This window comes from Cyprinus carpio, chromosome A14, assembly GCF_018340385.1.
Source record: "Cyprinus carpio isolate SPL01 chromosome A14, ASM1834038v1, whole genome shotgun sequence".
Lineage (NCBI taxonomy): Eukaryota > Metazoa > Chordata > Actinopteri > Cypriniformes > Cyprinidae > Cyprinus > Cyprinus carpio.
In genome coordinates this window covers 16,300,417-16,423,709 of record NC_056585.1, presented here as the reverse complement: position 1 = coordinate 16,423,709, position 123,293 = coordinate 16,300,417, and the positions used below count along the sequence as shown (strand labels likewise).

Below are 123,293 nucleotides of genomic sequence, written 5' to 3'. Positions count from 1 at the left end.
AAGATAGTAGTTTAGGAAAGGAGCTTTGAAACAATTTGATGCCATGGACACCCAAAATAGATGATTGTGAAGCATCCACTTTCTAAAACATATAGGCATATTTAGATTTTCATATACATGTAAAGACCCACTTGTGATGTGTGTTATAAATACAACTTTTAATTTGTAAAATTAAATCAACATTTTAAATATTAAAAATAGGTTTTATTATTTTATACAATATAAATCAAAGATTTTGCAGACTGACAGTACCTCCTAGTGGCCACTACTTTACTGTCCTGACATGTCTCTCTGTCACTACACACTCACTACACAAACACAGCTGGGACTCCAGTCCCACAATGCACTGCTGCTCATAGAGTGACCTCGTCTGATTTGATTCCTAATCTTTTTGTGTTGGCTTAAATTCCTCCTCATACACACCACACTTGTGTCCATGATGGTTATTATTATACACTATATTATACAATAAATAGTAGCATTCATCTATTTGTTGAACTTTTTTTTAAAACAACAAACCATATTGTTGGCACAGAAAAACATTTTAATACTTGAACATGTATTTGTGTGGATTAGAGTAGATTATGGTTCTGACAGGCTGGAAACACAGGGCAATGTCACTGGGTTTTACTAAAATATGAGTGCGGATTAAACAGCAAGTCTCTGTTTATCTGCTCAAAGGTGTGTTCTGATTAGTCCATGATTATCACACACACACATTTTAACCCTCGGTGTTGAAAAGACGTAATCAATTTCTTTTTTTAAACCTCCTGTATTCTTCATCTTCGTCATACTAATTTTACAAGCTAAGAACGATTTCTTAGTGGTCTACTTATAATGGCTGAAATATCTGAGACAACTAATAAAAATGATCGCAAATATATTCTGACTACAACAATTTGAGTAAATTGTTCAGCTGAAAAATTTACATGAATTTCAGAATGTCTTAGTATTTGCTTTGTCTTTGTTTTGCTTTAAAAATGGACTCCACAGGTTTGGCTAAAGCCTGATGATCATGTTCGCCAGCAATAATTTAATGATATTTTAATGTTGAGCAATACAGTGTGAATTAAATTTACAGTTATTTTGCACAATATGTACTTCAAACTCTCTGAAAAAGAAAAATATTATCAAAATGGATAAATATCGCAGATTGACGACCACTGCCGTATTATTTGTTTCTCCTCGAATCTCCTTGTTCTCTTTTTCTCCCTCTCTGTACATCATCCCATGGCTCTTCGACTTTAATCTGAAATAGAAAGGGGGATTAAAAAAGCTTCTCATTTTCTCGTCTAATTCTCACCCTCCCTTACCACCCCCTCCTACTCCGCATCCCTATCTTTCAGCTTGCAAATGAAATCCTTTGCATGGGACTGCAATCTGTGAGGAAAGTGAGTGGATAGGGAAGAGAGGGAGAGACTTGGAGATTGATTTAGCGAGATATGAAGATTACAAGAATAGGTAAAAGTATGCTTGGTTTATGAAACAGTATTATTTGTATTTTGCTTTTGCTTTGTCGGATAGTTATAAGAGAAAGGCTGAGATGAGAAAGAACGCAAAGGTTTATAGATACATTTGTTGTCCACTCGATAAATTAATTATATAAAAAAGGCAGAAGAGGAGAGGTGGGAATCTTCACTGAGGACTAAGGCATGGGAAACTGCACCAAACCATCAATGAAAAGCAAAATTAAGAAGGTAAGATAAACATATTTAAAGGTCAGGGCCTATATATCGGGGGTCTGTGTGTTTGTGTTATTATAATATTTTAATTAAGTGTGGGAGAGGAATCCATACTTCAAAACTTAGATCTAGTGTAAAGATAGTAATCAGTATTTCATTAAAATTATAATACTTCAGTATTTTAAGGACATGTCAAACAAATTTGACTAAAAGCGTGCTTAATTAGATTATTTCTCAAGTAAAATGTGGCCCCACCCTAAGGTGTGGCAGAGGGTAAAGGGGCCGGGGTCCGTAGTGCCAGGGCCCCGCCCACTTGGAGAAGCAGATGGAGAAAATGAAGTAACTTCTGAGTTTAAGGGGCCTCTGAAATGCACTAGTCCCAAAACTGCACCATGCTGCATAACATCGTGTGGACCAGCATGCATCTTCCTAAGACAGGGCTTCGCAAAGTCACAGCTTCGTATGTACTATGAAAACTGAAAACACAGTGTCTCAGCATCTACATTCTCCCCTTCATTCATCCAAAGAGATCATCAGAGCCTATGTTCAGCCGTGTTTCTCATCATCGTTGTGAATCAATCCACATTTTCAACTCCCTCCTCTAGTGTGTTGTAAAGATCATGCGGACAGTTGAAAAAAAGTAATTCTTTATACAACCTCAAAGTTGTTAAAAAAGCTGTTTTGCAGGTTTGTTAGGTTCAACGCATAGTTTTGCTGCCATAAAAAGTATGCTACCACTCAATAGTTTGGGGAACAGTATGATTTTATCTCATACCTCTTGGAACAGTTGCTTCTCTGGTCCTCAAACTGAGTGGCTTTTCTTCATTTTTTACATAAACATATCTGTTTAACGCTGAATGAATGACACTGGCATATTATTTGCACCCATATTTTGACATTTTATTCATCACAAAAACATCTATCTGAATTAAAAATTAAGCAGCAGCAACGCTTTTCAACTGATATTACTGTAATATTTATATATAAATTATAATTGTATTTATAAAAAATGTCTCTTGTTGAGATGAATGACACATCTTAACAATGCTTTGTATTAAAAAGACATGAGGATACTCAGTTAACTAAAGGATTTAGCACTGGATTTGTGGCATATCTGTTATCCACTACAGTTTATATGAATGCATGTGTGTGTGTGTGTGTGTGGTGTGTGTGTGGGTGTGTGTTTTGGTGTGTGTGTGTGTACTATATGGGTATTGGGTATTTATACATAAAGCTGTAAATGGAAAAGAGAATCATCTGTGAGATTTTCTCATATGGCACTCTCTGGACAATGAGATTTGCCGTCTTTCTCTTGCGTTCTCCTCTCAGTTAAACCCCAAATCCTCCTTATCTCCTATCAGGCAACTTCACTGTGTAATCTTAGTGACCTACCCATTTCACTTACCAGTCCTCAATACGCATTTTTGCCCACTTTCTCATTTCGCACATCCCCACCCATGTGTTTTGTTTGAGTCTATTTTGATGATTCAGAGAGAGATAATGTCAAACAGAGACATGTCTTCAAATGCAATCTGTGTTTACTAACATCTTTCTTTATGTTTCTTATTTACCAGGACAGGGAACTGCGGCCAGAAAGGAGATAGAAGGTATTCACAGTAAACCACACACCTCACATAAGAGTCAGATCGGTGTTATAAACACCTGTTTATGCATTTCATCACCTCTCTCCTTGTGTTCATGCAGAACTAAGAGAAGCCTTTAAAGAGTTTGATAGGAACAAAGGCTACATCAACTGCAGAGACCTGGGGAGAATGCATGCGGGACGATGGGTACCATCCAACAGAGATGGAACTCTTGAACTGAGTCCCCACAAATAAGTGAGTTAACATCATCCTTCAGAGAGCATTTATGATCTGTGTGCCTTCATCCAACCATTATTGTACTGTATTATAGTTTAAATGTCTGAGACCATGAAATTTGTTTTAATTTTGAAAACATATTTATAATAATAATTATAAGAAATATGTAATAAATTAACATTAAATTTAGAAAATATATAATAGTTTGAAGTAATATATTCCTGTATTTTATAGGTGGGGGTAAAATTGACTTTGAGGACTTTGTGGAACTCATGGGCCACAAAATGCTGGCAGAGACAGCAGACATGATTGGAGTCAAAGGAGGCTGAGAGATGCCCTTTAAAGAGGTAAACAACACTCACTTAACGTACTGTGCTAACAGCACCAGTCATGGCCTTAACTGACAAATTCCTGCTGCAGTTTGACTCCAATGGAGATGGGCAAATCAGCATCACAGAACTGAGAGAAGCCATGAAGAAGCTAATGGGTTGAGCAGCTAAATTCCAGGGATATTGACGATATACTTTTGTGATGCTGACCTCAACGGGGACGGACTTGTTGATTTTGAAGGTAAAGGAATGATGGACAAATAATGACATCTTTCTTAACATTTTCAGTTTACCTCACTGAATATTCTTTTCGGTTTACTTTTTTGTTTTGTTCTTCCTCACTCAATTTTCCAGAGTTTGTGAGGATGATGTCACGCTGACGAAAGCCACACAGAGAGACTTTATTTTCATCATGAGACTCTAAGAGGGACATATGGTGCAGCAATCTGAATGTTTTCGATAGCCTATGCCTCAAGAGATACAATTTGTAAAAAATGATTTTTTCATTTTATTTATTAAATAGCATTATTAAGCAAAAGAGCAGTGTCCTCATTTCAACAGAGTAATGTTGTAATGTTATTTCAAATATATATTTGTCTGATTACAAGTGTATTGAATTGTATAGTGTTAAATTTATATATATATATATATATATATATATATATATAATATATATATATATATATATAAACATTTGTGGGATTACAGTGGTTTGTAAATTACTTGTTTATGCCTCTTCTTCTTAAAATTACAATGTTTTATCTAATACTTTTTTTTTTTTTTTTTGGTCTGCAAAGGTCCAGAAATGGTAATGTGGCGTTCCAGTTTTACTTCATTGGTATCGTCTGACTGAGGGTTGTTGAGATCCACTGACAGACTTTAGCTTTTCTTTTGTTTGTTTGGGCACACCTTACCGGACCCTTGGGCGTTTTGACGTCTGACTTGTCTTTCTTTCTTGGTAGAAACGAGTGTTCCCTGCTTACGTTACTTGTATCATATGACTCTGAACTCGGACAGAACGGTAAGCTATATGACAGACAGAAGTGCACTTCTTTTCAGTGTATTTAAAAGAAATGTAATCAAACACGTCATTTTGCATCGTTTTTGGACCACGCTTCAGTTTTAGAAACACTTCAACGATTTATAAATAGAATTGGTGGAGTGCTTTATGTTTGATGGCTCATATTTTTTACGTAATTACAAGAATGCATGAGGTGGCCTACGTGGATGTAGGCTATGCTATGGCTTTTTTTAAGCTCACAACATGAGCGTCCTTGAACTTTGTTTTTTTATTACAGAAAACCCTATAGAAGGCGCTCTGTCTGTATAGGCTACTTTTCTCTCTCTTTACCATCACAACTTTGACTGGGCCATTCAAACCAGCGATGACAGGTTGGTGTACGTGTCTCTCCAGCAGCGGTCTGGAACATTTTTCAGAATAATACCAGACAGTCATAAACTGTATTATAGCGTAGGCTATTACAAACTTGAAAATGCCCATTGATGATTTAAAAATAGACTAGCAGAATTTTTTTTTTTTTTTTGACCATTCTACATTTAAAGGGTACTGCTGTTTTATTCGCCTGTATTAGTTAAACGAATGACTTTTATTTGATATACTTGAGCCCTATATAGATCAGTGATGTAAACTCATCACGCGCGTTCTAATTCAGTGCGCGTGGAAATACCGCGCCATCTTCTGGCTGGAGTCTTAAAAAAAAACAATGTTTTCGCTCACGTGCTGTTTCATGAAAAGACACAATTCAAAGTTTTATTTAACCTAAATCTAATCAGTATTCAGTCTATATTTATTCAGTTAGATGCCAGTAATTGAACGGGGGTCCACCGGCCGGCTCCAGAGATTTTTTTGTTAAGGAGCTACAAACACCAGTGCAACAGTTCAGACGGTGATGCTAAAAACGAATTAAATTGAAAGTAATGAACGCCTAAGCTTCAGCTATCTAAATAGCATGCCACTTTTTTATACACAGCAGCTTCGAAAAAGGCATAGTTCCTGCTTTTTTTTCTGTGGTATTAACTTCTCATGACCACTGTTAATAAGGTAATATAACTTCCTTATGCCAACTGCCAACTATAACACACACTATTAATACATTTATGAAATGCACGCATAAGCAGACAGAGAGAAAAGTAGGTTTTTTTTTCTTTTGAATGATGAAGTGAATGAATTTATGCATTTAAGTGCTTTGTTGTGTATTGCTGTAACAGTGCGCTTTACAATCCTTTGGGGGATCTCTCCTCTTTTTGTTATTATTTTATTATTATTATTATTATTGTAAGCCTACAGCAAGTAAACTGACATTATATTTCACAAATGCACCATTTTCCCCTTCCTATTACTGCAAGTTGCATTGCGAGTCTCCTGATTTTTATTGACAGCATGATTATATGACAGATTCACAAAGACAAAAGTTTGGTATCAAGCTTTTAGCATTTTATTCAAAAGATGACCAGGATTCTGTACAGCAGGCAAAGGGAGATGTCTAGGGCACAGGAGCTTTCCTCTCCTCATCCCTTTAATCTCTTCCCTCTCTCCTTTCCATCCTCCCTGGGGAAAGGGGGATTTGAGCCGCCGGGAAAAGACACGATGACAAAAAATTAAATTATGGAAGGAAAAAAAAGACGCCATGCAGGAGAGAAAAGAGAGGAGGAGGGGAACGGAGGAAGAGGGAAGTGTTTTTATTGGTGTCTCCGTCCCAAACAGAGACACTCAGAGGCCTGGGAGAATCACAGGCACCGCTGGGCTTTAACAGCTTGACAGACCCAGACTGCAATGTGAGTCCAGGGGAGTCTGAGGTCACCCCCGAAAACATCTGCCCCTTCATAACGTACAACACAGGTGAAGATGCAGCCTCTCAGACGTCTCTCCTCCTCTCCTTCCTCTTGTGCCCCTCTCCCTCTGCTGCTACAACTCTCTTCGCTCTTCCTCTCCTGGTCTGGCTCCTCACTTGCTGGCCATGGTGTAGCAGGACCGTGTGGGTGCCACTGCAATGTCACGGATACGCCTCACAGACTGAAACTGAGGGCAACGGGCACCATACTCGTTAAAGTGTCTGTATTCACCCTTCTCCTCCAGGTACTGGCCTGCCACTAGTATCCAGGTACTGATCCACCCGCCCAGCTGAAGGAAACAAGAGTTAGTTAGTGTTTGTTGTCACCCGTTGAACTGTACTATGCTTTACTTGCTCACTTATAAATTTAAACCAGGGTTATTAAATCTAAAAACATACAAATTTTTTGTAAATAAAGTAGTTTTTTCACGATATATTTTTTTCCATTTTTTATTATGTTTATTTCAAAGCTAGTTTCCAAGGCAACAACTTATCTTTTTCATTTAGATTGTACTGAAATAAATTAGATAAAACTATATAGACAGTGGTTAAAAACACACTAATAAAAATGACAAAACACAATAAAGTTAGAAAAACTTTGAACGAAACTTTTGAATCATCTCAGCAAATGAAAATGGCATACTATAAATATAATCTAAAACCATAAAAAACATTTTCGTAAAAATATTTTAAAATTAAAACTAAATAATAAAATAAAATACTTTTTTGTTGCTTTTTTTTAGTTTGGGCACACTCTTGACAAATAAACGGACGTAAACTAATTTATCTTATTTAAAACCAGGTTATTATAGTACACTAAATCATTAAAATAATATTTTCATAAATAAATTTTTTTTTGACAGTATAATTATAAGTATTTCAGCCCTAGTTGCCAAGGACAAATATTTTTTGTTTAGTAACTTGATTTTACTAAAATAACTAAAAATGAAATAAAAATGGTATAAGAAAACCATAGATATAAAAAACCTAATATAAATTGACAAAAAAGACTTTAAAACTTTCAAAACTTAAAAAAATATACAACAAATAAAATGGCAAAATATACTAAAAATATAAATAGAAAAAACAAAAATAGTAAGGCTCAATTATGCATCGTAAGCATCTTGTGCAAGATATGTTAATGTTATATCTATCTATACTATCTCTTTTACGTATTTCTTTCTAGTTTTACAGTTTTAATAAGTGACAGCCACGTTTGTCAGTACTGATAAGCTTTTGGGATCACCACAAGCACACAGAGGTTTCATCAAATGAAAACATCAGGGGCTAAAGGGGATACTGTGCACTTACGTTCCACAGCTGACCATGATGCTGCCAACTCTGTCGGTGAATCCGTAAGAGAACAGACTAGGAACGTCATCATCCATGATCTCCATCTTGCGGCCCTTGTACTCGCCCACCTCATACAGGCAGATCTTGTGCTTCTCAGGTCCTGCAGGAGAAAACGCAATGAATGCATTGCGAAAGCATTCAAGTAATGGGCCTAAAGTTGTGAGAGTCTTTACACACCATTCTGACGGGTCTGAAGGAAAGCAGGTAGTCGTTCTTCTGGCAGTTGCTCCAAGAATCCCAACGAGGATACTCACCCTTCTCCAGGATGTACATCTCACCACAGAAGTTCATCTGCTGCAAAGCCCACAAAACTGCAGAGAGCACATAAAGAGGTGAGTGAGAATATGTTATTCTTTTTAAATCAATGCATGTTTAATAGATGCAGAGATGCTTACGGCCACACTCCACACGTAAGGAGCGACTCTGTCCATGCCCATTTCACAAACATTCATGCACTCCGAGCGTTAATCTCAATCATGGCGTCCCTGGAAGTTCTCCTGGTCGAACACATACATCTAATGGAAAGATAGAAACCTATTATTAACATTTTAATTCGATGTTCAAGCAGACATTCACATGTGTATGCTTATCTGAAAGCTTTACCTTGTAGGACATCATGCCCATCTCAGACTTCTTGCTCTGGGCTGCCTTGCCGTCGGTCTGGGAGGCAGTCTTTTTTTCTCCACTGGAAGACATGGCACCCCTGGGAGAAATGAATAATAGAGAATTAAAAGAAGGAATATTCATATAAATGTTATATAGCTCAGAAGATAAAACTGAGATTGAGAGAAATGAATAAAGAAATGGCAGGGCTGACTGCTATAAAATATTTGATGGAAGAGAGGGATGAAGTGTTTTATGAAATGAAAAAGACAAAAAAAAACAACATAAAACATAGGGGTCTAGGGTCTTTGGGGGAAAACAAGTGTAGGGACAAAGGGAAGTGTGTTGGTGTTGATGCTGGTAATGCAAATCAAACTTCTTGCCTCTTATACTCTCCAAGCTGTTAGGTTAAAGTTGAATGTGTATGTGTGAGTGGATATTCTGCTTACCTGTGTTCAGTGAAGTGTGTGTGTCCGTACCCAGGTTCACTCTGAGAGTGTTTTTTGCATCTGACTGTGCTCTCAGCTCTTATACCCCTGGCGCTGAGTCTTATGAGGATTACACTGAAACAATGAACATGCCGTGTTCAGCATACTTCACAGAAAAGAAGCCCCTCATCATCATCAGCACAGAGTGAGAAAAAGAGTATATGTGAGAGCCAAAAAGGAAAATAATTCAGCAAACAAGTTCCAACTTCAAACATATCACCACACAAGCTTCAACATTTAAGCCTAATAAATAAACAATATGGGGGAAAACAATCTATTTTTAGAGAGAGTGAAATTGAACTAATAACTGAAGGTGACCCTTTTTTATGCCACTTTACCAATGATTTAACAGTGGTTTACACAGTTTTTATATTATCAGTACATTTTGGGCTTAGGATGTATCATATATGTAGCACTGGGGAGACAAAAAAAAAAAAAGGATTTAATTATTAAAATTAAAATATACTTTACACTTTATACATTTGTGTATTATCCTGTACACATACACAAATATGGTTGTTCTACAAATCATTATATAAATAAATAGAGTAAATAATAATTATTACAACAACATGCAAAAATCTAAATTAAATAAATACAATATAAATGTATAAAAACATCCCAGACAGCATGCAGTGTCGGCCCAGATCCGGCCCGCATTGATTTCACGCGGGCCAAATCTGGGCCAACACTATGTTGCTGTCTGGGATTGTGCAACAGAAAACATTAGTGAACAATCATCTGTTAATTTAAGATGAATATTGGGTGAACATGCTCTCCTTAAGGGTCAGTTATGGATTCGACCACGTTGATAAAGAAAAGTAAGACTTTCCTTCACATTACTGCACATTCAGTGCAAGAGGGGATGATTTTTTAAAGAACTGAAACTAATTGTAAAGTTGATTTGGGTTCAGCTGATATGTATTTATATATTTATATTTTGCTCCAACCATTAATGTCCCAGTGAAATTCAGTATGGGTTTATTTAATCACACGTTGTAGATACTTTTATATTTGGTCTCCCCAGTCTTGAATGTCCCACCCTTGCAGCAAAATTGTAACTTGAATGAAAATGTAACTTTTCTCCTGGAGCCACAGCAGGTCAGATACTTTATTTCAAACCCACACTCAGCTGGAGCAAGTTCATTCAGCTAATCCCAGTATTTTGCGCGCATTGTGAGCAGGAGTGCTGACCTGCGCGATCATACTGGGACCAAACCCTTTGTGTGCCCTGCTTTCACCCAAAACTCTGAACTGCACTAGCCAGTGAATGGGCTCACAACACCCATGTGGCACTTCTATAGTATGTGCTGAGCTGGCGACCCTGGGGTCTGTCCCGCGAGCCCATCAGAACGCGCTTCACGCGCACCGCGCGCACAATAGCGGGTGCGCGCACGCGACGGTCGGTATAAAACCGAAGCGCCAGGTTCTCCGAAAGCTCCACGCGAAACCGGCGTTAAGGCGTGTGCCACACTCGAACTCAGTGACTAAACGGTAAGATCCCAATGACAGCTCACGGAGCTCATGGCATAATTATATATTTATTATGGCCTACTTTACAAACATCATTTTATGGCCACATTATGCGAATGGTTTTGATTTACATAAATCTAACAACTACAACTACAATTTATTACTAAAATATCAATTTTATTAATAAAGTAACGAATTAATCTAATATATCAATTATTGTTTGTTTTAAGTATCTTTTTGAAATCTTTAATGATAAAGAACAGTTTACCTTTATTACCTTGTTTTGTTTTGTTTATTACTACATATAAGTGTTTATTTATTTGACTTCATTTCACAATTTGCAACTAATATCATTGATAATTATTATGGTCTGTGTTTTTTTTTTTTTTTTTTTTTAAGATATAAGATGTATAGGTTTACTCGATCCGCCATGATGCAGCCCATGATCAACTATGGCATGGGAATGGCCCCTTTTCTTCAAGGTAAATATGCCATTAACACAACACACACACCAACACACCACACACACACACACCCACACACACACACACACACACATGTATTATACTAATGCAATAGATCCATACAAATTCAATTTTCATTTGTTTGAGGAACTTTTGCGTGTATATTATAGAAAATAATAATAATAATTCACACAAGACACTACCTGTGAGCTTTTGCTCTGCTAGGTGACTGTATTTGAGCAGGAACACTTCCAGGGAAAATGTCAGGAATTCACCTCAGAATGCTGCAACATCCAGGAGTGTGGCTTCGACAACATCCGTTCTATTCGCGTTGAGAGTGGCGCGTGAGTGCTTCCATACAGTATACTCTAGGGAGATTTCAGCAATGTTTGCCCATGTTTGACTGGATGTTCTCTCTCTCAATAGCTGGGTGGGTTATGAGCACCACGACTTCCAGGGACAGCAGTTCATCCTGGAGAGAGGAGAGTATCCTCACTGGGATGCCTACAGTGGAAACCTGTCATACCACGTGGAGAGGCTCATGTCTTTTAGACCTGTCTACTGTGCTGTGAGTTATTCATTGCCTTTCATATACTAGAAATCATAAAGGTATACAGTATTTTGTGCTGGCTAATATGTAATATTTATTCAACAAGTGAAAGTCTCCATAACAAGATTTTAAGGAAAAAAGCAAGTTGCATTGGAGTGGTCATGTGATCTCAACATAGCAGCCCTAATAGGTCAACAGTTGAGATTGGCTATATAGTTTATATCATAGATATGTATAGGTAGATGCCACATTTGACATGTCGACCTGTCCACCATCTCACAATAAAAATCAAGTTTGTATAAGAGTTTTGTCAGTCAATGAGATACCACAACAGCAGCCTCTGGTTGTAAAAACTGCTGAAATTTAAATTCCTGAAGAAATTGCATAAACTTTCACAGGTAAGAATGTGGTGGTTTGTGTTTTTAATATGTATTAGCTCAGTATTACAGCTTATTAAACTATAGCTTTTATTTTTAATCTGTCTGTTAATATGTCTATTTAGCTTTATTTTTATTTCAGTAAAAAAAAAAAAAATTTTGGTAAAAAAAAAAAAAAAAAAAAAGTTGCATCTTATTAAACATATTTTATTTCAGTTAGTTGCAGAGGCAACGTTTCAAATTTTTTCATTAAGTTTTTTTATTCTTTTATTTCAGCATTATTAAATTAACAGAATTTTTTTTATAGTTTTAGTTAACAACAACAGCACTGATATAATCACTTGAATATGTGGATATTTAGGGTTAATCTCTCTCTCGCTCTCCTCTCAGTCTCACCAGAGCAGTCGCATGACCATCTTCGAAAAGGAGAACTTCCTGCGCAATGTGGAGCTGTGTGATGACTACCCTTCTCTGCAGGCCATGGGATGGTGTGGTCCTGAAGTGGGCTCCATGCATGTGCAGTGTGGCGCGTGAGTCTCTTCTCTGTATTTTAATTTTCTCTTTTTGGCACAGAATTACCTAACCCTCATTTCTCCATCTATGTGTGTAGTTTTGTGTGTTACGAGTTCCCAGGATACAGGGGAAGGCAGTACATCATGGAGTGTGAGAGGCACAGCGGAGACTTTCAGCACTGGAGAAACTGGGGTTCCCACAGCCAGACCCCTCAGATCCAGTCCATCCGCAGAATCCAGCACTAAGAGCTCAGGCTCACCGGGGGACACTTCACCGATCACCCTGCCGCCCGACAAACACACTTTACATATACACACACTCACACAGTTTTTCCTAATGAGTGTCTTTTTATTCCTAGGAACACACACATCTACACGGCACACATACCATCATATTTTACATGAGGGTGCCAATCACATTTCTGACTATGACTGATGTCAAGTGCTAAACAACACCCTACCGAGGTGCTCAACACAACCAATGCAAATCAAAGCTTAGTTAGGCCATATCCCCGGAGGGGGACTGGCTGAGAGCTCAGAACAAGAACATCACAGACAAATAAATACTTAATAAATAAATTTGTGTTCACTTCAGTGACTCAGTTCTGTGCAGTTATTGTGTGTCAGGATGTGGGATACACAGAGTACGTTCATTTCATTAGAACCAATTCATAATCCAGTTCCATTATAATAATGACATTTAATGACTAGCTTAAGAAATATACAGTATTACACATGAATTGTTTTTCCGTCAATTTATAATAATCACACTGCTGATACTTCAAATTAAAGCAAATCTGATGAGTTTCTTATATGTTCATATTGAAATCTTTGCACTTTTTGTGTGGTTATGTGTTTAAGACAGTCAGTAATAGAGAAGCTGTGAATCTTTGTTGATTAAAAGTCAGCTTTACAGAAAACCATTGTTAATATTTTTAATATCGTATTATCTTCATTCCTTATCTGCATTTAGAAGATTAGACCTGGGCGATAATAAAGTTTATATTTTCCATCAATACATCCAAGCAGTTCAGATTTGCTATGTAGTATGTACACCTTTATGTCAGTGTACAGGATGTACTTATACATCCAACATTTAATATATAACTGATAATATAGTTCACCAGTAACCAACCATTTTTAACCACCATTTTTATAAACTAACATTAACAAATATTAATAAATAGTGTAAAACACATTGCTCAATGTTATTGCATGATAGCTTATGCATGAACTCATTTTAGCAAATGATACCTTATTGTAAAATGTTACCCAATATTATTTTTTATTGAGTTTTGCCATTTCCCTTTGAAAATTCAGAGCCCCATATTTGAACACAAGAACAACCAAGGTTGGATCCATGTCTTTTAATTCTGAACATGGCTACAAAAGATGGCAAATGACAAGAAAACTGTGTGCATTAATAGCAGTCTCAATAATTACGATAAGGCACGATTGTGACACAAATAAACAACTTTAACATTCAGAACTCAAATCTATAAAAATTTCTGATGCCTGAAACTGAAGCCACCAAAGTCTAAAGAGCAAATACTGCCAACTGTCACACGTGTGACCTCAACGTGTGTTGAATTATACACAGGAAAATGATACCATGTTCTAAGTCTTTGATCATTTGAGAAACTATTTTCAAATATGCACCAACACACACTAGAACTCTCTGAAGCTAAACAGTAATAAACAGTAACAGAAATTACTACGTTTAATTAGATCCTAAACTTATAACATCAATCTCGTCGTCTTCATCACTGTCCTCCTCCTCCTCTGTGCTGAGAACAATATCAGCAGTGATTGGCAGCACAGGGAAGGACTCAGACAAAGAACTAGAGACCTCCACAACATCAACATCCTCATCCTCTTCTGAACTGGCTATTGACCCTTGTGTGTTTCCGAGTTTCTCTAGAGGTGTGGTGGGGACCAGTGCGTGTGAGACAAAAGGCATGTCTGTCGTGTTTTTAAGCTTGAGGCCTTCTGTGCTGCATCTTTGCAAAGGACAATCATTGAGAGAGTCAGCAGTCTCAAATCTTTCTTTGCTGTAGCTGTCTTCCATCAGTCTCTCTCCCTTTGACATGGTGCAACCTGTGAATAAATAATAGTTACAACAGAGAAGTATTAATTAAAGCTGATCGTTAATTTCATGTTTTTGCTAATAACAAATGAATGACCAATATCAAATTGTTAGTCTGTTAAATCTATACTTTCTTGTCTAAATAAAAAAATCAATCACTTAAATAGTCAGGGTTGTTACAGTTAACTAAAGCTGAAGAATTTTATTAATCAAAATCAAGCTGAAATCAAATATAAATATTAGATGAAAAACTTAAGCAACTACTTGAAATAAAATAAGCTTAAGTACTAAAATGAATAAAGGTAAAACTGAAATAAAGATACACAAATAAAGGTAAAAAGAAAAATAAACTACATTTTAATTAAAAAATTTAATTTATCGTAATTATAAATACTATAACTGTATATAAATATTAAAACAACACTGCTACAATGCATCAAAACATTATAATATTCAATAATAACTATATATTCATTTTGTGAGGATTACAAAAGTTATTTCTGTTTTTGAAAATGTGTTTTAAGTGAGCACTAGATGGCAGTAAAGGTAATCTATATGTAAAATACCATTAAATATCCAAATCTCTAATATTGGCAAAGAATTGAACCTTTTTGAGCTCTTACAATTAGCTGATGGCAGATTCTGCTGAAGAAGAATGTTCTTCTGATTGCCAGCCTCCTTCATTCCCCCACTTGTTTCCTCATCTTTTTGGTTTATTCCGCTATTATTGTGCCCTTCAACCCTGATTCTAGCATTCTTCTCTTTATTCTCAGTCATTTTCACCTCAGCTCCACATACATGTGCATTTGCCAACCTCTCCTTTACTTTCTGTTTTTTCACCGTCCACATTCTGTTCTCTTCTCCTTTTTGCTCTTCCTCTCTTTTCTGCTGATTTCCCAAGATCTTTTGCATTAACTCAAATGCAGAAAGAGCTGGACGGGACCCAGTGGATTTATTCTGTGTGGCTGATTGCTTGGGTCGTGAACTCCCTGTAATGCACTGCACCTTCTTTTTTACAAGACTGGACTCTTTGGGAGCATGAAACTCTACAGAAGACTTTGCATCGGTCAAAATCTTCAATGTCTTTGTTGATTGTGTGGCACACTTCATGTTGTGGCCACTAGCTGTGTTCATGACGTTCATTAATGAACTCGTAACACTGCAGCTCGAGTCAGCTGTGCTGCTGGTGCACTTTTCTTCACTATGCAGCCTGCTAGCTGTCTTTCTCTTTTTCTTCTTTGGTAGCGAAGCCTCTACCTTCATCTTCTCTAATTGTTCTTTTTTTCGTTTTTTCTTCCGTTTGGCTAGAAGCTCGTCTATCCTAGGCAGTTCTTCAATAACATCCAGCTTCCTCTTCCTACTCTGGCTTCTGGTCATCCTGCCAGATTTAGGCTTCTGTTCACTTTGCTGTCCTGTTGATTTCTCCATTTCCACACCTGACACCTGCCAAAAACATGATGGCTTCTGTGGTCTACGAGCAGATGATCCTTGTGGTCTGTTCTTGGATAATGAGGCTTTTGATCCCTTTGTTGTTGTGTTCATAGAAGTGGCATGTGCATTTGATGTGTGTGTGTGGACTGTGTAATTCTGTGAGGACTGTCCACAGGTCTGGGTTCCATCTATTATGTTGGGCACCATTCCATCTTGAACGTCTGAATCGCATACAGCAACGTGTTGCTCAAACGTTCTCAGAAAACTATCAAGTATGTCAGACAGCTCACCTTCAGACTGCGGTTGGGTTATACCCAGATCCGTGAGCTTAACTGAGGACTGTGTTCTTGGATGATCCATGTTGGAATCTACAGTTGCAGTATTCGTTATTCCAATTTGACTGTTGGGCATAAATGGGAGCTGCGCAATGACGTCATCTATAAGCCAGTCCATTGGCTGAGCGAGGCCGCTCTGATTGGCTGCTGGGAGAGCTGCGGTGTGCATCAGGGATGGAGCTGGAGGGTTCATGGTTTTCTGATCAGGTGGTGAAATTCCACTGAAATTTTGGGAAACATCTGGTTCGGGCAAAGGACGTTTGCGGGGGCGACCTCTTCGCCCTCTTCGAGGTGGAGCTATTTCCTACAGAAAAAGAGACAAGTGTCGTAATTCAGAGAACATTAGAGTAAATGCTTAGTTGCATTTATAATTTGAAGGGGTCATATCACTAGTTAATATTTTTATATTTAATATACTTTTAATTTAAAAGTTTGGGGGTCAGTAAGATTTAAAAAAAAAAAAAGTAAAGTTTTTAAAGAAGTTATTTTGAGCTCATTAAGGCTCCATTTGTTTAAAAAAAAACTACAGGAAAAAAATGTAAAATATTATTACAGTTTAAAATAACATTTTTCTGTTTTAATATATTATAAAATATTAATTTATTCCTGTGATGTCAAAGCTGAATTTCTAACAGCCTTTACGCCAGTCTTTAGCGTCACATGATCCTGAAAATCGAAAAATTAATTCTGAAAGTGAAAAGAATTCAGAAAATGAAAATCGTAAACATGGTTTTTACTGATTCTTTAAAAATAGAAAGTTCAAAAGTTCATCTTTTGTAACATTATAAATGTAATTTTTGTTCAATTTAAATCCATTCTTAGTGGTCTTTCTGACACCAAACTTATAAATGGTAGTGTATTTTTAATATTTTAAATATTTCTGACATATAGGGGTCATGCATCAGTGCATTCATTCTAGTCTAACTGAATGGTCTTTTCGGTTTTGAGAGGATGTATTCCAGGTTAAAGTATGTTTTGATGTTTTATCCAAAGCAACACTTCTTAAGCTTATTTTCCTCAAAAGATCAAGGAAAATTAGATCGCTCATGATATGACCCATTTATATCATTCATTCGAACAGAAGTAAAAATCACAAAAAAACTTAGATTTTTATGTAATGTCATACCTCCTCATCTGAAGATGTCGTGAGACACCTACCTGACACACTGGTTCTACCAATCTGCCTCTGCTCCCTGTCTGTCTCTGCCTGGGTCTCCCCCTTGATGAAGACCTGCCTCTCTCTCAAATATCCCACATCGCTCCTCTGCCTTGTCGTCTCCGTTTAAGCCTCTCGTGATTCTTGAACATTTGTCTGGTGTCTAGCATCCTGCCAATCCTACCTCCACCTTGCCCCATCCAGGCCGACCTCGCCACTCTTCCGCACCTATTCGTGTTTTGCTCTCTTTTACAAATACTCAACCCTTCTCCCTTCAGAGCAAATCCTCCGCGTGCCCCAGCCCTCCGCACCCTTGTCGCCCTTCCCTCAGTTTTGATGTCCCCTCTCATTCCTCTCTGACTCTGCTCCCTCTGCCCTGCAGCCTGCACAATGTTGGTGTCAAGAAAGTAATTGATAAAACCTGGGATATTGTTCTCAAACCGTGCAAATGGTTCTAAAACACACTCCTCACCCTCTGAAACGCGCCCCAATGCTGGCTGGCATTCATTGGCCAATGTCTCAACATTTGTACTATGAGAAGGGTAAGGGTGAGGTGGCAGTGGGGTTGGAGGCTGTTGGTATGAAGCTGAAGGGGGACATACGTAGACCTGGGGCATGCAGGCTGGTCCACTCGCTGTGGGATACATTGCGGTTTCAGGGACCACATCCATGACTTGAAAGGAAGGCATGTTCTCTGGATTAACCTGGACGTTCTGAAGTGTGGCCAGGGTGATATCAGAGCCATCCGTGTACGTGCAGATCCCCTGATCGGTCCTCCATGATGACGTGCCAATCAAATGAACACTTTCAATGGTCTCTTTGGGGTTTTGACATTCAGAAGGGACGGTCTCAGTTTGACACTCTCTCTCCGCCACCTCTTTCATGCACTCCGTCTGTGTGTTTTGCTCAGTTGACGGCCTCTTTGCTACTTGCTGAGGTATGTCGATGCCTAGTTTGCAAGCTGCCGATAGGACTTCCTCTTTGTCCTCGTTCAACTGACCTGAGTACAGCAGACTGACCAGACTGAGCAACGTACAGGCCTCCACAGCTTGGACTTCTATCAGTCTCCTCTGTCCGTTCCGGGGTGATGGCATGGCTGACAGAGCACCACAGAGCCAAGGACTGAAGGCAGACAACACACAGCTGTGCACAGGCACTGACACACCTGGATAGGGGTGGAGAAAGTACAGTAAACATAATGGAAGATGGAAAAAGACTGATTAATGAGCAGAGGATGGACTTTCTATGTCAGACCTCGGGTCTGCAGCACAGTGTCACAGAACTCTGCCCTGCTCTGCTGTTTTTGCAGCTCTTTCACCAGAAGCGTCTCGAACGTCAACATCTGTGACAAACGAAGACATGCTCAGACACAAATTCAAAGAATGGTAGAATATGCAAGCTCTAAAAATTTAACGCTGCCGTTTCTCCGTGCAGCTGTGCAGACTACAGACACCTGTTGAGAGTCGGGGCCGTGCACGCTGATCTCATGGGAGTCGCTAGATGTGCAAACAGTTGTTAACATGATTTACTTTTCATGCACTCGCATGAAAATTATAAACAGATAAATATCTAATTGTGGTTAAGCAACTTAAATCGTTCAATGCTTGATACTGAAACATGTCCAGTCAAAACAGTCTTAGCGAATAAAAACTAAATTCTGACCTTTTGTCGTTATGACATGAGGAAATTCAATAACGGCAGTCGTTTATCCAATTTTGTCTCTCCTGTTTGTGTCGAAATCACTGGATTGTAAGAATGGTCGCACGTGCATCGCTACAAACTCGTGGAGCTCCACAGGTTTACGCAGATTACCGCGCCGAACTGACTCAAGCATTTCCACAGTGGCTCTGTCTGTCCGAGTATGTGGGAAAGCCACACTCTTTTATTAATATCAGCACAAGTGATATTTTTTTTTTTTTTTTTTTTGCGTCCTTGTGAGAGAGGGAGAGTGGAAAAACATTTTTAAATGTGGCAAAGCATTTTTAAAATTTCCTAAAGAAAATGTTAGTGGCGCTTGAATGTGTTCTGAGTGGTTGCAGTGATGACAAAGAGAAGAGTTCTGGGCCCGTATTCACAAAACTTTTTATCTTACCACTAAGAGTTCTCCTAAATAGCAGTAAAAGTTTTTAGCAAAGAGTTTTCTCTTAAAACCTATTCACAAAGCTGCTGTGACAAACTTTTACTAAGTAAGGAATAGAGAGAAGTCTTAAAGGGATACTCCCTCCCAAAATTTTGTCATTAATCACTTACCCCCATGTCGTTCCAAAATCATAAAAGTTTCGTTCATCTTCGGAACACAATTTAAGATATTTTAGATGAAAACCGGGAGGCCTGTGACTGTCCCATATGCTAAGTAAATAACAGTGTCAAGGTCCATAAAAGTTATGAAAGTCAGAATACTCCATCTGCCATCAGACGTGCAACAGGAACACTTTTTGTAAGAGAAAATAAACATAAAAACATACACAACAACCAAATAACAAAAATAATGACTTTATTCAACAATTCCTTCGTCAACAGTCTCCTCTTTGTCTCTCATATGCTCTTCTGTATCATCCGCGCCACAAGGATGCACTGTTTCTACATGTATTTAGCTTTGATTTGAAAGCGCATCCTTGTGGCGTGGATGATACAGAAGAGCATACGCATATGGAGAGACACAGAGGAGACTGTTGACGAAGGAATTGTTGAATAAAGTCATTATTTTTGTTATTTGGTTGTTGTGTATGTTTGTTTTCTTCGCTTACAAAAAGTGTTCCTGTCGCGTCATATAACCCAGATTGCACGTCTGATGGCAGATGGAGTATTCTGACTACGACTCATACCTTTTATGGACCTTGACACTGTTATTTACTTGGGAGTCTATGGGACAGTCACAGGCCTCTTGGTTTTCATCCAAAATATCTTAAATTGTGTTCCGAAGATTAACGGAGCTTTTACGGGTTTGGAACGACATGGGGGTAAGTGATTAATGACAAAATTTTCATTTTGGGGTGGAGTATCCCTTTAAGCTAAGAGTAAGGGCGGGGCTGACCTCGTTGCTATGGATGATGTCAGCATGCTTCCTAACTATGCCCACAGTGATTGGCTGATAGTCTCAGTCAGAGATTTATTCATCGAAATATTTTAAAGTAAAGATAAGAGTTTAAAAATAAGAATTTTGCCACATTCAAATAAAGATTTTAAAATGCAGGCTGTAACTAATTAAACAAATATGTGTTCAGCTAATTGTCAGCCTCTTACACGTATGCTTCTCATAATCAGTGAATATGCATATAAGCAGCCTTTTAATTAACAGAGTAGAATAATCATGGCTGATAGTAAGGCATGCAAATGTAAAAGAAAACCAAACTGGACGCAAGAACAGCTGTTTCTTCTTGCCCAACTGGTTAATGAAAACAAGGACACAATCAAAGGAACATTTAAAGTTGGGATAACTTTCAAAACCGAAGGTGATACCTTTATAAAAGCTTATTATCTTCAAATATTTCTAAAATGTTTACGTTCTGAGGCAGATTGCCTGCAACAGCCATTTTAGGATAGTTAGTGGCTTGGACTTAGGAGTCCTCTTCACTACTCCTAACGTTTCACAGATTTAGGAGCTAGTTGTAGCGCTAAAATGCTTTGTGAAATACTTTTAGATTTCTAAATTTAGGACTGACACGCCCATTATTTTTAAGATTTTCTCCTAAATCGGTGAGTTATGCTACTTTTAGCCTTAAAATGTTTTTTGAATATGGGCCCTGGGCCCGTATTCATAAAACATTTATCTTACTACTAAGGGTTCTCCTAAATAGCAGTAAAGTTTTTAGCTAAGAGTTTTCTCTCAAAACCCATTAATAAAACTGCTGAGACAAACAGATTATTTGAAATAAGGAAACAGCTAAAAATAAAAAACACAACTGGCAGATGATTGAAAACCATAGCACGGCAATGAATTTGCTTTAGCAAATCATGTGGGCCGAAACGTCGCGAGATTTCAGAAATTCACACGAGGTCGCGAGGTCGACTCAGCTGACCAACCTCTCGTGCGTTATTGCCACAGTCTATGGTTATTACGGAGAGAAGCGCGTGCGCCCTAAGCTGTGAAAATAACGCCAATTTTTACCTTCTCACGAAACGTGATATTCAACAATATATCGCAGGTATTAACAAATTTCATATGACATCTATGGTAACGTAAATATGCGCAGAAGTTGCAGGTATTTCAGGGCTGTCAGTGGATGCAGTCAGTGGCTGTGTGAAGAGTTAGCTTGTCGGCTACATTGTTAGCTCCTCTGGGTAACGTACTGAAGAGTGTTCTAGATTTTTCCGACTTATTTCAACTAAAATTAATAGCGTACTTTATAACTACATGATGGACAATTCTTCTACTTTTATTTACGTATTATAAATAAAAAATCTGGCGACGCTTGACGGGTGTACAATATTTGCTAATCTGTAATTGTTGATGGTTGATATTCATGACTAGTTAGTCAGCATTTACGTTGACAAGTGTAGTTCTGCTTTGGGTGGACATTATGAATGTATTTCTACTGATTTGTAGTAGTGCCTTGGTGAAACAATATAATGTTTTTTTCAACAAATTGTTGTAAGAAAGCTTCATGTTTAAATAAGCAATAGAGCTAGTAAGAGCTAATGTGCTTGCTAATGTACCCCACACCTTTCAAACTAGACTCTAACTCATTAAGAACTGTTTCAGGGTTTAGAAAGACTAGCTCATGTCACTTTGTCCATTTCTTCGTTCCTAGAGTTAATAAGCAAGCCTGTGTGCATGAATATGTGATGTGTGTGTGTTCTGAAGTTCTGGGTGCAAGCTTATTTTTATTATTTCTCTCAGGAAATAGAGCCTTGCAATATTTGAAAGATGGCAGACACAGAGCAAAGGAGTCCACCTCCTCAGCCTCAGACTGGTCCTGTGGTAAGTGCTATGTCTTTTTAGGTTTGTTAAGCTTCTTTTAAGTACTAAACAATGACCCAATGATATGTTTCCTGAGAACTAAAAAAAACAATTTTGTTCTTTTAATGCCATTACATTGTTTGGAGCATAAGAAACAAATGGAGAAAAAAAAACTTTTTTTTTTTTTTAAATATTTTTTTTTTATTCTGTGTCCTTTGTAGAGGACACCAGGACTAAGGTATTCAAAATAAATAATAAATAAATAATATACATGAAAAGGCATGTATAGGCAAAACAATGTTTTATTTTTCCATTCACCAAATCAGTTTTTAGGTTTCAGGCTATTTTTAAACAAACTTTATACAAAGATGATTCTCAACTATGTTATGAAAGATATGTTAGGACAGAATGATTTGGTCTTAAGGATGTAACGATTCACTCAACTCACGATCCGGTACGATTCACGATACGATTTTCTCATGATTTTTTTTTTTTTCAACAAAATTAGATTTAAGAAATTATTAATGAAAAGGTGTCCTTTTATTATTGCTTGGACAAAGTTCTGCAATTTTCTTTGTGAAATTGAGATCTCAAAAAACCAAATTGTAATGAAATTGTCAAATAACAAAACTAAATTGAAATTTTAAAACGAACCCCAAATCTAATTAAATATTAAATCAAAAATCAAATAATAAATCAAAAATCTCTTCATATAAACAAAGGCTTTGCTTGTGGTCTTTCCATTCAAAATTAGAGGCAACCACTGCATTTTAATCACAATCCAAACGAAGATACTGTTTTAGGGTGTACCGGCGGGTTTATTTTTGGTGCAAAAATTGTGGTTCCCAAGCAAAATGCAAAAATATAAATGTAATGACAAAACTAGGATAAAGTAATAAAGTCCAAAATAGATACAAAAACTGTACAAAGAAAATACATTTTTAAGATGCTCAAGAGGGAATTATGGCTATGCCAATTTCCTGGCCCAAAAATACCTCAAGGTCCCCCACACACAACAAGCTCCAAACACTTTTAAAATGAGTACCTGGAGTCCTTTTATAGTATTAGGCTCCTCCCATTTCTGGAGCATAACAAGTGGAAGTCAATTATAATTTTAAAGCAAGTTAAAGCTACATAAATACACACACAAAAAGGCATTAACCTGCAACATATGCATCACACTACTGATCAAAAAGTAAATAAACAACACTGCAAACAAAAATGCATGAGAAATTCTTGTTTTCTTGATTTTCCGCCTGTGATGTCACTGTAAATAGAGATGCCCTTCCTACTGGCAAATGGATGCTTTAAAAATGGCAGCTTTCACTGCACATGGGTTTGCCAGTTGATAGTGGACTCACAATGTAAGCAAGACAATGTTTTAAATGTATATGTTAGTTTGTGGCATGGGAAATAAATTGTTACCATTTGTAAAAGTGTTTGGTGTGCGTTCTTTGAAATTTTAAATCATATAACAAGTCCAATTGAAGCTTTATTTAATGTGATGTTATAATGCAATCTGGACCTGATGTATGTGTAGGATATGTTTGTGTATATATGAACTTCAAGTTGATGATGTACCTATTGAGGGTTGTTATTAATTAATGGATCTTTACAGTGATTGGGCTTGAATCAGTTTTTAACTGGGGTGTACTTTGATGTCATGTTTGAAAAAAATTCCTTATGAAGGTAATGCGACCGAAACGTAGCCTTTAAATAAATAATTTGCATTTTTTGCATAGATAGTGTGCGGGATTTGTTTTTTGCTTTTAAATCATATAACAAAACATTAAAAATTGAGGCCAAAACAAACAAAAGACAAGAAAATTGTATAACCAACACAACGAAACTAAGCAAAGGGCCACAAAGGGCATATTTCACCACACATAAACAGTAAAATAACAACACAACTATTATATCTGATGTCATTTTGCCAGCATCTAGTTTGTTTGTGTGTATAATGGTGGAAACTGTTCATGTGTGTACATGCACTTTAGCAGTCCTTTCAAAATAAGTTATAGGTCACAGTACGTCGGTGACATACTGTATACATGTTTTTTAATCTAAATTAGATTGTGTAATTTGAAATTTTAAAACAAAAACAGAATGCTCAGACTTTAGTTTTGTGATACTATACTACATAAAACATCTGCATAAAACAGAAACAGCAGACAAACTAAATGAGAAGAATATACACACTCAAAAATAATGCAGAACTGCACTGTACATACTGCAGTAATATGGATTATATGGAGGTAAGATGCAAAAGCAGCAGTGCTTCTTAACGCTTCTTTAATATGCATTATACAGAGATGAGATGAAAAGAATATACCATCTAAACATTTCTAGAAACAGTCAGTTCCTCTCAGAGATACATTCATATAAACTCCCACCCCAACTGTATCGCGATTCGTTTGTATCTTTTTTTGAATCGTCACATATTTGTATCTTTTTTGATGGCTTGTGGTGAATTGTTACATCCCTATTTGATGTACTATTTTACTTTATGCAATATGTGCTTAAAATGTCTATAAGTTGGTATTCCCATTCTGTACAATATATTGGTCAGGCTCTAATATTTATATATATTGAGTAACAAATATGTAATACTTATGTTCGTTATAACCTTGACTCATGATCATATTAATGTATTGCAGCAATTCCTCTTGAGTAATAAGCTGGAAACGGCTATGTGGCTGTCACGGCTGTTCACAGTCTACTGCTCCATCATGTTCATTCTGCCACTACTTGGGTGAGTCATGTTCTTTTACAAGGCAGGTTCACAAGCTTTTTTACCATCCTGTTTTGTTCAAAAACTGGGTGCAACATATGTATTAAGGATCAGATTGACCCACATTGGTTTTCATTTGCCAAAAATTGGCACTATGAAAAACACCTTAAAGATTCATATAAAAACAGAAAACCTCCATTGTAGCTTGTCAGACAATGTGGAACTAGATCAAAAAAGTGAATGTTTAAAGTGGATTTTACCTGGCATGATTCAGAAGACAAGTCTCAATTTCAGGTAAACTTTGAGTCTCAAATTTTATAAGTTCTAATGAATTTCAAATTTGAACACAAAAGTTGTAACAATCTGCCTTTCCAAAACACATCTCTGTGTTGAAACTTTGCATGCACATTCATGACCCTAATTGAGAAAAAGTCACAACATTTCAAGAAGCAATAAAGTTTAACCAGCAATTTGAAAATTCAGTGTGGGTCAATTTGACGCCAGCACAATAGGAGTTAACGATATTGTAGTTTGTGGCATCACATTAGTATGATGAGGACTATTTAGGGTAGTAAGGAAGGACACAGACATACTCACAGATTTTTAATTTTATTTTTTAAGTGAATGATTGGAAGAAGAATCTTTATTTTGTTTTTCTGTCCAGGCCTCAAGCAGCTACTAACTTCTATCAGAGAGCATTACTGGCAAACGCCTTGACCAGCGCTCTGCGTTTGCACCAGAGACTTCCTCACTTTCAGCTGAGCAGAGCCTTCCTGGCCCAGGCCTTACAGGAGGACAGCTGCCACTATCTCCTCTACTCCCTCATACTAGTCAACTCCTACCCTATCACAAGTATCCTTTCTCAAAGACCCCTTCCTTTGGAAGAATCTTGGAGGGGAAATATCTCTTTTGTGTGTGTGTGAGTGTTATGGCATCATATTGTCTTTATGCAGCCTTGACTTTTGTTCTCAGTGAGCATTTTTCCAGTGTTCCTCTTTTCACTTCTCCACGCCACCACCTACACTAAAAAAGTCCTTGATGTAAGTCTCTGCCTTTACTTATATTGCTCAGATGTGTATTTGTCATAATTCCATCCTGAATTTTGTCTCTGTTTCATCTGTTCTCAGACCATGGGTCCAAACAGCCTTATGTTTGTGAGGAACTTTTTGAACAAGCTCACAGCCAATCAGCAGAACATCCTAAAGTTTATTGCTTGCAATGAGATCTTCTTGATGCCAGCTACAGTCTTCATGCTCTTCAGGTCAGTGCTGACATTCAGCTGTTTGGTCCAGTGTTAGAAAAACATTTAAAACCCTGTAAATTCTGAAATATGAAATAATAGTAGGGATGTAACGATGCACCCTGAGGTGGTTGAACATCGATACAAATATGTGATGAATCAAGTCAGCTGAGATGTTAAACGAGTCACAATACAATTGTGGGTGGGAGTTTATGTGAATGTATCTCTGAGGGGAACTGCTGACTGTCTTTAAAAAAGATGGTATTTTCTTTTCATCTTGCCTCTGTATAATGCATATTAAAGTAGTGTTTAAAGGTCCACTGAAGTGGCTTGAAAGACGCAGCATTATTCTATGTGATGACGTAATTTCAACTGAAACAAGAAGGTAGAGCAGGACTCTTCTACTCGTCAGTGTTGTTTCTGATACAGAGTCTTAACAGTTTTTCCTCCTAATCTCATCCATATTGTTATAAAATATAGCATTCTGTGTAGAATTCAAATGGATTCGATACCACTGCACCATCTTGTGCATATGACCCGCTCCATGCTATTGTGTCTCTGGACCGGAGCAGAGTGTGTGTACACTGTGGCAATCGCCTCACACAATGCAAAACCAGACTTCATTTGGCCCAATGGAAAGCATATTTACACTGTCTAATCGTTTCCTATCCCCTATATAGTTTACTACGTGCCATTCAGCATACCGAAAATACTACTACTGTGAACAAGTGACCGATTTCAGCCGCTGCTTCAGTGTATATTTATAGTGTGGGGGGTGGGACGCTTCAGACTCTAGAGAGCATTTGATTGGACAGAAAATCTGATGAGAAGCTGAAGTGCAGGGTGATGTCATCAAAATCATTGATCTATATTGCCGTAAGTGAGAGACTGTAAGTTTTGAATGATTATATCTTCTAAATGCAAATTTTGTCATTGTTAGAAAATCATATCATGAAATCAGTTTTGTGAATCATATTGCATCATGAGCTGAGTGATTTGTTACATCCTTAAATAATAGCAAAGACAATAGAATACCCAAGACGTGTCACTCAGTTTTGAATGGGGAAAAATGCAACACTCAATTTGTCCACTCTATTGAACGAAGCCCCGCCTTTTGAGTAAAAGAGCCAATTGCTAATCAGTAAAGTCAGCTGCAGTGGCCGTTAGAAGTCCTGGTTGCTATAGAAACAGTCAGCGTTTTGAGATGTGCGCTCAGGATTGTGCATGTGCACTGGCTGGTCGAGCCTGAAAAATAAGCTTTAACGCTGTTTGTGCAAAAGAAACCACATTTGAGACAGTTGTTGTCAGATTTAATTGGTGATTTCAAATATGAAAGTTAATCTTGGTGAACAGTTTTAGAGAATTTGATGTTTACCCATTCAAAGAGATAGGAGCTGCACTTGCATGCCCGAGAGGCGTTTCAAAGATGGCCACCGAGTGACATGACTTGCCTCAAAAGGACTTTGTGTTCATCTTGAAATAATACTAACAATATAAAAGTTGCTCTTACATTAACTTTATAAAAATCATTAAAGATTTCAAAGCAAAAAGACGTGTACCACAACCTGACATTTTTAGACAGTTTGATTGTTGCTAAAAAGTATAATCAAATGACAGAATTCGTAGTAGTTTGTGCAGGGATTTTCAGCAAAATTTTTATAATTTAGCCTTAGAAATGTATGTATCGAATATGATACAGTAGGCTTTATAGATTTAAAAAAGTAGTAGTTTGTTGCTGGTATAAAACATGATTAAAGCCATGCCATGTTTCTTGTAATAAGGTGTTTGATTTTGTGATTCACAGTGGTCAGGGCAGCTTGCTTCAGCCATTCATCTACTACAGGTTTCTCACTCTGCGCTATACCTCAAGACGCAACCCATACTGTCGGTAAGAATCTTGTCTTATGAACACAGTGAGCAGTGTTAGATGAACACATGCATACTTTACCCAAAATATGGGGTTCTGCATGTTGTTTTCATTTCCATGACAAATGAATAATTAGAGCCAGTTAGACGCTCAGCAGTTTGTTAATGTATACTACAATTATTCATATGTGTTGTGTGTGTGTGTGTGTGTGTGACAGACCAGAATCAGTGTTCAGTCTTACTGTGATTTTTGTGTTTTTGTCCTGTCAGGACTCTGTTCACGGAGCTGAGGATTTTACTGGAGCATTTTGTGATGAAGCCTAGCTGTCCGGCCTTCTTCAGGAGGATGTGCCTCAACAGCATTGCCTTTATTAGCCGCCTTGCTCCCACCGGCGTCTAACTAACATACACAAACTACTACACACAGTTCACAGAATGGGACAGTTTCAAGATTGACTTACAAACAGGATGGCCAGGTCTGATCACTCAGAGATGGATGTCCTCTTCTGCACTGAGGACTGCGCTGCGTATGTTTGGAGAGACTATCAATCTGACAGACTACATCCAAAAACAAAACAGCAAGAAGATGCATCTCTGTGGACAGTTGTCTGTTAAGGGGGTACAACCATTTTTAGTTCATTAGAGCTTTTATATTCATATTGATTTTCAGGGGGTAGAGAGGAGCCCTTGAGATGTTTAATCTTAACTGCTATGGTAAATAGATATAGCTCTTACTAGCTTGTCTTTCTAATGAAATCATACCACTCTGAGAAATCAAATTTCAGCTGTCATTAGGCTTGTCTGTTCTTTTGTTTGATTCCATTTTTTTATGTTCTTGCTAAAACTTTTTTTTATTGTTGTACTGGATTACCTTGAAAATCTACCTTTCCCAATAGTTGACAATGATCTGAATGAGTTCAGGAAGTTTCATATATAACTTATATAACATGCCTTTTTCATGTGAACTGATGATTGTGTTGTCAAATATTCTGTGATTCTCGTCTATTACATAGAGCCCTATACTCAGCTGTTCTTTGCATTCTATGTGATTTATGTTCAGGGCAAGTTGTAACTGCATTTGAGAATGTCAATTATTTGCTTGTTTAAGGCATGTTGATACTATTATATTTATTGCCTCTGTTTAGAACTATAGTCTATTTAGATGAATCAAATAAAATGTGTTAGATTGTAACTACCACTTATGGTTTAATTTTAGATTTTAAAGCTCTAAACAGTTTTACTGAACAATTTAGAACCGATATGTTGCACTAATAATTTAATACACCAAGACTACTATAAATGATTGTACATGGATTTTTTTTTCTACCATACCAAATCTTAATTTTATGGCAATATAGTTGATGTTACTGTGCCACTATAATTATTTTGCTTAATTTCAACATTAAGATATAGTTAATTAGCAGGGATATACAAACGCATGAAATGTTTATAGAGCGAGAGCATTTCCTCTGGGATAAATGATCCAGTGCCCATTGAACAGGTCCACAGAATTTATAGAACCTCTTGAAATGCCTCATGAAATTTGACTATTTGAGGACAGTTGTGGTTTGGGTTGCGGATACATTTTTTGTGTCCCATGATATAGTAACAGTTTTGACCTGTTCATAGTGCATAAACATGCTATAACGGACTAGTGGAGGATTGCCACTTAATTTGCTTAAGTTTTAATTTAATGTAGTACCTGAAATCAATACTTAAGTCATGCTGTATTGAGATCATAACTTACATTTGCATTGCCATTTGTGGCAACACAATTCTTTTTAGCAATACTATGATTTTACAAGAGAAAAAGGTGGAAAGAGAACAATAAGACTTCAGATGTCGTTATCCCCTCAGCAGTACTTACATCAGTAAACAATTGCCAGGATAAAAGAAACCATTTTTTAATGCACCATTTACGCTAACATTGTAAAGCCATGTTTAATTTGACCATGACAACAAAATTACCCATTTAGTACCTAATTCAACAGCTAGTTCAAATCCAGCTAGCATTTAAGTGACTGCATGGAGGACCATTTTTACACTGAACAAAGTAGACCAAAGAAGCAATGATCAAGCGCCTCATTTCCATAAATGAAGCATGAGCAATTCAATTTAAATGTCCATCTTAGGACATTATGCAGACCATCAGACACCAGTTTATCTCCTCCCACCTCAACCAAACAATAGAAATATGACATGAACAAAGTACATTAAAGGCCAGCAGCACTTTTATTAAGATGTAAAAGGGAGGGTCACTTAACAGTGTAAAAAAAGGATAAAGTGCATTGCTGGAGTCTTTCATAAAAATAGAATACAGACACTGAAATATTAAAACAATGCTTGATTACCTAATGTACAAATATCTGGATGCATCAAGCATAAAAATAAAATCTCAATCCTTAAGGACTGAAAAAAAAAAAAAAATCACTAAGATCTCACCATTTCCCCAAAATTGAGGCTATGGCTTCAGTTATTGGAGTAATGGAAATAAAGCATCAGAAAGAGTGTGCACAATTCCCATGGAGGTATGGAACCACTGAACACAATGTTGATGGGCTGGTTAGTTCAGCACCAGCTTCTCTGGAGGCTCAATGAGAGAGACTTCATGGTACCTGGAGTGAAGGGGGGAAAAAAGTTAGCCATTGCTAACACAGCTATTTAGCATGTAGAGCAAGTGAACTTACTTTGAGCCCTTGTACTTCTCCCTAACTGCCTGCTGTGTGTGCTGAGCAGCACCGAGGTAGGTCTGATGTAGATCCTGAATGCACGGCATAAGATCCTCCAGAGTGTAGCCAGTCATCTCAACAAATTCCTTTGACTGCAAGAGACAGAGTTATGAGGAAAAAGCGAAATATCCAAGTGAACCCTATAAAACACCAATTTGATGCTGAAAACACTGATCATCCCTTGGCCATTCTAATTAAGACAGCATAATGTACACATAACGGCAGGTATCCTAGTTTTTGCACAAGCTGATCGTGCAAACTTACCCATGATCCACCTGCAATTGTATGGTTGGCCAGAATGAAAGCTGCAGCAGCAGTTTGAGATGGGAGGTATTTCAGGAAGGGGTCACAATCTATCAGGCTCAGCTCACCAAGAAGTGTTACAACAGTTTAAAATATATATATATAAATATTGTTACAACAGTTTAATGTGATAAGGTAACACCACACAATGCAACTGAACTGCAGGAAACATTCTCACCATTGATAAGCTCTCTACTTTGCTGCTCACAGGCTGGTGCAAGAAATACTGGGTGAGGAACTGATTGATTGTTGGAGCAGCAAGATCAAACGAGAGAACCGTCAGCACCAGATGCTCCATTCTCAACACTTGTTTTTTTGTGTAGGTGTCGTCATTGATGTAAACAAATTCTGCTACCTCCGGGGGGTAGATCTCCTCAAACTTCCTACAGTCAAGCAGAGAAGTGTGAGCATGGAGAACAAGTGCAGCCTGAGGCTCTAATGCAAAGATACTTACGAAGCCAGAAGCATAGCAGCTGTGCCCACCAGCTGTAGTTTTCCTCTCAGGACAGACATGGAAGACAAAAAGCGATCGATGTAGTTCACAGCCAGGTACAGGGTCTCATTCTGGAGCTTGTACTCCTCTCCCACCTCCACCAACCAGTCCACCAGAATGGCTCGCATGCTGTTTGTGATGTCGGGCTGTTTCTTCATGTAACCAGCTTTTGGTTTTGACTTGACCTACATGATTAAATAAGTAGTCATGAAGTAGAGAACACGCATCATTAAAAGAGGAGTTTAAAATGGAGAACTTAACACGTTTAACATCCTCACCTCCATTTCCCGCAAGTGTGCGTGTATTTCTGCTGCATAATCTGAGACTTCATTGACATTTGTGGGCCTCTCCTCACTATCAATTATTGACATATCCATAGGAGAATCTATATATTAAAAAAAGTTGTACAAGTTGTATTTCAGGTTTTCTATAAAGTGCAACAGAAGACAGTATGGGCATTGCATTTAACTTAAGTCGTTTTTCTTACCAAAACTGGCCTCCACTGGAAGATCGATAGTGGCGAGGGGCTGCCTTAGGCGGGTCACGGTGGGATTTAGTGTGAGAGGGGAGCAATCCATGGTTGCTCTTTGGGTACACTGTTTCTTAGAGCATGCACCGTCAGGCTCATCCACATGGATCTGAAAAGCAGGTGGCCTGGTGGAGGGCTTCTCTCCAAAACTGCCATGTTCTTCAGACTTGCATGCGATTATTTGGGGCCCAGAGACCTGAAAAAAAAAAAAAAAAAAAAAAAAAAAAAAAAAACTGGATTAGAGTGCTGGGGGAAAACAATCCTATACAGTACATAGGTAATTACAAGCCCTTCGCAGTAGCTTCATTATGTAGCAGGTCAATTAGACCCATTTCAACTGAGTGGTTGGAAATACTGGTTGTGTGTGTATTTTTTTATTGAAATGGACTAATTTAAGGTCACAAAAACATGTCAAAGTATCTCTCTAACACTCTTTGATGTGGAATATGCATACAAATTTATAATACAATTCTGATGTCAGAGTCAGTTCGACACTTATTAAAGGCAGCAGCACAGACCTGAAATAAATTTTTAGTTTCTCAACTATACTCAGAGTAATCACATTTATGCTTTCATCACATGCGTTGTCTGAAGAAACTTCACTGAAAGAGCAAGTTCAGTCCATACATGTTTATTTCACTGGGAATTTAACCCACAGTCTTGCTGTGTCATGAGAACTGTTTGAGCTTTAGGAAAGCACACAAGTGCTTTTTAAACATGTTTGCTTAGAGGGATACTCCACCCCAAAATGATAATGGTCTCATCACTTACCCCCCTGTCATTCCAAACCTGTAAAAGCTTAATTTGTCTTCATAAAACAAATTAAGAAATAAAACATGAAAACCCGTAACCTTCCCACAGACTGCCAAGTAAATAACCAAGTCAGGGTCCATAAAAGTATGAAAGACATAAACACAACACCACAATACTCCATCAGCCAACAACTGATCAATCTGAATTTTACAAAGCGATGAGAACACTTTTTGTAAGTGAAGAAAACAAAAATAACTTTATTCAACAATTAGTCTCCTCTGTCTCTCTCCACATCACCACTTTGGAGAATATCCACTTAACCCAATCAGCTTATGCTCGTGTCTTGTTGCACTGATGTGCTGTTATGGATATTCTCCAAAATGGCACTACGGTGAAGCGGAGACAAACTGTTGAATAAAGTTGTTATTTTTGTTTCTTCGCATACAGAAAGTATTCTCATCCATCATAAAATTCAGATTGAATCACTGATGGCAGGTGGACTATTCTGACGACGTCTTTCATACTTTCCTGGACCTTGACAGTGTTATTTACTTGGCAGTCTATGGGACAGCCACAAGCCTCCCAGTTTTCATCCAAAATATCTTAAATTGTGTTCGGAAGATTACTGAAGCTTTTATGGGTTTGGAACGACATGGGGGTAAGTAATTAATGACAATTTTTCATTTTGGGGTGGAGTAATGTTAAAAAAAAAAAAAAAAAAAAAAAAAAAAAAAGTTGAAATATAGGTTAACATTCTATATTTAAAAAACAAACTCACTTTTGGTGTGAGCAGCATGTTAAAAACTAGCCGTTTTTAATCCAAATCTTCATGGTGTGGTGAATCTTGCTGAATTAAAATTGGTGTAAATTCAACCCCACTCCATAAAAACTGTACCCAGATTTTGAACAAAAAGGTTAAGCTTTAATTACACTTTGCACAAAAAAACAAAACAAAAAAAACAAAAAAAAAAACCAAACAGTAGATATGCACCTGTTGCAGTAATAAAAGGACAGCTGGCCAGAAATGGAAGTGTACCAAAACTTCATGAATTCTCATATGGAAACATATGAATGGCAGCCTCAGGTCACAGATCTTTCGTGGTCCTCAGATCATCAACTTGTTTTTGGTGAACTACCCTTTTAACCAACCCACCCGGTTTACCATGGTAGCAGTGAATGGTTTGTAAAATGGCGGTCTCCGCATTGCGAGGGAATGAGTGCGGGCATTTAACACTGCATTTCATTTGAACCTGTGGCGCCATAACGTTAAATGCAGTTTGACCCAAAAGGGAACGAGATTTAGATTTATATTATTCATGATTCAAAGGGACAACGGGCCTGCGAGCACTTTGACCAGTTCAACTACAGCAACGTTCAGTTCATCTAAATCAACATTATTAAGTTAGCAATTGTTAAAAGCAAAACACACCGATTATTAAACTAAATACTCGTACGTGCTACAATGAAATCATTCAGTAATAGAAGCATATTTGATATCCGTGTGGCATGCGTGCTCTGACCTGTTTAGCGCCGCGCAGGACGGGCTGTCTGCGCTGATTGTTCTCCAGGGCGCCCAGCACAGTCCTGGAGCCTGGTTTAGGGTTGACATTTTCCCGATTTTCACTTCTGTTCTTTGCTGCACCGCGTAGTCGTGAAAGCATGTTTTCTTGATTGTGGATATCTGCTCCCGTATCTTGAAGCGCGCTTCTTTGTGTTTGACCGACAGACGACATCCTCACAGCAGCAGATCAACTCAAGTCGCCCTGCAAGACGGATCGATCAAAGCACTTAAACACCAGGGTTTGAGGTTTTAACACGTGAATAACGAATAAAGCATGGATAAGCACACTAACCAGGGAAACTGGTGGAAAGGAGCTGTTGAAATCCGGACAAAAACACAAAATAAACAGTCGCTAGCTGCGTGTTACAAAACCGAGATTCAAAAATAAATCATGCAGCACTATACTACAGAAATCGCGCCATGGCGGTGTGCAAAACCCCTCAACGCGGCACAAGAGCTCACAAAAGATGCTTCTATGAAGTAGAACTGCGCCTTGTTGGTGTTTTCTTTTTTTTAATGCTGCTGCCTGATTTGATATTGTGGTGGGTGGCCGTCTCAGTTCAAGTAGCCCGCGACTATTGAAACGGGCCAATCAGAATGCAGCAAACCCGAACGTCATTGATTCTACGGAAGCTTGGAAAGTACAAACTGCGATTCTGCTTTTATGAACCGAGCCGTTGAGAGTTACTTTCATTGGTTCAAAGGAATTTTGAAACTGTTTGAGCACAATGTTAAATTTAAGCTCATGATGTCAAGTTTATACATAATATACAAACTCAAGAATTACAAGTATATAAATGTACAGGGGTAAGTCTTACATTTAGTGAAATGTTCTGCCCAAGCAGTACTTAAAACAAAAAATACTGAAAATAAACAACATAAATAACAACAACAATAATTTTGAATATAAATAATAATTTTAATGTTTTTGGTACTTATGTGCACATTTTCTAATTTGTATAGCAAATAATCACTGTCTCTGATACTGAACTTTTGGAGTTTTTTTCCCCCCAAATAAAGTTACATATTAAAATATTATTAACTGAAAGTTTGTATCCTGACTGAAAGACAAACAAAACTGAAATTTTTCATGATTTTCTTTTTATTTCTGTAGAAATGGAACTAGACAATGGATGAGTTTTACAACAACTGCAGTCGCAGATAATTTTTGTGTTTATTGCACTGAACATGTTAATTTGAATCTATAATGGTACAATCAGCTTGATCCCTATAGAACACCAAATGTTTAATGCAAAAACAAAATTCACAAAACACAGTCCCAAAAAGTGCTTTAATTTTACATTCCATCAAGCTTCACTGAAAAATTCCATCAATGAATCAAGTTCATAGTTGTTCAAAATTGCAAGCAGCTGTGAAACTTTTGTTTTGACATTTTGTCCTTTAAATTTGAACTTGTCGATGAACAGATCAGTGATCATACCTGTAAGAAAACACAAAATGGTTTGTTTACCCATAGATATGTCATTATTTCTTCTCCAAAGACATCATCTGAATATGCAGGGGTTGTGAGAAAAAACATTAATCTTATAGAAATCTACAGTACATGTGAATAACTTAACATCTAAAATTTCAAATAATGTATTGTAAAATACCATCTCCCTCGCTCATCTGAATTCACTCACCATACAATCTTTCTAAGTGAGCTGGTTGTTTCTTATATTCTTCTAAGAGCTGGGCAGATTCATCCAATATACTACGATACTCTGGAATCAGAAAATCTGCATTCCCCTCATGCACCTGCAGCTCCTGCATAAAATACACAAACACAGACACACACACACACACAGACACACACACACACACAGACACACACACACACACTCAATAGGCTTGTTTTTTAGCAGTTTTTTTGTAGTCTTTATTTTTTACCTTTAAAGCATCAATAAGCTGAACTTTTTTGGCCAAAATCAGCTGATACTCTAGCTTGGGATGAATCATTCGAAGAGTATGGCTCACAGAGTCCTCATTCACCTCTAAAACCAACATAACAGCCAACACAACAAACAAATATTAATTATATGTGATGCATGAAGAATTAAGATCAGTTTTATCTGGTATCAACATCGTCTCAGTTGAACCAGTCACAAGTGGTCAGCCAAGACAGATCACCATTTACACCATGTCTACACTGGATGTGAACGACTCGACACGGCGCAACAAAAGACAACAGAACCCATTATAATCAGTGATGCTGCCTACACTGTATGCGGTGTGGTGCGACACATCATGTCAAATCCCCGACAGTAAACTGATGCCTCGTTCTATTTTTGACATACTGACACAAAGTGCAAATGATTTGCAATGGTCGATTTGTCAAGTCCAGTACAGACATGGTGTTAGACAACTAGTATCATTACGCAACCCAAATGCATCTACACTGATCACTTGTGATTGGATTTAGTCAAGAGGAAGACCACATATATCAATTAACAGATCAGCTTGTGAACTCACCGTAGGATATATTCAGATTGATTTTTCGCTTAGTGGCATCTTTGGACTAAACCTCCTTCAGTATGGATATGGTAGAAATGTTGTCTGATTTGAAGTTTGCCTCACCTTTACTGGAACCCATTACAAAAATGTATAAAGATTGATTACAATACATCTAGTAGGATCTTTGTCCAACTTTAATATATATATTTTAAATCATAATCAGCTTTTTTCAAAAACAATCATATGCATATGAAGAAAAATAGTACTTATTCATGGATACATTTCATAAATAAACATATCTGGATATTGAAAAGGCAGGCCTCACCAATATGTGGCTTCTAGCTGTGTGCCTAAGAAAGTGTTCTGAAAGTGGAATGTGATGCTGTCTCCTGCCGGGGTTTTCTCTGGGACCTCAGGAATACAGAACACAATCCAGGAATGGATCTCTGCAAAACTGAACTGTCCTGTCAGTCTCAAGGTGTTCATGGGGCTAGTCATGAAGAGAGAATAACAGTAACATTTAGCTGGCAGAATAACTGCATGATAAGAATTTATAACTGCTGCTTTTCTCTAAGCTCACCGCTCCTGATCAATTACATGTGTCCTTTGGGTGGAGGGAAAGGGGTTTGATCTGGTATTGTCGAACCTGGCAGGTTTTGGGCTGTAGCCTTGGCGTCACGTAAGCCTGAAGGGTGCCATACTGACCCTCTATAGATCTCACTTAGAGAAAAACCAGGACAAATGCTCAGATATTGCCTACCTTGCAATTTAAGAAAAAATAAAACATACATTATTATATTGAAAACTATCCAAACACATCAGACACCTTCAGTTCCAGCCTAGTGGTATTTGCTTGGCACCTGTAGGTGGCGAGGAGGAAGTTCCCGTTTGACTGTGGGGTTAGATGAACAAACAAGGACAGTTTTGCAAAACGCATGTGATGTGGTCATTAAGTAAGCTTAATGATGCTTTACCTCTGAATCACATTCGCTGAAGCTGACCACTGCTGAATTCTTATCAACATCCAACAGGTCAATGGGAACATCACTCTATCAGAAACAAAAAAACACATGCAAGTGAATGTAAGGAAACTCATAATGCCGAAATTACAATACATCTAAAAATAATGTAGAATTAGCGAAGATCTAAAATACAACTTTAATTAAAATGCATAGTTCCAGTTCTGACTTCCAGTTCAATGCTGACTGATTTATTGAGTACAAAATCAGCATAATAGACTGATTTCTGAAGGATCGTGTGACACTGAAAACCGGAGTAATGGCTGCTGAAAAATCAGCTTTGCCGTCACAGGAATAAATGTATAAATTATAAAATAAATGTTTTAATTATACTCAAACAGAAAAGTTATTTTCACATTGTAATAATATTTCACATTCTTTACTATATTTTTGATCAAAGAAATACAGGCTTTATTAGCATAAGAGACTTCTTTGAAAAACACTAAAACAATCTTACCAACCCCAAACTTTTGAACAGTAGTTTATATAAATAAAAGCAAGATAAATGAGTGTATTGCTCTCACCTGTAGCAGCAAGTTGTCAATGGCGGTCTGCACCTCTAGTGTGAGGCTGTAGCTGGCATCATCCTGGGACAATGTGAATTTGTCATTGATGCTAAAGACTGGCACAGCGGACACTGCCGTGCTGGATTGAGAGCTCTGCTGGTATTTTTCTCTGCCCTGCAACACTTTCACCTGCAACTGCTCTAACTCTGCCCTGTACAAACACATGCATTACCAAACAAAGCATGGCAGAAGGTATTTCAAAATCTATGTCAGTTTGGTAAACAGATGTTCTGCAGGCTGTTTCAGACTCCTCATCATGGCAGGAAACAGCCGGATGTGTAGTACCTGAGTGCAGCCACCTTCCCCTGGGTCTCCCGGCTCATCTTGATTTCATCCCCCGGGCCTTCAACCATCTGCTGAGGCTCTGTGGTGAGGCCTGACACCCATCCTGAAAACCAGTCACATGACCTCTCTCAGTCAACACAGGTGAATGATAAACTGTATACTTACATCACCCATACAGTATTGTTCTTAGAAATACGTAGTAAAATGCCCCAGCTAACCTGTGTAAGTTGTTGTAAGAACTTCATCATACATTTCCTTTCCGACGCAGCCACCCTGGATTGATGTGACACTCTCAGACAAAACCTTGTAAACAGAGAAAGACAATTACCACAACTATAGCGCAGCAGAATTGAATCTGAGACAAAATGAGGCTGTTCCATGTATCGCTTATCATTCAAATGTGACACTCACATTCTCAAAGCGCAGCGTTGGCTCATTTGAACTGTCCAACCCGTAGACCTCCACAGTCCCATCATCCCTTCCCACCAGAATATCCTTCACACCATCACCAACAATGTCAAAAGTATCAATACAAAGCACACCTGAAAACACCAAAAGACCAATACAAATTAGCATGGCTTCAATTTTTAATTTCTAATAGCCCCTCACTATCTAATTCCTACCTCCTTTTTTCTTCTCATTATCCAATTCCCAACTAGTAATGGGCCCAGATTTGGTAATCTGCACAATACCTAGTTTCCCATCAGCTGTTCCATAAAGAACTTCCTCACCCACCCTTTCCTGAAGATCAAGATATTATGCATCAAATACTCAGACTCAAACAATACATTCTTTCACATTAAAACGAGTGAGCAGATTTTTAGCACATACCTCCATCTCTGTTGAGAAGTTCCAGAACAGTTGGAGGTCCGGGAACTTCTACGTGGTACTGAAGGTCGGAGCCCTGATGGAGCACAAAGTGTAGGATGACTGTGGACTTGAGCATCAAGAATTGGATATGGCCACCCCAGTAAAGGATATCACGGCTACCAGTGATAGCTAAAGTATAATTGGGTAACAAAGTAGAGACAAAAGGTGGCCAACATGACTAGAGGTTGTGTCGGACTACCTGCAATACTCTAAGTACTCTGTCCTGGCAGGCCAGGATGGGCACAATGTGGCCCACAGTCTCCACAGGTAAACACAGGACGTCGTTGATCTTGTCTCCTGACAGGTAGTAGTCCTGATCCTTGCAGTCACAGTAATGGTTATAAATGTAACTGGCACACACAAACAGATCTGCCCCTGAAACATGCCTGTGGGAAAGTAAGGCACAACAAAAAGTGAAGCACAAAATACCCAAAGTTGAGAGAGTCTGAAAAACAAGAAGCAGATCTCACATGGCATTTATACTCTCTGTTAGGTTTGCTTCAAATGTAAGAAACTGTTTGCCCTTTTTCGTATATCCTCTCACTTCAGAGCCAGAGCTGACAAAGATCTTTTCCTCTGGGGTTCCCAAAGCCCCTCCAAGCTCAAGTCTGGAGATCTTCTGTCCTGGGAGTGATTTGAACACAGGCTGACAAAAAAGGCAGACATTTATTCTCCCATTGAGTAAAAATAACTTTGTTTGTTTACATTAATATACACACTACCATTCAAAAGTTTGGGGTCAATAAGATTTTTGTATGTTTCTGAAATAAGTATCTTATATTTACCTAGGATGCATTTATGTGATCAAAAATACAGTAAAAATAGTATGATAAAATATTTTTTACATTTAAAATAACTGTCTCTAATTTAAAATATTTTTAAATGCAATTTATACCTGTGATGGCAATCACAGTGATTGGAGCTTGAGAAATATTAATTTATTATTATTAATGTTGCAAACAGTTGTGCTGTTTAATATTTTTGTGAAGACCATGATTTTTCTCAGGATTCGTTGATTAATATAAAGTTCAAAATAAATGTATTTTATCATTTAAAACAAAACATTTAATAATATCATAAATGTCTTTACTGTCACCGTTCATCAATTTGATGCATCCTTGTTGATTTTACAGTATTATTTCCTTCCAACATCTGACTGAACCCAAACTTTTGAATGTTTGTGTACACTAAAACAGGAAACGCTTCTGATAAATACCACAGCCTCCCCTTTTTTCATTCCAAAACAGGTCACAACACCATCATGATCTGCAACAACCACCTGAAATGAGAAACCGACACACTAGCATCACCAGATACACCAACAGGGTGCTTATAGACAAATGCTTGTTCCTTGTTTAATTGAGCGGGGGAGAAATGTCAAGCACATGCTCAAATAAACAAAACATGTTGCATGCTCGTTCACAAGTAAGATCTAATCTCCAGTGCCCTCGTTTTACAAAGTAACCCATGAAATAGTCTAAAGAAGAAATGTCATTAAGTCCTTGAAACTATGGAAAGTTTATAAGACTGTACATTTTAGTTATGGATATTAATACCTGATTTCATACACTTGCAGCAAGTTTTAAGACTGAACTTTCTGTTAAAAGAATATTCCTCGCAATTCCTGATTACGGAGAATGTAATGTAGTTTTTTTTTTTTTTTTTTTTGCATAAATGTCCGCACTGTGAGGAATGAGTAATATTATTTGTGTTATAAGATGTATGGTAATAATAATTTTCTGTGAACAGATGATTTTCACAAGCTTGACTTAATATCTTGACCTAAACCTGGGATATTCTTTTAAAAGGGATGCAGATATACCTTTTGAGTTGCTTTTCGCCCCACAGTTGGGAGAAGTTTCATGGTTTTTTGAGAAGTCACTCCAACCTGAGAAAACAAAGATGACATGGCCATTAGTAAATTATCTTTCTAATGATCAATAATATTTAAAATGCCTAATGACTCAGCCACAGGCCTTACAAGTGTGCATTTTAAACGACCAAGTGCACATTCGCCATCACTGTAAATCACAGCAGATATGCAAATACATAGAGAAGTTGAGACCTTACCTGGAGATAATCAACGTGGTTTAAGTTCAGCTCCATTTCGTCTGTCAGAATAATCACTCCACAGATCCTTCTGAACTGTGACAGCTTAACCGTTTTCTGTTAGCGTTGATATTGAAGATGCCCCAGAGTAGTCCTGTGTAATTAATTCCCCAATTAACGTTAGGTACTTTGAAATAGAAGTCTGTATTTCGAGTTTTTCCGATGGACACAGTGGTCCTGACTATTCTGGATTATCCTGCGGATTAGTTCGTTAGTGGCTGATTCTGCTGCAGATGAAGAGGCTAACATTAGCTGTGTCAGTTGGTCCGCTTTACAAGAAAATTCAAGTCGCATTAATACGTAAAAAATAAAAACATATTCCCCCTTTTCATACACATTTATCCAAACGATATGGTTCGCTTCGCGGAAAAAAGTAAATAAAAATCCGTCTAAGTACAGCAGCAGCAAAAGTGTTTTTGTTTACAGCTAACACGTTTCCTCAGCAGCGCCATGTTTGTCAGCCACCCAAACCGTCTCTGGTTACCATGGTAATAGCACGCGTAATAAGATTCGTTCAAAACACTGGAAAATATTTTATATTTTAATCAAGTCAAAAAGCAAACAGTTTTCCCCCTCGATGCCCCAAAACCCTGATAAAAACTCTGATAAAAACAATAAACAATTTCCCCAGTTTCCTGTTTCCAAACATGAAAACGGATAACGTTAGCCTGTATCCAGCCGTTTCTATTTTTGTCCTTAGTGCCCTAATAATTTAAACAAGGAATTAAATAATTGTAAATATTTAAAATAAATAAAACATGTGTTCGAATAATTATTTATTTAATTATTCCAACTCAGGTTTTTAGTTCTAATTTTTATTTTTTCTGAACATATACGAAGCACACGCATTGATTTTAATTGTTTTTAATATGTCTTCAGCGTAATAATAACACTACCATGGAGGAAGAGCCCTGCTGAAAAAAACATATTAATTTCTTTATGATAGATCTGTTTTCTGGTTTTAGGAGTAGCTGGTATCCCAGACTGGTCAAGCTGGGTTGGTGGTCAGCTGAAAGTGTACAAAAACCATTTAAAAAATGCAAACAGACCAGCCAAACCATCTAAGGCTGCTTTTAAGAAACCAAGGCTCCATCATATTGATCTTTGATGATGCTTTTTCAAAACATACACACATTGATTTCTACTGTACACTAAGCTATGACTTAAACCTTTCTACATTTAGAGATTTTCATTATTACATTATTAAGCATGTTTAATAGCGATTTTATTTATTATTTATTTTGTGGGGACATTTTGGTCACACACACAGGAGTGGATGAATGGGCGTGAATGTGACTCTACAGTAGGAGGGGCGCAGCTGCAGAGAGGGGCTTCAAGCATTATTCTCTTTTTGCACAACACCACAGAGACAGCACGCTTCCTTCTGGATTATAAAGATTTAATGACAGAGGGACATCAAGGACACTTGTCATGGATAAATCTTACACACCAAAGTGAACTATGAACTATCACACTGCTTGATCTGAGGATTCACTAAAGGGCTGCAGTAGTTTTTATGCAATTTTATTGCAACCGATGCCCTCCCCGAGGAGGTTCCTGGTGGCGTCCACCTCTTTGCCTCTTACAGCGGGATGGGGCTGGAACTTAAGTGTGTATGTGGGGCTCTTCACAGTATTGCTGCTTCTGATGGGACTTCTTCTGTGGATGCTGTTTAAACAGCTCAGGAACTCTGTGGGCAATAGCACCCTTCAGCCACATCTGGGATCCTGCAGACATCATTGTGCTCTGAGAGAGAAACATCATGGATAAAGATGAAAATAAAAAAAAGAGACTTTGGAGGATTTGCATACAGCTATGATTTCTGAAACTGCTGGACAATGAAAGATGTGACAGCAAACACCGTGCCATTGGAGGGATGAAAAAATGAAAAACTGTATTGAGGACTTTCAAAGCTTTTGCAATGGAAATGTAAGATGTATTTACTGACTATTTATTCATCTATAGCATGGCAAATCTTTAAAGATAAAAATGTTGCTCTGACGTCAATTCTTTGTAAAAATAGATACATGCAAAGTTAATTGATTTACTAGACAGAGTTTTAATTACATTAATTCAACCCAACCTATATTAGTTTGTAGAAAGCCAATACTATTCACTCACACAAAATTACACATGCACATTTTATAAAAGATAAATTAAAGAATCAGTCAATATCTCTGCTAACTAGTTTCAGGGCAAGAATAGATTTTTTTTTTTTCTTACTGTTTGTCATTGGCATGAAGAGGGTTATTTATGAATAAAAAGAGTGGAATCAATTCTGTTGCATATTGAGGAAATGTCTTGAATGAAAGATGATTTTCCATAATGCAACCCTGAATTCCTTTTGGAATCGATAACTAACAATGGAGACCTGTCACACTAAATACTGTTTAATGTTCAAATATTTTTTTGTGTTGCTGATAACACTGTAAAAGAAGGGTGCCTTTTATATATTTTTTTTTCCCTGCGTTCTTGCATTTCTTTCAGCAGTACTTTATTGATCTTTCTTTGATACACTGAATGAAGTTAAATAAACCTAAATGATGGAGATGGAGAAAATAATATTTCTCTAAAAATGTTAAAGGTTACATAAAGGTAAAAACAAAATGAAAACCATAAAAACACTAATGTCAAAACCAAAAGGTTAATAGCACTATCACACCTTAATTTGCACATGGAAGAAAGATCCATTTATTAAGAAGTGTTTCTAAACATGCATTTGCATATATGTGTACACATGGATCAATCAGAATCAGTGGGCTAGTAAAACATCTTCATCCATGAATCCCAATGAAGTCAACTCTGTTGCTTTATTAAACCATTCGCAGGGTGTGTGTTTATGTGCATGAGGCAAGTGAGAAAATGAAATTCACACCACACTGCATACTTGAGCAGTTTTAGCCAAACAAACAGCAGATTTCTTCTATTTGATGAGGGATACTTATGGTATGAGTGAACTTAGGAGATGCACTTCAGGCACTGATGCATTAGTAATTTATTAATCATTATTATTATTCCTGTCTTTCTCTGGCAGGAAATAAGTATGTTTTATTTACATAACACAGAAAAAATAGTTTTATTTTGCTGTGTTGAAGTAGTTTATAAATCATGAAATAAGCATATCATTAAAAGGCACTAACAAAAACATAGTTATTTTAGGAAGGCCCAAGCAATATATCTACTATATTGCCCATCGATCAGTTTTCGGAGAGGGCTTCTCAGTGTTCTGGTTATTACTTCTGTCACAGCTTGATGTTGATATAATAAATCATTTTCAAACTATTGATTATGTTCAAAGCTGAGCAAACATTATCTTAACTTCATCTAAAGATCACATTTATAATACCTTTAGTTTTCATGCAAACAAGAAAATTCTCTTGCACCAAACTAGCTAGAATTTTATCAAAGTATGCAAAAAGCTAAAAATAATATTTATATTATTACATATATATTGTTGTATAAAACTATTTTATTACATAACTACAAATATTTTATTACATAAACTATTTTGATAGCTAAGAAATTATCACAAAGACAAATGAGACATTTTATTTATTTAAAAAAAAAAAAAAATTCTTCTTCAGATTGTTATCAATTGTAAAACAATTTAAGATGTGACGGAAATTACATTGTTGTAATATATATGTAAAGAAAAGAACAAAAAAAAAGCAAGGATAAAAGGTGCCCGAATTTGGCCCTATACTGTCCACTTGTGGACGTTTGGAGTTTTGCTGTAAAAGAGTTTCAAACGGATCCTGGTCATTTCTATAACAATTTACTTATTTTGAATAACAATAATTAAAATCCTTTTGTTTACAAACAATGAGAAATATACATTTCATTTAGACACGAACATCGAATATAAAGCCTACAGCTTCTTACAACTATCGTCTTACTTTGTTCTCCACGTCAGTCAAGATGATTGACAACTGGTTTTGAGGGCGTGTCCCTACATCCATCTACAACAACCTACAACAACTTCGCTGACTGTCGACACGCGCCAGACCTCTGAGCTCTCGCGCGCAGGTGGACTGAATACTTCGACAGGTAGGTATATTCGCGGTCCTGAACAGATAACGCATTGTAACAGCGGGGCTTGAATGAGTAGCCTGAATGACAGGAATTAATTATGGAAACAGACTTAAAGTCGTTTAGCTACACACAATTGTCGATTCTAGGACCTGTAATTTAACATCACAACGTAACGAATTTTAATTGAATTGGTCTGATAATGGTCTGATAATGATAACTTTATGAACTTTTCCCCCCAGCACTTCACAGGCTGTACCTGTACAAATGGTAAGAGTTGAGCTGCATTTGTAGCATTTTGCATTTGTTACATGAAATTTGTAAGCACACCACAAGCAGTTGATTAAAAGGTGATCAAATAGTGATTATGCTTTAAATAGAATTTCACAATTAATCTTTAAAAATGTATATCACCATTTGTATCAATATTAACATTTTAATTTATGTTGAGTTTTATTAATTTGGGACTTTGTCTTGTGTCATGTTTTGCTGGCTTAACTCTAAGCTTATAACATTAATGTTGGTTGAAGTTTTTTTTTTTTTTAATCATTTTAACTAATAGTTTAACCAGAAGTATACAAATACAAGTGTTAACCCTATTAAACTGTAATAATCATAAATAAATAAAGGGGCCAGTTTTCCACATACATGAATTCCCATAAACAAGAATAAGTTATCAGATCTGTGTTGGCATGGCGACCGTTGTCATGGAGGTTAAGGTGATGGATGATTGGATTACAGCAGATGAGACCTGTGTCACATCAGACTGAGGAAACCCACCGAATAGGTCACTGTAGCTTTATCATCCCACACCTGCCAGAACCAAGCAAACACCCATATACTGTAGTACATCCACAAGGATCAGCCATGCTTGGGCTGGCATATTGTGTGTTGTTTCTTTAATGTTTAATGCTACAACACGGGCAGTTTTACAAGGTGATGTGATTCTAAGACATAATCCTTACATATGTATGTTGTTGTAGCACTTTATTATAGACAGCACAAGAGCAAAGAAAGATTAAAGCTACTGCTTTTGGTATTAAATCGGACCGAAGGTCCTGGGTTAACTGATCCCTAACTTTCAACCTGAACTTTGAACCCTAAACCCGAACCGTATACCTTATCTCAATCCTTCACCGCGGCACTATCAATAACCTGAGCTGCAATCTTGGTCTATCTTTAATCAGTAGTGTATGGATTACAGATACTCTGTCTGTATATAGTGTTTACAGAGGTTTTAAAAGGTTACCAGAAAGATACAATCACAATGTAAACAAGAATAGTGGATATGGTTGCTTCTGAGAGCACATTTATTGCAAACTGTTTCCACTATTATTGGTTCATATCTGTCTGCTAAACTATATATTCCATATTTCCACATGATAATGATAAAAGACACAAGCCACTGCAAGCATGAGGTTTAATAAATGAGGCTGATGTTTCTCATATTGTAAAACACCTGCGCTGGCTAATCCATTCAGAATTCACCACTGCTCCACACGTCTTCATGTTTTTTAGTGCCTTGAATTATGTATCTCAATTATTTCTGTTTGGCATTTTCCTATTTAGCCTGCATTTTCCTAATTAAACCTGATCTTCTGCTTTTGGTTCAATATCATAAATATTTCGCCCTGCAAACTTCATAAAGTCTATCTGTTGTGAGAATATATATATTATATAGAATATATATATGTGACATAATGTCATATATGTCTCCATTATATTATATTATGATTCTGATTTTGGTTTTGTATTTTCTGCAGGCAACCCGAGGAAGTGTGAAACCCTTTGTGAACTTCAATGCAAAGCATGATGCAGAAGGTTTTACGCAAGGCCATGAAAGGGATCGGTAAGTTTAACAAATCAGACCTTTAAGAGAGTTCACCCATTTTTGTTAAGATCTAGGTGGGTTTTCCTGTTGATTTTGAATGGCCAGTTAGGAGTGTCTTTCTAAAAAAACATGTTCAGCTCATTCTTATACTATATCTTACTTTCGGCCTCTCTTATAAGCTGGTGTGGATGCTTTATTTTCAGGCACTGATGAAGATGCCATCCTCATGTTATTGGCAGCTCGCAGTACTGCGCAGAGACAGGAAATAAAACCAGCCTATAAAAAGGCTTTTGGCAAGGTGAGCAAATTATATTATTATCTAGTGTCAGACCAGAATAATCAGTTTGTTGAATCTAAATTATGTAAAAAATGTCTTTTCACTGTAAGTACATGTTCTTCTGAAAATGATAATACAATAAAAATGCTGTCCAAAATTTAGACAAAAGGTATTCAAACATGATTGTTGTTCAATTTAAATAATTGGAAGCACTGCTGTGCATCAATAGCAGTACATCAAGATTATTCATTTGGACTGTTGTTTTGCACACATCCTCTTATTGATGTTGATATAATTCAGTGCCGTCATGAATGTCTAAAACAATGTTAAAATGCTAATGAGTTTCACATCTCCAGTTTAGTGGGCAATATATTTTTCTTTCTGTTTCTTGGCTCATGTTTCTCTCTCTCTCTCTCTCTCTCTCTCAATTCTCTTATTTTGTCCCTTTCGACAGGATCTAGTGAAAGACTTAAGGTCAGAGCTTGGAGGGAAGTTAGAGGATCTAATTGTGGCCCTCATGTTTCCATCCACAATATATGATGCACATGAACTCCATAAGGCCATCAAAAGTAACGTCAAACATTTCCATCATCTATGGGCTATTTATTAAAAAACTAGAAAAAGAAAGAATAAAAAAACACATTGTTATGAAAATGCTTTTACATTATGATAAAACTTGAGCCTATCTCATCTCAGATTGGTTATTGTTTTAATTTTTAATTTTCTTACAGGGAGTGGGTACAGAGGACCAAGTTTTTAATTGAGATCCTGGCATCCAGGACATGTGATGAGATGAAAGATATTGCCAAAGCTTACAAGAAAGGTAATATTCATTGTTCAGGCACAGTGCATGGCTGAAATTAAAACCTCCCACTATTGTAAGGTTGATACATGACCATGTCCATTTATATTTACTTTGAACACTCCAAATAATTCATTTTAAATGGTAAGGTGACATTTTTTTTGTAAAACTATGGGTTTCTCTTCTCCAAAGATGCCTTATTGTCTGTATTGCAAAAAAACAGTCCAAAGTGAGCACAAGTCCTCTTTAAGGCAATACGGTTACAACTGATCCCTTCCCAATAGACTATTCCAATGGGACCAATAAGCAGCAATTGTCGAGATAAGTGTGAACTGTCAACAGATCCCGTCTCATGTGTCTTGACCTAGAATATGGAAGCAAGCTGGAAAAAGACATCATGGGTGATACGTCAGGACATTACCAGAGGTTGCTGTTGATCCTTGCACAGGTAAAAAAATAAATAAATCAATAACAAAAAAGGTTCTCAGTTTAAAGGGAAAACAAAAATAAGGAGAGCCAAAAAGAGTTTATAATCAGAAAAAAAATCATATATACAGATAGATAGTATATAAAAAAGTAGAATAAAGTGTAGAAAATTTATAATATATTAAAAAGTAGAATTTGTTAATAATAATAATAATAATAATAACAATCTTTGAGTTTTTGCAGTACATTTAAAATAAATAATCAAATGAAGTATTTAGTACTTTTAATTTGTAAAATATTTAATTCACTGGATTATCAAAAATGTACATGGATGAGACATTGACATATATAATTACCATTTCTAATATAATTTCCAGCAAAAATAAACTATTACTCATACTGTTGATATACGATTTCAGTTGTTGTGTTGATCATGGCCAGAGATGGGAGAGGATACTAAAAAAGGTTGAGAGATGAAACAGAGCAGCTTCCTCTTGGAATGATAACATGAGCAGCAGTGAAGTCATCCTTAAGTAATTAAAACAAGCTCTTGAGTTAATGTCGTTGAGAAGATTAAATGGTTCTCAGGGGTAAAGTGTGGGTAATTCTATATTGGAGTTAACCAGATTAGGGAAAATTCAACGCCCCATCTCAGCATATGCGGTGAATGAGGAGGGCTGATGTGTTGCAGGAAGGGCTCTCTGATCTTGGTTTATGTTCTATTCCTATACTCAGGGAAACAAGGAAGGAGGAGGGAGTGGATGAGAGCAGAGTGGAGAAAGATGCAAAGGTAAAGTTCATAGTCAGACTTTTGGGATGATTAAACACACACATAAAGTATTATAAATGTCTTAAAGACACAGTTTACCCTATAAAAAAAAATGTCATAATTTACTGCTCACGTCATTCCAAAATTATATGACTTTCTTTATTCTGTTGAACAAAGAAAAATGTCTATGAACAGTTAAAACATTATAGTTTTAAAGTTAAGTTAAAACTAAATATGTAAAGAAACAATGTAATTTTTATTTTGTGTGATTTTTGTAATTTACTCACCCTCCTTTTGTTTCAACCTTGCAATATCTTCTTTTTTCCTGTGAAATACAAAAGATGTTAGGCAGAATATCAAAGCATCTTTTTTTCATGCAAAGGGGATGGAGTAAGATATACTGTGAAGCTCCAGAAAAGACAAAAAAAGCCCATAAAAGTAGTCTATGACTGATTCACGTTATTACAAGTCTTCTGATACAATATGATTCATTTGAGCTTTTATGGTGCTTTCTTGTCCTTCTGGGAGCTTGGTATTGTAAATCACATTCCACTTTTATTACTCAACACAGAGATGCTTGTGCATTGTGCTTAATATCTCCTTTTGTGCTTCACAACTTAAACTGTAAGAGTTTTGAATCCATTGTTAGAAACTGCACCCAGTTGGTTTTTGATTAATCAATAGAGTTGCGTATAATTGTTGATGTAAACATGGAAAAGACGTAACTGGATCCTCAGGTTTTTTTTGTTGCGAACCTTAGAAGTGTTTGTTCATTGATCGTGTTTCAGGAGCTGTTTGCTGCTGGAGAGGAGAAATTCGGCACGGACGAAGACAAGTTCATCAACATACTCGGCAACAGGAGCGCTGAACACCTGAGAAGAGGTGCATGTTTGTGTGTTCAAAGCTTTGATTTTGATGCATTCAGAACTCCCTTGAAGAGCCATCCTAATGGCTTTGGTGTTCCAATTTCAGTGTTTGATGCCTACAAAAAGATTGCCGGCTGTGACATTGAAGAGAGCATAAAAGATGAGTGCACTGGGAACCTGGAAGCACTGCTGCTGGCTGTGGGTACGAAAATCCTTGCTGTGTGGCTAAAACATACAAGTTCATTTGCTATTTGGTCAGACTGAACCATTACTCTGTGATGAAACGCAAAACAATAGTTCACCCAAAGTTCTGTGAATACTCACCATGTCATTCTAGAACTGTATGCTGTTATTTTTTTCAGTGGAAGACTGAATTTCAGTCTGTCTCTCACATAAAGGTTTGTTAAGCTCACTGTTGAGCTGTATAACTTTAGTAACAGCATACAGGTTAAGAACAACATGAGGGTGAGTAAATAATGACACTGGTGGGTGAACTATCCCTTTAACTGAAATTTAAACCAAAATTTTTCTCTCTCTCCCCCTTTTAGTTAAATGTGCAAAAAGTGTGTCTGGGTTATTTTGCTGAATCCGTTCGAGCGTCTATGCGGGTATGAAGGCTTATTTCCATGAGATTCTCATCAGTTTTTCGCCCCCTCTGACAATCATGAATTGGACCATTTGCTGCTCATGTTGTATTATCAAACAATGACACTTCAAGTGGAAAAATAAAAACAATTTGTGGCCCGTTTATTAAATGAATGTGTTGGTCTGAATGATAATGAAACAACTGATTTCACACATTATTGGTTTGTTTATTGACAGCGTGCCGGCACTGATGATGAGACTCTCATAAGGATCATGGTGTCCAGGAGTGAACGGGATATGCTGGACGTCAGAGCAATGTACAAGAAGAAGTATGGAGAATCACTTTATAGCACCATACAGGCAAGTTATGCAAACACACACACATACACGCACACGCACACACACACACAGACACACACACACAGAGATAAATCTTAGCATTGTTTTTGCAACTATTTTAGGAAGACACTGAAGGAGATTACCAGAAGGCCCTGCTCTACCTGTGTGTGGTGGTAATGATTAGAAAGAGTATTTTGTGCTACTATTATTTACATCAGTTTATGTCCATATTTTGATCTTCTTGGGCATATTTTTGTTCTTTCAGTTGTGTTTTTATTTCTACATCTTTAATGTTTTATGGTTTGAGAATAAGTAGTTTCAGTGTTGGAGAATAGGAGGGTATTCTGTGATTTTTGTGTATTGATTCCTTACAGAATTTGGTGGTTTTAGAATTGAATTGTTTTGCTTGATGTATTTTTCAAAACTGTGTGATGATGACTTTGAAAATAAAAATTGTTATGGATAGGTGGGGTGCACAGGGGTCGGGGGGCTTGAGCCAGTGGCCCTTTAATTGCCGCTTAAGTGCCCTTTTGGTCTGATCTAGATGCCCCCCCCCCCCCCCTGAACCCCTGCGCGATTAAGGGGGACCAGCGATTGTGCTCTCATAATGCCACTGTGCACGCCACTGTTATGAGCATATTAATTGTTTCATAACGTCTTTATGAAGTTCCTCGTTTTGTTTCTGTTGCTCAAATAATACATTTTCCACTAGATGGCAGTATTGCTCTAACAAATCTTCCCTATTCCCCCTCAGCCTATTTTGACCCATCAAAAGCAGTTTTTCTTGAGTCTATTTCCTCCCACATAAATATTAACATTCTAAAATATTTTCTTCTTAAATTAAACAAACTTACAACAGCCTGATTCACACAAATTAAAAACTTTTTGAAGAGATAGGCAAGGGAGTTAAAGGGATACTCCTTCCAAAATGAAAATTTTGTTATTAATCACTGACCCCATGTCGTTCCAAACCCGTAAAAGCTATATTCGTTTTTGGAACACAATTTAAGATATTTTGGATGAAAACCGGGAGGCTTGTGACTGTCCCATGGACTGCCAAGTAAATAACAGGGTCAAGGTCCATAAAAGGTATGAAAGGCGTCATCAGAATACTCAATGATCTGACATCAGATGTGCAATCTGGGTTATATGAAGCGACAGGAATACTTTTTGTAAGCGAAGAAAACAAAAATAATGACTTTATTCAACAATTACTTTGTCAACGGTTTCCCTCTGTTTCTCATTTTCACTTTATGCTGTGTATGCTCTTCTGTATCATCCGCGCCACAAGATGCGCTGTTTCTATGTATATTCAGCTTTGATTTGAAATAAAACAGTGCAATCCTTGTGGCATGGATGACACAGAGGGGCATACACAGCATTCGGTGATAATGAGAGACAGAGGAGACCGTAACAAAAGAATTTATTGAATAAAGTCATTATTTTGTTTCATATAACCCAGATTACACATTTGATGGGCAGATGGAGTATTATGACGATGACTTTCATACCTTTTATGGACCTTGAAACTGTTATTTTACTTGTCAGTGTATGGGGACAGTCTCAAGCCTCCAGGTTTTTCATCCAAAATATCTTAAATTATGTTCCGAGGACAAACAGAGCTTTTACAGGTTTGGAACGACATGGGGGTAAGTGATTAATGACAAAATTTTCATTTTGGGATGGAGTATCCTTTTACAAGATTAATGATCCTTCCATAAGAAAAAAAAAAAAAGGTAACTTTTATTTTATTTCATAATCTCAATGCAAAATATGACAGATTTTGTCACTGTGGTTTCACTGCTGAATATTAGATTTCTTAACTCAGTATGAGCTACAAAGATGTTGAGACTCTTATAAGATCGCATTCTTTTATTATGTGTGGATTCTGTGTGTGGATACAAGCTCTAAATCGCTTTACTAAATCCCCAACACTGGCACACTCAGCACACAAAGCCCTTAATTTCTACCGAGGTCTCCACTGTTTCCAGGATGGAATTTATTAAACTCATTATTTTAGCCAAATCAAGTGTTCAGAATGTCAGGGTGTGAGATCAGGCCACCCTTCATGAAACCCCACCCATAGGACCCACCAGGATCCCCTTGAGAGGTTACATGAGAACAGTGCTTGAATTAATCTCAGTGGGAGATGAAAGCGTGTGTGTGTGAGGGTTTCAGAATATTAAGTCACAATTTGGCATAATTCACTAAAGCAAGCACTATACCTTCATTAATAGACGAAAATCTGATTTTGATTCTGAAAGGAGCAAAGAACTGAAATCCAAGCAATTGTTATTCTTTAATTCTTAAATGTCACACAATTATTTATCTGGGAACCATATGAGCAAATTAATTCCTCATGTGAATAGCTGTTGCAAGCTTATCCCCAGGCAAATTTATGTGGTTTTTGGGCCCCATTCACACTCCATTAGATTTTCCTGCTGCTGTTCTGTTTAGTAATCACATTTCACTCAATGTCCAAAGGTGTGCATGCTCAAATCTAAGCTCATAAAACAAGATTTGACAATTTCGACCACTAACTGTGTGTAACTAACAGTTGTATTCCTTGTGTTACTTTTCATGTTAGAAGTCCAGATGTTTTCTTTAAATGATTGAATAAAAACAAACATAAGCAAACTGCAATAATGGAATCTGAACGTGTTCATAATTTTGGTGGGAATGTTGATTTTGGAAAGGAGAGGCCACAACATGTGTAAGTGTGTTTAATTTCATAATCACAGGCTGGTATGGTTACCATAAACCCACAAGATGCTAAAATCGGTTTTGTGCGCTTGAATGTTTTGGTTTAAGACTAACAGCTTGTAATGTAGAAAGAGCTGGATCCCCAAATATGTTTATATGTGAAGCTTCAAAACAGTAATTTATTGTTTTCATAGAACATATTCAAACCTCTGTGATTCAGAGGGTTTGTTCGTAAGAAACTGTAAAAGCAAACTGTAATACAACAACAAAATTAAACATTTCCAATTGCAATACCAGTAAATATGCCAAATAATCATAAAAAAAGCTAATGATAAAATTAAGCCTAATTTAGGCTTTTAATGATCATGTTATCTTGAGATCTCTCCAGCTCTAAACATTAAGTTAACATAGGCTCATTGGCTTAAGAATTGTGGTGTATTGTGGCCTCAGGCATTTGATCACCCATCAGAACTTGAAGAATAACGGTTTCCAAGAATTCTTGTAATGACTAGTAAAGAAGCACATGGCCTCAGATGGAATGCAAGGATCACTGTTGGAGTGATTAATCTGTTAAACCACTAAGGTCATTCAGTACATGCAAGAACAAACAGCCACTCTTCACCTAAGATAAAGCTATCATGTTGAGATGCAGTTGAATTAGATTTTATTTTTAGATACATTTTTACTACATTGCACATACAGTCTCTCTCTCTCTCTCTCTCTCTCTCTCACACACACACACACACACACACACTTAAATACCTCCATCAATAGGATTAGATTTGATATCTATCTGGGTCAAAAGTAATAAGAGCAAAGTATTAAGTTCTACAATTGTCAGTTTCCATGCTTGAAACAACCTTTACAAACTGTCATGAACATTCCTATTCAGGTGAGGATAAGAGACAATAGAGAAAATAAAAGAAAAAAATTAAGGCATTTTAATTAAGAAATCACTCAAGATTACAAACGCCAGTAACCATTGTCATATGATAAATTCTTCCTCTATTACACATCAACTTTAAGTCTCTAGACACAAAACATGCAAATCAGTTTTTTTTTTTTTTTTTTCATGGTGGGGACTTTATTACATTTTTATATTTAAATGTTTACATATTTTTGTTCATTAAGACATTATTTTTAATATCTATCTTAATTTATTTATTTTTTTTATTTTTTGTGTGGAGTCCATTGGCTACTTCGCACATGGTGATTTCAGGTTTTATAGCCTATTCTTGTGTGGATAGTTTCAGAAGAACTACCGATTTTTTTTTTCATTCAAACCAAAATGTAAATACACTGTAAATACATTAGATTTGGATAAAAAAAAAAATTGGATGATGGCCATATTTATTTAATGAAATTACAGTTAATTTAAAGTGCTAATAATGAATCACAAAATAGGGAAAATAATAGGAGTGCAAGAAGTTAATTTCATTAAGAAATTAATGGAATATAAAATTTGCCTTGAAAAAAAGTTTCTTTTAAAGTCAATCATGAGCATTCATCATTCTCAAGCATCAAGAAGACAAATGCACACAATGAAGACCAGGCTCTGCTGCAGTGTTCTTCGGCCTCTTTCAGCCTCTCGATCCGTTCCGGACAGTGATTATTCCCCGCGGTTGGCGGTAACGGGACTCTGGAGGAGGGACGCGTGTCCTTCAGTCTGAAGTGCGCGTCCGCGGGCGCGCTCCTGCACATACCGGCTTTGACCATCGCTGTAGAGTCGCGACACAATCTCCTCTGCTTTTTCAGCGAACGGGCAATCTGTTTCCAGTAGGCTTTGGTATTAGATGTGTACTGTTCACATGCTGTGGGCTCCGCTACATATTCGCAGCCGAAAGTCTTTGCCCCGTTTTTGCACGTGACTCTCAATACAAACGCATCACCCCCCCGCGCGGCGCGCCACGAGCACCGCGCTCCGTCCTTCAGCGAGAATCTCCCTTTTAGACCACTTTCATTCCGCTGACCTCTTCTCTTCCCCTTCGCATCTGCCTGCGCTCTCCTCCCTCTGTCTCTCAGGCTGCACACCTGCACGAACTGCTGCACGAGACAGGCGAAGATCAGAACGAGAGCAATGTCTCTCACGCGTTTCATGTCCTCATCGGAATTATATTTAAACAACTGCAGGAACAATTTGACGTAACATGTGTAGTCACAAATGGTGTTTGTTGAAAATAAATAAACTCTTCTGGTATAACAATACACGAGAGCCGTGAAATCTTTGGTTTTTGCACCTGAAGTTCGTGTGTGCCATTTATAGAGCATGTCGCGCACGCACCTCCCTCAGACTTCACATTCTTGAACGCGTCTAGCTCTAGGATATTATAGGGCAAAACTCTGACTTGATGGCATGTCTAGGTTTATTTATAGATCATAACTTATCAGCATAGTACAAATGGTAGCTTACATGTGAATGTTCTGCCAAACTGTTACAAATTTTTGAGGACTGTGAATAACTTTATAATACATGTGAAGTCCTGACACAAAATTCATTTCTGCGAATCGGTTCTTTTGAACAGTTGGACTCGGAAAGTAAAGGGAAATACGGGGTACGACGATGGATGGACGTTGGGTAAATGCTACTTTCTCGATGTAAAGGCGTACAATAATGCAACAATTAGCTACCAAAATATACACCTCTGAACAGCCTACAACAGATAATAATGCAGTATTTAAAAACTAATAACCTACCATGCACTAATGAAACGGTCCTTAATGCGAAACGTTATTTAGCCATCTATGACTGAACAAAGCCAAGCCTTTGCCAGCAGTGGCCTAGACTCTACAGATCCGGGTGAGTTCCGCTGAACAAGAATCGGCCCGTAGTAGTAGAATTAGATGTGCAAGTGCGAGCTTGGGCCTCACTCGGGACGGATCATATACCGTAGCAGAATCTGATCTGCAGTAAAACCGTGGGGCTGCCGAACTTGAGCCGATTACTACAAGCTATCTGGATTCGGCGCATCAAAATTATAACCAAATTGAATTGCACATGCTCGAAAGAGACGGATATCGAGTTGTTGACTCGAAAAACAGCTCGGACGCATTCGTCAAAGAATCGTTCAGGGGTGCATTTCCTGTACAATGACTTAACTCACTGATAAACCACCATAGTACGATGCATTGTTGTGGGAACTAACTAAAGTTAGCCAGTAACGACTGTTTCCCGAACAACACGGTCGCATCTCCGTTGTTTGAACCACATTAGTTCAACAATTTAGGGACGTTTTTACTGACGTCACACGCAGGTGTTGGATTAATAACTTCTGCTAATTAATTGATTCGCGATCTCTGAGATGCTGCGTATTGAACATAGCACCTGATGAGTAATTTACTGTGTTTTGTTCCCTGTCACTGTGCTTTATTTGATAATTATCATCGCAGGTTCCCTCTTACATCATACCTACTCCGGGGTTCCCTTAGGCATTTATGCACCTGCACACTCTTAAAAACTGCACTTATCCTATAGAGCAGTGGTTCCCAAATCCTGGTCCTGGAGAACCCTCAGCACTGTACGCTTCCGGTGTCTCTCTTATCTGACACACACATTTGAGGTCTTGGAGTCTTCACTAATGAGCTGATGAGTTGAATCAGGTGTGTTTGAACAGGGAGACATCCACATAGATCAGTGGAGACATCTAAAATGTGCAGTGCTGGGGGTTCTCCAGGACCAGGATTGGGAACAATTGCTATAGAGGACACGCTAAAATTTATCGAATAAAATCAATGTATACTAGCTATATATTTAAATAGAATGAAAGATATTGTTTGTACTGCATGTTAGCTTGCTTATTGTCCCAAAGAGCATAATATATTTAAGTCCATAAGTCTTACTAACAAGAAACTATGCTTCTAACTATAGGTCGAGAGCTGTAGCTTGTAAGTTTGCGACGTTGTTTACGAATGTTAGTTTGGTTTGAACTATGGTTTCGGGAAACACCGAATAGTTTAACTATTTTGGTAACGGTGGAACTTGCGACCATAGTTGGATAAAAATCCTTTTGGGAAACGCACCCCAGATCGATGATTTTTATTTAATCGATTCAACTGATCGAAAAGATCCGACTCAAAAGAACGACAAACGAATCAAACACTGCTATTTGCAATTGCCAGCCACACACCATCTTGTAACAGAAACTATTGGTAGGCTATATATGTATTTTTATTCACTCTCACATGATAAAATTGTATGTTAATAGTCTAAATCATATAAAAACATACAGTATTATACGCCTGTATAGTTACTAAAATTACAACACCAGCAACAATCTTTCGATGAATTATAATTTTTAAACGGTAGTAATAAATTGATCATATTTTGGCGGACCATGGTTTTCATAAATATTCTATGGTAAACGTCCTCACAGACCTGTATTTGAAAGTCCTTTCTCGCGTTTTCTAGCACAATAGTGCCCTCTGCTGTCACACTCATCTAAATCATCCCCACACAAAAAAAGCAAAAAGGTAGTAGAGAGCCAAAATTTATTCAGGGCAAGCAAAAAAACCAAAACAAATCCTATATATATATATATATATATATTTATTTGAGTATTACTTACTCCACTATAAAATGTAGGCTAGTAGACACAAATCCATATTCATGTACATTATACATTTTCACATTGATATATTACAGTCTGAAGAGACCTGTTGCTGCACAGCTCTCAAAAATGTTGACCCAATTGGTCAGCACTCATAAATATATAACATAGCAAGATTAATACACATATAGCATTCAGTACACAGGCTAAGATGAAGTTCCTGATCATATAGTTTACATTTAGAGAAGAAAACATGCCAGCATTATGCTCACATCTAAATTCATTGATAACTGTCTAATCTTGTCTATTCTGATAACATGTACATTAGAGTCTGTACATTTGTCATAAATAAGAATATATTAATCGTGTTCCCAAAGTCCTGTCAGTCTTAACAAACACCTCCATTTCTTCCCGTCAGTCCAAAACCTTCATGCTGTTAAGACATTTGGAGTCGTCTTGAATGGGGTTTACAGTCTGCGGAAATGTGAGTGACTACAGTAGTATAAAGAGAGGACACACAAGTTTCAGATTTGCAAACAACTTATATCTTCAGATTTACAACATTATATTGCAAGGAGGAAATATGCTATTTTCTTTGAATTTGCCAGACTTCCGATTCATGAGACACTATAAGTAAACTAGAAGAATAACAAAGTGCAGTAAAATATTTGTGATACAAATCAGTGAATATTTATAATTTTATGATAATGAACTAAAATAATATGATAAATACCAGTCTGCAATATCAAGCAACATAACAGACTGTTTTTGGAAATGGCACATTCAGTTAACAAATGTACCAACCACCCTTAAATAAAAAAATAAAGTGGATATATGTGATATAAAATCCTACCCTTTTCTTAGTTTTTGAACCACCCTATGACAAAGGAACAGACACCCTGAAAAGAGCGCCAGCAGTAGTCCTGGGCAAGTTTCTTGGCCTTACTCATGGGTACCGGCGTAGTTGGTTGTGGTATAGTTGGTTTGGGTGTAGTAATTTTCCTCTCTGTGGTGGATTTGATAGCTTTGGGTTGATTCGGCTTGTCTTGAGGAGTCCTGGCTGATTGGGTTTGTAATATTTGTGGTGTTGTAGGCTTTGGCCTCTGCTCTCGTCCCCTCTGTTGTGGTCTCATCTGCACGGTTCTGTCAGGGTCTGGTCTGTAGGGCCTGTCCATTGGCTTGGTGTCTGAAGAGGATGAGCTTGTGAAGACCATCTGGGCCTCGTCCGAAGCTCTCCTGCACATGAGAGGCTTGAGGATGCTCTGGCCCTGGCAAGCATTCCGCAGCCTGCGGAGTTCCCACATGATCTGCCTGAAATAATGCGTTGGGTTGTTGTTGTAAGAGCGGCAGACCTTAGGCTTGCCCTGGTACTCACACCAGTAAGAGCGCTCTGTGCCCAGGCAAATAATGCGGAGCTTAGTGAGATCGTGTTGTTCCATCACACTCAAGCTGCATTCATCTCTGGTATCTTTGGTAAGAAAGTCATTCACGTCTTTCCAAATGTTCCTCCCGTATGCTGACTCGATGTCGTCGTGATCCTGGCTCTTAACAAGTGCTACCCGGAGGCAGCATGTAAGCAGGAGTGTGATTGTCCACATGTTGTGAGGCGCTGACACTGGTGGAGGGACTTCTGACTCCACTATTTAAAGGCTTTGGTCACAAAAATGGTATTTTGAGGTTAATAAAAAGTTGCTCCACAAGCTGGCTTCCCGCTTGGCCATCTGAGGAATGTCAGTAATAGGCAGGGACACATATGTAACCAATCAAGAAAATGCCCAGACACAGTAAAGTGGAACAGAGAGCGCTCCTTTACAACCCCAATTCTGGAACTTTTTCAGCATTTGTTTGTGTAATTCACGGTAAACCGCAGCTATATTAGTTTTCCAGTCATGTTTTGTGTTTATGATGCTAGGAACAATCTGTCCAGGCCTACCATCAAGAAATCGTAATCTTGGGTTATGTTAGTATTTAAAAAAGAAGCTGTTTACTGGACTTCCTTGTGTGACCGTACAATCTTAAAAATAAGGGTTCTTTAATGGCATTGATGGTTCCATGGAGAACCTTTAACATCCATAGAACCTTTCCATTGCAAAAAGGTTTTTATAGTGGAAAAATATTCTTTAGATTTTTAAAATGTCCTTACATGTAGAAAAAAAGGTTCTTTTTAAAAACTGTATGCCAACCTGGTGTAACATGTTGGTTCAAATGTGATAAAATGTTATATTTGTCTCACTAAACTATTGAAACCATTTCTACCTCAAAATAAAAGATCTAAGGTAATTTTGAAATAAAGTTTACAATAAGAGGTATTAAGTCACAATATGGTGACAATGCAGTTATCTGTTTTTAATTTTTTAGGCAGAAATGTATGGGCATTTCATACTAAACATACAGTATATTAATTTGATGATTTTGACAGTTCTGCATGAAGGATCATACTCTGACTGGGAACATGTCAGGCACACGATTGGATAATCATATGAACATGTTCACTTAAAGAGATGAGGCATGGAGTTAGAGGCCATTAGTGAAAAAGTGTGGCTGATCTTCTGAATTACGACAGACACATTGAACTAATCACATCTGTATTTCAAGCAATCAATCATATCTGGAAGTAGGGGGTCCTCGTAACTGATGCAGGAATTAAAATGTAAACATCCAGAACAAGTCAGCTCAGCTAGAATCAAAGGATCTGTGACTGTGTGAGAGGCCAATTACAGCTTTTATTTCTGGCGTTTTTTACTGGCTTCCACAAGTCCCAGACTTTCTTTGCCTGTCTAACTCATCGAGACTTTTCTGGAGAAAACTGACAGAAACAGAGGGCCCGTTCATGCAAGCTAAGAACTATATAAAAGATATAGTATTATATAAGATAGTTTTAAAAATAGTTAAATTTAAAAGAATCCCCACCACAATTTTAATAATAACGGCACAGAGGAATAATATCACTTTCACAGTTGATGAATGATAAAAAAATGAATCATAACAGCTACTCAGAATCCATCCTGCTTATAGAATCACAGTTATCATTCTACATGCAAACATACAAATTAAAGGGATCATCGGATGCTACATGCACTTTTACAAGTTGTTTATACTAAAATGTGTGTTGGCAGTGTGTATACACAACCACCCTATAATGATAAAAATCCACCCAGTGTTTTTTTTTTTTTTTTTATCTCGTCAAAATCATTTTCCCTTTCTCAAATGGGCTGATCTCAGATGCCCCCCCAACAATAATTTGATTGACAGTAGCATTTCAGCACAGACTGGACTGGTGTCTTACCTTAGACCTGCCCTGAGTGTGTGTGTGTGTGTGTGCCCTCTTAGTAAAAATGTCTATGAAAACTAATTCCTGTGGCAAATATCGCCCTTTTATAAAAGATAGTCTAAAAAAAGTTTCCAACACTGGTTTTGTGTTTTCATGACATTGTAGGTTTTGTAAGCTATACTCTTTTTACTCTTTTTATTTTTTAAAACCGATCTATTGTGAACTCAGTTTAAATGCTATATACAGCGGTTGAATTGGGAATTTACAACACCAGAATGTTTTTTTCATCTGAAATTTTATTTTAAATATTTTACAGTTTTAGCCAGCTTAACCACATGGACTTGAAAACCAACGGCACTGACAACCCGGCCCACCACAACTGAACATCTCTGAGTAAGCTTGACCATCAAGTATGCGCATGCTATGTGTGGTATGGCAAATCAATGAGACTGTGAAGTGAAGGGACCTTTCTAGATATAAATCAAGTACAACAAGGTCACGATAACACTGTCATATACACAATGAGTGAAGGATCTGAGCAAAAATATGTAGCACCTGACATAATGTCTCTAACATTAAACAGTTGAAATATTTGGTGGTGTTATTGTCAATGACTAAAAAGTTGTCGTAAATGGGCTCTGTGGTCTTCTCTTGCTACTGTATCATACAAGCAAATGTCTCTCTGAGGTACATTCACTCACTTTAAAGTTGACATGAAGTTCAAATACTGTATTGATAAATGTATGTCCAGAAATATTGTTATATTAAGTAAACAAAAAGCCCTAAAACCTGAGACCTACAATGAAACAAGATTTGGTGTCACACAGCAATAATCAGATAGTTTAAAGTAATCCAACAATATGTCGGAGAGCAATTGTTGTTAGTACAAGTTGGCAAAATTAGGAACCGAAATATTAATAACTGATATATTCAGCAAAACTAAAGTACATAAAGCTAGCAAGATCTCTTTAGGGGTGTTACTAAATCCAAATGCATAATATCTTAAATGCTCAGTACAGAAGTGAGCATAAACACATATAGATGTCTTAAACTGCCAACCACAGCTCAGTATCAAATGTGGTTTAGTGATCTCAGCTTCAATAACTAGGTAAAACTTATCAAAGACCTGCTCTTGCGACTTCTGACTAACATGTAGCACGAGCTAAAAATCTGAAAAGGCAACAATTCATTCACCCTTGAAATGGCTTGACAACATCTATCTGTACCGAGTTAGCACTTAGCATGTTTTCTAACACCTACACATCCATGTTTATGTGTAATATTTGTGGCTCATTGGTGGCTGGCTTGCTCTGTTTCAGTAAATTTGGCCTCTCAGTGGACTGGACTTGACAACATGTTGAATTCTCCACGATGTTAAAAGCACTATATATATATATATATATATATATATAAACACAAGACAAATAAGAATGCAGCAGTCATAGCATTGTTATGGCCTGTCACAGGTGATTTCTCAATGACTGTAAACAAAAGACACATGTAGTAGTTAAAAAAACCTTATATTGTGAAGCCTCCCTGATTATGGCAGGATGTGACATCAGAGAATAGCTTGTTGAGGGGACAGTCCATAAGACAGTACTACAATCATAAAGGTGCAAATTAGTCAAAACAACAATAGTCAAAACATTTTGATGAAGGTCTTCTTCACTGATGTGATGGGAACGTGGACAACAGGTAGTTTCACAAGTATGTGAGTTTCCTTTTTCTTAAGAGCTGAACCTGCTGTTCACAGAGAGAGTCTGTTGTAAAGAAGAAATACATAGTGAGAGGAAAACATTAGTCTTGTACAATGCATACAATAGTTTTGTTAGTTTTTATTAACTTTTCATTCTGTTTTGTGCAGTGGTTCTCAACCAGGGGAAGGGGACCCGCTACTTAAACGGGTCATATGATGCATATGGTGCATAAAGAAGATCTGTAAAGTTGCAAAGACTAAAGTCTCAAACCCAAAGAGATATTCTTTATAAAAGTTAAGACTCGTCTACGCCTCCTAAAACTCCTCATTTAAACACGACCCCACATGTCTAAGTCACGATGTGGGAAGATTTGCATAACGCCACCTAAATGTTCATTTAAAGAAAGAATGCGTAACTTTTATTCTCGCTGTTGCCGCCGCTGCCGCCATGTTGTGGTGACACTGTGTATTTCGTTGTGAAAGTATAACTATTTTGTGTGGCCTTCCAAAAGAGGACACAACTAGAAATCAGTGGTTAAGCTGTATTTCAACACTGTTCCGGAACAGTTCAATCCAAATATTCAGTGTGCAGTGCATTTTACGGAGGACGAGGATTGTTTACTTGGAGAGTAGCCTACAATGCCGATGTCTGTTTCTATAAAGTTGGACAATTCCAGCATTGCAAGGACAGTCTGGGGCTTCTGACTCACAGTCTGTAAGTACGTTTTCATATTTAAAGAGTTTGCCACTGATGATTCAAACATGAGTTTTGAGCAGAGTAGAGTAGCGCTTGTTGTTTGTCGTTTCTCCAATTACAAATGCAGACATGGTATTATGTTTATGCAGCACGATGCAACGCAACGCGTAAAAAGACAGTATAAGTCATTATATTCCGTAATTATGTCCCCACTGGATGCAACAAATGCCTGGTTTATAATGGGTTTTATTGTTTTTGTCTTGTCATGTCGGTGTTCTGACCGGGACACGCATCACAGTGTTAAGGGGTGTAACATTTCCATCACACGCTTGAGGCATTCAGCCAATCACAACGCACTGGATAGCATACTGGCCAATCAGCGCACACCTCGCTTTTTAGAACGATGAGCTTTGTAAAAATTTAAGTGTTTTTAGAAAGGCGGGGCATAGACGAGCAACAATAATGTACAGTATGTGGAAAATAATGTTTTTTTTGAACCTTAAACTGCATAGAAAGTTACAAGCATCCTCAGTCTCATCAGTTTTGATTCATGCAGAGGTCACATACCAACACAAAAAAATAAGACGAAACAAGCATTCAAATTAGCTACAACAATTGAAAATCAAGATATGGCTTGTTTTAATTCACCCCCTCAACAACAACTTTTTTTCTTTAGACAGATAATCAGATATTGAAAAAACCTTAAAAAAAAATCATGGGGCTTTTGAATGTTTTTGCGGACAGTGGGGGGCCTTGGGTTCAAAAAGGTTGAGAAGCACTGGTTTAATGTAAAACAAGGTCAATTAAAACAACTTACATTCCACAAAGGTTTAATTCCAGTTTCCAATATCACTGTATGAGAAAAGAAACAAATATTGCAGAATTACACCCGCTGCGCAGTTTCAAAATGAATGATAAATGGCAAAGACTGATACGAATGAACTGGTTCACATGAGACATGAGAGGGGAGATGAGATTTTAGACCAAGAGAAAGAAACAAAAAACACAGTGAGCGCTGGCATCTATCTGTTTGCAGAGCTGTCAGGAATGTTTGAAGTCAAACATTGGTGGATCACAATGATACGAGCGAGAGTGGTTAGTGATGGACCCTAAAAAAAACACAATTCACACAGCAGTTATCCTGGTGGAATGCTTCTGAAGATGGGATGCAAAAATTAAACATGCTGTGGGTGTAATGACATAAAAAACAAAAAACAAAAACAGAAATATTTAAAGTGCATGTCAACAGAGGATACAAGAGTGAAAATGTTAGGAGGCAATCAAACAAATGCATACTAAAATAGCTATGTCATTAATTTGGACAGGAGGAATGCTTGTTATAGAGATAAAGATCAAGTCTATTTGCTCTCATCTGCAGCCCTCAGTACCTTTCTGTAGTTACAAAACAGACCGTCCTCCTCAGAGTCACCAGTCGGCATGGTGCGGGGGCGCAGAGGCCCGTGGAAATCGAGTCATAGTGTCATAGGTAGGGATGCTTGAAGCACAAAGCAAAAAAACTGTCAGGACTGGAGTGCATTTAAAATCTTCACACACTACTGAGATGCCCCCATTAGCTCTCCATCCATCTTTAACCCATCAATAGAAGATCAGGACGGGGGACCTATTCAGTCTAAACATCTAATACATAAACTACCATTCAAAAGTTAGGGGTAAGATTTTTTTTATTATTAATTTTTTTTTAAATGTATATGAAAAAAAATCGATTTCAAATACATGTTCTTTCGAACTCTCTGTGCATTAAAGGATCTTAAAAAATAATGTATATGAGCCTATTAAGCAAACTTAAGCAGCACAACTACTTTCAACATTGATTATAATAATGTTCTTGAGCAGCAAATCAGCATATCAGAATGATTTCTTAAGGATCATGTGACACTGAAGACTGGAGTAATGATGCTGAAAATTCAGCTTTGCCATCACAGGAATAAATTACATTTAAAACGTTTTAAAACAAATCTATTTTAAATTATAACAATATTTCAAAATATAACTATTTTACTATATTTTTTAATCAAATAATTGCTTGCTGTTTTTAAAAATCTCATCGACCCCAAATTTCTGAATGACAGTGTTTTGTATTTATCCAAGCTCTGTGTTATTCTAGCACACCATCCTGACCTCTGTTACATGCTTTTGCTGTTGAAACACATCATTAGTGATGAGTTGGAGAGAGCCAGAGCAGCCCAGTGAGAATTTCAAGAGTCATGCAAGAAGACAAAAATTTGAATACATGCACAAACGCAAATTCAGCCAGTCAATAAATTCTGCCAAATCTAATGTATGCAATGTTAATATAAATTAAAATATCATGCAAGAGTGCAAAACACAAATTCTGCATTACTTCTATTGAGTTAGTCAGCATGCAAGCAATGTTTTAACAATGGAAAAAAAGAGGGCAATATCAGACTCCTAGGTGCCTGTTTGTGCAACTTCAAACTGTGCATGCATCAGACCTCTGATACCTAATTATCACCTCAATCGTTCCACCCGATGCATGCGGTTTATTAGTGTAACACGCAGGGTGTACAGGGATATGGTTCTGATTACCTTGCCATTACAGGATTTTGGGATACATTCTAAATGTTCATTATAATAACCATTATTACCAGTTTCCATATGGAAATAAAACATTACATAGACAAAAAATGTAAACAAAACATGATGTGACATGAGAAAAATGGCATGTGTCTCTGGACAAGCTTCATTTTAAAGCATTCTTGAAAAATGTACACGGAAGATCAAGTATGAAACGGTATATAAACTGCAAACATATCTTGTAAAGTGTACAGCAATAGTTTTGAAGTGTGTTCTTAAGGTCTCTGTTTTAACAGCCCTTCATGTTAAACAAGGGAGCTTCAAAGATAACACACCAACACAAGCAGCGCCCTTCACCAGAGAAGCAATTCCAAGGCTTAGAGCTTAAACCAGCACCATTAAGCAGAAAGTTTTATGTACAAAACAGGAAAGGGATAGTTTTAGCAGTCAAGTCGACAGTAAAAGTATAAGGGGAAAAAACAGCTTACGTTTTCATGGGAATTGTCTCAATGCTAAAGATACAAGACAAGACAAGCAAAAATGTTACAGGAGATGCACTCTAGTGGTGTACAGAGACATCACACGGATGTCAAAACGGACGTCTCTGGTCAAGACACTTGGTGACTTGTCAATCGCAATGATTCTCAACTGTAAACGCATGAATGCTCAAAAAACGCTAAAACAAAACACTGTTTGTACAATATATACATGTAGTTCTCATAAAGTGCAAAGTGCTGGACAGAAAGATGAAGAATGAATGGAAGAAAGATGGAAATAGCAAGAATGGTTATCATAAGGTGAAATGCCAAGTCCCTGAGACAGAAGAACTAGAAAGAAGAGCACAGAGAGAGAGAAAAAAAGATTTAATAACTACTCCGGGCAAAAGCAAGAAAAGAATGAGGCATTTGCACTTTCATATATTATGCATATTATTCATTGTACAACAGTTAGCTCCAGTCCTGTCATCTCTTTTCTTTAGCAGAGTAAAACAAATATACAACAATATTAACTTTGTTTATGGAACTGTAATCATTGGGGTGCTAAATAGCAATCGCCAGCTTGGTGTATTTGGGATACTTACTCGTCATAGACATCCTCTGTGTCCATTCTGCGGTAGAACTTGGCATTGACGGACAGGATAATTCTAGGGAGCAGAAACAGTGTGGAACAGCCTAATCCAAACCAGAATGTGTTCTGCAACAAATAAACACAAGATTAAAGTCACCCAAAAATTGCACTCTGCTTAACCATAAATGACACTTTGATCAACATACTCTCCATACATGTGCTTTTTCCTGACAAGAAGCTTTTCCAAAATACAGACAGTGTGGAGCTCTAACATAAGAAGTTATCTATATAAAACGAACGTTCACATTCAATCGATCAGATGCAACATGTCCACCCCACGCGACAAAATGTAGAGAAAAGTTTAACAAATAGGTTTAAGTTTATGCAAAATCCATCAGGATTCATTGACTGCAACTTACAAAGAACCTCAGATGAAGGCAGCTTCGGATCAACATACAAAATTGTCAAATATAATCCTCATATTTTAAACATTTTTGTATTGTATATTACTCTTTCCCAGATATATAATAGCTGGACATTACTCTGATACACTTATCTCTTGCTGATATCTAACAGAATATCTCCTAATTGTAAACAAGCATTTCCTGTAAAAGCTGCTTTGAAACAATATGTACTGCGAAAATAAAGGTGAGACTAGCAAAAAAAATGAAAAAACAAACAAACAAAACAAAAAAAATCCCAAGCTTAGGTTAAAAACTTAAACTTTAACTTTAAGTTTTTTTTTGCTGCAGTCAGAGAATTATACTGGGGTCAATCTTTGGGTGTCTGTGGAAAGAGCAGCTAGTCACTAATACTACAGGTAGAATAGCAGCTTGAATGCTTCCTGCACTTACTAGTTACAAGCAATTTCTGTCCCTTGTGGGAACTTTTTTTGGTCCCCATGATGAAAACGGCTTCTAAATCATACAGAAAGTTACAAGGAAACAAGCTTATAAATCATATACAGTAGAATTGGACCCCATAAGGAAAACAGCTTATAAATCAAAATCTAAAACAGCAGAAGTTTTCTGTGAGGGGTAGGTTTAGGGTAAGGGGATAGAAAATACAGTTTTTACAGTATAAAAAATCATTACTTCTATGGAATGTACCCATAAAAGATGGAAACCAGTGTGTGTGTAGCGAAATCTGAAAAAAAAAAAAAAAACTTCTTTTGGAGAAATCCTAATTTGTAAAACAGTACAAAAATGAAGTAAATGACAAAGAAGTCATATCCTCTTCCAAAGGATCATTTTGGTTTACAGCCGACCCCCAATCATAGAATGCAATTGCTTCGGTGCTGAATTTTCAGCAGCCATTACTCCAGACTTCAGTGTTACGTGATTCTTTAGAATCATTCTAATATGCTGATTTGACACTCAGAAAACATTTCTTTCTTTGTCTTTTTTTCTTAAAAAAAATAAAAAAATAAAAATAATCCTACTGACCCTAAACTTCTGAAAGGGTTGTATAGCTCTTTAAACAAATAGTTTACACATAAATTAAAATTTTATTTACTTAATCTGATATCTTTCCGAAAACATTATAGATAATTTTATAAACTTTACAAAATGCTTCAGAGGACTTGGAATATATAGTGAATGTGTAGTTTGGCCTTCTTTATTCTGTTTATATTAGTGCCTTTTGTACTCTTTTAAGCTTTGGCAATATAAATCACCATCCATATTACCTGGATGTAAAACTGAACACACTTTTGTATTTCATGGATGTCAAAAAATAATGGGGATGGAAGGACATGACATGAGGGTGAGTAAATGATGAGAAGAATTTCATTTCCAGTGGTTCTAGTACCGATGGCCATCTTACCATTGAATCCAGCAGGAAAACTGCAGCCTAGGATCTCGGCCGTGTCCACAATGTTGCTGAGTGGTTTACAGGTAGCGACCTCCAAGGCCAGCTACAATGAGGCAGCAAAACAAAGGGTTTTAAACTAAAATAATGCATTAGAACTAACCGATCATCACCAATCTAACATTAATGCTATTTCAGATAGATAATACAGTTAAAAATACTCACAGACGTTCTGATCCAGTCGATATACTGCTTGAAATAGCCAATAATAGTCTGCTTGTATTTCTCTGTTTCCTGTTTGAGCATATATTAACCATCAGTACGATACAACTATACACCAATCATTCAGACATGTTTTTTTTTTTCACATTACCTGATTGATCACAAATGTTGCATTGTGGGAAATTAGGAAACTGGGCGGCATCAACAGCAGCTAATAGATCTATAACTCTGACCTAAAAACCAGTGCATTTACTGTTCATCAGAAAGCATGTTCTGAAATGCATCTGTTGTGATATTTTTAAACCTGGTGGCAGTTTTAAAATGAGCAAACTGACAGGCAGTTCTGAGGAGGTCCTCTCCAGAAGTCTGATGCTCTGATTAAGTATGCCTCTTTAATAAGAAAGATAATAGACACAAAGCAAGAATCATGTCTAAATGATCTATAATCTAAAAATGCTTATAAAATGGTACAAAAGAAAAACTGTAAATGACCATTTTGGAAACATAAACTGACAATTCAATGGAATCAGCAGGGTAACAAAATGCTTAGCAAACTTATATGTGCATTACATGCATCACATGCACATTATGTCACAAATAAATAAAGAATGTGAGACAAAACTGTTGTATTATATGATACATTTGGCACACAGGGAATCATTTGATAAACTTTATTATGCCACATAAGAACATATATCTAAACTGGTTAAGCAACTAGTATGGAATAGAAAATAAAACATTCCAGTAATGCAAATGCTTTAACCAATGGTGTGAAAACAACAGAAAAAACATCAGAATTTCTGTTTGATGCCACTAGATGGACAGAAATTCAACATTTCACCTTTGACCAGTTTTTGAATCTGTAAATATTCAAATTTACACATTTGGAAGTTTAAAAAAACATGTCACTAGGACAAAGACATGATGAAGCTGCTCTAAAAAGCTGCTTGTTTTTCTGTGATGTTATAACAGAGAAACCATACCAAAAGGAGCAAAACAACTGCAGGTTATGCAGCTATGACTGGTAGGCTTACCCTTGCTTTCACATATTTCTCGGAAGCCATAAATCAAGTTGAATGTGTTAAAGATAATAAAAAAGAGAGTTGTTTAAAAATCAGGTGCGAACAGAAATATGAACATCTTTGAGAAGTTTTTTCATTTACAATCAGTCCCACTTATAAAATAGAAAATGATTCAACAGAACCATTCGTGGATAAGAATGTAAATCATTCAAATGAGCATCAATGAAACAGGGATAGATTACCATGGACTGCTCCAGTGGGAGACTTGCTGGATGTGGATCTGCCTTATAGTATTAGCGTGTCCTTTTAATGAGGTCTGCAAGGTCCCTTTAAACTGCAAAAGAGAGAGATATAGTGTAAATGAGAATTAGCCCAAGAAACATTCATGCACGTACCACTGAATTTAATGTAATATTATAGAATATGGAATAATTAAATTTTATACTCCTTTTAGAATTATTTTAATTAGATTTAACCTCATAAATCTTACCAGCTGATCAGCTTGAGCATCAAGTTGACTAGCAAAATCCACTAGATTAATGCGAGTAACTCCTTTATTAACCCTGAAAAGATGATGGGACACACGAGAACACACTGTTTCTCATCTGATCTGGGACTGTACATACAACAAAGCCTATGGTTCAAAAGTTTCAATTAAAACGTGTTTATGTATGTCATGTACCTCCTCCAAATAGGCAGCAAAGTCAATCTCATTAATCCCAGTTTTAGTGAAGCTGATGAGATTCTGTTTGCCTTCTGACTCAAGAAGAATGATTCCACGCAGGTCCACCTTCATCCCTTCAAACTTCCTTGACACATCCTTGGAGTACTGCAGAAGAGGTTAAAGGTTCTGTGTATGATTCTGACATGAGTCTAGGAAATCTGGATGGACTGTCATGAGGAAATATTCTAGAACATACAGTCTGCCCAGTGGGACCACTAGTAAAAAACAATAACTTACAAAAAAAAAAAGATATATTCTCATGGTTACTAGTGGCTCAGACGTATATGTATAAAAATACATAATAAAATGATAAAAATTAATACATATACATAACCTATTAACACCAAAATTAATATTACATTGTAGTACAGTATATGCATTTTTTGTTAAAAGTTGGATTAAAAATATAGCATGTCTTAGTATTGTGTTTGTCCCTTTTTTTGCTTTAATAGCAGCACTTGTTCTGCATGTGCTCCACAAGTTTTTGCAAAACCTGATGTTTATGTTCTCCAGCATGTTTTGAGAAGATCTAAAGAGCATCCTGTGCTACAGTGGGAGCGCAATCATTTGTCCATTTGTATAAATCAGTTCACATGATTTTCTTTATTTTACATTCCATAAATGTCCTAAAACATTCCATTCAATGTGGTCTCAGATTTTTGGGTGCTGTGTGAATCAAGAATGTTGGCTTTTAAGTGAAAACAAAAATCATTCTGCTGAAATGAAGGAATTTATAGATGCTCTATATAAAATGTTTCAAATGGTTATGTATGAAATGTTTTGAGATATTCTGCCAATTCAAAAGAACAGACACAAGAAAGAAAAGTCACAATCCACAGTGCATGCCTCCATTGAGGGCCTGAGGTCCTGAATAAAGGTGCTCATTGTGAGGGTTTGCTTTGATACCTGCAGATTCATGACACTCATATGTTGAGTGGGTGAGAAGCACACACATTCAGCTCTGGAGTGAGTTGAATGTGCTCGTTGCTCTTATTTTTTTGTGAAAAAAGCATGGATGGAGTGCTTTCGACTGTTGAGGAAGTGTGGTTTGCTCATTGTATGAATTTGTGGGATTACTGGGAAGGAAGGTAGAAGCCTGGTTCTTCTTTGCTTCATCTTCACCTGAGATGTTAGACAGCATTTAAACTCTCGTGGGAGTTAAATGGGCTCATAGCGATGCATTCACGGCAGTGGATTCTGTTCTCGCATGATCTTGAGGGATCCTAGCCTTTGTACAGAGCACATTCATCTCTCGTGGGAGCTGAATGCATGCAGTCTTGTGAAATTGTCAGCCTAGCATCTGCGGCTCGAGTCGCCTTGTTGCCGAGGCAGGTAGCCAGACCGTTCGTGTGGATTGTAGGTAGAGCATGGAAGTGACCTTTCGGGAATGTCTTCCCCTTTTAGCAATTCTGTTGTTTCTGATTCTTTATTCAAGACATGGCAAATTTTCTCAAGGAAAAAAAAAAAATTGCCAAACTAATGCTGTAAAATATACTTGAGAGTCAATATTATTTTTGAAAGGTTGAAATTTGCTGATTTGTATACAAACACTTAAAATATACTCAATAAGGTTAGTTTTAATATTAAAAATTATAATACTAACTTTAACTTTTAATTACAGAATTATATTTGTAATCCTATCTGTTTTTGAAATATAAACATTTAAATGGTGGCTGTTACAAAAAATTTGATGGATTTATTTAAACAAATGAAATATTAAAGAACAGTAAAAATTATAATTTATATGTTATATGGTGCATATTTAGCAAAACGCTCCTCTCTAGAGTTCATTTTTTCATGGTCACCGAATATGTTTTTCTGTGGTAAAAGTGACGTTACGTGACATTGTTTACAAGCTTTTGTCATCTTTCCGCATTTGAAACACTGATTGAGCGATAACATGAGACAGGAGATGAATTTGGCGGATGTACTCTTTCTTTTAACACCTTCAGATGTTCATTCATGTTTATTTCATGCTGTAACTGCTATTAAAGCGGAGATGATCAGTTTGTGCTGCTGCTTCTAACCAAGGCGCTACAGCGATCTGTCACTCACACATTAAACAGCGGTAAAAGGGGATTTAATATTAGAATATTGTAATAAAATAGGACAGAATCTGAAATCTGAGACTTTGTTTCATATCAAAAGTAACAGATCACAAAGCTTATTGCAATTTATTGGATGGGAGGCACGCTACAATGTCCTGTTCATTATCTGACAGCCTAGATTAATGGATTCTTAGGATTTATGAATCTATATCGTTTCATAAAAATGCGAATCAACTAAAAATCGAGAAATCAATATTTTACCCAGCCCTAGTATTTCATTTCCTCATAGTGTCCATTAGAGGATGCAGTGTGAGTTCCCTTGAAGGGGAACGTCTTGGGTTAGGCATGTAACCATGGCTCCTCAAGAGGGAAAGAGACATTGTGTCTTGTGTTTCAGAACATGGTCATGCTGATGCCATTCCCCATAGTGCCCACTAGAGTGCCTTGTTCCCTCTCTGGGAATCATGGTTACATGCATAATCCGAGACGTTATTCTGGTAAAATAGGATAATGCAAATTTTAATGCATTTTTTTTTAATGCCCACAGTCAAACTTAAATTTATCCGAAAAATCACATTTGTTGTTAGATAGTAATGAGTTCAAAAATGCCTAGATCTCAAAAAGGGGCTATCAGGTGTAAACGGTAGCATCAGTAATCTCAGTGTGACTTTGAATATCACTGTAAATTTAGTTGTGATTTGCGTGTGTACATGAGCTAAGCCTTGATCCACTCACAACACTAGTGTTTAAGAAGGCTGAGATGTTGAAGATCTTATCCAGATGAAGAGCTGAGTAACCTCTGTTGTCCTTACAATTACTGCAAAAGAAGAGAGAGAAAAAGGGGAAATCAAACCTTACTCTATTTATTATGATCAGACTTTCATTTCAGACTTTTAATTATCTGCTGCCATCTGCTGGACTATTGATGGATGAAGACAAATCTATTGTAAATGGCTCAGAAAAGTTAGTTCAGAGAAAAATTGTGTAAATTTGTTTGCATATTTGAGTATAGTTTAGTTTTAATTACACTAAAATTGATATATTTTCTCCAAATATTCTTTTGTCAAAAAAACCTTGCACTTACTATTACACTTACACTATTACAGAGTAATATAATTGTTAATTTTGTATTTATTAGATATACATAACAAGGTTACCTGTAGAGAGAATATGCTGTAAGGTCCATCTCAGGATCATTGTACAGGTATCCTGGTATGAAGTTTCTCCAAGCAGAGTTGACCAGGTTGGGCGTATCTAACACCTACACACAACATAATCACACTGTATCTCGTATTATTTGGTGAATTTATTTGTCTTTCAGCATGTATACAATGGGTACCGGATACCACTTTGAAACTAGTAAAAATTAATTACAAATTATATCATCTACATGAACATTTAAAATATAATATATACACAATGTTTAATATAAAAATTTTCAAATATTTTATTAATTTTTTTAATATGGGGGAAATACTGAATCAAAAACAGAACATGAATTTTAGAATGTCTTACAATTTGGTTTGTCAGTTGTTTTAATGATAGCTGTACTCAAGCTGCTTAAACTCAGAATTTAATGTAAAGCCCTAAGATCATGTTCTCCAGCATGATTTGAGATGATCCATATATCAGAAAACACTTCTGACATTGTGTCGTTTCTCTTACCTTAAACAGCTGTCGGGTTTGGAAGGGGTCACACACCAAGTTTCTAGATTCCCACCCACCAAAAAACAGTGCTGTTATCACTCCCATGAGCACCCCAGGAGAACAGGAAGCTGAAAGCCCACACCACTGAGAGACAGAGGAAGAGTGTGTGAATGAGTGCAGACAAAACTGTCTTATACTACATCCATTTAATGGGTTTGAAGACTGATGTTGCACTCAAACTCACGCCATGAGCAGATTGACTCCTGTGTTAGAGACACAACCACGTGTGGTTGGAGTTGCATGCCTGTCGAATCCCAGAATACCACACAACAAACCCAGAAAATTGAAAGTGAGGATGAGCACAACCATACAGCACAGGGTAATACAAACAGATCCACCTGAAAACAAAAAACATTATGAACAACATCAAGGGCACATGGAAGACTTTGCTTCGAAAACAAGGACAATAAATTTGTGAATAGTTTTTGTCTGGTCGAGTTGAGTCCTCTGAAGCACCTGTAGAAATCCATCTGATCGACCTGAGGGTAGATGTCCTCGCGTGAGTGTGTGTGAGAGATCATTTTGGTGAAGTTGGTCAGTGAGCTGTGAACCGGGAAGAGCTTGGTGAAAGTGCTGATGTTTGATCCAATGTCGTCCAGCAGAACCTTCACCCCTACAGGAGACACAACAGTATTAGAAAATGCTTTAGTCCAGATTTAGTGACATTTTTTATGTGAAAAAGCACTTTTTCATCATCTATGCTATTCACAGAAAATCGTTTGTCTCATTGTATGTGCCCTGGTAAGCAAAGCAAAGCAAAGGAAAATGGCAAGGAAAAAAAACTTGATAAACGTCCATCCTCCTCAGGCCTTGCAAGAAATGTGCATATGCTAAATATTATGATACAAGTCATGTTCTTTAAATCAAATAAAATTATTACATATGACACTATGTTAGTAAGGCAAATGTTTAAATGAATTTGACCTGGATAACATTAGACGTTAAATGTTAAAAATGTGTTAGTAATATGTGGAAATTAGCATTTGACTAGAATAATAAATATGAAATAAAAAAGTATAAAATAAAAGTATTGTTCATTGTTAGTTCCTGTTAGCTATCACAGTAAAACTAATGGTAATGTATAGAACCTTATTGTAAAGTCTAAATGTTTAAATTTAGTAAGTGAAAAGTAGAAAAATGTATATATTTTTTTAATTACTGAAAGGGGACTCTTTGAATCTTTAGATGGTCTGTACATAAAAAAAATCTAAGATCTAAATTCTAGTCTAGATTTAATCTTTAAACTCACCTTCCACAATATTTCGGGTTTGATCTGTTACCAAGGTGGGGGTGTCATTGAATGATGTATAGCCCTGTGTGATAAGGATGAAAAGGTGAAAGAGTGAGCAAAGGTGATATGCTTCTTCAAAACCAACATGAAAGCAAAACTGACCTTATTTTTAGTCAAGGATATGACTTTTTCACTTTTCAACCCCCTTCCGCTCCCAAGTACATGGATTCATTTTAGTATGTATGACCACTCATCATAATCAAAGCAATTCCCCAATGGATTTATTTTCTCTTGTTGAATATCCTATTTCACTGTGAAATACAATATGTTCTGTCCTAATCTTCACAAACAAAATGCCATGAGAAATCTGGGAAAAACATACCTTTTCCACAATCTGACCGAGATCCGTCTCTAGGACTTCATTCACTTTGTCTAACTGGTTGGTCACATCAGGCAACTAAAAAAAAACAAAACATTTTTTTATGCCATGTTTTTTTTTTTTTTTTTTTTAAGGAAACAGCTGTGAACCATTTTGATGACCAATATGCTGGAAGAAAGGATTATAAATTATTTCCATACCGATGAGTAGTTGGCTGCAATTTCTAGCCTGGGAAGGGTGCTACGTATGTTGCGACAAATCTCAGATGAGCGTGGGTCTGTACAGACAGGATCATTAAGGGCATTGCTAAGGCTTCCACGCACCAGGCTGAGGTTAGCCTGCAGTTTGACTGTTCCTTCCTGCAAAGTCTCCAACGTCAAACTCACATTCTCTAGAGCATCCTTAGTGTCTCGCATTGCTAAGAGAGGAAACAAATGAGCCAACACACACACCATAAATGAATATTCAAACAGAGACTGCCCACAATAACCAAGGCACAAATAATACTGAAGACATATAGTAAAACTCACACATGCATCTTTAATTTAAAAATGCTCTAAATATTATCGATTGAGATCAGATAACATTGTCAATGTAACCTGATCTCAATCGATAATACTTTTGGATATCTTGGTTTTAAGACACATGATGGGCAGGTTCCACCAAGGAAGGATACAAGAATACACATGGGAAAATAACTGGGCCAGATTTTGTTGGGAAGGAATAAGGAGTCAATCACAACTTGTTATGATTGAAGGTAAACAGGAAGGACAAGTCAGAGTCTCTTATGGTTTACCTTTAATGGATTTCTCCACTTTAACTAACAAATCAAAGACAAAACAGTGAAATAAGACACCACCACAAAAAGCAATGGATGAATATCCACCATTATATTCTCATGCGATATATGATATATTATGATAAAATAGTTTTCCCAGCAAAAGTGAAAGAAAGAAAAGAAAGAAACAAACAATAAACACAAAGGGGAGTGACATACTTCCAGTCATGCTGAGAGCCGCGTTGAGGGCGGGCTGCACGTCTTTTCCCAGCTCCTCATGTATCCTTCCACCCAAGAGAAGACCTACATCTGAAGAAACACCACGACAATATGAGTCCTCACATCAGAAAACACCTTCCATCCCACTCCAGATGACCGATAGCATACTTACTATCCAGGTCATACAGCACATGGTGCTCCACTGTGCCATACTGAGAGATCAGGTAATCAATTTGCTGAAGGGGAGACAACACAGCAATATATTCAGCAAATAGAACCTCACTTGCCAATACAAAGACATCTACAGGATGATTACTTTTGTTCATTTGCAGAACGATGCAATTAAATATTTTCAAATAATATTATATCTGAACTGATCAAACTGACCATTGTTTCAGGCAAACATCTGCATCTACCTCTCTATCTATTCGACCGATATCTGTCTAGCTGTCTATCCATTCATCTTGTCTGTCCAGCCATCTGTCCATCTGACTGACCCAATCGACCATCTGTATGTCTGTCTGTCTATCTGTTATCCATTTTTCAATTCAATTAATTTTATTTATTTATTCAATTATTTATCTATCTATCCATCCACCCCACCCCACCCGCACCATCTCAGTGTAATAGTGTATGTGTGGGCACATGTTTGTTCTGGTTGTATTACTTACTGCAGGAGTCTGATTGGCAAAGGTGTGCAGATCTTTCAAGTTACTCTTCACCAGCCTCCTCATGCTCTTCAGCTGGGAACTCAGGTTCTGATTGGCTGCATATGCACAAAGGACCCCTGCCCTGATGATTGAAAACAGCATCGTTAAAAAAACACAAACTAAATCAGATTCATTCAAACCAGAAAAAAGCAAGAATAGGAACAAATGTAAAAGAACATTGGTATGGTTGTTATGCCCTGTCAGTAAGATACTCTTGGAGTGTCAGTAGGGGGCACAGCACTGCTACACAGTCACTAGAGGCATGTTCCTCACCAACTGTGCTCTTCTCTTTAGGATACTTTAATTGTGTTGTGGCTTTGAGAATGTTCTCACATTCTGGCATGCTTTTATGAGAACTAAAGAGGGGCAACATCATACTGCTGCAGGTCTATACAGGAAGAGAGCGCTTTTGTTATGCAAACTCAGTCTTACATAGTTGGAAAAAGTACTTCAAACAAAGTGGTGACTGTGAGCTCTCCTTAATTAGACAGAGGCACTTGAAGGAAAAGCCAGCCCTATATTAGTACCTATTCATGATTCATGCATCCTAATTGGGCTGTCTTCTTTTGGTGTGCTCATGGCTACTGTGGGAGAGACTGAATGTTGGCAGCACCATGTTCTATCATTCTAGGTGTTCACTAATGTCTGGGACAAAAGGCATGATTGCCTTAGTGCAAACGGGAAGGATATTGTGCTATTACATCAAAATGTGTGAATCACTCTTTGTTGGTTTTGTGCATATTATTGCATCCATATACAGATCTGTGGGTGCTGCATATGAAATGCATTAATGCTTTCACCCACTTTCTGCAGGACGGGATTTATCACAGCTAGCAACACTAAAGATGAGTATGGGCAACTTCCTGTTACAGATGTGAATGCAAAATACTTCCTCTAGAGAAGGACTTAAAAGAGGACAGTTGCAAAACTTCTGTGCATCAAAAAGTGCTCTAGAAGATGAGCCTGTGCACACAACTATTTTATCTGACAGCAGTAGCATTAGAGTTTATTATTCTCTCTGTAGGCAACACAGTTTTTGTGTTAAGAGTTGCATTTTGTTTAATACATGAGGACCAAGGATAAGCAACATTCAGAATATAAGAGAAGTGTCTACCTTTCATTCATGAGGGGGACTTAATTGAATTGGCCACATGTCTCACAGGATGCTGAACTGACAGAAGAGGAATTTACTAAATTTACTAAAAATCAAATTCAACAGCCATACAACAGAAGAATTTCAATCGGCCAACATAAGTTTTGTGACAGAACCATGAATAATTACATAAACTCGGACCAAATCACAATTTAGAAAAAAAAAGTTAACTGAAATAATTAAAATATGATCAAAATATATTAAAATGTACATTTATTAACTATTAATTTAATTATTTCTTTTTCAAAAAAAAAAACACCACCAAAACCACCACCACAACCACAACCATCAACAACAACAACAACAACAACAACAACACACACACACACACACACATACAGGCACACGACACACACACAGCACACACACACAACAAAACAGTATATTGTTTTCTAGTAACTTTATTATTAAGCAGTGCCATTAAACTATTTTACAATTTAAACTTCAAAAATAAAAAAAAAAGCTTTCTGAGAAATGAAGTGTTCCTCAAACATGGACATCCACAAAATAAATAAATACTACATAAATAATATATGCATATAAATGTGTGTGTGTATATTTTTATGGCTAATACATACTGAAAATGATTATGAATTAAAAGTTATGTCATTTTAAAATATATTGTATTATCATTATAATTTTACAATTATTACTAATAATGCAAAATTATTAAAAAGACTACCCTTACAGCAATTACATGAATTTCATTTTATTTAATTTCTCTTAAATTCAGTTCTGCATCGTGTTTGGCTACCTTAAATTCAAATTCAGTTACAATTTAGGATCTGAAATAGAGCAAACAGCAAACTGCCTGGTGTTTAAAATGACCCACATGTGATATGCAGTGCTTATATGCAGGATAGTGGGCACTGCAGTATGGTATCAGGGTGAGAAACAGGCCACAGACTGATGGAGAATCAAAATGGGTGGCTAGCTACAAAGCACTATTGTTTTTCCTCCTTCTCACCCCCTTATTCCCCATGTCCTCCTCTCTCTGTCTACACTGTGTGTTGGTAAGCTGCTATCTGCTCTGCTCCATAAGGTCAGGGAAAACATAGCTGCCAGTGAACAAAGAGGCTTTGAAGATGGCAAAGTGCATTCTACACAGACTCTAAAACACCTCATATGAACCAGCAATAAATAAATAAAATAACATTTAAAATGGGTATTTCTTCATAAAGCTTACTTTTAAAAAATGTCTCTGAATCACTTTGGCTTTATGTGAAAATATGGCTTTATAACTTGGGTGGTTCAGTGCACTGAAGAATGTCTCTATAGCCTAATGGAGGCAGGAATAGCGTTACTCCCACAATGATTGCTGTATTTAGCCAGACTGGACCTTGGGGCTACTCCCACAACATCCCTGTCTATAAATGCCTCTAAGTGGGGTTTGAGGAGCAGGGTGGGGTGAGGACCTCCTTGACTGCCTCTTTATGCAGACCCAGACACCCAGCAGGTTTGATTTCACCATGAACGCATTCTAGGTCTACCTGTTGATTCCTCTGTACTCAACCGACCTGTAATGTGATCAGCCCACCAACATGACACTGCCATACTGACCCAGACCACAAGGACAGACCACTGTCGACTGGAAAATGAGGGTCAGCATTTTATTTTGGAAGGCAAGACAAAAAAGATGCTTTTAACTGCTTTGCAAGGTATTGAACTATACCATTACCACAAAATAAAACACATGCACTACCATTCAAAAATTTGGATACATAATGTATGGGAGAATTTTATATTACGTAGTTATGGTAGTTTTGTGCTGTACTTACATTTCTTTATAAAAGTATCAATAAACTGCCATTTGACAGATTTTATATTATGTGAGATTTTATGTTAATTTTGTCCTTACTGTTTAACTTATACATTTCTTTACAAGTTAATTTCAATTAAACTGAAAATGGATGAATCGGGCTGGATAAACAGACAATGAGTTTCCAGCATACATGGGAAACTTTGATAGTTAAAAAGCATCTCTGGAAGCACCCAACGACTTGCTAAAAAGCTAAAATATAAGATGGGTTTGATTTATTAATTATTATTATTATTTTTAATCAAATTAGACTCCAGAATGGTTTCATTATCGAAAAGTGTTCCTTTTAAAGTTCCCACAAGTTTCAAGTTGAATATGTTTGTGGAAATGGAAGCGGCAAGCCCCATGTGTGTGCCATGAAAGTAGGCCACATCGGGTGGGTAATTGAAGTGTGAGACAATCACATTCTCTTTTCCATTCATGTGTAGGCCAGAAGGAGGACACATGATTAACCGCACAAACCAAAGCTTTCTCTCTCCATTCTACACAAAAAAATATTGTGCGCTCTTCTCTTAGATCAAAACAACACATAAAAACACACAATACACAACAGTAACTGACAGAAGAAACATTTTACAGTGACTGATTTTCTTTTGTTGTATACAGTGGAATGATGACGATAATATCTGATGATGGATCTATTAAATACTCCTTTGCAAAAAACAGTACACAATCCTGCAAATACACAGATGAAGTGTCAACTGGTACAGCTATGTGCCAAAAAGAACTGTACTCTCATATGATTACTAAAAACGCACACAGAGACTCGCACCACAGAGAGACTAAACACAGAGTCACATTAGGACGTATTGTCATCGTAACCATGGTTCCTCTCTTATGCAAACACATTCTCACATTTTGCTAGAAATAACTAAAACGATACAGGACAAATCCTCACGCACTAGACAACCCAAATCAGGGTTCTAAAAACATATTTGCTGAAAAGGACCCCTCCATAACTCCAAACTGTCTGAGGACCCAGTAAGTCAGTGTCATTTCAATTTCCCAATTTCCAAATTCTGAATGAAGTACTAAACTAGTCAAAATCCTAAAGAGAGATCCACCAATCAGAGCAGTCTCTGTTACTATAGAAACTGCAAATGATGTCATCAAATCTCTCACACTCTCAACTTTGCAGTCCTGTTTCTTTTCCATATATATTTTAAGATTTTGCAGTATATAGTTTTTTTATACTTGCAGAGGACGTAGGTGGGATCTGTGGAAAATGCAGTTGTTGCAATCTCTAGAGTCTAATTGGGGGTGGAGTGGCAGATGCTCTTGCTAACGGTCTTTGCTCAGACATGCATGCTTAACAAAAACGCAAAAATGCAAGAACTTACATATATGTGCCTACAATGATTAATTACCAAGATTAAAACTCAATCTATTCATGCATTATAATATTTCAAGGCTGATGATTGAACCGACAAACAGGCCAAAAATGACATTTAACTGCACAAATACTGTGCAAATGTAGGTTTTCTATGACTAAACAGGGTGATTTAATGAATTAAATGTGTGAGCATGGCACAGCCCAGCTGCATTATAGATGTCATGTGGGTTCAACAGGCTCTACTGTATTAGATTTGACAGGCCGTCTCTGCAAGCTGAGCCCTGGGGTTGGCAGAGGAGCAGCAGCCCCAGTGACCCCCAGTGCCCTGAGCGTAACACTCCTTCTGAGTAGCATTGGGTTTCTACATCCAATCATAGCTAAGCAACAGTCAGTCGAGTGAGTCCATTTGCCCCACAGGAACAACAAATAACAAATTAGACCACTTTAATATCTCAATTGTTTCTCCTAGACATCAGTGAGATTAAACTGAGAGCAAACAGAGTCTTCTGCTTCAGATTTTTCTCCTGAAAAGAGTTCAGTAAACTTATATACAGTATGTCTCCTCTAGAGTTCCAGAAAAGATATCAACAATGTCTCCCACTGTGTGCCATCAAAACCAAGAGATTTCAATGTGAATTATATTTCTCATCAAATTGTTCCAGAGATCAACCTATCTATACATAAACAATTCTCATTTGTGTCTATTTTGGTGAAAGATCTAATGAATTTTTTTTTAATATTAATGTAATGTGCGCATTAAAAAACAAACCTATGAGCAATGAAATTTCTGTGCAAATGGTCTTATCCATGTCAATGTAAAATTCAATGACCATTAAATTAAACTCATTATCTTTAGCTGTTGACTGATTAAATCTATTTTTAGTTCAATGGCAGGCAGGAAACTTAACACCATTTACATAGTAAGACAGAAAACATCTAACATGCATATGTTTTATAAACACATTACTGTTCATAATTTATATAAGTAAGATTTAAAAAATTGTATTCAGCAAAAATTGGCATTAAAATTGATCAGAATTGACAGTTAAGAACATTTTATAATGTTATAAAAGATTCCTAATTTTTTTTTTATTTATCAAAAAAATCTTTAAAAAATGCATCACAGATTCCACAAAAATATTACGTAGCACAAAACTGTTTCAACAAAGTGTAAGAAATGTTTATTAAGGCACAAAAATCACCACATTAGAAATGATTTTTTGAAGGATCATATGACACTGAAGACTGGAAATACCTGGCTGTTGAAAATTCCAGCTTTTTCATCACAGGGAATAAAATTATATTTTAACATTGTATTAAAAATAGAAACCAGTTATTTTAAACTGCAATAATATTGTCACAATTTACGGTTTTCTACTGTATTTTTGATGAAATAAATGCAGACTTGGTGACATCCTTTCAGAAAACATGAAAAAAAATCTACCAATCCCTAACTTCTTTTTTTAGTAGTGAATATACTATAACCAAAGTATATATAGTATACATAAGATATCTTATACAGATAATCTTTTAATGAAGGTCGCGATTACAGGAAACTACTTGCAGCCAACTTGCTTTTAAAGCATCTAACAAACAGGTAGTCATGGACGCCAGTGATCTAAAGTCTGTAAGACCGTATGATAAAGTGTTACAAGAATTGAACTAAAACTACTTGAGTAAAACACCTCAAGTTGTTATGTTGCCTGACCACCACAAATATTGTGTTCAGACTCAGTTTTTTTTTGAAAACCAGTGTCCCTAAGAAATGCCTGTTTTTCTCTTAAGAGTGAGATGGCACTAATGAGTAATTTTCTTGGCATAATTAAGTCACTTCTTTAATTATTCATCATGCCTAAATTATGCCCAATGTTTTATGAAAAAGAGCAAAGAGCCCTGCGAAAAGCGGCCTGAGGTTATCAAGAAACTTCCAATAAAATTTAAAAGTTTGGAAAAAGCTAAAATGACAAGACAGTTTAATGAACAAGTGCCCTGTTTTCATCACCCCACCACTTAAAAAACACTAACTATTCATCATCTCTCAAAAACACATCAGAAGGTGTCCAAACTCAAAAACTCCCCTGGAGAGGCTTCAAACTCAAGCAAATGTTCCATAACCTCTCTGTGAGATTCCTCTCAGAGAAAATCACAAACACATTTGAATGATTTTCAGTTAAACTTCCCACTAAGAGACGGGTGGCGCCTCCCTCACATTTTGAAACAAGATTGACACCTCGCTTTATCTAGCACTGAACAGAGGAATGTGCAGAGTGGTCCCGGTGTTATGGCTATCATCAGAATCATAAATGCTGAAATCCTGGGAGGTTTTCACATGAGGAGACATGCCCATCTCCAGGCAGCCAGGCAGGTTGCTGTGGAATCTGTAATAAAGAGCCAGCCGGCTGAATGCATAAAGCAGAGGAACCATCAAACACTCTATTCAGTTTGCTGTCGCTATCCTGGAGTTCCTGCTTTGTGCAGTTCTGCTGTATTCTTTCTTCTGGAGGTACATTGTCTTACAATATAGTCTTTGGGAACATGGCACCCTTTAGGGAAAGGAAGATCCCTGCACGCTTGAAAGTGTCCATTGTTTTGAGGTCTTTTATTGAAATGATCATCAGCTTTTGAGTTTTGCCTTTGTTTATTTAGGCTCTGTTCCAAAAACACACTAAGCTTCTTTTGCTGTCACTAACCCTACACAGGCAGCTTCATTTCACAGTGGCATCTTCTAAGTGACCAATTTGAAAGGCTTGCACCAAACAGAGACAATAAATGATTTCAACTGAGGCTTAATGATAGCATTGTTGCTAAGTTAAGAATTTGATATTCTAATAATCATTATGAATATCAAGAAAGTTATTGGAGGAAAAATATAATTACTATTATTTTTGCCATAAAATATATTTCTATAGATATAACTGATAACTGATGCTAGATATGTAGATAGATCGATAGATTCCTTTAACTCATTTCTAATCCATACGGATAAGCATTTCCCATTTTAATAAAATTTGCTTTTGAAATACATTATGGGATTGCTTTTTTTTTTTTTTCGCGTTTCGCTTTTTTTGAACAGCTCCGTAGTGCATCATGGTAGACCGTAACTTTTTAAATAGACGATCGCCTATGCATCTGAGTTCTCAAGATATTGCATACTTAGGCAGAAACTAGTTTTGGAACAGATCCTTTAGGCCTGTTCACAATATGAACAATAGATATAAGGATAAACTATATTAGCATACACACCAATGGATGACAGTGTTCTGTTTATTATCGAGCACATTCTGTGAGTTGTGTCATCTGCCTCAAGCTCTTTAAAGCAGGATAGAGTCCAATCCAACAGATGTTAAATTTTTTTTTAAGTGAAAATTGTGTTGTGGTGTGTGTGATTTTATAAACTGTATCGTTATCGTATTTGTTATAGTCATCAGCATTGGGGTGATGGGGCTTTACCTTGTTAAAGGTTACACATGCAATCCACACCATGCAACATTCAGACAAACACAACGCAAACTTACGTGATAAGGAATGTTGGTGGTGAGTAAACCGTGTGGTCAGCAAGTTCTCTAATTCAGTCCGTGTTCTTCCGCTGTCTTCTGGTGCATCTCCTCCTCCGCAGTTCTAACCAGCAGCGGCAGAAACAAAAGAGAATTCCCAACAGCGGCCGCAGCCACGGTGACAGCAGGCCCAGTGCAGTGCACACCACAAACCCAACTCTCCTAATTAATAACCTGCACAGTGCCACAAAAAAAACCACACAAGTTATACCGATTAGAAAATCTGATATGATCAATAAGCGCAAACCAATTGAGTTATTATTTAAAATAGTTTCCTTGAGCATTTAAAGCAACAAAAAAAAAGAAAAAAAGCCCCCCCGGTCCGCAATGAAGTTAAAGTAAAATAAAATCTCATTTAAGGCTTAATTTGTATACCATCCTCCAGCAACCCACGTTATACAGGTTAATGTTTAGGTTAAGTTCGATGGTATACAAGGCAGGAAGGAAAGTGATATTTAAAACTACAATTACACTAAATGAGCAACTTGCATGTACGGCCATTAAAGGAATAATTCTCCCCAAAATGAAAATTAGCTGAAAATTTACTCCTCATCCTCAGAGCCTTCCAGGATTAAGATGAGTTTGTTTCAAACAATATTAAGGGATAAAGAACTGCTATTTAGAGCCAGAAGCAATTGGATGAAGTTAAAAAAGTTTTATTATAAAATTGAAGCTTTTCCTCCACAAGATGCTAATTGATGGGACCGAAGTCTTGTGGATTATTGTCATGTTTTTATCAAGTGTTTGGGACTTCTCATATCTACGCAATCCCATTCCACTGCAGAGGATGCCTGGTGAAACAAGTTACTGTTATGCTAAAGTTTTTCCAATCTGTTCGGATTAAAAAACAGCGCCATCTATAACTACATATTGTAGGCCTGTGGGTTAGCCATTTTCAGCAAATGTTCATTTTTGGGATAAATAATTTCCTTTAAATTATTTAACTAACCGTTGTTTTTTAAAAGGAACGGTAAGGTAAATTTAAATGAGTACAAAAATTTTCACAGTTTCCTATTGTTTTTTTTTTTTGTTTTTTTTCCTAATAAAAAGCCAGCAACTTTACCTAACCATGGAAGCTTTTTTTTTTGCAACTAATTTTTTTTATTTTTTCAAGTAACAAGCAAATCTTTCTTGTTCTCCAAAACCCTTCCATTTACGGGCGTTTGAAGCGGGGTAAATTTAACCATGTGGCTGGTTGTGCAAGAATTTTCCAATGCCTGTATGTACATGATGGAATAATGTTAAAACACTTTTTTTTTCCATATTTTGCCACCTGAAAATCCAGTTTGTTTGCAACCAGGCAGTCCTGTGGCCAATGAGGGGACAGTGCTGACATGAGCGGGGGCGGTCCACCGGCTAGGCCTGTGGAATAACGGGCTTTAAAATCACATGACTAAACAAGAGGCTTTGTCCTGTCCGCAACTACATCCCCTCACTTCTCCTCAGGGGGTAGAGCCTGTCCATCCTATTAAAATCTTCTAAAAGTGGGGAACAAGCTACTTTCTCCTCGTCCCCGCAGAGCCAGCGCGTAAAGAACTGTAAGTCTTTTTTGGAAATGTCAAAAGCTTACCAGGCTAAGACTATCATTGGGGACTTTCACACATAGGCTACCGCAGAACACTTAGGTCATGAGAGTATTGAAAATGTCTACTACTGACGGTCATTCCCTCTCACTGACCATCTGATTGTGCTCTCTCATATCAGCATATGAAGCTTTAGATGGTTTCATCTAGGGACAACATCATTGCGGTTAGCATAGTCACACTCCTCTTACTAGTCATGGCTGAGCTAAAAATGCATACAGCCTTAAAAATGAAAAAATCTGTGTATCCTGTGATCATATTGACCAAATTACATAGATGAAAAGGGAAAATTAAAATACCTGTGATTTTAAATATAGGATGGACAGGAAAAAAAAGTTTAAATGAACATACTCCCAGTAATAAAGTAAGAAACTATAAAAGGTACTTCCCTTTAGAGCTGGAGGATCACTTTGAAAACTCTAGAGACAATTGTACGATTAACTGGGGTCATTTTCTCAGGAGAATATATCTGAGAAGAGCAAAACTAAACCTCTCCATTTAATCGACATTGCGTCTAGGAGAAACTATTATCTATCTATAACCAATCACACCGGAAATTTTCAGGACACAAACAGCATTCTCAGAAAACCACGCAATAGTTGTCCGTCATTTCATATAGAGCAAGAGAGCTGCTCTGCGATGCACAGTCTACCGTCTGTGTGGTTTCGGTAACTTACAGAGATGCAGATATGAGCTGTGTGTCATCTGAAGGTTTAGATCCAGTCAACTTCATCACAGGTGGTAGAAAAACAGTGACTGAATCTAAAACCTTTAGATGACACAGCTCATACTGTATCTGTGTCTCTCTGCAAGTTACCAAAACCCACATGAAACCTTCAACACACATTAGACACGCATTTGAGCAGCAGAGCGACTCTTTCACACTGAATGACGAGACAGACAACTAGTTGTCCAAACCGGTTGAGTTCACACAGCGCGTGTTTTCCGAGAATACTGTCACTCCTGTAAATAACTGTACTATGTGTGAATGTAACCATATTAAGGACTTAAATACAGGACTGACAACCGTATTCTAATGCTGTATGAATGTGGCAAAAAGTGTGATAAATTTTCGGTATGTTAAAAAAATCTATTAATTTTCAATATACTGTCAATTTTTAAATCAGTCTAATGTTCCTAAAGGTTCCACATGGATGAAACAACTATGATCAAGATTAGACTGAAACAGACATGTGAACAGAATGAGAGCAGGGCTGGGCTTTGTAAGGGTTAGGTGTAACTAAAAGAATGAGGCTTGGGTTCTGGTTGGGCCCTTGACACTGCTAGCAGGACACACATGTTACCTGTAGTGTCAGAACAATTTTTTTCTGGCTGGGAGGCGCCAGATGATGATAGGCATGCAGATCAGCAAAAAACAAAAAAAACAAAAAAAACAAAACAAAAACAAAACAGAACAGATGGGTAAGCAAAATCAAATAAACAGTCAAACAAATAGCAAATAAAATCATTTAAGAACTAGAAAGAACACTCCCATCTGTAATGGAACAGACCCCATTTTGACAGTCCCAGAGATTGATTGAATCATGGATTTGGCCGACAGTTACATCCATATCCATCTCTCCATATTCTAAAATGTTAGAAGAGCAGAGCTATCTAAAATGAAAAGAATGAGGAATATTGATTATAGACGATATTTGGGACCATTTTGAAATTATTCATATTTCAGCCTGTGGGTTTTAATAAATCTCATTTAAATTAAGCTTAAATTACTAAATTAAATGATGCTCCTTTAATATAAACAATATACAAAATTAAATGATTATATATAGTTTGTGTTGGGAAGAATTTTTTCAATGTTTTTGTGAGAAGTCTATTACTGTATATTCAACCAATGCGTTCTGTTTTAAAATAAAAAAATAGAGTAAAACCATTATATGTGATATTAAAATAAACTGTTTTCTATTTTAATATGTTGAAGAGGTAATTACTGTGATGGCCAAAAGCTGAATTTCATTATGATATGCTGATTTGGTGGTGCTCAAGAAACATTATCACATTTGAGGACCCGTAGTGTGCTGCTGGATGCACACACATTTTTTTTGGAAAAAGGTAAAAAGTTTTAAATGCCTCTTTAGATCATATAATGTGACCCTTGCTCAATAAAAGTATTAATTTCTTTCAACACTAATATAATATAATATAGGTTTTTTTGCTGTTTGCTGAGACACAACAATATACAGATAATGGTAAAATGAGAGTGGCTTTGCATTTCTGAACTCACCTTTCCTCTCACCATTCACAAGAAAATTTTGCACCATATGTTTGTTACTGTTTCCCAGGAGAAAGATGCTGAAACTTCAAAGCAAGAGCTGTTGTGTAATTAAAACTTGTTATTAAAAAGAAACAAACTACGTTTCATATACTACTGTATTGCTACATAGCCTACACTGCCAAAAGCAATTAACAGCTCTTCAGAATAAGCGCATAATAGGGCAAGGAATCTCCGGGCTTTCAAATGCAATGAAAATATCTGTTTCAATAATAGATGCACACTGAGACAGTGTCCCTGCCACTTAAACTGCGTGGCTGAGCACGTAATCGCATGGAGGGTCAGGCTAGTCCACAGTTACATGCACTAGACCACCCCCTTTTTCTGGTACTCGGATTGTATGGCCTCCCGAATTTCATCATTTTGCCACTCTAAATGACACGAGATCTGCAATGACAGGCGAAAACAAAAATGTCAAAGGCCCAATTTTGTGCGCCACCTCCGAACAGGTGTACGTAATGTTATTCAACATCCAGCTGAAAAAACCAACAAAGAGCTGACCTGTGGATGAGTGTAACCATTCAGTACGGGTTCATCAGAGTGTTTAGCCCCCGAGTGTTACCATTATCACAATTAATACAATCGTGAGGGGAAAAAATATTAGCTATCTTAAGACAAACAGTCAGACAATCACAAAGTTTCCTTGGGGAGTGTTCTGGAGCAAACAGTATGTGAGGTTTTGTATGGCTGTGCTGACTTAAAAGTTGTATTATAATGCATTTAAACAAAGGACTTGGATTAAGAGCCCATGACAAATATACGGCACATTATTTAGAATGGCAGTAGGAAAAAGGAAGAAGTGCTCTGTTACATAAAAATTTCTTAGCCAACAAGGAAATCTGTGCATTTGTATTCAAAAACAGAGAACAAAAATCCTACAGAGATGTTGCAAGGGTGAGTTGAAAGATCAATTATGAATAGTGAACTAATTTTGCTCACTTTGATGTCAACTGAAAAAAACAAAACTATTTATGATGGTTAGACTTTATTTGGAAGGATTGCCGTCTTGCACCAGCTGAGTAGAAAGGAAAAGCCTATTTCCTTAGAAGACAGCGGTTGGTGGACATTTCGACTAAGATGCGTTCACTAAGTGAACTGACTTGCCTTCTTACAGGGATCGTTCTACAAAAAAAAATGAAAATTCTGTCTCATCTATTCACTTCCAGTTGGTCCACAACCTGTATGCGTGTTCTCTATTCTGGTGACCAACAGAAGACTATATTTTAAAGCAATTTTGGTAAAAAAAACACGTTGCCGGTAGCCATTTATGTTCGTATGTGCGAGAGGCACCATCAGCAGATATCTTCAACTCAAAAACCCTTGCATTTTCCTAGCCTGCCTTTAAAGGGATTTGGGTTTATACTCGAATTTAAAGCTGCTCCAGCAGTAATTCTTCATAGAGAATCTTCTCTCTGTGTAGATCCTGAAAGTTCAGGTTGCATTTCTCACAGCACCACCGTTTCTACTAGCCAACCAGCATCCAATATCTAAATCACATCGATACAACTCACAAACATACAGGTGCAGTGATGGCAAACATCCCCAACAACACTAAAGGAACACCGCCTTCCCTGTTCTACAGCTCATCACCAAAACAGGAGGAAATATATTTAGCTTTCACATCCAATCATAAATAAAATAGCAGAATATCAAGCAATGCGAAAGTGATTTCAATTTAATGATAGTGTAACTAAATCAACCCTATAAAAATGGACTAAATACATCTTTTTTTAATCTGTCCATGAAAATGCAATAATATTACGGAGCCTCTTCTTATTTTACAGAATTCCTCTCAAACAACCTGTCATATAGAGATCGCTTCTTTACCATCCATCCAATCAATTCCCTATGAATTACATTAAGTACCCCCCCCCATTTTCTATAAAAAAACTTTTTTGTATAATTAAATGCAGTTTCAATTCAGAAATGTTTACCCCCTTTGTAGTAGTAAGGCCAACATTTCTGTTAAAAGTCTACAAAAATCCAGTATGAGATTGAGTTGAAAACATCATAAGGAAACGATGGCGAGCCATGAGGTTACATCCTCTACCTGCGGCATTGTCGGGGGTTTTCGGTCTTTTCTCTATGACGAGTTGCACAGAGTCAATAATGTGCGTAACAAAAAATGTCTTGTTTCTTCACGAGGAAGTATTCAGTATGGCTATTACTCCAATCGCTCAGCGCCTCTAAACCAAACTAATCATATATATATATATATTTTTATAATTATCACTGTTAAAAAAATAAGTCTATTATTTTGCCACTAACATGGGTCCTCAAATTGAATTCATGCATGTTCTACAGAGATGTCCTGTGCGTCCTGAAGCCTTACTCATCTTTCAAAGCCAGGAAGAAGCAGCCAATGTTTAGAGGATAAATAGAATGCTGGCCATTGAAAAAACATCACTGGGTCACTGCATTATATTACCCGCTATTATTTTGATGGACCCTATAAAGTTTCCTGGTAAATTAGCATGTTCCATAAATCAAGGACATCCGCTTTCATTGTAAAACCCTCGGTACTGGATTGCCGAACTTTTGCACTCATACCTCCAACAATGAGACCATTAATTATACAGGAAAGGAAGACTTTTCAAAGAACAATTTCATCTGCCTAATAAGGTTCTCCCAGTATCATGTCAACATTTTTTACCTTAAAATACACCCCATGAAATAACTTGATCTTCACTGATTGAGTCAGGTCAAGTCACCTTTATTTATCTAGTGCTTTATCAATACAAATTGTGTCAAAGCAGCTTTTACGTGTTAAACAGGAATAAATGTGTGAGATAATGCAATGAGGGACATTAAAACAGAAAACACGTTTATCAAGTCAGTTCATTGTTGATTCAGTGATGGTCATCGTTCCAGCTTAGTTCCTTTCGTCTTCTAATAGTGTGGTTGAGTAAGTCAATAAATTTGACATATTTCATATTTCTGAAAGTGAAGTAAAGTGACATGTGCCCAAGTATGATGTCCCATACTCGAAATTGTGCTCTGCATTTAACCCATCAAAGTGCACACACACACCGTGAACACACCCCTCGGAGCCAGTGGGCAGCCCATTTCTTGCTGCAGCACCCAGAGTGAGCAGTTGGGGGTTCAGTTACTTGCTCAAGGCTTCACCTCAGTCGCTGTATTGAAGGTGGAAGAGAGCGCTGTGTCATGCCTCTCACCTAAAATCCCTGCAGTACAGAGACTCACTTAAATTGGTCTACAACCAAAATGTACTTCATTATTGCCACAGTCTATGCAGCAGCAAAATCTGGTATGTCACAGTCCTGTATATTGAGTACTTAATAAAGTTACAGTTCACACACACCATGGTACGGGTTATTTATTTGAAGTGGTACAACTGCATTCTATAACCAACCTCACACCTGGTAATTTGGTACATTTTGAGACTCACACCTATACTAAACTAAATGTGGTTGTCGGTCCAAAAAAATGTAGCCAATTTTTATTGCTGGTCAAGCATATAATCACACAGTATCCAAGCAAAAAACCATTTTTACACACCAGCCAGATAGTGGCGACGTTTTAGTGCTTGTGGGGCAGATGGGATTGTGGGTGAAGGAATCAGGTGGGTGGCATACCTCCACCAGCTCAATGATTCTTACGAGAAAACATCAAATTCTCTCCGCAAAAAAGAAAGGACAAAAGGGATGAGCAGTGCATGATAGTAGGGAAGATGAAGATCAGCGTGGAGAGCTTGAAAAAGGATGAGTGGAGAGGAGAAAGGCTGGGTTGAGATAAAACAGAGAGGACATGGAGTTGAAGCGTGGTCTGTTCTGATCGATTGGGGCTGCGGTTTCCCTTTAATAGACTCACACGTAAAATGCGCCAAGCACATACACATTCAGAAGTGTCATACAGAAGCATATCCTTTAAAGCGAGCCCACGGTCTTAACAACACCGTGCAATCTCTCGTTCATTGTTCCCCATGCATAAAACCACAAACAGGCCAGAATGACTCTTCGGGTGGTGTGTCCTCACTGACAAGCGATCTGGAGTGACAAAACAACGGGCAGAAATTCATTTTCAGTGAGAGATGGTGAATTTGAAGGTGACATGACCGGCAGAAACACCTCTCATTTCTCTGTCTGGCCGTTGATTAGCTGTGTTCCTTCATATACAGGAAGTAACAAACCGAAGGGCTCAGTGGACACAAACGAGGGGCAAAGGTGCTGAGGACTCAAAATACCAGTTGCAGAGGGACACACCTCAGTGGACATGGCTACAGCTTCCTTTCTTGGGGGTTACTTGGGGTATTTAATACGTTTAACTACGTTTTTTTTTTTTTTTTTTGGGAGAGAGAAATTTAATACTTTTAAAAAATGTATGTGTAGCAAAAAGATACTGTAGAGGTTGCTATAAATGTGGCTTTGTTAGTGATCTACTTTTGATTGCCATGTGGTAAATGATGACCATCTGATTATGTCTTTGCATGTCAGTGTTGGTTTGTTCATCCACCCCCTGGCATGGCAATGATCGCCACAGGCCTTGTGTAAATTCCTACGCATCATCCATTCATGTTTACTAAGGACTATAAGCAGGATGTTTGCTTCACGTCAATAGCCCCATTCCTCTTCCTCTCTCACGTTACGCTGGTTTACCATAAGCAGGTGGTTTATAGCAGTGGCGTCCCCTCATTTTTTTGTCACAGCTCCCCCTTGAAACCATTGCCAATACTTTTTGTCAGTAGGCGGCCTGCATTCTGTAAAAAAACACTTCAGCCTCAATTTACTTAAAAACCAAAATTATAATTTGAATTAAATAATTATTTTAATGATTTAATTAATAAAAATGGCATTTCAAATATAATGAAAAAAAAAATATATCATAGAATATAATAATACATTCTACAAAAATATAATATATTTTTTTATTTTCATTAAATGGATTGAAAAAGCAGATGTATAAGGAATAAAGAATTGTTATTGGTAAATCTCTAACTTAAAAAAACAAAAAGTATTAAAAACAACACAACTGATATGTTTTTTTTTTTTTTTTTTTTCTTTTTTGTTTTCATAAGGGCAAGCATAGTAAGTGCACTACACATCAGTATCAAGTGGACCGAAGAAAACGATGCACATGCTTCATTGGATTTTGTGTGCATCTTCAACACAAGTGGATTTGCATATAAGGAAGTGCAGCCCACACTTTGATAAACCACTTCATTATGGATCAATCTGTGTCCTGAATAAAATAGGGCACCTTGTGGCACATCACATAAATGTGTAGTAATTCTAGTCTTGTTTAATTGCAAGAATCAAGTTCTCTTCATAAGGACAAAGTTTTCTTTGATGCTGCCATTTTGATCCATCTTTCACAGCACTTGTTCCTTCAGCTCTTGGTTTCCTCCCGCGGATCCACTCTCAATCCCCCCCCCCCCCCCACCCCCCCCCCCCCCCCCCCTCCCCTCCCCACTCCTCCCCCAACACCCACGCTATGCTTTTCAGATACGGTTCTTGGCTGGTTGCAGAAGAGAAATTACGAGATTTCTTTAGAAAAGTAATGCCTTTTTTTTTTGTAAAAAACACACCCCCCAACCGTACTCTTTCAATAAATATTTCATCATTTGATTCCCCCACGGTGGCTTATGGAGATAGCAGCCTTGAATATGAAGTTTGTAACGCCTCACCATCACATTAATCATGGCATGCCATATGACGCATCTAAACTCTTTTTTTTTATATCTCATCAGTTAGACCCAAGACTTAATGTCTGTCAAGAGAAAGAAAGTGATTTACAAATGCCCCTTTCAGGGCCAGAAGTCTTCTGAAATGTGCTCATGAACATAGCTGAAATTGATGGAATGTAATGAATATTGTTAGCTCAGGCTACGGCCCAAATAAAGTTCAATCTGATGCAGGGACACAGACACACATGAAAATGTTTATATGCTAGGCTCTGCTAATGTTCAACTTATTATCTAGCCTGCAAGCAGTGGCTAAATAATAAACCCTCTTCAACTGGCAGACTGTCATTTTGTCTCACTGTGCATTTGAAACAGCAATAATGTAAACATTTTCCAATTTACATTGTGAAGTCACTGTAAAGTTACCCATGCCCAAGTTAAGGAAGTCCATAACATACCTGGGCAGCTTTTTTCCATCTAGGCAACAGGATTCATGAACATCCTTAATGGATAGTTCACCCCAAATATGGAAGGAAATTACCCCATGAATTTAACTCACTCTCAAGCCATCCTAGTGTATACAAATTTCTTCATTTCCAAACAGATACAGGGAAGCAGTTTGGGGGTTCGGTGCCTTGCTCAAGGCACAACTCAGTCGTGGTATTGAAGGTGGAAAGAGTGCTGTACATTCACCAGATGTCCCCCCCACCTACAATTCGCCTTGCCGAGTACGAGACTCGAACCCGCAACCATTTTGGGTTATGAGTCCAACTCTCTAACGCATTAGGCGCAGACAACTTCCTCCACTTCCCCAAATGTTAAGCTCAGGTGAGAAGTGCGGTTTGCTTGAAGCGCAGAAGAGATAGCAAAACACGTAGCTCACTTGGATTTCGTCAGAGGGATTTCGATAACTACAAGCCAAGAGTGAGCTAGTTTTTCCTTTGGTGTACAACAAATTTAGGTTCTCCGCCATACTAGCAAATATTACTCACTCAGATCTTACCCCTTACAACCCAAGTCCTACGTCATCCACCCTGGAACGCCACTCTCCTTGTGAAATGGGCGTAGGACAGTTAGCAGAATCTTCCAAATCCCTGCCACCATCAGTCACTGCCATTATAAGAGCTTTGGAATAGCCAGGACATTTTTAATTGCCAGGTGTAAATGGGCCGAAAAATTCATCTTCTAATCGCAATGCTGTTGATCTGTAAACGTCATTGTGTTTGGATTGTAATTGGTTCTCATACTATATATGACGATCATGGTTGGCAAGTTACATAGATGACTTCAAGAAGATGATTATTTAGATGAAGTATAAACTACAAACGCACATGGACTCCTTGTATGATATATAAAGTACATAACGTAGTATTAAGACCTGATATAGCAATGATACCAACATTATGATTTGTAGTACAATTTTCACGCAAATAAATTAAAAATAAAAGGCTGCGCGGCACAATACAACTTCTGTTCTATTTCACAGTTTTTACACACCATTAAAAAATACAAACTATGCTTCTATTCACACAGTTTACACTACCATTGAAAAAAAATACAAACTATGCTTCTATCATCACAGTTACACTACGTTAAAAAATTAAACAAGTCAGAAAGTATAAATTTATTTGATTAAACAAAATGTTTGATCTTATTACCAATTAAAAAGTAACTGTTTTCTATTTTTATATGGTAAAATGTGGTTGGTCCGATACAATTTGTAAAAAAAAATAAAAAATCAGGATTTTGGACATTGATAGTTTGTATATTATAGGCTTACAAGTCATACATTTCATTATGATAAATGTAATGTGTCCTTGCTCCCCCCCCAAAAAACAAACACTTAATTCTTTAAAAATATCATACTGACCAACCCTCTGACAACTGTTTTTTAATACTTCTGAATATTTTTCTGTTATATTCAGAGTAAGTGTTTCGCTAGTGTATTTTACACATTTTGTAAATTTACTAACACAGAACCTTATTTAGCCCATGGAAGACAAAATGGAGAAGTAAAAAAATAATTTTAGAAAAATGGATGATTAACGGGGGTGGGGTGTAATACGCTAAGAAGTCCCAAATGTCTGCTGCAGTCACTAAGATTCACTGAGCGGCATTACTATTTATATTAAACAAGGTTTACAAGCCCTAGCAGACATCCAAGCAGAACTGCATGAATAAGAGGATTAATAACTGCAAAAAATGCATTTCAGAGAGATACATTTCCACAGGGCATTCACTAAATCATTTTGGGCCGCGTTGTATCGTGTTTACTGCCAGCTCCAGACGTGTTACAAAATGCCTCAGGGAGATTGCGGTCACAGAGACCTAAGTGCTTTTTTGTGGGCCCAGCTCTTTAGCTTCCGCAACAAAGCTATCGTGTTGCTCAGCAACCATCACCTGAGAGCATTAGACCCGCGCTGGCTAAACATGTGCTGGTACAGAACTAATATTAAAACATGACGGAGAGGAGACTCCGACGCTCAAAATGTCTAAAATTGGTATTAAAAACTTTCACTCAACTAATGTGTCTGCCTTTGCTCGGAATTAGCTCTTCATAAATGCCAATCAAACTGAAGAAGAAATTTCTAACTATATTGGGAGTAGAATTCCTTACTTTTTGTAATAAGTGAGTACTGGATATATACAATACATAAGTGACTGTATCTACACACACTATCATTTCAAAAAGTTTTGGGTCTTGTTTTTTTTTAAAGAATTTATTATCGTCTATTAAACTGATAAATTGAAATCAAATACGTATGATAGTAAAAGTACACTTTGTTTCAAAATAAATAATAACTACCCAACAAGCTGTATTCCGTCTGAACTTTCTACTTCATCAAAGGCCACACCTGAAAAACTATCGTATCGACCATTTCCTAACATACAACACAAATATTAGTTTTCAAACCCGTGCTAGATAAGTAAAGATATATGTTTCTTGCAGGCAACAGCACCCATCAGGCATATTCCCGTGATGATGCTCGTTCTGAAGGATCACCTGCCTAACACATGGAGTAGTCCCAATGGCAAGCTGAAAAAGTCAGCTTTGGCGTTCATAGGATATAAATAATATTTTAAAAGAGATTAAAATAAAACAAAACATTTATAGGTTGAACACATTTCACAATATTACTGTTCTTTATTTCGAAATAAAAGTCCGCTCTTTCCAAACACCTTTAAAATCTTACGAACCCCAAACACTTTGAACTGGTGCAAATTGCAAGCACGTGTTTACACATTCAACTTGATCAAAGAAGCCAAATTATAAGCATTACCAAAAACCAAATTTCAATCACTTGTTTAACACCTTGCATCGGTTGACTTTTCAATCCTGACACAATGTGTACCCCTATGAACCCAAAACGGAACAACACATTTTTACAAACCGCAGTGTAGATAACTATATCACAATTCAACTGTCACAATCCTCAACTGACATCTTCATCTTTTGGACGCTGACAGCTCGATTTGAGATGCCTGTCTTTCTTCTCTTTGAGGTACTTGCAGTGAAAGCAAATTGCCCGAGATGGAGGCACATGTCTGGTCTGAATTTGAAAATTTAGTATGGTCTGTCTCACTCTGTCACAAGTTGCTTCCCCTGAGCCCTTCGGTGAAGAGGTAACCTATATATTTTACAAGTGGAGAGAGTGTACAGAAGCTTACACAACAACACGGTTAAAAAAAACAACAACACAAGTGGTTTATTAAAAATTGGTCTAATTATGTGTATAAATTCACAAGTTTGCTAATATTAGTAGGTCAAAAACAGCTAACAACACCAGTGGGAAGTACCACCATGTTTGAATTCTATCATTTTTTGCACTCATTTTTCAAATATAGTGTTTTTTAGGCAATCACTCTGGAGTCACAGAAATCTTATATCATGACTCCAACTGATTGGCCGATGGCCACCATAAGAACAAGCTCAATCCAAACCTTTTCACTATGACAATCCTGAGCTGTGACACGTAAACATCTGTCATTAGTGACTCCATTATGTGAAAATCTTCAGGTGCAATAAACTCAGTGCCGATTAGACTGAGGTTTTTGTCACACTTTCACACAGAGAAGAGGATCTAGATTTGATCAGAATATTCACAAGGCTTCAGAATCACTCGAGACCATTTCTGCTTTTTATTTAACATGAGTGAACGCGCGTGTCACTTGTCCACCTACCCTAACGCTAACCACGAAGCAGTGTTTCATGACGTTTTCTTATTTACTCACCTAGTGCCTTTCTCCTGAATAACTAAGTGCCCAGAGGGTTACAATCTGCATCCTGAACATTAACAATAACTATCTGTTCAAGCACACCTAAAGCAAAAATTATCCTCTGTAACCAAGGAACCCAGTTACCAAGGAGAGGGGAACCCAGAGAAAGACATAGTTAAGAATAAAAAGGATGAGGAAGAAGTGGAGGAGGAAAAAAACACTTACACAGAAAGAATGTAGGGTAGTACAAAAAGTACAGTTCTCCACTTTCAGGCCCAGTATTAATAAAAATGGCATTACATGCATGGGTTGAGTTCAAGCTGCATTTGGAAACCCACACCAGTCTTCTTCACAGCATCTGTTGGCTTAGACGAAACTGAAGGGGGATCTTTAGATTAATATATGAACAGCAATTTGAGTTGCCCTGTATTCTGATACGATCACTAAGAAAGGTAATTTGCCTGGTGTTGTGTGAGTGTGTTGTGTGTGGTTGTGTGTGTGTGTGTGTGTGTGTGTGTGTGTGAAAATAAGCATTTACATGCATGATATAGAATAATCCTCACATTATCTTTTACATTTACATTTAGTCATTAGCAGAATGCTTTTTTATCCAAAGCCGCGTGCGGACCTTACAAATGAGGACAATGGAAGCAATCAAAAACAACAAAAAAGCAATGATATATAAGTGCTATAACAAGTCTCAGTTAGCTAAACGCAGTATAGACGTAGCAAGGGCTTTTAAATAATAAAATAAAAAGGAAAACAGATAGAATAGAAAAAGAATAGAGTGTAAGAGGTCTTTTTTTAAAATTGAATAATAAATAAAAAGAAAACAGATAGAATACAAAAAGATTAGAAAGGTAGTTAGATTTTTTATTTTTTTTAAAAATAGAATTAGAATAGTGAGTGCAAAAGTTAGAGGGTCAAATAAAGATGGAAGAGATTGTGTTTTTCAAGCCGATTCTTGAAGATGGCTAAGGACTCAGCTGCTCGGATTGAGTTGGGCAGGTCATTCCACCAGGAGGGAACATTTAATATAAAAGTCTGTAAAAGTGACTTTGTGCTTCTTTGGGATGGCACAATCAAGCAACATTCACTTGCAGAACGCAAGCTTCTAGAGGCACATAAGTCTGAAGTAATGAATTTAGGTAAAGGGGTGCAGAGCCAGTGGTGGGTTTTGTATGCAAACATAAAAGACTTGAAACTTATACTATCATCTACTCATAAAAAATTAAAATTGAAAAAAAGAGTTGTGAAGCATATTCCTAAAGAAAGGGCCTGATCTTCTTGATGCGTGCTGCCCGCGTTCTGGATTAATTGTAAAGGTTTGATAGAACTTGCTGGAAGACCTGCCAGAGAGCGTTGCAGTAGTCCAGCCTGGACAGAGCTTGAACAAGGAGTTGTGCAACATTCTCAAAAAAAAAGCCCCATATCCTCAAAATTTAAAAAAAAAAAAAATCTGCAGGACCGGGCAGTTTTTTAGCAATGTGGTCTGAGAAAGTCAGCTGATCATCAATCATAACTCCAAGCTTTCTGGCTGTTTTTGAAGGAGTTATGGTTGATGTGCCTAACTTGATGGTGAAATTGTGATGAAACGATGAGTTTGCTGGAACCACAAGCAGTTCTGTCTTGGCAAGGTTGAGTTGAAGGTGATGGTCCTTCATCCAGCAAGAAAGCATGTCCTGTTAGACAAGCTGAGATGCCAGCAGCTACCGATGGATCATCAGGATGGAATGAGAGGTAGAGTTGAGTGTCATCAGCATAGCAAATGGTATGAAAAGCCATGTTTCTGAATGACAGAACCTAATGATGCCATGTAGACAGAGAAGAGAAGTGGTCCAAGAACTGAGCCCTGAGGCACCCCATATCTTTTATCTTTTACTATCATAACTTTTGTCAGTTGTGCAGTGTACTGTAAAGGTAACATGTTCTCTGTGAACAAAATAAAGCCTTTACCAACATTTCAAAACACACAAACAAACAAACAAACGCCCCCATTAAATATCATATAATTAGGTCTTAATCCCTCAGTGAAATTGCTTGACAAGTGTAGTTTTCTTAACTTTGTTAACGTATTCCCGTAGCAATATAATTCTGGTCTATACAGACAGAAAATGGAGGAACTGGTGTATGCTGGACCAAAACTCTCCCACTCTTTTGCTGCAAGACCCCAGATATCAACTAAAAAACGTCAGGCCCCCCAACCACCAAAGCCTGTGGGCCCTGCCCCTGTGAGAGCTCTCCGACCCGGCTGCCACAATGCCAGGGCCCAAACCCTCCATCTGCTGTAGGTGAACCAAAAACAACTGATAGCAGCTCTCAGTGATGTGTGTTGGGTTCCCGCTTATAATAGCAGCAAACATCCATAAATGTTTACATAACAAACGGGAACCCAGTGTGCCTGTAGCTTTCTCTATTTCTGTTTTATCACGTGATAGAAAGTCTATGGCCTTCTCAAGCGGGAGGGCTAACTCATCTAATCTGCGGCCTGTTATGCATCAAACTAATATTGCTGTAAAGACACAAAGCACTGCCATCAAGTTAGCATTTTTAAACATTCGTTCACTAAAAAATTAATTATTTCTAATCAATGACTTTATAACCACAAACAATCTGGACATTATGTTTCTAAACGAAACATGGCTAAGAAGACAGCTGCAGTGCAATGGTCACTCAATGAAACAGCCCTCCTAACTTTACTTTCATGAGTGTCTGCAGGACTGTAGGAGAGGTGGCAGGTGTAGTGCTCTATTTAAAGATGTCTATCAATGCAAGCAAGGGTCATTTGGTCAGTACTGTGTCTTTTGAATATCTAGGGATTGTGCTGAACAGGGTGCTCCACTCCACGCATTCTCGGTTTTATCATTATTTACAGGCCTCCCAAAACTCTCCAGCCTTTGTTGAAGAGTTCACAGAAATGTTATCAATGATTTTCTCAGAGTTTGATTGTTTTGCTATTGCAGGGGATTTTAATATTCACATAGATAATGCAGAAAACAAAACTACAAAAGAAATGATAAAGGTTCTAAACACTTTTGACCTGATTCTGTGTGGTGCAATGGACCCACACACAAAGGGTGGACACACTCTAGATTTTAATCATCAGTAGGGCTCTAAACATTTAATCAATTGTTATTAACCCTCTGGAGTCCCGATTCACGTGTATACGCGTGTTGAGGCATCTTCTCCTGATGACCCCCGAAAAGAACTTAAATTACACTTTCAGTTTTGATCGTACAGATAACAGCAATACATCAATCGAATCCGTAAACGGGTCTGCTTTTATTTGTATACACATAATAACAACAAAACTTTGTGCATTTACAAATATAAGAAAACAAAAAAAGGTGCGCTGTCTGCCAGCCTTGGTCTGCGGTTGAGATCATTTAGAAACGCGTCATTAAAATGAACTGTAACTCAGCAAATACTCAACACAGAGACATGAGAGATATATCTATAGAAAGCTTGCAATATCTACTTTTTAAATTATATAAAGCTACCAAAAAACAATATTCTGTGATAAAGTAATCCCTATGAAAACAACGTGATGTCCGCGCTATTTGACATTATAATGTTCCACTTGGAGCTCGTGGCATGTAAATGCCCATACCACAGAAAAACAAAAGCAGCGAGGACTGTTCTTCAAGTTTTTTTTTTATATTATTAGTATATATACACACACATACATACTTGTATATATATCACATAATTGTATTAGTTTAAAAATAACTGCTTTCTATTTGAATATATTTAAAATTAAATTTATTCCTGTGATCAAAGCTTAATTTTCAGCATCATTACTCCAGTCTTATTCCAAGTCTAACACTATACACTATACCATTCAAAGCTTGGAGTCAGTATATATAGAAATTAAAACTTTTATTTAGCAGACTTGTGATGATAAATAAAAACAATTAATACGATAAATGTTACAAACAATTGTGAGATTTTGCTATATTGTGTATTCTGCAGTATGCAAATATATCTGCGTAACATAGTACTACAAAAAAGCCAGTGCTGGCTGACACATAGCTGAAGCACGTGCACTGAAAGCCCCTCTCTCAGACAGCATGTGATTGCGAAAAAGACATATCTTTTGTGCTTGAATTCTCAAATAGGCACACAATTATTTCGAAATGCCTGTCGTGTGGAGCATTGACGCAAACACAGTTGGGCTGTATATTAAAAATAAACGTAAAAAGTTGGGTGAAAAACCGGATGTTTATCAGTATATTGGAACTGTGCAAAGTTGGTCTTAAAGGGACAGCAGCCTTATTTACCTGCTGCTGTAGGTCATTATTAATGTTAATCACTCACTGCACTTGACTTAAAGCTGTTTATATTTATTTGTTCTATTGTGTTGTAATTTTGCTTCTTTTTCTTATTTTTAATAACAAAAAAAATCAAAATAGCTATATTGAGATTAGATACATATCGTTATCGTGAAATAAAATTTCTCATTCCGTGAAATAAGATTTTGGTCATATCACCTACCCCTATGAGGAAAAGCATCTCTAAAATTACAATAAGAGAACAGTGAATATCAAATTTCTCTTATTATTCTCTATTATTTCCTTATCATTTCACAGTCTCTTTTGTATCTATCCTCTTTTTAGATCACCTTTGCTCATTTGATCTTTTCTTTCATTGTTATTGTACACCAGTATCACACTCATGTAAAATCTATATTATCCCATCAGCCCATCTCGCTCTGCCCATAAACGGACTGCTCTGGTTTTTCCAGAAGTCCCAGTGACGTACCTCTGTGTACAGCCGACCCTCTCCTCTTTTCCCAGTCGGGATGCCCTCTCACCCTTTCAACAGCATGGCAACTCCCGACCCTCATGCCGTGAACATTCTAGTGTTACCTGGAAATGTCCCAGTATGCTTACTTTCTGTTAACCAGTTATCCAAGGCAACTTGCAGACATCACCTCATAAGGAGTAGGTTATTTGTTGCTTCAGTTTTGGTTAAAGGGGTCGTATAATGAGGGATCAAATTGTCCTTGATCTTGTAAGAAAAAAAAACTAAACGTACTATGAAAACAAATTGTAACATCAGAATGCGAAAACTTCCCAAACAAAAACCTTATTAAAACAAAAGCAAAGTTCAAAAAGTTCTTCCTGGCATCAGAAACCCAAAACACGAGCCTGCATTTACACATCAACAACGCCTACTGGGTGATCAGATATTTATCCCAGTGATGTAATAAAGATGAAGCATATTAGGTAATCCTAAACTGAATTAGTAAAAAAAAACAAAAAACAAATAAAATATGTAACAAAAAGGTTAAAGAACAGAAAAGAAATAATAAAATGTGAAATCCTGCTGTATGCGGCAACCTGCTGTGCTTCTGAGAGTCCCAACATTGTCATTTGTAACAAGCTCCAACTGATTGTTACAATCTGTCCTTAACAGTTTGAACTGCACATTTTAGCACAGAATTGTTTGTGAATCTGACACTTTGCAAAGGGACTGTAGTTGAAGAATGGAGACAAACTATATCAAACCAAAACCCACAGCTTGTGGAAAAAAAAGCGCAGGCGCAAAGGAATGAAAGAAAATGTTAATTCACTCACTGACAGTTAAGTGGCTTGTATGAAAAAGCAGAAATAGAGTGGTATTGCACTTTAACATTTTGAGATTTTAATCTGGACTAAAAAAAATGCCAACCCAGAAAAGATATAAATTAGTTAATAACGCATTCATTCTTTATTATTATTATTTATTTATTTGGCTTCATTATCACTTTACAGGGCCTTCGCTCTGCTCAATTTGTCAAATATTCTACAATCCTAATAGTAAATTTCAAACCACTTTCTATTTACTCCATCATGAGTACTTTAACGGTCAAGGACAATCAGAAAAAGAGTGATTGAGCAATCGCCAATAAAGAAAAAAATTCAAAGATTCCACCATCACTAAAGAAGAGCTCGATGGCGCCATTGCTAACGGTATCAAGCTAGCACTCAAAGAGCAGCAAAGTACTTTGTATTCGGTTGTGGCCTTGACAGTAAAAGAAGCGATAGACTCTGTACTGACCCCGGTATTGCATGACCTACATATAGACATACTAGTGACCAACAATTCTGTAAAAGAGCTAAAAGCCGAAGTTGAAAAGCTAGCCATCACAGTGAAAAACAGACACAGTGACCGGGTTGATTACGTTCAAGCAGCTGCACATGAGGATAGGGGTTATAGTCATGAACCTGAGAAAACAGCTAGAACAACAGATACTAATAAAATAGTGACGAACATGGAGGATAGGAGCAAGAGAAATAAGGTGCGACTGGTGGGGTTGCCAGAGGGGGTGGAAGGCTCCGATCCAGGCCGGCTTTCTCAGAGATATCTTTCCAAGTAGATTCCTGCACTAAAAGGCACGATATTGAGATTAAGCGGGCTCATCGCATGTATGAAGGAGGAAAAAGGATTAGGTTCCGTATTATTTAAAAAATATTATTACTTACCTACAAGGCCCTTAATGGTTTAGCTCCTGCGTACCTAACTAGCCTTCTACCATGCTTCAGTCCATCACGCTCCCCAAGGTCGTAAAAAACTCTGGACTGGTAGTACCTAGGATAGCAAAGTCCACTAAAGGAGGTAGAGCTTTTTTGCATTTGACTCCCAAACTCTGGAATAACTTCCCGATAACATTTGGGGTTTAGACACTCTCTGTTTAAATCTAGATTAAAGACACATCTCTTTGGCCAAGCATTCAAATAATGCATCTCATAATCTTGTACTACAGTTATATCTGAGCAAATGCACATTATTATTTCTTAGCTTGGGTTGAACAAATAATTTTTGCTTGGTTGGAACAGCAGCTACGCTAATTATGTCTCTATTTGTTTCTCTCGGTTTCTGCAACTAGGAATTACACAAGCTTCAGTCTGGATCCAGCCCTTACAAAGACAAGAGATGACCAAACACCGGAGAAGAGATGATGCAAATCCCTCAGAGGACCTCAGATGAATTTTACCGTACGTTTCTGCTATATGTACATCAATTTGACATAGTCACCACTGACAAACTACTACTAAATATATTGCAGAAACTTAATTTTCTGTAAAGCTGCTTTGCAATGACTTTTATTATGAAAAGCGCTATAAAAATAAACTTGAATTTAATTGAATTTGAAGCTAAACACAGACATTTCAACGGACAAACTATGGATGAACATGCTATGATTACACTACTTTTCAGTAGGGGTGCTCCGATTGATCGGCTACCAATCATTATAGGCCGATAATGGCTTGGGGAAGTTTGATTGGCCGTCTCTATAAAGGCCGATCTCAAGCTGATGATGCGCCTGCTGTGAGAGGTTTTGGTATGACATGCAGCAGCACCGTCTCTCATCCGGGGCGGGTAAAATAAGTATAACGGTGAGGTACAATTCATATTTGTTCAGTAAATAACTTAAAGTAATTTAAAAACTTTCTGTGAGATGTAATTTCACAAATAGCTTGAGTGAAACGCAGCACACTCTCTCTTTCCTCTCTAATTGCGCAAATGGTTTCAAATCACCACATGGCGTCTGCACAATAAGCGAGCTGCACAGATCATACAGGAATTGTCACTTGCACAATCGAGGGCAGTGTTGCATCATCACTAAAGTTTATAATTTTCATTTCTTTTTAAATGGACCCTTTTCACATTTCTGGGTTTCTCAGCAGCGGAAGTCGTTGTAGTTGGGTTAACTTGAAGAGTAGTGAATGGGAGAGTACCACAAATATATTTTTTGCATTCCCATTTGTTCAAATGGCAAAAGAAAAACTCCACGATAGTGTTTGTGACTGATAATGGCAGTCAGAAGAGAGTATAATTGGATGCAAAGATAATATAATAAAAATAATAGTGTTATAAATGTACATACATTTAAAAAAATATAATTTTCCCTGCTTAAACTTTCGAGTATTTACAATGCTGATGACCATTAAACACGTCATCACAGTCTTGTGAAAAGGGTCCATTGTTGCCCGTCTTTCATCATTCAGCTCATGCACACTCAAAGAGTGCACACATAACGCCAGTTTCACACATACTCTTGCTTATATTTTTTGCGTTTAAACACGTCTATGAAAGACTGTATTACTGTACAACGTAAAAAGAGAATCACAATGCTCAAAAAGCATTTTCAGTAACAACGTTTGGATTTTAAATTAAAATGCATAAATGTTGATGATAAACGACGAAAAATATTCGTTAATAAACATTTTTTCTGTGACTTAAGATGAGACATCGACGAGACGAAATTTATGTCACGTTTTCATTAACAAGACAAGACGGGACTATAATGTTATTTGAGGACTACCGGACATTCAAAATACATCCTATAGGCTACTGTCTTGTCCTTTTAATAATGTGCGTCCCTGTCATTAGATTGCAATCGGATAAGGGGCATTTCCATATCTAGAATTCCCCCCTATTTTCAAAAATGAAATTCAGACCCTGAATGAATGTCTGTAAAAATCCTGACTGGAGCATCACTATAAATAATTCTACATGATAAAAAGAAGGCTTCAAAACCCAAACTTAACGTCAGAATCAGCACAATCAGTGATTATTGTAAAATGCCTTCTTTACTATTGCCAAATTGTGGGACATGTTTGATAATAAAATATTGAAAACGCAAAAACCCAACCAAAAAACTACAATTTGGGCTTCAGGTGACAGGTGCATGTTCAAGCAACCACCGCAAACTAGACAAGCAAATTACACTTCGGGTGAACGTCCAAGCGATCAAATACACACAAAATGTCAAAATGGCAGAGTGTGTTCACTAAAACACAGTTTATGTCTTAAGTGGACGTGATCAGTTGGGAGAAAAATCCGATGTGTGTCAATATACAACAAAATGCAAAGAGAAAATCACTCAGCTCTCAACATTAGCTTTAATAAGCATTAATCTATCAATTCATACAGTGAAAACTATGCAGTTTTCAGTTACATTTGATTACTTTAGTAGATTTCTGCTGTAGGCTATATTACTTACCTGAACAGTAATGTTAGGAGACCTTCATGAAAAAATTTAAGCACTATTCAGTTGTATCTTTGTTTTATTGTATTTGTCAGTTTGTTTTAATTTGTTTAATTTGTTTTTTTTTTCATGTTCCTTCTGTATCTTATGTATATAAAATGCTAAAAATGCCTGTATACTGGTGCATTTACAAATTGATGTTTTAATATTCATTTAATTAAATATTTATTTTACATGTCAGAATATAAAGCAATGTTAATTTAGCTCTTAATTTGTTTCATATAGTTAAAGTACCGGGATCGATAAGCAGTATCGATAAGAGTAGTAATACCGTTAAAAACTTTATCGATACCCATCTCTAGTGATCGGTATTGGGAGCTACTGCTTCCTGTGATCAACAATCGGTGATTGGCTCAAAAAATCCTGATGGGAGCACCCTTATTTTAAAGCATAAATTTGATTTAAACAATAGGTCTATATAATATTCACACAGGGGACATATTACATTAGCCCTACAGTTAAAGCATAAAATACTATTTAAACCTACAACATTTTACATAACATTTACCTATTTCATCTCACAATTCTGACCTTTTTGTCTTGCAAATTCTTACCAGAATTCTTTTATTCCATGGGTTGCCTGCTACGTTAAAACTGGCATTTTCTGCCCCCAGATAGGCTCTGCCCACAAAAAAACGTCATCACTGTTTGCAAACACCAAAATTGGTGTATTTAGTACCATTATAATACTGGCACACAAGTTTAAGAAATAATTGTGATATACCTAGTAATGACCAACCCTATCCATCTCCAATTTTGACCCCTTTAAGAAAATCATTTGGATGTGCAAAAGCATTTTTGAATGGTCAGATTATTTGTAAAGACTTCTGCCTCTAGCCTCAATAGCCTCATTTCCTTGGTTCAAAGTGGTTGTATAATCAAGGGCCGTATAGCTCAGGATCACTGCCAGTCTTTCACTGTGCTCTCTCTCTCAGTTTAGGCCTTTGTTTCCCTCTCTAGAGAGAAATCCAACCCACACGACATGCTGGAGAGAGAAAGTAACTCTTCTAAAAATAAGTATTTCATTCAGAGGCTACAGCAATCCCACTTTCCTCTCAACAACGCTGAAGAACAGAACACCTGAAGGGTTTGGCATCTGACATCACATAATGCCATGCTAAGATGAGGCAGCGGAGGAAAATGCTCACTGGGGGTTTAAAATGTAAACGTGACCATCACATTAGCAGCAGGAAAGGTTTAGTTATGACAGTGTAAATCTGCAGCTTTCCAGAGAGGCTTACCATCAACACATACACAAACACCACTAATAGGCTAAACAAATACGGCGGCCCAACAACATATTTGGACACACTTAATATATGAATTTAATTGCACTGATGATAACACAATATCAAACCAAGTGGCATCTGTAAACAAACACTAGAGCTTTTCTCATAATTATGAATTCATAATTACTTTTATAATTATTATTTTTAGTCTCAAGATAATTTTTAAAAACTGTATGAAGTCAGTTCTCTTAAAGTAATAATGCAAGGTTTACCCATTACAATAGTCTATATATAGCTTAGCATGGTTGTTAGATGTGTAAGACAGCTAAGGGTTGATCTGTTGAGTAGACAACATTATGACCTGGTCATCATTATATAATCAGTCTTGAAGATTCCCACACTACAGGTGACATGTTTATAACAACTAATCCAGGACCAGAGAGTTTAAGCCTTTGGCATGTCCAGAAAGAATCTGCATACTTTAAAAATATATTTTTGGGGGTGAAAACTGCAGGAGTAAACATGGTCAAATGTGTCAAACATCAGTTGGTAGTTGGAAGCATTTGTAAAATATTTTGCCTAATCTGCTATTAAAAATATTTAATATTAAAATCATTTAGTTGTGGTTTTAAACTACTCTTTACAGTCATAACATAATCACTTCAAGTCTTGAATACCTCAAGGGTGTGACCGAAATGTTACACCCCTTAACATACTGTGATGCCGTCTCCCGGCATGACCAGACAAAACCAATAAAACAAATTACAAACGAGGCATTTGTTGCATTCAGTGGGGACATAATTACTGACTATAATGACTTATATTGTTTTTACGCTTGCGTTGCGTATCGTGGCCGCGTAAACATAAAACCATGTCTGCATTTGTGATCACAGAAACGACAAACATCAAGCACTACTCTACACTGTTCAAAACTCACATTTGAATCATCAGTGGCAAATTCTTTAAATATAAAAAAACAGACTTACAGGCTGTGTGTCAGAAGCGCCAGACTGTCCTAGCAAAGTTGGAACTGCCCCACTTTATAGAAACAACCTTTGTGCACAGACCCATTGTATGCTACTCTGCAGGTTCAGGAAACAGTCCTCCATAAAAAATGTGCAGCACACATCTGAATATTTGGGTTGAACTGTTCTGGAACTGTGTTGTAAATACAACAACTGATTTCTAGTTGTGTCCTCTTTTGGAAGGCCAAACAAAGTAGTTTAGCTTTCACAACAAACAGCGTCACACACGGTGGGCTTGAGTGAGCGGCGGCCAGCGGGCTTGAGAATGGCGCGGCTGGCAGATTCGACGAAGGAGCTTGCGGCAACCACATGTGACGACCCCGGGCTGGACTCTGCTTTATCTACGGTGAAAGTCGATGTGCAATCCACAGCGCGAAGTTGATGTATTTCCTCAGCCACCAGCACAGATCAGTTCTAGGCATGATGAAGCGGAAATCGTACTCTTTTGGAAGGCCAAACGAAGTAGTTTGCTTTTACAATGAAACACACAGTGCCTTCACGACATGGCGGCGGCGGCAACAACAATACTACAGAGAGAATAAAAGTTATGCCTTCTTTCTTTGCGTGAACATTTGGGCTGTGTTATGCAAATCTTCCCACACAGTGACGTAGACATGTGGGGTCGTGTTTAAACGAGTCGGTTTAGGAGGGCATGGACAAGTCTTAATTTTTATAAAGAATATCTCTATGGATTTGAGACTTTAGTCTTTGAAACTTTACAGATCTTCTTTATGCACCAAGAGCTTGTAACACTCCAAAGAGAAAGGAAAAAATTTAATCGCATCATATGACCCCTTTAACAAAATAAATGTCTTGAAAAACAGTTGTCTAAATACATTAAGCTATATTGTTTGTGCATTTATACTAAATCACAAAAATGCTGGAATTAAATTCCATTACTCATTAATACATTTAATAAATGTTTTACATTAATAATATAATAAACATTATACATACATTTCTGCCACAATACCATTTTGCAGTTAGTGTTACTATAGTAAATCCATGGTAAATGATGGTGATTTGTAGATTAAAAAAGCTTTCTGACTGTATCAGTGCGCACCATGTTTCTCCTGTTTGATAACGGTTTCATCTGACTTTAAGAGAGCAGGTCATGGTACAGTATTTTAAAGTGTCCTAATATTGTGTTGGAGTCCCCTACAACAGGTTTTAAATGCATCTAAGATCAGAAAACATTGTCATTTTATCAGAATATACATTTAATATTAGAATCATTTTTCAATGATTTTAAAACGATTCTGTAAACAGGTCTGTAAACCCCTCCCTTCCATAAGCCTACTCTGCTCTGATTGGTCAGCTGGCCAAGTCTGTTGTGATTGGTCTTTCAGTATACAATGTGTGTCGGAAACAAAACACTCATTAACAATTTTTTTTCTCCGGAGGGTTACTTGTAAACAAAGATTGCAGTCGCTCATCCGGAAAAACTCCAGCGCAAGCACCACTTGATCAGGACGTTTCTCAGTGGTAAGTTTAAATGTTGTATTTGGTACTTTATGTGATGTCTTTACATCATCATCTTTCAGCAAAAAAAAAAAAAAAAAAAAAAAATCTTGAAAACAAAACAAAAAAACTTTAACCACGCAGGACACAGCGTCTTCTCGACATTATGTAAACACACTAACTAGCGGAAGTGTTTGTGGGCAGGTCAGCGTGTTTCTTATTTTGCGGGCATGATTATGCAAATGTGTTACGTTCTGATGTATATAGGTAACAAGCAGAAGATTAGAAAGTATGATGACTTGTTAAGGGGGTTCAGAGTCGACTCTTACGTTGATGTTAGCTCATTTTATACTGCTGACAGCTGGGCACTGCGCCTACTGGAGCTCATGGCCCTCATGTTGGGTTGAAGATGCCTCATGAAATCCAGTGATGTGTGGCCAGTTATGGTGTCCAATACTTGGAATTTGTGCTCTGCATTTAACCCATCCAAGTGCACACACATAGCAGGGAACACACACACACAGTGAACACACACCTGGAGAAGTGGGCAGCCAATGCTGCGGCACCCGGGGAGCAGGGTTCGGTGCCTTGCTCAAGGGTCTCACTTCAGTCGTGGTATTGAAGGTGAGGGGAGGGCTGGTTATTCACTCCCCACACCTACAATTCCTGCCAGACATGAGACTCGAACCCACGACCTTCGGGTTACAAGTCCAAACTCTGTCCATTAGGCAACGACTTCCCCGATAGGGGACATCTGCCAAAACCCGGGTTATATATGTGCCAGACCCAGGAGCACCACAGTCATGCTGGAGTCATGAGAAAATATGAGCGCTACAGAATGACAAATCATAAGCTCCCAACATCTCCAGCTTCCTCCTCAAACATCAGTAATACTGACTGCATTCAAATATGTGGAAGATATTTCACAGCTGCTTATAAAATAACAATCATAGTCTGGAATACCGCTACTAGTGTACACTGCATTACAAATTCTTATTTTGACAGTCCCTCTATTCTATTCTATTCTATTCTATTCTATTCTATTCAAAAACAAAACTTGTAAAAAACAAAACTTGTCTTCTATTATTCTGTTCTGTTCTATTCTATTCTAGTTAAATTTTACATTTAGTTGGTTTATGTCCAAGTCATAAGTTGTTTCATCAGAATAGAATAAATTATGCTCATTTTTGATTTTTTAATGCTACCTCTAAAAAAATAACAGCAACAGCATTTAAATAAGATTCCTTTGAGGAGTTTCAGACATGAATATGTAAGGCAGGGCTTGTTGAGTTGAGTCAAGGAGGAAAAAGAATGGAGGTCAAGCAGAGTGAAATAAATAGGGTAAGGAGAAAGGGAAAGGGAGCAACAGAGAGAGAAAAAAGTGCAATTTCTCATTTCCCCTCAGCCTCAGTGTGGCGTAGCTACCTCTAGAGATGTAGAGGAGCAAAGGGGAGCACAACAAGCTGGCGGCCCACAGATATGCCACACAGGATGCCATCTGCAATCAACATTGGTGCTCCATCCTTCAGCAGCCCTGCTGGCACAGATCTGAAACCATTCTATGTGGCAGACATGGACATCAGACTTAAGATGTTATAATTTGCATGTATAAAATTGTACTTCCACTATATTAAATTATACAACACCAAAATCTCTGTACAAGAAACTTTCACCTACTTCCTGGCTAAATGTACTGCATAATTATCTTGGTTGTCCTGTGCTTAAACAAGGATCTGTTAAGATCTACTAAAGCACTGCATTTCCCTCAGAAAGCACTGGATATGCACACCTCATATAACACTACAGCATTCAGACATATGTAGGCCAATGGGAGAAACTCAAGACACACTCACTAGGATACAGTTATGTTACCCTGGCAACTGCTTCCACTGCATATGTCGTCCTCAAATGGACTGAGTTCATCACTTGGATCGCTAGTTTTTGGGTTCTGTCATATAACCTGCTATGAACTGTGGGGGTTTCCCAATTTAACAATAGCATAACTGATTATTGAAACACTACTGTACTTCAAAAGTTTGGGGGTCTGCAAGATTTTTAATATTATTAAAATAAGTCTCTTCACTCACCAAGGCTATATTTATTTAATTTAAAATACTGAAAAACTGTTATATTGTTAAACATTATTACAATTTAAATAACTGTTTTCTACTTAAATATATTTAAAAAATGTAATTTATTCCTGTGATACAAAGCTGAATTTTCAGCAGCCATTACTTCGGTCTTCAGTGTCACCTGATCCTTCAGAAATCATTGCTGATTTGGTGCTCATGAAACATTTCTTATTATCAATAAAAGTTGTACTGCTTAATATTTTTGTGGAAACTGTGATAAATTTTTTTTTTTCAGGATTCCTTTATAAAATAAAAAGTTAAAAAAAAAAAGTTCATAACTGATTTAAATTTAAATAGATTGTAACATTATAAATGACTTTACTGTTACTTTTGATCAAATTAATGCATCCTTTCTGAATGAAAGCATTAATTAATTTTTTTCCAAATAAAAAATAAATGTTACTGACTCAAAACTTTGAATGGTAGTGTATGTTATAAAAATAATTTCACGATGCCGGAGCAACATTGTGATGTCGATCAACCATCGGCAATGGACGATGGCATCGTCTATCAGCCCAACCCTACTGAGAACAAAGAGCTCCTAAGTGCTCTCTTATTTATTTCCTGGCAATATACAGTAACTCTGTGAAACTAGAGACCTTCAAACTGAGCAATTAATAGGCTATTACTGAACCCATCGTCCCCCAGCATGCTTTGATCTTACAAGTAGTTTCATGGGTCTAAAGACACTGTTTCGTTTGAAGGAGACAGGGGGTTACCATCACACACCAGTGTCCCTACTTTCACTCGTCAAAGTCCATTCAGATTTAAGGATCAAAGGATTTGAGCATGTCTGACAGCTTCTTAAAGGGTTAGTTCACCCAAAAAAAAAAAATAGCCCATAAATTACTCACCCTCAAGTCATCCTAGGTGTATATGACTTTCTTCTTTCAGACGAATCCAGTCGGAGTTATATTAAAAATTCTCTTTGATCTTTCAAGCTGTTTAATGGAACTCAGTGGGTGTTGCAGTGCATCAGTCCAAAAAAAGTGAAATCAAGTGCCCATCCTTAATAAAAAGTGTCTCACACAGCTCCGGGGGGTGAACAAAGGCCTCCTGTAGCGAATCGATGCGTTTTTGTAAGAAAAATATTTTCCATATTTAACCCTTTCACACGAGTTTAAAGTATTCTAGCTGAGCCCCAAGCATGAGTTTTTTTTAGGTGACCATTATTTTAGAATTAATCGGCTTATTGTTTCCATGGCGACTCGTCTTGCTTGTCTTGTGACAACGCAGCCACAATAGCTCTCTATGACACATGGATCGCTTTTATTTTGTTTTTCCCGTTTTATTTAAAATATTCACAAACTCGAATTCACATGCTCACTATATTATGAAATATCTGATATTCCGATTCTGAAATAATATTTGTGCAAGTAAATCTCTTTGGTAGTTTAAACACTTTTATATTGACCGTGTTAGTTGATCTATACCAGGTGATGGGCCTCGCCATATTAGTTCATGCTAAATCTGAGCTGTGGGATATACAACACGCAAATTCATCCTCTCCTCCTGAAACATGTTAAAGTCGGTCTCCGGTAAACTGGGAGAAGAGCAGAGTAAACTTTATAGTTACCTACAAAATCTGTATATGATATCAATAAAAACATGTCGTCAGATTATTTATGTAAGGATCATTATTGCCATTTCCATAGACATCAGCGTGTAACTATAAATGTATGGTTTGCTCGTACTTAAGTGTATTTATATGTCTGAAACCTAAAATAAACATTATATGATTACAAAACACTGAATATTTATAATAATATGACAAGTGCTCAGCGCGTCTGATCTGGCTCCGCGCTAGCCAAAGCGTGAAAGTGGATTTAAATTCAGCAGTTGATGATGTGATGCACTGAACGTTGGCATCACACAGGTGTGATCGTATGCTTCAGGGACCAGCCAAAACTGATCACACCGGTGTGATCGTACGCGTCAAAGGGTTAAAACGTGATATTCAATTTGATCTAGCTTGCACTCACTGTTGTACATGGAAGCAGTTCTGGGCAGATGACATATGAGGTTGGCGTTGTGCATGCGCTGCTCAGAAGTGATGGATGTGAAAGCGCAGGGGAGAGATCAAAACAAAACAATGGTCACTAATTGATAGTTTTCATGTGACGTCACTAGACATGGGCCAGTATGAGATTCTGACGGTATGATAACCTTAGATAAAAAATATCATATCATCACGGTATTGCGATTACAGCTCTAAAATATGTTATTTTTAAATGTCTGGGTAATATATAATATATATATATAATATATATATATATATATATATATATATATATATATATATATATATATATAATATACACACACACACAATTTTTTTTTTCCTCACTGAACACAATACATTTTATCTTTAAGAAACGCAGCACATTTTGGAACTGTAAACATGTCCGGCTAAATAATTAAGATAAATAATTGAATTCTTCTTAAATTAATTAAGTGCAGTCACTCAAGTGATTCTAAACCTGCAGCTCAACAATAATCAGAACATAAAAAAAAATTCTGTAAAAAAAATCAAAAAAGAAAAAGAAACAATCCTTCTAAATGGAAAAAAATAAAAATGCACTCATTTAAGTGAGCCTAAACCTGCATCTCAATAATTAAAAACATACATCAAAACATAATTTCTGTAAAAAAATAAAAAAATAAAAAAAATAAATAAATGCAGTCATCAAACCTGCAGCTCAATAGGTTTTTGGAGACATGCTCACTTTCTACACATTCCTTTCAGTCCAAGTTATGGTGCATGAATGTTCACCTTTCCTGGATTAAATTTGGAGTGGTGAGGTATAAGGATGTGCGCACATACACAAGGAAAGAGAGAGCGTGAGTGTGTCACAAACACACACAGTCCTCTCCGTACAACACTCAAACAGTAGCAAAGACACCTGAGAGCCAGCAGTTTTTTTTTTTTTTTTTAAAAACAATCAGTTTACATTAAGTAGTAATGTAGTAAAACGCAGATATTAAATGGTGAAATTCAGTAAACACCTTATTGAGGATGTATATTTTGTACATTCAAGCATATGCACCCAAAATATAAACACAATGTGCAAAGTTTCACGTTAAATGCTTTCCCATATAAAACCAGTATAAGGAAAATACTGAACTATTAAGCGGATTGCGATCATATTCCGAGTTCCGACCTTGTCTGCTTGCCTTTGTAAACTAACTTAAAAGTTTTTAATATAACTCCAGCTGGATTCGCCTGAAGAGAAAGAAACTACACCTAAGATGACTTGAGAATGAATAATTCTGGGCTAATTTTTTTGGGGTGAACTAACCCTTTAAATCAGTTCACGAAAACTCCTTGACAAATCCATGCTATGAAATGACTTTCATGCCGGCACAAACATATGTAGTCCCAGAGAACAAATCAAGCAGAATCGGAGTTATGGCGAGACTGTTGCAGCTGTATGGCTGTCTCTTTCTTGCAAATCAAATGCAGTGGGCTGAATTATCATACTAGAGGCCTGTCAGAGAGCTTTTATCATTCTAATTAATTTGCCAAAAGGCTACAGCTGTGGCTATTTTTATTTGAGAATGAAGGGGGGAAAAATGACAGGGAAGAAAAGAAAAGAAAATGCCGCCAGTGCCACATGCGTTCAAAAGACAGATGCACGGTTGATTTAAACCTACTTCTAGAGGGGGATCATCACTAGATGAGAAACGAGAGCGCTGCAGGAAAACGAAGGATTTATAACCACTGGAAACAGAAGAGCACACCCAAAAACAGAATGTATGTGATGACAAATACAACAGCAAAATCTATATGTGCTTGGTTGCTACTACATTTGATAACAGAAAGCGGTTCCCAACCTTGATCCTAGAGGACCACCTAATACACATTTTTGGATGTCTACCTAATCAAACACCTGATGCAACTCATCAGGTCTTTAATGAAGTTATCCACGATCTGAAATGGCTGTGTACGGTTGGGATTCCTCCAGGAACCGGGTTATATTCACCTGTGGCAGGCTGCATATGGCATTCTAGATTAGGTTTTAACTCATTAGGACAATGACTCACATGGTACAGTACATCTCAATCTCAAGATTTAACAAATAATGACGAACACAGCGGAGGTGGAGAATACAGCAGACCAACCGTACTCAAGCCCAAACACCTTCCAACCCACCACTGAGACATCACAGGTGGCACCTCTCACACCTGAAGCATCTACCTGCTCATGATATGGTAGATACAGTTGAAGAAACTGCAAAAAATGGGGCAGTCTATATAAAATAACTCGATTCGAATTATTAATCAAGAGTAGGGAAATCTGAGATTTGAGGTTTCTTGTGGTGCTCTGAAGTTCAAGAACATAAGACCGAGCTCACCTTCAGGAAACGGGTTGGGCTGAACCACATAAAGGAAAGCGTGCATCATGTTAAATAAAACCCCAATGGCCCCAGGCTCGTAATAGGCGACGGTATCGTAAACTCCGGAGGGGACGTAGCCGAAATCCAAAGTTCTCCGCGCTGGAGTAGCAGGAGTACCGGACTGACTGTCCTGGAGTTCCCCGGACGTCAAGCCCCAGCACAGAAAAATCAGTCCCGTTTTCCACAACATGATTAGTTCTAGTGCTGAAGCAATTCAAGGTGGTAGAAGTGGAGGAAATTATGGGTGTACTAAGAGGGGACAATCAAATCCTGCTGCCCGGAGAGAGTCTCATGATAACTATGGTCCCCCCGCGGCGAGCGGCTCCTGCAGGTTCATGGTGCGCCTCTCGGTCGGCCGGTCAGTCAGATGCCCCGCGATAAATCACAGCTGATGAGCGTGAGCCAGTGAAGTTAAGGTGACTACGGGCTCTCCGCGCGCGCATCCCCTCCCCGTTATAACGGTCTTCTCTCCGGAGCTCGGTGCTCCGCCTGTCGGGTGAAGACAGCAGATGGGACGCGATGATTTATAAGCGATTTCCAATCATCCACTTCACCTCTTTTAGACACTGATTTTAAAGATTGGTGAAAATGTGACTGATTTTACACAGCTTTTGTCCGTAATGATTAATTTTTAGTTCAAAGATGTAATATTTGTCAAGATAAAACTAAGTTACGGTAGTAGGCTAATTAAACACTCTACTCAACACCAAATGTTCCCAGGATATTATTACCGTCAACGTCAAACTAAAGTTTTATATCACTACGGTTACAGTAATTTTTTTGGGAGGGAATATTTATACATTTTATTAGGCTACATATTAAAATACATTCTTTAGTTTGAAGGGACGCTGCCATTAAAAATCTTGGGAATATTGTTTTGTCATTGTCACCTATTTTACGGTTTTTCCCCCTTCTTTTTCAAAGTAGCCTATTAGTCTCGCTTTAAACAGAATTTATACCAAAGTGTAATATGGTCCAAAATGGTCTTCAATGCCAAAAAACAGAACAGTTGCCTTATATTTTTATGCACTATTTCTTAGCAAAAGTTCCCTGGGAACCACAATGGCAACTTGGTTTAACTCAAATTTAAGTAGACTTCGGAAGTTTACTACTTTGTTTTTGATCTCCTTCATATTTATTTTGGTTTACAGCATTAACACTATTAAGATACAAGTATCTTAGTGGAAACTGGTCGTCACCTCTTAAATCATAGGGACATGAGAGGATTGAAGAAAATATTGTTCAAGCCCTACTCTGATTATTTATGGGAATATTGGTGAAATCAGTCAGAGAGCTACAAACTGCTGCAGGGGAGCTATAATAAGCAACACAGGATTTACATTTCAAACTTTAGGATTTTATCTGGATTTGTTCAGCACATTCATGTGTTAGCCACATAAGTTCACCCACTGAGTGGGCTCACATCTCTTAGAACATGACTCATTTTTCTCTGATTAAGCCATCAAATGCATTAAAACAAACAAGAACACAAAGTACTTTATTTATTTCAATCATATGCACATCTTAAAAATAGCCTTATAACATGGAGAGACTTTACGTTACACTACTAAACCATTAATGTCAGTCTAATTTAATTTGACATTATTGCCATTATATTAGTTACCATCCATTGTATGTTACTTATTACTTTGCAAGTCCAAAAAGCTAATGTAATAAGTCTATTTGACTACAGCACAAGTTTAAAACCAAGCATGTTATTCCTTAAACAACTGCTTAATTCATAAAGAATGTGAGGGAGGTTCAGAATGTTGTGTGTACATGATATCAGAGCAGGAATTCACTCGAATACATTCTCAATTCTAGCTGTGGGATTAAGGATTCTGTGAAGAATGCAATGGCTGCAGAATGTTCTGTGTGTCAGACATTGCTGAACAAAGACAAAATCCAACAGTGTCAAAACCCTGACAGTCTGTTTGGACAAGAAATGATTCTTTTCCGACAAGGCAAGCAGTACAATGACAGATAACCATTATCACTTTAGAGGGCAACCCACAGTGGTTAGTCCTGCAAAATACTCTCAGCAACATAAATACATCAAGATAAAACAGCATTAAAATATCTACTGTTGCAATTTTTATTTAAGAAAAATATTTCGAGAGGATTTCTTTATTCTAAATGGCCATATACAGTTGCCTTAGAAACAACCTACTGCTCTACCTCCTCCGTGTTTACTGCATGTCTTAGCGTCAAGTAGGTACTTGGTATCTGGAGGTCTGGATGGAGAAGGACAGGGAGGTTTGTGGTGGGTGTAGGTGAGATAAACAGTACCTCATACACATGGAAATGGAGATGAGGCGGCTAAGGGCGGATTTACTAGCTGTCTGTCATTGTCTGTGAATTCTGTAGGAGAAAAGGGTCACAAAGTGGCAGATATTACTGTCTCAGGATGTCAGATACGTGGGTGCAGTTTACCATGGAAAATGCATTCTGACTGTTAAAACTAAAAGGTTAATAAAAACAGTAAAATACTTACAATATGATGACCAGTCACAGCACCAAAAACATACACCTTTCTGTATAAATTCATATAAAACATGGCACAAATTACAAAACAACTTTTATTTGCTATACCCAAAACAGGGATGGTATTACATAAAAACAAATGGTTTAGTCTTCAACATTTACTTTTTAACATTATGGTATATTTTAAAAACAAAAAATGTGAACACACCTTGAGGACAACAACCTGTGCAACCCTGTTGAGAATCTCTCCAAAAATAGTCCTTAGATTTTTACAGTGATAAAACAAATTACAGTAAACTGAAATGCAAACTGCATATTTCAAAACATGGCAGGGACACTTCTATTAAGGTATTCTCAAAAAACATTTCAGTCAAAAGAGAATGACGGAATATCCATTTTTCAAGTCCCTTGGCATTCGGTTCCTTTGCACCTCATAACTGTGTACTGGAGGTAAATTCTAGATTTAGACTTAGATTGACATTCAACTTTCTTCACTGCAAAATCAACTTCCAAGCAACATTATAAAACAGTATCAACATGATATTGAACTATTAATTACTGGATAATAATTTAATTACATTTAAAACGACAAAATATTAATTATATCAAACAATAGTCTCTCAGTATAGGATTGGTCTCAGATGATTTGAATTTCAAAATACACTAACAAATGTGCATTCAAAAAAACACTCATTTTGTTACATTTCATA

At 37.2% G+C, this 123,293-nt stretch overlaps 6 protein-coding genes and 5 pseudogenes across 8 annotated transcripts; 4 read left to right on the top strand and 7 right to left on the bottom strand.

Moving 5' to 3' along the window:
* The first annotated feature begins 1,362 nt into the window (after positions 1-1,362).
* Positions 1,363-4,295, top strand: LOC122134076 (annotated as a pseudogene).
* A 2,501-nt stretch (positions 4,296-6,796) lies between these two features.
* LOC122147591 lies at positions 6,797-8,740 on the bottom strand (annotated as a pseudogene).
* A 2,249-nt stretch (positions 8,741-10,989) lies between these two features.
* LOC122147440 (beta-crystallin A3-2-like) lies at positions 10,990-13,097 on the top strand. 2 transcript variants are annotated; one of them, XM_042770027.1, is made up of 5 exons: positions 10,990-11,082; positions 11,290-11,408; positions 11,491-11,632; positions 12,382-12,521; positions 12,602-13,097. In XM_042770027.1, the coding sequence occupies exons 1-5, from the start codon at positions 11,053-11,055 to the stop codon at positions 12,747-12,749; spliced, it is 579 nt and encodes a 192-aa protein (XP_042625961.1). In that variant the 5' UTR covers positions 10,990-11,052; the 3' UTR covers positions 12,750-13,097. The 2 variants fall into 2 exon arrangements, with proteins under 2 accessions (XP_042625961.1, XP_042625962.1); XM_042770028.1 differs by having other exon boundaries at positions 11,005-11,090.
* Positions 13,098-14,185: 1,088 nt separating this feature from the next.
* Positions 14,186-19,368, bottom strand: LOC109101560. The gene is made up of 5 exons (XM_042770026.1): positions 19,174-19,368; positions 18,766-18,853; positions 18,114-18,676; positions 15,213-16,659; positions 14,186-14,600 (listed from the first exon to the last, which is right to left on the bottom strand). The coding sequence occupies exons 2-5, from the start codon at positions 18,851-18,853 to the stop codon at positions 14,224-14,226; spliced, it is 2,475 nt and encodes an 824-aa protein (XP_042625960.1). The 5' UTR covers positions 19,174-19,368; the 3' UTR covers positions 14,186-14,223.
* A 2,131-nt stretch (positions 19,369-21,499) lies between these two features.
* LOC109101565 (transmembrane protein 33-like) lies at positions 21,500-29,440 on the top strand. Of its 2 annotated transcripts, none has more exons than XM_019114929.2 (8): positions 21,500-21,656; positions 22,352-22,432; positions 25,069-25,163; positions 25,807-25,994; positions 26,115-26,182; positions 26,270-26,403; positions 28,187-28,270; positions 28,519-29,440. In XM_019114929.2, the coding sequence occupies exons 2-8, from the start codon at positions 22,379-22,381 to the stop codon at positions 28,646-28,648; spliced, it is 753 nt and encodes a 250-aa protein (XP_018970474.1). In that variant the 5' UTR covers positions 21,500-21,656; positions 22,352-22,378; the 3' UTR covers positions 28,649-29,440. The 2 variants fall into 2 exon arrangements, with proteins under 2 accessions (XP_018970474.1, XP_042625959.1); XM_042770025.1 differs by lacking the exon at positions 21,500-21,656 and adding an exon at positions 21,769-21,792.
* A 1,021-nt stretch (positions 29,441-30,461) lies between these two features.
* On the bottom strand, positions 30,462-35,171 carry LOC109101562 (cyclin-A2-like). The gene is made up of 9 exons (XM_042770024.1): positions 34,909-35,171; positions 34,576-34,818; positions 32,261-32,498; positions 32,052-32,158; positions 31,735-31,958; positions 31,459-31,663; positions 31,242-31,355; positions 30,936-31,069; positions 30,462-30,863 (listed from the first exon to the last, which is right to left on the bottom strand). Exons 2-9 carry the CDS (start codon positions 34,786-34,788, stop codon positions 30,812-30,814), a joined length of 1,287 nt encoding a protein of 428 aa, XP_042625958.1. The 5' UTR covers positions 34,789-34,818; positions 34,909-35,171; the 3' UTR covers positions 30,462-30,811.
* Positions 35,172-35,697: 526 nt separating this feature from the next.
* Positions 35,698-42,399, bottom strand: LOC122134094 (annotated as a pseudogene).
* A 4,241-nt stretch (positions 42,400-46,640) lies between these two features.
* LOC122147521 lies at positions 46,641-55,029 on the top strand (annotated as a pseudogene).
* A 999-nt stretch (positions 55,030-56,028) lies between these two features.
* Positions 56,029-57,358, bottom strand: LOC109058814 (fibroblast growth factor-binding protein 1-like). Its single transcript, XM_042770023.1, has one exon. It carries the CDS (start codon positions 56,812-56,814, stop codon positions 56,041-56,043), a length of 774 nt encoding a protein of 257 aa, XP_042625957.1. The 5' UTR covers positions 56,815-57,358; the 3' UTR covers positions 56,029-56,040.
* A 1,718-nt stretch (positions 57,359-59,076) lies between these two features.
* Positions 59,077-60,743, bottom strand: LOC109054621 (fibroblast growth factor-binding protein 2-like). Its single transcript, XM_042770021.1, has 2 exons — positions 59,944-60,743; positions 59,077-59,582 (listed from the first exon to the last, which is right to left on the bottom strand). Exon 1 carries the CDS (start codon positions 60,686-60,688, stop codon positions 59,951-59,953), a length of 738 nt encoding a protein of 245 aa, XP_042625955.1. The 5' UTR covers positions 60,689-60,743; the 3' UTR covers positions 59,077-59,582; positions 59,944-59,950.
* A 3,079-nt stretch (positions 60,744-63,822) lies between these two features.
* LOC109054622 lies at positions 63,823-120,355 on the bottom strand (annotated as a pseudogene).
* Positions 120,356-123,293: the final 2,938 nt, after the last annotated feature.

Coding starts and splice junctions, on each gene's coding strand:
- LOC109101562 (XM_042770024.1), bottom strand. CDS start 34,788: ATGTCGTCTGTCGGTCAAACACAAAGAAGCGCGCTTCAAGATACGGGA. Junction 32,159..32,260: donor TCCAGTGGAGGCCAGTTTTG/GTAAGAAAAACG, acceptor TTTAATATATAG/ATTCTCCTATGGATATGTCA. Junction 31,959..32,051: donor CACACTTGCGGGAAATGGAG/GTGAGGATGTTA, acceptor TTAATCATGTAG/GTCAAGTCAAAACCAAAAGC.
- LOC109054621 (XM_042770021.1), bottom strand. CDS start 60,688: ATGTGGACAATCACACTCCTGCTTACATGCTGCCTCCGGGTAGCACTT.
- LOC109101565 (XM_019114929.2), top strand. CDS start 22,379: ATGGCAGACACAGAGCAAAGGAGTCCACCTCCTCAGCCTCAGACTGGT. Junction 26,183..26,269: donor ACACTAAAAAAGTCCTTGAT/GTAAGTCTCTGC, acceptor ATCTGTTCTCAG/ACCATGGGTCCAAACAGCCT. Junction 28,271..28,518: donor AGACGCAACCCATACTGTCG/GTAAGAATCTTG, acceptor TTGTCCTGTCAG/GACTCTGTTCACGGAGCTGA.
- LOC109058814 (XM_042770023.1), bottom strand. CDS start 56,814: ATGCTCTATAAATGGCACACACGAACTTCAGGTGCAAAAACCAAAGAT.
- LOC109101560 (XM_042770026.1), bottom strand. CDS start 18,853: ATGTTGACGTTCGAGACGCTTCTGGTGAAAGAGCTGCAAAAACAGCAG. Junction 16,660..18,113: donor CCTGCATGCCCCAGGTCTAC/GTATGTCCCCCT, acceptor CTTTTTCTGTAG/GAAATAGCTCCACCTCGAAG. Junction 14,601..15,212: donor GAATCTGCCATCAGCTAATT/GTAAGAGCTCAA, acceptor ATTTATTCACAG/GTTGCACCATGTCAAAGGGA.
- LOC122147440 (XM_042770028.1), top strand. CDS start 11,007: ATGTATAGGTTTACTCGATCCGCCATGATGCAGCCCATGATCAACTAT. Junction 11,091..11,289: donor CTTTTCTTCAAGGTAAATAT/GCCATTAACACA, acceptor TTGCTCTGCTAG/GTGACTGTATTTGAGCAGGA. Junction 12,522..12,601: donor ATGCATGTGCAGTGTGGCGC/GTGAGTCTCTTC, acceptor CTATGTGTGTAG/TTTTGTGTGTTACGAGTTCC.